Source organism: Stomoxys calcitrans, chromosome 2 (assembly GCF_963082655.1).
Source record: "Stomoxys calcitrans chromosome 2, idStoCalc2.1, whole genome shotgun sequence".
Lineage (NCBI taxonomy): Eukaryota > Metazoa > Arthropoda > Insecta > Diptera > Muscidae > Stomoxys > Stomoxys calcitrans.
The window spans coordinates 17,292,896-17,436,953 of NC_081553.1; the positions used below are offsets into that span (position 1 = coordinate 17,292,896).

A 144,058-nucleotide genomic window follows, 5' to 3' on the forward strand; every position below is an offset into this window, starting at 1 on the left:
CTCGGCCACTAGTACATCCCAGGGGGGTGGCAGTTCACTGAAGCGGCGATTGGTATATTCTCTGAAGCCAGCCCAATCGGCCGCCATGGGATAGAAGGGGGTGGTAATTCACTGAAGTGGCAACTATTGTGCTCTCTAAAGCCATTCCAATTGACTTTTTTTGGTTGGTGATCGTTCGGCATCCAGAAATTCGGATAGTCGGTCAGGGGAAAAGAATTAGGGCAGGTAGTCGAGTCCCAATGAAATAACGGGTTACCAGAAAATGTCAAGTTTTAATGACCAATCCATACTCTGTTCCCAAAAAATATAAGTTGAATTCCATTTGTTCCGATTGAAAGTTTCTAGAGGACGGCGCCACCCCTTCATGGATATTGTTGTGCTATTAAGAAATCCATCTTGGTATTTAGTCCTAGGAAATTCTATGCAAAGTTTTGGGAGCAATGCCTCAAGGACTTTAGCTACCAGCGGGAGATAAGAAATTGGCTGTAGGTTTCTCTCTTGCTCGAGTCCTTTGCTGGCTTAAGTCTGTTATACAGTTTTGAGTGCTGTGTTACATTGAATTTTTTAATATTAATTTTTAATACTATGATATCAAAAGGTCGGCTTTGCCCGAGTTTAGTATGTACACAAAGCCCATAAAGTCTGCGTTCAACTGAAAAATTTTTTGATTGGTTAAAGAACACAAAATAAAATTATAAACCAAATCAATTCTTTTACATATATTTTTTCTTCATATTCCTAACATTAAAAAAGAAAAACAAAATTCTAAGTTTGGTTAAGCACTTTCACTCTAGAGCGATTTGAATATGATAACAATTAAATAAAAGCACCACAAAGTCCGCGCTCAGTAATTAAAAATAAACAAAATAGTTATTTAAACACAAAATAAAAACATATTAACACATTCCTAATATTTAGTAGGATAGCCACGTTGTTTTAAGACTGCATTTAGTCTATTTGGCATGGAGTTTACCAACTTCTCTGTTTCCTCAGATGTTATTTTGGCCCATTCTGCCTGCATGACACTTCGTAACATCTCCTTGCGGGTTATAACGTGCTGACGAATTTTTTTTCTCCAATAGATCCCAAAGATGCTCAATGAGGTTGAGATCTAGTGATTGGGGTGGTGTTTTAAGCTTCTTTGGATTGTTATATAGAAGCCAAAGTCTAACAATCTCCGATGTATGCTTTGGATCGTTATCTTATTGGAACCAAAATGTCGTTGCTAACCCTAGTTTAGCAGCACTTGGTTTCAATTTTTTTTTCAAAATATTGAGATAACCCCATTTCCACCATTTTGGACTCAATAAATTCTAATTGACTCACTCCACTAGCAGCCATACCCCCCACACGATAACTCCACCACCACCGTGCTTCACCGTTCCAACTAAATTTTGTTTTTCCAGCTCAGTCCCGGACTTGCGCCACACTATTTGCCCACCTTTAATGCCAAAAATACAGAATTTGCTCTCGTCGGAGAAAATAATTTGTTTCCAGAATTCAGGAGGCTTATTGATGAAAGTATTAGCGAATGCAATCCGCTTTTTTCTATTCATGACTGAAATATACGGCTTTCTTCGAGCAACTCTTCCATGAAATCCAGCTCTATGTAATATTTTTCTGGCAGTTTCGGCACAGATGCCTTTTAAAAAAAAACATTGTTTTTCAACAATTTTGGTTGATGTTATACGAGGGTTGTTAATCACTTTGCGCTCTTCTCTAACGGATAATTTTTTTGGACGCCCAGGCCGAGGCTTTGAAGTTATAATGCCGGTTTATTTGTAATTATTAATTACGCGCTGGACAGAAGAAAACGTTCTTCCAACTGTTCCACCAATATTTCTAAAGCTTTGTCCTTCTTTCCACAATTTAATAATTATTTTTCTTTCAGATATGCATATTTCTTTCCCTTTAGTTTCCATGTTTCCAAATTTATTAATTAAAAAAAAAACACGTGTACCTATCACTTGTTATGATAATGAACTGAAACTGATTAAAAATAAGAAGAAGCATCATAAAAAGTAACGGTACTATCGAAGTGAACGCAGGCTTTTTGGTTGTCATAATTTCTTCTTATGAGACAAAATTACCGTTAGAACAAAAAAGCAAACTTGTATTTTTGTTTTTGTTTTCTAATTTAAGAAATATAAAGAAACAACATATACAACAAAACTTAAATTTATTTATTTTTTTTTAATGTTGTTTTTTAATCATTAAAAAAGAAATTGTCACATGAACGCAGACTTTATGAACTATGTGTATATACTTGTCATATTAAAGATGGATGTTGTTATGACTTTTTTTTAACACATTAATTACAATACATATTTTTTATTATATTTTCAGGTGTTTCCCGACCCCTAACAACCGTTTATGTATTCCCGCAACTGCATCTTTATCTGTGTCAACAAATCTCCAACGAAACTAGTTTTAATTACTCATTTACATAGGTATATTGAAATAAAATCTGCATACATATGGATGCACGTATGGAGGCAATATGTTATTTTATATCTACAAAATATAAATGTCATTGTGTACAACGTATTATTTGTAAACCTAATACGTTCACAAGATAGACATTTTTAACTGATGATTTTAATACATTTTATTTTATTTTTTTTTGTACATACAAACATACAATATCTCATTTTAGTAATAAGCTGAGAGGTAGTTTTACATACTTAAATGTAAAAAATAAGAGTTTAGTAGCTTTTATGTTTATCATATGTCTCACACACATAAATATATAGTATGTATGTATAACCAACCTAATATACTGAAGGGAAACCAATTTAAACTTATATGTACTGACTTATATTTTAATACTTCAGAGCAGAGAATAGAGAAGAATAATAAGTAGTTGTACTCTCTCTTCATGCATAAATATATCAACTAAATTATGTAACAATACGTTCAGTTAACGGTTTAGATTTCAATTTGTTTCCATAATGTTCAGTTTATAAAGTTATGCAATATTCAAAATATCCCTATGCTCATAGTTTTTATCTAGGTTAATAATATCCGTTTGCAAAATCATTGCAGGATTGCAAATCAATACGCTATTTTACTAAGGATAAATAATATATGTATATGTAAATACTTTGCACATTACAATTTTAATAGGGTGTACGTTTTTTATTTTAAAAAAATTAACATTTGAAATGTCTACAAATGTCAGTAAATAAATATTATACATTTGTATTAAATTAATCGGTACAATTAAAATAAAATAAATCAAAATATAATTTATGAAAAAAAATCGTTTTCATCGAGTCCTTGAGTCTCGAGATAAAACAATCTGATCTAAGCACACATACTGAACCATAAAATTTACATCAATATGTTCATAAAATAATGCAGGGGGCGGGGCAGATAAAGGTACTGGTGCAGCAAAGCAACCCCCAGCAGTGGGGCCAATTCCCAAAAGTGTTTGACGTTCTAAGGTAATTTTTTCCGCTTCGCTCCCCTTTATTTCCGCTTCGCTCCCAACTATAAAAAAATGGTAGCGAAGATAATGCGAACACATTCCGAACAAGGCATGACATAATTACCATGTAGTGTACCGTTAACAGCTGAATGCAATTTTTTCTCGCTTAGTGCACTATCAGTCAACCAGTTTTGGTTGTGTGTGTGTATTATAGTTAAGAACCATACACACACGCAACGAAAAATGGTGTGAACTAGTAACATACATAAAATCAGAGTTGCACATATCACTGATTTTGACAGATAGTGCACTCAATATTTAGTTGTTGGGCAACTGCCACAACCTGTAAAACAATATATCTTGGGTTTAAACTCTAAGATGGAGATTATTGGCGTCTTAAAGCCAAAACAGAATGAGCGCGTTGAGTTTTGTTTTTGTGCGTAGCGTTGCAAAAATGCAACTTTGCACACAAAACTCACAAAGCATCGCGGACAAGATACAAAATTTCATTCTGTGCTGCCAAACGTAAGTAGTGTTTTTAGACCACAAATTTTAAAAATTGGATACCTTTTGCGAGTTGATTTTTTGACATTTGTAGGCAGCGTTGCATTTTTCAATGCGACGCTCCTCAACGTGCTTATTCTGTTTAGGCCTTTATGAATAGCTCGTGCACTTCGATATCCTCTATTGATACATGAGACGTATGACGACGTAAGCATTTCAACTAGGTCATGCTTATCAGAATGAATGAATATGCGCCAGATCAAGTGGAGAAAAACGTCTCGAAACTGGAAACCGGAAATTAGAGAACAAACGCAGAAAACCGGGCACATGGAAATCTTTTCCTTGTTCCGACTCACTTAGAAATTTTAAGAACCCAGAGGGGAGCGATTACAATTTTCAAATCACTCCGCTCCGATTAAATAATAATAAACTTTTAAACGCATTGTTATGCCCTTCAGCATAGTATAAAAAAATAAAATAACTTAACGCTTACTCTTTGATTACCAGGTAGTGTACCGTAAACAGCTGAGTACAATTTTTTCTCGCGAAGTACACTATCTGTCAACCAGTTCTGGTTGTGTGTGTGTATTATAGTTAAGAACCATACCACACACACAAACAACGAAAAATGGCGCGAACTAGTAACATACAAAAATTCAGAGTTGCACTAATCACTGATTTTGACAGATAGTATACTCAATATTTTGTTGTTGAGCAACTGCCACTACCTGTAAATGAATGTATCTTGGATTGATCTATAAACTTTACGAAACATATATTTTTTTCGAACACGCCGAGTTCTACCTTCCCTCCATCTATTTTGGAAATTACCCATACTTTGGATATGATTCCAAACAACACAGGAAGAAGAGATGATAGGCAAATCCCATGGCAGCCGGTTGCACATACCGGATTGACCGGTTAAATACCTTCATCGGCAAGGGCTGCCATCCCAGAGTACAAAACATTGCTACAACAATAACAACAGGAGATGATAGGACTTCTGTTCCTTTTGATGATGTAGCAATGACTGATCCGAGGAGATGCGCGAGGTTGTTAAACCGTTAGAGAAAGTTATTCGTGATAAAGTTCAAGCGTTATAGTGTAGTTTTTGTAGCCACATTCGAATGGATAGAAGGCGATCCTCGTAAAGTTCTTTTTCCAAAGGACCGATCGTCGTTGAAACAGATTAGCCATTGGTTATTTAAAGTCGCCAATAACTCGCCTTGTAATATCGAGCATCATAGGCAATCCGTATTTATGCAAGTGCCAGTGCCGCCCGGCCTCTCACTGAGGCTCTCCGCTCTCCTTGAAAGTATGATTGGATAATATTTGGCTGGAAATCACTACCGGCTATTGTTGGCGACCACAAACATGAACAAAGTGTTTGTGTATCGTTATAATCTCGGTACGGGATAGCCGTGAGCACCTGCTGTCACGAGAAGCTTAGCTGCGAGCTACCGGTTGCGTCAATTGGTTTCGGATAGTGGAACGCTACATAAGGACTGGCTGCAATGGCTGTCGCGGACAATATTCCTTAAAATTATGCAATACATGTTGAAACAAGTTTTAAGATCCCAAAATTTTTAGAATGCCAAAATAATTGTTTACTTAACCAAGCGCATATACGAGAATAACATTATTACCAAAGATTTGAGGACTCGGTTCTAGTTTCTTGCCCTTTCGCAGACTATAGTAGAGTCGGCCGACATTGAGTGCCAGTTTCTGCGAGGCTTACTCCAATCGTTTCATCGAATATGGCGTCAAAGTACAATAAATGCGACCTATCATCGGAAAATCATTTTGAAAGCTGCTTAGGTGCCATGGGCACGCAAACATTTTGGTCGTAGGCTATGGATGTACCAAAAAGACTCCGCTCCGTCATACAAAGCGCCTTTAACCAAGCATCGTTAATAAATCATCTTCCGCACTTCATTTCGTACACACAGATGCCAATCCCATGGGCTTTTCTATTTCGATCATTTTGGACAGCAATGTAAGGATTAAAAATGTGCCAATGCCCAAAATACCGGGAGATTACTTTTGTACAGTTTGAAAATTTAATTTTTGACGACATGGACAAGGCAAATGGTGGCTATATATACATCTTTTATGACTTTGGGATGGCTCCCATAGATGTATGACCTTTATTGTGACCTCAGATTGTACTATTAAAAAGTTTTTCTTACAAAAATGTCGTCGTAGCTATCTACGATAATGGCTTTTGTAAGCTTCGATAGTTCCTTCCTTTTCGTAACTTAAAAAATTTATTTACAATAAATACATTGCAATAGACACATACGAGTACAATAGCATTATTACTAAGAACTTTTTGTATTCGCTTTAGAGGGATCCTCAGATCCAGTAACTTTTCTCCATACAAATTTGGCAAACTGAAATGAAAATTAAAAATTACAATATTAGTGACAATTTCCCTGTATTAAATATCAATAACAAAAATAATAAATAGTTTGGAAAGTATTGCTGCAGTATAGTGACATGCGAAACATTTTAGGAGAGTATTGTGAAATGCAGTCGTATGAACCTTCAGGAGGTGAGTTATATAAAAATGTGGTAGCAAATATATATATATATCTTGGATTTGCACCAAATAAGTTCCAAAACGAACCCTTCTGATAGAAAACTTAAAATTATAATCTCCTATTCATACAGCGGGTTATTCATTAATCGATTGCCTTATTGCATGTTTAATTACTTACCGTTACCACCGGCAGGTCAATTTGTTCATGTTCCTGTACCAATGCTCGGTTATTTTGCATAACGTTCCATCCGTAATGAAAAGCTATTATTGTGGGCACCATAACAATTGATACCAAGTTGCGTTTAACAAAACTCTGAGGGGGTTGTGGCGGCTTGTTCATTTTGATGTTATTTTTATTATAATCCTTTGCAAGTAAATACAATTTTTAATAAAAACGAATCTAAATAAATGCTGTAGATATGATTACGACAAACCATATGATTTTTGTTTTCACTGTTTTGTTGTTGTTTGTTTACAGTGAAAGCTGCCTAAAATGCCTATTCCAGGGTTCACAAAAAAAGGCCATAAAACTTATATAAAACGACCGTATACTGACATCGGCTTTTCGCCCGAACAACTGGCAAAACGCATTATAAAAAATGGTGGCGAGAAAATGCGAACACATATCATAGAAGTGGTACTGAGTTATATGAGCAAAATAGAAGCGACATGTCGCTGCGCCAATACAAATTTCGCTTCAATTAATTGCCAATGTAATTAAATACTCACGAAATGGGCACCAATCAACTCTGTCAAAAATGTTGTCTTTGTTGTGTGTTGTTGCTTGATTTTTGTTTGTGTTCTGGCAAAGAATAAAGTCTGTCGGATTTCGCAATAATTTAATAGGCATTTTCGCTGGGAATGAAGTCAGTACTTGGCTATAAAGTCAGCCTGCTTCGGCGAACTAAAGTAGTTCTGGCTGAATCAGAAGGTAGTGAGTTCAAATGCGTGGAATTTACAGCCCCTGCAATTTTCTCCAATCTGAGCGAACTTGCAGATGTCTCTCTGGGATGTCTCCTCAGATACGTTCATGACATAACTACCAGGTAGTTTACCGTAATCAGCTGGGTAAAATTTTTTCTCGCGATTTTTTCTATCTCCAAGAGTTTTGGTTGTGTGTGTGTGTGTATTATAGGTAAGAACTATACACACAAACAACGTAAAATGGCTCGAACAAGTAACATACTCAATATCAGAGTTGCACTAATCAATGATTTTGACAGATAGTAAACTCAATATTTTGTTGTTGGGTAACTGCCACTACCTATAAATGAATATATCTTGGATACGTGGATAAGACAGCACTGTTTCAACGGGGGACGCGAGTACACACTCAGTCATGTATATGTCGACGCGGCGAACCCTATCTCTAGGTCTGACCCAGGATTCACTGAATAAGGTTAAGCCAAGCGATCAGCCGATATACTTTTTTTTTAATATTTGGCAGTACTTGGCATTGAGGATGTCAACTTGTTCTCTTTTTACATTCATTCTTTGTTTACGTTTTCTCCTATATGATGACATTTTCAATCGTCAGATTTGACATCCTTAATGATGTTTATGGGGCCTATCCACTTTGTGTTTTGCATGTGACCTAACCTTCTATTAGTGAATCCTGGTCTGACCTGGGGACTCAAACTTTTTCTTTACTTTTCGACTATACAGAAAAAATGTTGGCCGAAAATTTTTTAAAATTTTTCCTTACTCGTAGGATTTTGGCAATAAAAACGAATTAAAGAAACCAAAACTTTAAATTTAATTTCCCACTTACTAACCAGGATTCACTAATAGAAGGTTAAGTCACTTACAAAAACATAAAGTGGATAGGCCCCATGAACATCAGTAAGATTGTCAAAATCTGCCTATTGTGAATGTTAACAAATGTCAGTAAACCTATTTTTCTCTTACAAAATTCAACATACTGCACATCTACGCATTATTTTTCTTTTTATTTCACATATTTTCAAATACGGCTTGAAATGTTTCAATTTTGTGTATTTTATTAATTCAATTTGATTTTGAATATGAATAAACGCACATTGCAAGCAGTTAAGAAAAATGTAAACAATGAAAAGTTTGACAAGCTTAAAGCTTTGTACCGATTTCACTCACAGTGAAAATGCCTATTAAATTATTGCGAAATCCGTCAGGCTCTTTTCTTTGTCAGAACACAAACAAAAGTCCAACAACAACATACAACAAAGGCAACAGTGTTGAGGCAGAGTTAATTCGGCCCATTTCGTGAGCATTTAATTACATTTGTAATTAAAATTGTGCGAAATTTATCCTGATGCAGCGACATGTTGGTGCTATTTTGCTCATAGAACTCCATGGCGAAACAATTAAAGGTGGTCTCATTTGTACAACAACCACAAATCATATAGTGCAATCCTCCATCTTGTCATCGAACTGATCTACGTTTTGCCAACACACACAAAGAAATTTGTGTGCGGTGTATATACGTGTGCGTAAATGAGCATATAATAAGCGAGAAAGAAGTTAACAACAAAGAGAATGCAAACAAAAATATGGCATCTTAATACCGTCAAAGCTGGCTGGCTGTTAACAGCTGTTTGCGTGAGACCACCTTTTTGAATCCGCCTTGATTGAACTCAGTACCACTTGTACGGAATGTGTTCGCTTTATCTTCGTTACCATTTTTTATAGTGCGTTTTGGCAGCTTTTCGTGTGAAAAGTCGAAGTCAATACTAGGTTTTACGCAGAAAATCCAACCATCTTTACAAATAAAACACATTTCAATATACAATTTATTATTTCCTTACATCACATCATTTTTAAAGATTTGCTTTAGTGCCTTAAATTCTTTATGAACATAAGTTTGTCTGAAAAGAAATAAAAGACAATCAATTTATGGTATGGACATTAATATCCGCTAATCTATGGTATCAAGTTTGTCCTTGTTGGAAATAGATTTTTTTGTCGGACAATATGATGTATCTACTTTGCTTCAAACTTACCTGTTATTCGTAACGGCATTGATAAAAGTAACAGTTAGTTTGCTACAGTAATCTGGCTTGAAGCACGACAAATGTACGATGTACGCCAAGGCCAAGGGGTACATTATCCGTCCATAAGGAAGACGGAATAAAAGTCGAAGATATTTATTATTGGTATTATAGTTTTCGATTTTTATAATGCTCCAAATCGTGCGCAGGGTCTGGATAAGGGCATAACTGAATAAATTTGACTGAGGATAGAAACCATAACAGCATCCCGCTAAAAAGGCGGCCATAAAATGATTCAGGATATTTCCATTGGGAGAGTATCGGTTGAGAAAGCAGTGAGCAAACTATACAAGACAGAATGTTATTAGTGTTTCGAGGTTATTTGCAGGATACACCAAGGTAGCGTTACAAGTCGAAAACAAAAAGTTAAGAAACCCCATGAACATTATCATGATCAAAATATGTGAAACGGTAAACAAACGTAAGAAAAAAGTATCGTAAATGTAAATAGGCAATTATTTTATGCGTTCTTCTACGTTTAACGTACACTTACACTTAAATGTTAGATAGATTTTCGCTACCTTGTATCCTGTATTATTTAAAAGTTACTTTTTTTACATACCCTATAGATACCTATATAGGTTGTTAGTAGAGCCGTTGAACGTATACGGAAATTATAAATTTTTCCCCATAATTTATTTTGGGTTTTTGCTTCATCGACTTTGCTGAGTAGTGCCTTCACAATGTCCAGTGCCAGGCCCACAATTAGATATTTGCGCATGCCATGCAATAAATACTTTTGACAGCTTTCATTAGAATGCAATTGACATTTGTTGTGTTCCTGATTTTCAATTTCGTTTAGTTTGGGATTTGGAGTCAAAGGCCAGAATCCCTTCAGGTTGTACAAATATTTGCCTTGAAGAATTAGAGCACTACATAGCATAAACAGGTAGGTTTGCAGTAGTTTAGAATCGGCTATAAGGCGACTTAGTACGAAGCGTCGAGTTATCAAAAACATTTCAATATTCTGTAAAATATGCAAATACAAATTACAAAGGAATAGTTTTTAAAACATAATATACAATTTTGAATATTGAGAACACATTTTCCTAATCAGTGGGTCACTAATAGAAGGTTAGGTCTCATGCGAAAACATAAAGTAGATAGGCCCCATGAACATTAAGCATGTCAAATCTGCCGATTGAAAATGTCATCATATAGGAGAAAACGTAAACAAAGAAAGAATGTATGAAGAGAACAAGTGGACATCCTCAATGCCAAGTACTGCCAAAAATTAAAAAAAAAATTGTATGTCGGCTGATGGTTTGGCTTAATCTTATTATATAATCAATACAAAACTAAAAGTGAAAAGGGCCCCATGAACATAATAATTATCAAAATGGCATCAAGTCACATATAAGAAAAAACGTAAACAAACAATGGGCATATACAAAGGTTAAGTGGATTTTCATGGCGAATTCAAATATATGCAAGTCGGTCTAATGCCCGCTGATACCTCTTCTTAGTGCTTATTGCACATACTACAAGAATTGAAAAATAAAATAGGAGGGAAGTGTTATCTTTGTCACCACACAACTAAAACTCAGACAAAGATATATTCATTTACAGGTAGGGGCAGTTGCCCAACAACAAAATATTGAGTGCACCAGCTGTCAAAATCAATGATTAGTGTAACTTCAATTTTGAATATGTTACTAGTTCTCGCCATTTTTTGTTGTTTGTGTTTGTTATAGTTCTTAACTATAATACACCCACACTACAAAAACTCGTTGATAAGTGCACTTCGCGAGAAAAAATTGTACTCAGCTGTTTACGGTACACTACCTGTTAATTATGGTATGTTTTTATACTTACTACCCTTGGTAGAATAAAAAAGGTAAAGTCACTAGCCTAAAAACAACGAAATCAATCATACACTAGGCTGTCAAATTTCTGTATACTGTCGAATTGACATTCTAGTTTTTATTTGCATGTGTAGCAGCAATAATAAAAGGTGAAAAAGAAAACAAAATGTGAGAAACCTCATGGCGCAATTAATTGGTAGCGTCATAAGCACAACAACACCATTTTGCCCACAATAAAACTACCTTGATTGGCAAGTGACAGAACCTCAAATGTCAAAGTGGTTTTAGAACTTTGTTATGCTTGCATTTTCATCATAAAACTGTTTTGTTGCTTAATGGCTGGTAGTGTGTTCGTTTTTCACCGTTGAAAACATTACTTTGAAACATTACGAAAATAAAAATGATAAAATAACTATTTTAAAATCTATTATCTAGAAAAGGTAAACGGCGAAAAATATCGTGAAAGGCGAATATAGTACTAGCCTTATTGCTGGTACTTTGTTCGTTTTTCACCGCTGAAAACCCATTTGTTCGCGATTACTTTTTTGAATTTCCACTGCCAACACTTTCAAAGTTTGTGTAAACCGCCCATACAACTTTCGTTGCCTATGAATTTGGAATCAGAATCGGAAACTTGTGCAAAGACTCCGACCAAATGCGTAACGAACTCGGCAAAAAATGTTCACTGGGATGCTACGTGAAAGGTTGATATACGTTGTTTGTGTGTTTTTGTTCTTAGCTATAATGCATACACACACAATCAAAACTCGTTGCACATCGCGAAAAAAAGTTGTACTCAGCTGTTTGCTGTATGCTACCTGGTCATTATGTCATGGCTTATACCAATCTAGTCATTCCGTTTGTAATACCTCAAAATATTAATCTGCGATGCAATAAAAAGTCGATCTTACCATGTCTGTCCGTATGTGGAAATCAGCATAGCACTCGAACTCGTAAAGCTTTCCGCTCGAAATTTTGCAAAGATACTTCTTATTGCCGTTTGTTTCTCTTTCGAGACGAGCTCAATGATCCGAGATTTTCTTTGCAAATGGAAAAGGAAAGCCAGAGACATCAATACACACCAGCCACTAAGGGACACGTTTTGTCTTTGGTTAGAAGACTTTTCAACCATACTAGGTGTGATGGCTTCAAGGGCCCTGGTGCGTGTCAGGTGCGTGCGTGCATTTGTTGAGTAACTTACACAATACGAACCAACCTATTTTAATTTTTTCTGAAATGCAAGCGTAAGTGCTGCACGAGGTATATAACTCCACCTATACCACATTTACCACGCTCGACAGCCCTGTCTATTAGCTGTACTTTTTCCTAATGCTTGTGTTTCTGTGTAATAACAGACTTTTTTGTGTGACAATCACATTACTTCCGTGGTCGCGATGATAAAGGTCTTATGGGATAGGAAATGGACCACATCGGTTCAGATGATGGTTATAGCTCCCATATAAAGGGATCCTTCGAGCTCCATTTTTTACGTTACGCTTCTAACATTTTTGTCCAATTTATTTTTCAAGTTTTTTGCCTGTTAGGGCGAAGATAATTAAATTTCACAATTCTTGTTTGTTTCTCTTTCGAGACGAGCTCAATGATCGGAGATGCAAATGGAAAAAGTAAGCCAAAGAAAGCAATACACCCCAACCACTATGGGACGCGTTTCGTCTTTGGCTAGAAGACTTTTCAACCACATAAGGTGTGATGGCTTCAACGGCCGTGCGTGCGGATTTTTGTCTAATTTTGATGAAATTGTATATAAGACGTATGTTTATACGAGGGTTGCTATATAATTTTTTGGCATAGGCAACACAAATTTTTGCTTTGCTTGAATTTACACATTTTAATTTATAATTTACATGTTTATTATCATAAATCTTTTGATCTTGTAGCCACATGATAATGCCAATAAAATCCAGAATGTCAATTAGGAAGTGTTCAGAAATTTGGCAGCCTAGTGGGAATTTACGCCACCATTCCCATTTCCATTCCATTTTCACAACTGTCAACATGGATTACCACGACAAGAGTGCATTGAGGAGCCTAAATCTTAGTATGGTGATGAAGCACCATCCCATAGAGGTCTTAAAAAAGTGCTTTAATGAATTCAGTGGTGGCCGACTCTCGCTCAAAGTCCAACTCTGTGAAGGCCGTCCAGGAGCTGCCTATGTGCCATGGCGGAACAATTAGAGGCCATCTTGTCATCGAGCTGATCGTCGTTTTGCCAACACACACAAAGAAATTTGTGTGTATATGTGTGCGTACATGAGCAGAGAATATGCGAGAAAGAAGATAACAACAAAGTGAATGCAAACAAAAATCTGACATCTTAATATCGTCACACCTAGCCGACTGTTAACAACTGTTCGCGTGCGACCACCTCCGTTAAATCCGGCCAGAGATTATCACTTGTCTTATGTTCGTCAAGTACGAATAGAGCGCGCTCTAATCGGTACGGACATACATATGTATTGTACTTTTTTTTATAGACATGTGTCTACAGTATGTTCGATGAAATAAAAGCTCGATTTGACAAGAAAAAAAATTGCATTGTTATTCCAACATGCAATTTGTTATATTAAATTTGTCGTACGTATTACTTGATGAGTAGAACTTTCAGCTTTGCTATTTAAATGTTACATATGACAAGACTTATTGTGTAATAGCCGCTTTACAATGCAAGAATGTCATGTCATAAACACTGGTGCCCTCAAGAATATTATTTCCTACCAAATTTAAGAAAAATCGTACCAAAACCTACCAAATGTTCTACAAGCCAAAAATACGGTATGGTTTTATACCCACTACGGAAGAGTTGGTCATTTTGCGATTCCAACTTTCATACATCAAATTATACATTTTAAACCCTACAAAGTATGCATAGATGGTCGTTATATTCATAGACGATCTAGACATGTCCGTCCATCTCTTTGTTGAAATCAGTCCACAGCCTAGAGTTCAAAGATGGCCTTTATATTGATACAGCTCTCTTTATACCGATCTCCCGATAAGAAATCTTCAGTTCATAAAAGTTTAAGGTATTTTTTCCGATTTCAATAAACAACCCAAGGCGTATTTAAAAGGCGATCTCATTTGTATAACAATCACAAATCATATGGTCTAATCCGAGATTTTGTCATCAAGCTTATTTACTAAACCGACATTGTCCTCAGCACAACCGAAGAAACTTGCGCTCGTGTGTGTGTACCTATGCCCGAAAGAAAGAGAATGTGCAACAAGTAAAAGCGTGCTAAGTTCGGCCGGGCCGAATCTTATATACCCTCCACCATGGATCGCATTTGTCGAGTTCTTTTCCCGGCATCTCTTCTTAGGCAAAAAAGGATATAAGAAAAGATTTGCTCTGCTATTAGAGCGATTTCAAGATATGGTCCGGTTTGGACCACAATTAAATTATATGTTGGAGACCTGTGTAAAATGTCAGCCAATTCGAATAAGAATTGCGCCCTTTGTGAGCTCAAGAAGTAAAATAGAGAGATCGATTTATATGGGAGCTGTATCGGGCTATATACCGATTCAGACCATAATAAACACGTATGTTAATGGTCATGAGAGAATCCGTCGTACAAAATTTCAGGCAAATCGGATAATAATTGCGCCCTCTAGAGGCTCAAGAAGTCAAGACCCAAGATCGGTTTATATGACAGCTATATCAGGTTATGGACCGATTTGAACCATACTTGGCACAGTTGTTGGATATCGTAACAAAACACGTCGTGCAAAATTTCATTCCAATCGGATAAGAATTGCGCACTCTAGAGGCTCAAGAAGTCAAGACCCAAAATCGGTTTATATGGCAGCTGTATCAGGTTATGGACCGATTTGAACCATACTTGACACAGTTGTTGGATGTCATAACAAAACACGTCATGCAAAATTTCATTCCAATCGGATAAGAATTGCGCACTCTAGAGGCTCAAGAAGTCAAGACCCAAGATCGGTTTATATGGCAGCTATATCAGGTTATGAACCGATTTGAACCATACTTGGCACAGTTGTTGGATATCGTAACAAAACACGTCGTGCAAAATTTCATTCCAATTGGATAAGAATTGCGCACTCTAGAGGCTCAAGAAGTCAAGACCCAAGATCGGTTTATATGGCAGCTGTATCAGGTTATGGGCCGATTTGAACCATACTTGGCACAGTTGTTGGATGTCATAACAAAACACGTCGTGCAAAATTTCATCCCAATCGGATAAGAATTGCGCACTCTAGAGGCTCAAGAAGTCAAGACCCAAGATCGGTTTATATGGCAGCTGTATCAGGTTATGGACCGATTTGAACCATACTTGGCACAGTTGTTGGATGTCATAACAAAACACGTCGTGCAAAATTTCATCCCAATCGGATAAGAATTGCGCACTCTAGAGGCTCAAGAAGTCAAGACCCAAGATCGGTTTGTATGGCAGCTATATCAAAACATGGACCGATATGGCCCATTTACAATACCAACCGACCTACACTAATAAGAAGTATTTGTGCAAAATTTCAAGCGGCTAGCTTTACTCCTTCGGAAGTTAGCGTGCTTTCGACAGACAGACGGACGGACGGACGGACGGACGGACGGACGGACGGACGGACGGACAGACGGACGGACATGGCTAGATCGACATAAAATTTCACAACGATCAAGAATATATATACTTTATGGGGTCTCAGACGAATATTTCGAGTAGTTACAAACAGAATGACGAAATTAGTATACCCCCCATCTTATGGTGGAGGGTATAAAAAATGGAGTGGTTTGCTGTGAATGTAAACAAAGAACTGTCATCTTAATAAGGTTAAACTGGCTGGCTGTTTTTGGCAGTTTACGTGAGACCACACTTTTAAATCAGCCTTGTTACCAACTGTACCGAGTTTGGAAAATCGAAATGCGCTTTCTACCTTTATTATCCCCGTTACAATGATTTGCATGGATCCCTCAACATCTGGACTAGATCTGATCATATTTGTATGCAGTTGCCATATAGCCCCTTTTTCGGATTGAAGGCATTTAACGCACAAAAACTGCAGTTCTTACTCGAACCAGTTACAGTTGATATCCTGAAATTTAAAATAGTAATAGTATTTTACCCCTCGATATCCAGTTCACTCTTAATGAAGACATAGAAACGACAAGAGTAAAAAATAATTTGGAGTTATCTGCGGCATTTTTATACCCTCCACCATAGGACAGGGGTATACTAATTTCGTCATTATGTTTGTAACTTCTCGAATATTTGTCTAAGGTCCCATAAAGTATATATATTCTTGATCGTCATGACATTTTAAGCCGAACTAGCCATGACCGGCAGTCTGTCTCTCGAAAGCACGCTAACTTTCGAAGGAGCAAAGCTAGCCGCTTAAAATTTGGCACAAATACTTCCTATTAATGTAGGTCGGTTGGGATTGTAAATGGGCCAAATTGGTCCATCTTTTGATATAGTTGTCATATAAACCGATCTTGGATCATGACTTCTTGAGCCACTAAAGGGCACAATTCTTATCAGATTTGGATAAGAGGTATTTTATTATGACTTCCAACAACTGTGCTTAGTATGGTTGAAATCGGTCCATAACCGGATATAGCTGTCATATAAACCAATCTGGGCTCTGACTCTTGAGTTCTAGAGGGCGCAATTCTTATCCGATCTGGCTGAAATTTCGCATGACGTGTTTTGTTATGACTTTTAATAACTGTGCTAAATATGGTTCTATTCGATGCATAACCTGATATAGCTGTCATATAAACCAAACTGGGATCTTGCCTTTTTGAGCCTCCAGAGGGCGTAATTATTATCCGATTTGGCTGAAATTTTGTACAACAGCTTCTCGCATGACCTTCTCTCATACGTGTTACAATAAATATTGTCCGAATCAGTTAACCCGATACATCTCCCATACAAACCAATCTCTCTATTTTACTTCTTGAGTCCCTTAAGGTTGCAAATCTTACTCGAATTGGCTAAAATTTTTACAAAATTACTTCTACAATGGTCTCTAACATTTAAATCAGTTATGATCCGAATCGGACCATAACTTGATATTGCTCCAATATTATAGCAATTCTTTTCTTTTATCCTTTGTTTGCCTAAAAAGAGATATCGGGAAAAGAACTCGACAAATGCGTTCTATGGTGGAGGGTATATAAGATTCGGCCCGGCCGAACTTAGCACGATTTTACTTGTTTTAATAGTTAACTTTATGTTGGAAAAACCTACCAAATACTGAGGCCAGCCTATCAACCTACCAAAGGAATAACAAGTAAAAGCGTGCTAAGTTCGGCCCGGCCGAATCTTATATACCCTCCACCGTGGATCGCATTTGTCGAGCTCTTGCCACGGTATCTCTTCTTAGGCAAAAAAGGATATAAGAAAAGATTTGCTCTGGTGTTAGAACGATATCAAGATATGGTCCGGTTTAGGCCACAATTAAATTATATGTTGGAGACCTGTGTAAAATGTCAGCCAATTCGAAAAAAATTGCGCCCTTTGGGGGCTTAAGAAGTAAAATACAAAGATCGATTTATATGGGAGCTGTATCAGGCTATAAACCGATTCAGACCATAATAAACACGTATGTTGATGTTCATGAGAGGATCTGTCGTACAAAATTTCAGGCAAATCGGATAATAATTGCGACCTCTAGAGGCTCAAGAAGTCAATATCCCAGATCGGTTTATATGGCAGCTATATCAGGTTATGAACCGATTTATACCTTATTGGGCGCAGTTGTTGGATATCATAATAAAATACTTCGTGCAAAATTTCATTCCAATCGGATAAGAATTGCGCACTCTATGGCTCAAGAAGTCAAGACCCAACATCGGTTTATATGGCAGCTATATCAAAACATGGACCGATATGGCCCATTTACAATACCAACCGACCTACACTAATAAGAAGGATTTGTGCAAAATTTCAAGCGGCTAGCCTTACTCCTTCGGAAATTAGCGTGCTTTCGACTGACAGACGGACGGACGGATAGACGGACGGACAGACGGACGGACATGGCTAGATCGACATAAAATGTCGCGACGATCAAGAATATATATACTTTATGGGGTCTCAGACGAATATTTCGAGTAGTTACAAACAGAATGACGAAATTAGTATACCCCCCATCCTATGGTGAAGGGTATAAAAATCTACCAATCTTGGTTGGAACCTACCAAAAACGACAACACTGGTAACAAACCGTAAGATAGAGGTATCCTTGGGCATTTCCTCCACCAGCACACATTCCATATTGCATGAATTCATTGCCGTAAAAAAGGTTTGTTCCGTTAGATTCTGCACAATTTGACAAATTGTGCTCAAAAAAGGCTCGTGTCGATAAGAGGGAAGAAATTTTTAAAAAATACGATAGCGGTGCTTTAAAAAAAGTTTATAAGACGTCACAGATGTTGAATCGTGGATCTATGCGCATGACTGATTGGGTCTTGCAAGTCGAGCCAAATTCAACAAAAGTCGTTCGTGGAAGAAGAACTTCGAAGCAAATGGTCGCCTGTTTCTTCGGCAAAACAGGCCATGTGGTGACAGCTTGACAGCAACGTAGGAGGTCAATTCTGAGTGGAACATCACAATTTGATTACCTGAAGTTTTGGGAGAAACCATGCGGGCTCACACAAATCGGCCTAAATCAATGTCTTTTCACCGGTCAAAACGTCGAATTTATGGGTTGAAAAGGTGTTTCCATAGGAAAATTTTAATTAAGCCTGGCTGAATAAGTTTTTCGATAGAAAAACGTGAACCCAGTCTCGCTGAATTACGTACCGCGCTTCATACTTACACTTTGAAAAACGCAGGTCTCAAAAACTTCCGTCGCATGTTGTGCACCAGTAAAATGTACCAAGCTACCAGCAATAAGCGTTGGTATAAAAACAAATGTGTATGGGCCAAACTGACCTCTCAAATTTCTAAAATAAAATAAATATTCCTAAAAGCCATCATCAAGAGTCATAATTTCAAACATACTCACTTGAATAGGCATACCAAACAGCTGATGGTGTATCCCAACATGGAGCCTAGAAAAGAACTTTCTACATAGTATTCCAAGGCAAAACGAAGCTTCTCTTTATCTAATTTAGTCGCTTTTGTAAGAAGAGGTAGCTATATTTGAGATTATTTTCAATTTATATTTCTTTGAATTTATTTTAAATTTTTTACCAGACATATAGGCGCAAAATATTTGAGGTTTGATGCTAAAATCAATGGAAGAATTTTTACACAATTTTCCAGACAGCTTCCCCTATGTAATGAAATATCTGCACAAGACTTTGTTTTGATGTGCTCTTCGAAAAATTTACTAAATGTCACCATTATGCAATTTAAAGGGAATAATTTCTGTATTGCCGCTTGTTTAAATGTTCTTTAATGACTGATTGATTGTCATGTTATTGTGTAGAATGAGGTGAGCTCATTGGAAAATGGTATTTGGAATTACTGGAATTAGACTTCGCCATTGACCTGTTTAAAAGTAAAGTACAAATTGTACTCCGTTCTTGATACAAAAAAAACCTCTTGATTATTTTCCCCTTATTTACTTAATACATACATTTTGTGTTCATCGATACATACATTAAATGTGGACAAACCTCGAAGCGCAGGAATTTTAATTAACAATTATACATATTTTTTACAAAAATGTGTTGGGATTGTATTCGTAGTGTAATGTATATTTGAATTTATTATTTGAAAAATCCATTTGGTTACTTTTCGAATTGCAAACTGTCACAAAATTATAAAGGTCTGGTTATGCACTCGTAAATGTACCGTTAATGTAGAATAAATGTATCGGTTAAACGTAGCATTTGACATTACAAACAAAACTATTTTTTTAACAAAAACGACTAGAGTCTACGTCGGAAACTTCAGGCATACCTAAAGGGCAAGTCGGAAGAGACGGCCCTACACGAAGTGGTTCGAGAAGGAGTACGCGATGACGGCTTCTGAATATTAAGAGGGTATTTAACAACGAGGAGATTGGTCGACAGTCACCTCGCTGAATCGCAGGTGGTCAAACTGAGACTCTTCCTGTGGACGGATTGCCTGCTATGTGACAGGGCTAACAACGCTGACTTTGGAGTTAGTGTGGCCAGAAGGCGGTTTATAGGGGAAAGGGATGTATTTGGGATTCACTTTCTCGGGAGGGAGGAATGGGGAGCGAATCCTGTGTTTGAAAAGAATGATACTTCGGACTTTACACATTTTTTTTTCACGTAACAAACACGCAGGGGATATCCCCTATATATGCAGTGCATTGCGTTGGCATTTGGGAAATTGGGAGTAGTGTTTATTGATATTAGTCTTAAATTTCTGAACGTCAATGTCGGTGGGAAAGACATTAGCCGGAAGTCGATTCCACATACGAATGGTTCGGGCGAAAAATAAATTATCTCGGTAATGAATGGTTCGGTCGACTGGCCAATCAATTACAAACGGGTGTGAGTTACTGGCAAGTCTTGTATTCCTGGTGAACATCCTAACGTCAGGAATAAGATGACGAATATCCCTGGAACACACGTCATGAAAATAATGGTAGAGCAATACAACGCTACCCACATTCGGACGATGTTCAAGAGAAGCAATAGAGTTGGATACCCTACTGTCCCCAATCAACAACATCGCTCTCCGTTGAACCAGGTCAAGTAGCTCCAAGGATGATTTTGGAGCTCCTGCCCATATATGAGAATCATATTCTATCCTCGGCTTGATATAGGTAGCAAGATATTGAGAAGATCAAAAGAGGTGAAATATTTCTTGCACCGCTTAAGAAAGCCTAAACACTTGAATGCTTCTTTCGACACTTCGAATACGTGTTTTGACCATCGGACATCACATAGTATCTTCATGCCCAGAACATCAAGAGTATCGGACTGTTCAATATCTATACCGTCGATAGATATCGACGATTGAAGTGGATCAGTGAATCGCTTGTGAGACAAGAAACGGCACTGCGTCTTCTGTGCGTTAAAGTCTATTCTGTTCATTCTACCCCACTCGGAAATGGCCAACAAATCCTGGGAGGGCGTCTTATCCATAATGCGCTTCCTGTCCATAATTTCTTGAGGACTTGGCCTATGGTCGAATGAATATGAATGACACAGGCTACTGTCATCGGCAAATGAGTAGACAGGATTCGAAGTCTGACCCAATAGATCGTCAATGAAAATAAGAAAAAGGGAAGGGGGAAAAACAGAGCCATACTCATCTGATGAGAACCCATCTACAATAACTCGTATGGTGCGATCTCTGAGAAAGCTCGATATAAATCGAACGAAGTTATTACCGACTCCAAAAGCGACAAGCTTTGATAAAAGTGCACCGTGCCAGACCCTATAAAATGTATTGGAGATATTCAGAGCCACGACTTTACTCTCACCAAACTGGTGGATAGAACGACTCCATCGTTTCGACAAAAATACCATTAGGTCTCCCGTAGAGCGTTTTCTGCGGAACCCATACTGTCTGTCGCTAAGAAGGCCATTGGAATCTAAGTATCTGACAAGATGATGGTTAACCATACTCTCCATAACCTTGGAGAGCGCGAAGCATATCGCAACTGGCCGGTTATTCACAGGGTTGTTCACCCCACCATTTTGGGGATGGGCTGACCGTTCGCAAACTTCCCAGGCGCTGGGAACACTCCCGCACGGTAGGCAAGGTTGAAAAGGTTGCGTAGCGGACGAACAAGTGTTGATATACCATCCGGGCCAGGAGATTTATTAACGTCGAGATCCGCAAGGGCCCTTTTAACTGCACGTGTTCGAAAGAATATATGAGGCATCGAACTAGGTACACTATCAATCACGGGGAGTGGTTTATTGCTAAACGGCAAGCGAAAGCAGAATAGAATACCAAGCCTTAGTTGATGTTTTATGATACTCACACAAACACAGTTTGGTCTTTTCAACATTGTTAGTATGCTCATCAGTTACCTATAGAATTGAGATTGTAGGAGTGCGACATACGGATCAATCACGGTTGACACATTTACGGATTCTTCAGCATTTTGCCGTTATTAAGCTTCAAACATAGATTTTTCAAAAACTAAGGTTGCAGATATATTAATTGCGCTACTGAATCGAAATATACATTTCCGAGGTTACACTTCTTCGGTGGAGCTTTTCATTCATTCTGACAAGATGACCTAGCCAACACTACCGTTGTATTTTGTAGCGTTTAGCTATGCTAACGTCGTCATACAACTTATATAGTTCGTCCATCAATACAAACTGGTCCATAAATTTGACGAAGAATCTTTCTCTCAAGCACTGCGTAGTCTGCATTCACAAGCAGTATTGCCGTTTTAAGTAGGAAATTCAGCGGTTCATACAACTCATTGTAACGGCGAAAATAGGTAGTAAAAACGTATTTTAGGGTTCAAACACTTAAATCAGTAGATCGCTAAATTGGGGCAAAAATACGACTTTACGAACTCAAGAATTCTTATCCGAAGATATATATATATATATAAAGGGTGCTGTATCGAGATATAGGCCATCTTTGAAATTAAGCCTGTAGAGTGATTTCAACAAACATCAAGACGGACAGAAATGTCTCGATCCTATATGGATAACGATGATATAGTACTTTGTAGCGTTGAAGAATAGAATGGCAAAATGACCGTCCTTCGGTATAACACACCGCATTTTTGGCTTCCAGACATTTGGTAGGTTTTGGTTGGGTTGCGTAGGATTTTTCTTAAATTTTGGTAGGAAATAATTTTCTTGAGTGGCAACACTGTCCACAAATACCCATGCCTCGGAGCCATATAACAACACGGATAGTATCAGTGTCTTGTATACCGTAATTTTCGTCTGTCGAGAGGTGGCCTTGTTTCTTAACTACTTGCTTAATCCAAAGTAGCATCTGTTTGCCAATATTATTCTTCGCTTTATTTCAAATCATTCGTTTTGCTTTCGGTGGTGCCGAGGCATATTAAGTTGCTGACTATCTCAAAGTTGTGGTTCCCAATTTTCCCCATTTTCTTTATTTGCTCGCGAGTTAATACCATTTAGTTTGTCTTATTTCTATTCATGCCCTACCCACTTTAATTCTTTCTCTTTCGATTCTTTCAAAGGCTGGAGTTACCTCTTCCAGTGACCGACCCATGATTTCGATGTGGTCGGCATAGGCTAGTAGCATATGTTTTCTTATCTACTTTTCGTAGAATTTTCTCCAGCAGGATATTAAAGTGATCACACGATAAGCCGTCTCGTTGTCTGAAACCTCGTTTGGTATTGAATAGTTCAGAGAGATTCTTTTCTATTCCTACTGAGAAACGTGTTTCAGCGGCAAAACTATATTTTACGGGGTAGTTCGCAAAAGATTTTTTGGTCCCTAGGGGATCCGTGGACCCCCTAGGGACCAAAAACCCTCTCTTGAGGGGAAGTAGTCCAACCTAGGTAATATGGACATCAAATGAAAGGTATTGATTTGTAGAGTGCAAAAATGCAAGCAGATGTACAAAATTTTTGACCCGGGAAGGACCTATGGGGTCTTGTAAAATTTATGAAATTGTTATTGCAATCGTTTTCGTTACCCATGGATTATAGTAAAATTTGTTATTATTATAGTGAGTACCCTTCCATCTCACGGAACTGGCTATTTTGTGATGAGTTGCCACTTCTCACTGGTTTGGAGATACCAATTTTGGAAAATTTATTCCGAAACATTACTTTGGGGATCAATATTTTCCAAATTTAAGGCCTCAAAATCATTGGAAACCGGACCTGTATTGAATTCTTCTTCTTCATCTACTTCTGGAGGAGGGTGTAAGGGATCACATAACTTCCCGACTATTCGACAAAATTCTATAAAAGGATCCTGGGCATTGCACTTTTTCATAAACTTGAATTTTACCAAATAACCACCCATATATTCCTTCCTCCAGCGGGGTTAGATTTTTTGGCGTGAGCCCAAGATCCCTCTATGGAATTTGTGTAGGCTCCAGTCTCTGGGTCTTTGAAGGTTAACGAGTGATTAACCGTTAAATGTTTGTATCCATTTGTGTCCAAAGAAAGGTATGACTTCCAGCAATCATTAATAATAGTGGTTCCTGGAAGGATACATTTCTTGATGATTGGGATGAGAGTGTCTGCAACCCTTTTATCGACGGGGACCATAAAACCTTTTCCGGTTTTTCTATCGAAACCTCCAAAAACCCAAATACCCTCTACACGCTTCCCCATGTGGTATTTTCGTTTGCCGATTTCGACATTACAACCGGGACCACCAAGGGGTACATTAAACATGACCAAGTCATCTAAGCAGACTTCTCTGCAAAAGCTGGACCAATTCACGAGGGTATGGTCAGCGGAAATATCCATAAATTTGCCAATGGTAGAAGTGATTATGCTATGTACCCAATATTTTATGAATTGGCCAATTTGGGAGAAACTCATATGGGATTTATCAAAAAATCTTTGCTTCCTAATGTAGTTTTCATTGTCCTACTGAAGGGACATAGGTTTTGGGTGGTTATTTGGGCAAAACATACCTTCTTTTTTGGGAACTAATGCCAAATTCATTTATTTGTCTATCAAGACATCGTTCATCTCCCAAATGCATCATTCATCTCCCAAATGCATCGTTCATCTCCCAAAGTTGCAATATATTGTATATTCCAATATTCATTTGTCATATTAAATTTTTCGAACGTATCGTATGATGTGTACAACACACACAAAGTTGCTATTTTTAGAATTAAGTACGTTCATTTTGTTCTTTTTAGTGTGAAAAATTTCCGAAAATCATTCTTTCGGTGGTTTGATAAGGTTACCATATTTGATTTTTTTGGCTTTCTTTGGCTAAAATGTTGCTTTAATAATTTTGTAGTATTTTTTTTTATTTTCACTCTTATAAGTTAAAAAAGCACAACTTTCCAAAAGCCTTTGTCAGCATCTTCCATTTTTATTCAAATATTGTGTTTCTAATTGCAGACCAAAAGCACAACACATTCTTGCACAAACCTTTTTATTTCGTACAGATTGATGAGTTGGTTGTTGTGAAAGAAATATTTATTTTTCTTTTGAGTATATTTGTTTACAATATATTTAAAAAGTACTTTCTTATTTATTTATTTATCCACAAACACTTCATTTTCTCTAGGTAATTACATGTGAGCAACAACACTAACTCTAACAAACACTCAGTTACAATTAGAAGTTTGGCGATCGCGTTTATTTTGCGTAAGAAAATGACTTGTTGCACAGCGACTGTGGTTGTGCTCTCAATGGACATCCCGAAATATAAATTTTCCCTAGATGAAAAAACAAGTTATGACGAAACGAACACATTTCGGCAAATTTTTCCGTTTGTTTTTTATATGGAGTTTCAACGCGAAAACCGAATATATTGGGTTGCCCAAAAAGAAATTGCGGATTTTTCATATAGTCGGCGTTGGCAAATTTGTTCACAGCTTGTGACTCTGTAATTGCATTCTTTCTTCTGTCAGTTCTCAGCTGTTACTTTTAGCTTGCTTTAGAAAAAAGTTTTATTAAAAATGCATTTACTTTCTTTTAAAAAATCCGCAATTACTTTTTGGGCAACCCAATAGTACCGGCCTTTAGATATGACATGTCTGATCGTTTAAAGGCAGCTTAATAGGCACATTTTGAAATCCTCAATGTTCATGGGGCCTTTACACTTTTTAGCGGCAAGTAAGGTAACGTAACCTTCTCGTTTTAAGTGCTCTCTGTATAATGGCTTTTAGATAATCAATCGACTTTTTAGAAATATACCCTTTAAAAAATTTATTTTCCATTTTTTTTTATCTTATAAATAACAAAACCTATATCATATAGTTTATGTACATTTGCCTTACTTAAATAATATCACTTGAATTAGAGTCGATTTTGTCCATAATTTAGGTATATGAGATGATCCTTTTACTTTGCCGCCAGCTTTTGTCTTAACAAATCCATTTGCCTTCTGATAGTAACAGGACTGAAAGTAAATAGAAATTATAGTAGTTATATCTAATAAAACATATAAGTTATATAAAATGACATAGAAACAAGTTATTGACTAAATGTTAGAAAAAAAAAATTGAACTTTTAAATTTGAACATTAACATGTACACAGGCTGAAAGCTTGGTTAGGCAAAATTTTAAATATCCTGCAACAAGGTAGTATACAATAATTGAAATCCACATGCAAAATTTTTAGTGGCTCCAGAAGTAAAATCCGGAGATTGGTATATTGGGAGCTTTAGCTTGCCATGATTTGGCTCATTTGCAATACCAACCGACCTCTAAGCCCATTACGTTGAGGTGTTACAAACAGAATGACTTATAATATGAACATGGATTATATCAAACATAAAATAAATACATAAAAACATAAAATAAATCATCGGAAGGATAATTTAGTTTCGGAACATCCTTATCCTTTGTGAATTGTGTTAACGGAACATGCGACAGTATTTTTATTCACCAACATTTGATTTAATAATTGTTCATACTTTAATAGCTTAACCAGAATTATAAATTTCGATTTTTATAGGTAGCTTCTACTTTTTGTTTGACTAATTCTATTTGTCTTCTTCCTGTAAGTGGACTAAAATGACATGGAAATGTTATTAAAATTGTATAGCAAAAGGTACACATCAAAATATTGTTCATAAAATTAAAAATAATAATAAACAAAATATGACGAAATCAAACTACTATATAAAATTACAAATAAACTCTTTTTAAATTAGTTGAAATTTGTTTATATCAGCTGGATCGAACTTTGTATAGTAAGTGGGTCATTTCTGAACGGATAGAGATTTGGAATGGGTATATTGATATATGTACAGGGTAGTCTGCGCGAAGAAGTTACGCAATTCACTCTGGTATAACTGTCAAACTATTAAAAACAGTCGCAGCACAAAGTTTTTTCACGGAAGCCTTACGAGAAAAACACGACAAAATATAGAGGAAAAAAAACTGAAAGTTACTATACGCCTTTTGCTTCTACAGCAGAATGTTCGCTAGGAAGTGGGAATGGCCAAACAATTAAAGGTGATCACGTTTGTACAACAACCAAAAATCATATGGTCCAATCTGCCATCTTGTCTTTAAGCTGATCTACGTTTTGCCAACACACACAAAGTAATTTATGTGCGTGGGTGTATACGTGTACGTACATGAGCAGAGAATATGCGAGAAAGAATAGAGAATGCAAATAAAAATCGTCATCTAAATACCGTCAAAACGGGCCGGCTGTTAACAGCTGTTCGCGTTAGATCACCTTTTTAAATCCGTCGTGGGATGTGGGGAGCTAACCATAAGCGTAGAAAGGACTCCCGAGGGAGGGGGTGGGGCTAAGCACCCCCCAGAGAATTTGACATAGCTTATGGAGTTCACCCAAAGACGATTTATTGGATGTACACGAACATTGTGAGACCAGTGCTGATATGGTATGTTTTTGACTAGGGCGTTTGAGTTGCTTTTTCTAGGGAGTTTGAGTTGTTTCAAACACTGGCCTGCGTTGGAATCACGTTCTGCAATGGGAACTGTGCCATCAATGTTCTTACGCTCTGCCTGCCTGCCGGCATGTTCATGGGAGGATATGGGAGGTTAGGTTTTCATTCCTCCCGATACAATGACGAAGATTTCAAATTACTTGGTACCGAGACCGATTAGAAATGGTATCTTAATGATTCGACTCCCTGATTGAGGAGGATGCTGTATTTATTAATGGCTCGGGATGGGTAAGTGATCTACCCCCATGCACTCGGTATCGGAATGTTTTAAGATTGTCAAACTAATAAACGACCTTTCAGGCAGAGGTCTATGCCATTATTATAGCCGTAGGTTAAATCCTGGGAAGGGATGTACCGCATTTAAACTCAGGATGGAGGCTCTCAAGGCATTAGATTGGAGGATAGTAAGGTCGAAGTGCATGGTGGGATATTTAGAATCCTTTGAAATAGCTCTGATTTGACTCCCCAGGCAAGTTAACATTTCGGTAAATATGAAGGTGAATGAAAAGGTGAGCAAGGACCCGTCCCAAACAAACGAAACAGACGCCGGTCTTGCAAACATATTACTTGTCGAGCTATGTCGAGTTCTCGAGCCATCGAATGAAGTAGGGCGAAGGAGTTGTACAATAGATTTTTGATATTAGGCCGTTGGAAACCTTTTCATGATTCAAAACAACCTGTCTTGATAAGCCGATCAAACATATGCTTTTGTCCGGTTCTCCGGACATGGACGAGCTTGATTGTATTGAATGTATTTCTGAGAGGTCTCCCCAAATATGTAGACATGATAGGATGGTTCTGACTGGGGACGCTATGAGATCCAACAAGGGGTCACACTGGTTGGCAAACACCCAGTACACATTTTGTAACCCACATCTCCTTTTCGGCGAGTGTACATTAGGGTGGATTCTAAGACAAATTCTAAGACCATATAGATGTGAATAAATAAACAATTAAAAAAATAATTGAAAGTTTCAAAAAAATTCTTATTTTTTTTTGAAAAATTTCAATCGTTTTTTAATTGAATATGCAATTTTTTTAATTGAAAATGTTTTCAATCACTTTTTCCAAAACGGAGACTGATATTTTGATCTCACAGAAAAATATATCGAAAAAAAGTTCAATTAAAAATTTTGTTGAAAATAAATCGTTTCCAATAAAAAAAATTAATCGATTTAACCTATTTTTTAATTGAATATTAATTTTTTTAAATTATATTGAAAATTTCGTAATTTTCAAAAAATTAATTGATTCAATAACTTTTTAATTTTTTATTAATAAAAAAAATTTCAATAGAAGATGTGCCTGAAAATTAAATCTTCATCATTAGAAAATTAATTGTTTCAATTATTATTTAAAATGAACCGATAATTTTTTGAATAACAAATTGATATTACACCCTATATACCTTCTTTTATGATTGCTGCGTTTAATATTAAAACTATATAGCGCAAATCACGATTAAGCGGTTATTATTATCTGCTTGTAATCAATAACAATTCATGGCAACTTTGCACTGAAATTTTATCCAGAACATTTGACTGCAAATATCTGCAATATAGCCTTTAATAGATTTTACTGAACCAGCTGTTACATGGTGATTTGATTGAAAATTTCAACAATTTTTTTTTATTGGATAAATAACAAAATTGATTGAAAATTTCAAAAAACTAAATTATTATTATCTTATTTAAATTTAAATCGTTTTTTTTAATTGAATATGCAATTTTTTTAATTGAAAATGTTTTCAATTACTTTTTCAAAAAAGGTGATTGGTATTTTGATGTTCATGATTTAAGCAGTTTCAGTTAAATAAATCATTGGATTAATTAATTTCGTAGTTGAAATTTTATTATTTTAATTTTTTTCTGTCTAAGATTAAATGTAGCTTCCGGTTTTTACTGACAAACTCAAAATTTTATTTATATTGGACAAAAAACGAAATTTTGCCGTTAACGTCTGGGAGCTCAATTTTGACTATGAACCCTGACCGACCCGGATGTACATAAATGCCGGTGTGTAAAAAGTGCGTTGGTTCAGGGTTACGAACTTATGGATCTACTACACTGGAAAAATGTATGTCTTAAATTTAAAGATTTGTTGAACAAAAATATGCCCGATTTTCCAAGTTTTTGAAGAAGAAGTTTTTTTGGTGAAATATTTTTCATTTAAGTCATTTTTATCTTAAATAGTAGTCCCGTAGTGAAGAGGTAAACATGTTCACCAATGATGCTGAACGCGTGGGTTCGAATTCTGGTGAGAACACAACGTTAAAACTTCTCCCCAAAGAGGTGTCGTACGGTACGCGGTACGCCGTTCGGACTCGGCTATAAAAAGGAGGTCCTTCATCGTTGAGCTTAAAACTTAAATCGGACAGCACTCCTTTTATAAAGGAGAAAAGGAAGGCCAAAATATCGTTGAAGGTTTCAATGTTGTCTTTGGGAAAAGGACGACAACTTTCTAGACTCAAAAAGTTGTTTATTCATAAATGAACGAAAATATGTACTTACTATTTGTTGGTAATGGCATTTGTAATGGCCGAACCTAATATACTTGAATATTCTGGCTTTAAGCAATCTATGTGCACCAAATGGGCCACGCCAAAGGGGAACAAAATTCGACCAATGGGGGCATGCAGGAGTCTGCGAAGGAAAGTATTTTTGGTATTTGCATTTTCGATTTGTATGATGCTCCAGAGGGTACGTATGGCATGTACCACAGCAAAGGCGAATAATTGCTTTTGTGGATAGAAAGTGTAGCAGACACCAGCCAAAAATGAGGATAAAAGATGATTTAGAGAATTGCAACCGGGTATATATTTATTAAGGAAACAATGGGTAAACTGCAAGAAAAAGAGAAAGTATGAAAACAAAAAACTTTAATTCTTCGCTATTTTTAATTGCTATTGGGTTGCCCAAAAAGTAATTGCGGATTTTTTTAAATAAAGTAAATGCATTTTTAATAAAACTTAGAATGAACTTTAATCAAATATACTTTTTTTCTAAAGCAAGCTAAAAGTAACAGCTGAAAACTGACAGAATAAAGAATGCAATTACAGAGTCACAAGCTGTGAAAAAATTTGTCAACGCCGACTATATGAAAAATCCGCAATTACTTTTTGGGCAACCCAATACTTTATCTATTGACTCACCCGGTATACGCCAACGTTGACTGTGAACAAGGCCAGCGAGCGAATTTGAAAGTTCTTTATCAAATCCAATCGCTTTGATTGACTCGATTGTTTAGCACTCACTGTGCTTATCACTGACTTGAGTATGTCTAACGTTAGTCCCAATAAAAAATATTTCTTCACTCCTTGATAAAGGTATTGTTGGCAGCCCATATTTGGATGCATCTGACATTTGCAATTCTCTTGATTTTCAATTTCCTTTGGTTGTGGGTTAGATTCTAAAATCCAAAATTCCTTAGTATTGTATAGCAGTTTTCCTTGCAGTATGATTGCACTGCTGATCATAAAGATGTAGGTTTGCAATATTTTTGAATCAAATATTAGGCGACTTATCAGGAATTTTTTCATTAGCAAAAATGTTTCAATGTTCTAAAAAAAGAAAACCATAACAAGAAAAGATTTGATTAGAAATTATATGATTTAAAAATATTAAATAAGTCATAAAATTTGGCCGGGTCACACTTTTGTTTGCCAATAAACTTGGCTCTTTTAACGGCAAAAATAGAATGAATGTTTTAAAATAAAATAAAATAAAATAAAATAAAATAAAATAAAGTAAAATAAAATAAATTAAATTAAATTAAATTAAATTAAATTAAATTAAATTAAATTAAATTAAATTAAATTAAATTAAATTAAATTAAATTAAATTAAATTAAATTAAATTAAATTAAATTAAATTAAATTAAATTAAATTAAATTAAATTAAATTAAATTAAATTAAATTAAATTAAATCAAATTAAATTAAATTAAATTAAATTAAATTAAATTAAATTAAATTAAATTAAATTAAATTAAATTAAATTAAATTAAATTAAATTAAATTAAATTAAATTAAATTAAATTAAATTAAATTAAATTAAATTAAATTAAATTAAATTAAATTAAATTAAATTAAATTAAATTAAATTAAATTAAATTAAATTAAATTAAATTAAATTAAATTAAATTAAATTAAATTAAATTAAATTAAATTAAATTAAATTAAATTAAATTAAATTAAATTAAATTAAATTAAATTAAATTAAATTAAATTAAATTAAATTAAATTAAATTAAATTAAATTAAATTAAATTAAATTAAATTAAATTAAATTAAATTAAATTAAATTAAATTAAATTAAATTAAATTAAATTAAATTAAATTAAATTAAATTAAATTAAATTAAATTAAATTAAATTAAATTAAATTAAATTAAATTAAATTAAATTAAATTAAATTAAATTAAATTAAATTAAATTAAATTAAATTAAATTAAATTAAATTAAATTAAATTAAATTAAATTAAATTAAATTAAATTAAATTAAATTAAATTAAATTAAATTAAATTAAATTAAATTAAATTAAATTAAATTAAATTAAATTAAATTAAATTAAATTAAATTAAATTAAATTAAATTAAATTAAATTAAATTAAATTAAATTAAATTAAATTAAATTAAATTAAATTAAATTAAATTAAATTAAATTAAATTAAATTAAATTAAATTAAATTAAATTAAATTAAATTAAATTAAATTAAATTAAATTAAATTAAATTAAATTAAATTAAATTAAATTAAATTAAATTAAATTAAATTAAATTAAATTAAATTAAATTAAATTAAATTAAATTAAATTAAATTAAATTAAATTAAATTAAATTAAATTAAATTAAATTAAATTAAATTAAATTAAATTAAATTAAATTAAATTAAATTAAATTAAATTAAATTAAATTAAATTAAATTAAATTAAATTAAATTAAATTAAATTAAATTAAATTAAATTAAATTAAATTAAATTAAATTAAATTAAATTAAATTAAATTAAATTAAATTAAATTAAATTAAATTAAATTAAATTAAATTAAATTAAATTAAATTAAATTAAATTAAATTAAATTAAATTAAATTAAATTAAATTAAATTAAATTAAATTAAATTAAATTAAATTAAATTAAATTAAATTAAATTAAATTAAATTAAATTAAATTAAATTAAATTAAATTAAATTAAATTAAATTAAATTAAATTAAATTAAATTAAATTAAATTAAATTAAATTAAATTAAATTAAATTAAATTAAATTAAATTAAATTAAATTAAATTAAATTAAATTAAATTAAATTAAATTAAATTAAATTAAATTAAATTAAATTAAATTAAATTAAATTAAATTAAATTAAATTAAATTAAATTAAATTAAATTAAATTAAATTAAATTAAATTAAATTAAATTAAATTAAATTAAATTAAATTAAATTAAATTAAATTAAATTAAATTAAATTAAATTAAATTAAATTAAATTAAATTAAATTAAATTAAATTAAATTAAATTAAATTAAATTAATTTAAATTAAATTAAATTAAATTAAATTAAATTAAATTAAATTAAATTAAATTAAATTAAATTAAATTAAATTAAATTAAATTAAATTAAATTAAATTAATTTAAATTAAATTAAATTAAATTAAATTAAATTAAATTAAATTAAATTAAATTAAATTAAATTAAATTAAATTAAATTAAATTAAATTAAATTAAATTAAATTAAATTAAATTAAATTAAATTAAATTAAATTAAATTAAATTAAATTAAATTAAATTAAATTAAATTAAATTAAATTAAATTAAATTAAATTAAATTAAATTAAATTAAATTAAATTAAATTAAATTAAATTAAATTAAATTAAATTAAATTAAATTAAATTAAATTAAATTAAATTAAATTAAATTAAATTAAATTAAATTAAATTAAATTAAATTAAATTAAATTAAATTAAATTAAATTAAATTAAATTAAATTAAATTAAATTAAATTAAATTAAATTAAATTAAATTAAATTAAATTAAATTAAATTAAATTAAATTAAATTAAATTAAATTAAATTAAATTAAATTAAATTAAATTAAATTAAATTAAATTAAATTAAATTAAATTAAATTAAATTAAATTAAATTAAATTAAATTAAATTAAATTAAATTAAATTAAATTAAATTAAATTAAATTAAATTAAATTAAATTAAATTAAATTAAATTAAATTAAATTAAATTAAATTAAATTAAATTAAATTAAATTAAATTAAATTAAATTAAATTAAATTAAATTAAATTAAATTAAATTAAATTAAATTAAATTAAATTAAATTAAATTAAATTAAATTAAATAAAGTAAAATTAAATTAAATAATATTAAATAAAATGAAATAATATAAATTTTAAATAAAATAATATTCAAAAGCGTGCTTACCATAGGATAATTTCGTTATCGGTTTGTAACACTTCGAAATATGCGTCTAAGACCCCACAAAGTGTATATATTCTTGATAGTCATGACATTTTAAGTCGACCTAGCCATGTCCGCCCGTCTGCCCCTCCGTCCGTCTGTCTGTTGAAAGCACGCTAACTTTCGCAGCAGTAAAGCTAGGCGCTTGAAATTTCGCACAAATAGTTTTTATTAGTGTAGGTCGGTTGGGATTGTAAATGGGCCAAATCGGTCCATGTTTTGATATAGCTCCCATATAAACCGATCTTGGGTCTTGACTTCTTCAGCCTCTAGAGGGCGCAATTCTCGTTCGATTCAATTGAAATTTTGCACGTGATGTTTTGGTATCACTTCTAATAACTATTGTCAAAATCGGTGCATAACCTGTTATAGCTGCCATATAAACCGATCATGGGTCTTGACTTCCTCAGATTTTAGAGGGCGTAATTCTTATGCGATGTCATGACTCTCAACAACTGTGCTAAGTATGGTTCAAATCGGTTCATAACCTGGTATAGCTGCCATATAAACCGATCTTGGATCCTGACTTCTTGAGCCGCTAGACGGCGCAACTCTCGTCCTATTGGTCTGAAATTTTGCATGAAGTGTTTTGGTATCACTTCTAATAACTATGCTAAGTATGGTTTAAATCGGTTCTTAACCTGATATAGCTGCCACATAAACCGATTTGGGATCTTGACTTCTTCAGCTTTTGGAGAGCGTAATTCTTATACGATTTGGCTGTAATTTTGCACATGATGTTTTGGTATCACTTCCAACAACGGTGCTAAGGTTCAAATCAGTTCGTAACCTGGTATAGCTACCATATAAGCCTCTAGAGGGCGCAATTCGTATCAGATTTGCCAGAAACTTTGTACAAACTCTCATGACCTTCAAATATGTGCCCAATATGGTCCGAATCGATCATATAAACCGATCTCCCCTTTTTGCTTCTTGAGCCCTACTAGGCGTAATTCTTATCTGAATGGACTGAAATATCACACAATGACTTCTACAATGTTCAGCATTCAATTCATTTATGGTCCGAATCGGACTATAATTTGATATAGCTCCAATAGCATAACAGTTTTATTTATTATTCTTTGTTTGCCTAAAAAAAGATGCCGCGCAAAGAACTCGACAAATGCTACCCATTATGGAAGGTATATAAGATTCGGTCCGGCCGAACTTAGCACGCTCTTACTTGTTTTGTTTAGGATTGTGAAGAGTTCAAATCGAACCATGAACTGAACTCATATGATCACATTGGTCTGCATTGAAAATGTATCTGTGCTAAATTTTATGTCTTTATTGTTCTATGGGTTAAGGTTCGTACCGCTCGCAAGAGTATTCTGTACCATCATTGAGTCAATACGGGACACACACATAAAATTACCTTACTTTCGACGGTCACAAGGATGTATGTATATAGTACATTGGTCTAAAGTAGATATTTCGATGAGTCACAAACATAATGACGAAGTAGGTCTTTCTCCTAACCTATGGTGGAGTGTATACCAACTTCTCCATTACATTTGAAATTAATCGAAATTTTTATTTGAAACCATGTCTGTACGTCATCATGTCGAAAGCATGTACAATTTCTGTAGTTCTGTTCTGTATAAACTTAAAAACCTCTATCGGTCGTGCGCAAGCTATCTTTCCAACAAGTAAAACCACTAATAGCCACTTGAAATTATGGACGAACAATTCTTATTGATAAGATCGGTTGGGATTGTAAAGAATCATCATAAACAAGAAGTATCGGTGCAATTTCTAAAGTGGATTTCTTTATTTGTTATACCGCTAAATCGGCTTCGACAGACTGATAGCCATGGCTAGATCGAATTAGTTATCGTTACCTAGGATCACTCATCAATATTTCGAGTAATTACCAGCGAGATAAGTATGTCCCATCGTATGGTTATTAAAACAGAAACGTAATAAATCATTTTGTGAAACATTGTTCTAATCATATTGACACAATTATTTTAATTTACAATTCGATTTGTTTTGAATTTTTTTTTTCAACGCTTCCGTATGAACGAACCATGTCATGAAAGTTCTTTGAACTAGGGTCTGTTTAGCAACTTGCTGTTTAACAATTTAAACAAATTTTGCATTTACATTCTTACAACGTTGTTAAATTATGCACTTTGCAGATATATGTATGTTTATTAGAGTGTCCGAAAAAACAAAAAGCATTTTATTGAAACCTATACAACGTACACCAAGTTCAATTATTTGGTTGTAGTGATTGTTGCTTGAAAACTGTAAGGGCAATTATAACCAAATCTGACGCGATTTGGGTGAAAATAAGCAGGGACTTTAGATGGGTATAAAACAATCCATACCAAATTACGTGCAAATCGGTTGAAAATTTTAGTGACTAGGTCCTTATAAGTGTGAATCAGGCGAACTATTTATATGGGAGCTATATCTAAATCTGAACCTATTTGGCCAAAATTCATGGCGCTTGTCCTAAAAAAGTGATATGCATGTGGAAAGTTTTTTGATGATAGCGTATTAAATGCAATCTCCGCCTTGATTACAAAAAAGCGACAGGGGGCCAAACGGTACACAAAAGATACGCGGATAGACGGACATGGGTTACTCCCATCAGAAAGAAGTTATAAGTCAAAGCGTACACGCTATCACTGTCACTGTATTGGCACAGGGTTCATTTGATGTTTCAACTAGAAATTCTATATAAATATGTACTTTGCTTACGTATTTCCCGCTAGAACCTAATATCCCCAACCAGTTTCTTTAGACAGTACTACATTCAAATTTCGAAATCATGTCGGCACGAGTTATATGTCCATATTTGCAAAATCAGCTAATCATTATATGCATTTATAATCAACCCATTATTTCCATTTACATATATGCATAACCTCCTTCCTTTTATTTGTGTGGAACCTTATTTTATAAACACTAGCTGGTAATTGCAAGAACACGCAATAGCCACCAATTAGCTGCCATTTTCCGCTCTCCAAACAAGTTTCATTCAATTGCATTTGAATCTCTTATACAGAGAGATTATACTCACTTAAACTTGCCCATAACATAACTACAACAAAGTTTCGCTGTACACTTCTACATCACAGATGCTCATACTCCGACATCACAGATACTCATGGACCGATAGTACAATCTACTCTTCGAGTGATCACCATCACTTCAGTTGGACTGCCGTAAGCGACAGCTTCCGTGACAGCCAAGATATATTCATTTACAGATGGTGGTAGTTGTCCAAAAAAAAAAAATATTGAGTGCACTATCTGTCAAAATCAGTTATACGTGTAACTCGCGCCATTTTTCATTGTTTGTGAGTGCAATGGAGAGTGCGATCCATGGTGGAGGGTATATAAGATTCGGCCCGGCCAAACTTAGCATGCTCTTACATGTTATTAGTGTAGGTCGGTTGGGATTGTAAATGGGGCAAATCGGTCCATGTTTTGATGTACCTGCCATAAAAACCGAGGCTCTAGAGCCTCAAGAAGTCAAAACCCAACCAAAACTCGTTGACAGATAGTGCACTTGGAGAGAAAGAATTGTACTCAGCTGTTTACGGTACACGACCTGGTAATTATGTCATGGGCCATACAAAAGCATCCTAAGCCGACTCAAGTAGAGGTGTACAGGAAATCTACTGGTACTTCAAGGTGAATTAATTAATGAAGATGGTCTCAAGGGAACAGCAGAAAACAGCCGGCCAGTTGGACGGTATTAAGATGTCAGTTCTGTGTTTATATTCATTATATTTTGGCACGTTCACTTTGTTTGCTTTTCTCTTTCTATCATTTTACCTGCACAAGTACACACACGAGCGCAAGCTTCTTAGGTTGTATTGAGAACATGTAGTTTTTGAAATAACATCTTGATGACGGATGGCGGATTGCACCATATGATTTGTGATTGTTGTACAAATGAGACCACCTTTAATTGTTTTGCTATGCTGGTACTCGAGGCCATAGTACCCAGACACTCGTAGGCTGAGGGATGCTACTGGACATAGATCTCAGACATCATAGTTGTAGTATTCAGGGAATCTACTGGAATGATATAGTCATAGACCCTTGGCATTTGAAATCTACTAACTGATCCTCACTTTACCATGAGATAAACTTCCTTTTTTCCCCTTTTTTATTCTGGACCCCACGTTCATTGGTAGATTCGCTGCTGTCGTGTTTTGAGTTTCTAACTAATTAAATAAAATTGTTAAACATGTTATGAAACTACTTTTGCTTTGAACCTTGGGACGGTCTAATGTACAGGTGTAGTTATATGGTGGTTCTAATGCACCAACGAACAGTCCATGGGTTGACTTAGATCTACTACTTACACATTGGAAAATGCTAGTCTCAAAGAATTCGATAACACGAGCTGAAGCTAGAAAATGCACTGAGGCTGAACCGATAAATGAGGGTATAAACACAAAATGGTATATACCAAAACGACCCTTTCTGAAATTCAATAAAGTTGAAAAAAAGGAACAGTCTTAGTTTGATGAACATGATTGATATCATATCATGACTTACCTCATCAAACATATAAGGCAATTGATAATGTAGCCAATTGTAACGCCCATGGTGGAACAATGGAAATAATATTCCAGACGCTGTCGTATCTTCTTTTTGTTAAGGTTACGCCAATCTATGACTATGGGTAACTAGGGGAGGTCAAAGGTTGAGAGATCAATGTAAAGGCATTTCCTCGGCGAGCAAACTTACCAAGCACAATGGGGCAAAGTATTTGAAATTCGATGTCACATATTTGGGCATATCTCTCAGGAAATGCTCCAGGCAAGGTTCGCTGTGTATTCCTAGGGCTTGACATGACATATGCTTGGCATGTTCTTCAAAAAATTTACTCATTCCCACCATTTTCAGAGTATTGAGTCTGCGTTAGGCTGGGAGAAGTTTAAAATATAATAGTTCTTAGTTGTTCTAAGGTTCATTCAAAACTAAACCGTAACTTTAAATGTTTGAATACGACTAATCCAAAAGCTTTCATCAATTTTCCCATGCTCTTAAGTATAAGCTTTTTCTAATATTACCAAAGAGAGTGAAGAAGAAGAAGAAATGCTGCTACAATGCAGCAGAGTTTTGGGTCGGCTTCGGTTTGCGTTTTGAATTGTGTTTTGCGTTCAATATAAACACCAGCTGATTGCGTCTGTTTTCTGCACAAAACTTGTTGGAGAAAACCATAGACGTATTAAGTATGACCTACTAACAAGCGATTGTTTGTGTTTTCAGAGATTCAAGAGTCAATTTCTTAATTGCAGAAATGAAGACAACAAAAAAGAACTTTGTTGCCGTTTCAGTGATCATTTAATAACCCCAAACACTTTTTGCAGGGGTTGTACGGTGGAAAAAAAAACACAAATCTAGAGGGAAACAAGTAAAAACGGAAAATAAAATAAAACCAGTAAGAAAAGGCAAAAGTGGGGCAGAACGGACTATATAATATTCTATACCACCGAGTCTAGGTACTTTTAATACATAGAACCTTTGCCTAATTCTAGTCAGACTTTAATTTTTAATACTTATTATACCCTACACCACTACTGTGGTACAGGGTATTATAACTTAGTGAATTATTGGGTTGCCCAAAAAGTAATTGCGGATTTTTCGGCGTTGACAAATTTTTTCACAGCTTGTGACTCTGTAATTGTATTCTTTCTTCTGTCAGTTATCAGCTGTTACTTTTAGCTTGCTTTAGAAAAAAAGTGTAAAAAAAGTATATTTGATAAAGTTCATTCTAAGTTTTATTAAAAATGCATTTACTTTATTTTAAAAAATCCGCAATTACTTTTTGGGCAACCCAATAGTTTGTAACATCCAAAAGGAAGAGAGATAGAGCCATTGATCGATCCGATCGATTCAGAATCACTTTCTGATTCGATTTAGCTATGTCCGTCTGTTCGTCTGTCCATGTTAATTTGTGTACAAACTACAGGTCGCAATCATCGATCGTCTTCAAATTTGGTGCTTTCGGCTTAGAGACGAAGCCTATTGAAATTGGAAAAAATCGGTTCAGATTTGGATATAGCTCCCATATATATGTTCGTCCGATTTTCAGTAATACTGCAATAAAATGGTCATTTGTTACCTGATTATCTCGAAATTTGACAGGACGGATTTTCTTATGACTCGCAATATTACAGGTGAACTTTATAGAAATCGGTTCAGATTTGGATATAGCTCCCATATATATGTTCGTCTGATTTGCAGTAATAATGCAATAAAATGGCCATTTGTTACCCGATTCTCTCGAAGTTTGACAGAAAGGATTTTCTTATGACTCTCGACATTACTGGAAATCGGTTCAGATTTAGAATAGCTCTCATAAATATATATATCCTAGAGCCACTGCAAGTGCATTTATTGATCAATCTTCCCAAAATTTTGTACAACGCTTTCCTCGACGACTGCTCCAAATCAGTTCAGATTTGGACATAGCTCTCATATATTCTCGTCCGATTTGTAGTTAATATGCAATCGATTCTCTCGAAATTGACAGGAAGCATTTTGTCTTGCTTCTCGACATTAAAGATGATTTTTATTGAAATCGGTTCAGATTTAGATATAGCTGTCATATATGTATGTATATCGCCCGATTTTCATGCCACTGCAAGAGCATTTTTTCACCAATTTTGCCAATATTTTGCACAACGCTTTTCTCGACAAGACCACATTATCAAATTTTAGGTTATTTGCAAAAATGTTGTCATTTGTGAACCGTAGTTATTACAGTTTAAACATATTTGATTGAAATGTAATACGGTTTGTTTAATAACCCATTTGAAAACATCTGGCGAGGTTCATCATAATTGGTTCAGAATTAGACATAGCTCCCACTTTGTACCGATAGGGTAGGTGTAGGTTATTATAATGTCGGCACCGCCCGACTTTTGCCTTTCCTTACTGGTTGAAATTTCGAATAAAACCTTGCAAGATTTTCTTACAATAGAACCTAAATAAAACACCTCACGCTAAATTTTGTAAAGATCGGAAGAAAACTCTGGCTTCTGCAGACTTAAAAGCCATGTAGGATGAAAGATACATATATATGGGAGCTATATTTAAATCTGATTTTGTTAAATTTTTGCACATGTATTAAGACGTCAAATAAAACATCTCACGCTAAGTGTTGTAAAGATTGTGCAAAATTTGTGGCTTCTACAGCAAAAAGGGCCATATTGAATGAAATATATATGTATAGCAGCTATATTTAAATCTGAACCGATTTTGATGAAATTTTACACACGTATTGGGATGTCGACTAAAATATCTTTCGCAGAGATTTCCAACAATTGGTCAAATATTTACCTTTGACGACGAATGGGACATATATGTTGTAGAAGGATCAAGATTTTTACCATTTTGACGACACCTTACTTAATAAATAGCAAGATATACTCATTTACAGGTAGCGGCAGTTGCCCAACAACAAAATATTGAGTGCACTATCTGTCAAAATCAATGATTGGTACAACTCTGATTTTGAGTCGCGCCATTTTCTTAACTAAAATATACACACACAACCAATACTCGTTGACAGATAGTGCACTTCGCGTGAAAAAATTGTACTCAGCTATTTACGGTACACTACCTGTTAATTATATATGTCATGAATAAATAGGACTATTCTAAGAACGAATGTGCAAAAAATTACAACTTTATCGAGCTGTTAATTCTTCATCCTCAAAGGATTTGGTCTAATTATCTTAGAGAGATGTTGTATTTGTAGGGTAGAGGGTGTACATTATACCTCAACAACACAATTAAAATTTTCATTGATTTGTGTTCACGTTAAACGAAGTTCGTTTCAGATGTAAAAAGTGTTGCATTTGTTTTTCACGACACTGTATTTATATTCGCACAGAACATTTCAAACCGCATTGACATGTTTAAGTTTTCTTCACTCAAATTTATTGATATTAAAAAGAAATCAAATATTATTTATAAATAATTTCTTCCAGAGCACTTGGGTTTCCGTTTCGTTTAAACTACACAAATCAGTTGTCACACTGCTAAAAAATATTTAAATAAATTTTACATCAATCTTTAATACAAAAGCTAAAAGTACTCATAAACAAACCAACAAAAATCAACCAAAGCATCAAAAAGAAAAATAAACAAATAAATAGAGAGAAACAATATCAAAGCCATGGATCTCTCTAATTCTCTCTACGAAATAATAGAAGCAACAACACCAACAAAAATGTTTGCGGCATCAAATCACCTAGCTGCAGCTCCACTGAAAACGAGAGAGTTGTTATAAGAATCTCTGCTAAACAATGCGCCAACTCGCATTATAAACATAATAGAAACAAGTAAAAGCGTACTAAGTTCGGCCGGGCCGAATCTTATTTTCCCTCCACCATAGATCGCATATGTGGAGTTCTTTTCCCAATATCTCTTTCTAGGCAAACAAAAGGAGAAAAGAATTGCTATAATATTGGAGCTATATAATATTGAAGTCATTGTGTAAAATTTCAGCCAATTCGAGTAAGAATTGCGCCTTTAAGGGTCTCAAGAAGTAAAATAGAGAGATCGGTTTATATGGGAGGTATATCGGGTTAAAGACCAATTCGGACAATAATTAATAACTATGTTTAAGGTCATGAGAAAAGCCGTTGTACAAATTCAGCCAAATCGGATAATAATTACGCCCTATGGAGGATCAAGAATTCAAGATCCCAGATTAGTTTATATGGCAGCTATATCAGGTTATGGATCGATTTGAACCATATTTGGGACAGTTAATAAAAGTCATAACAAAACACCTCACGCAAAATTTCATCCAAATCGGATGAGAATTGCGCCCACTAGTGGCTCAAGAAGTCAAGATTCAAGATCGTTTAATTTGGCAGCTATATCAGGTTATAGACCGATTTAAATCATACTTAGCACAGTTGTTGGAAGTCATAACAAAACAGGGAAATCGGATAATAATTGCGCCTTCTAGCGGCTCAAGAAATCAAGATCCAAGATCAGTTTATATGGCAGCTATATCAAAACTTGGACCGATTTGGCCCATTTACAATCCCAACCGACCTACACTAGCAAAAAGTATTTGTGTAAAATTTCTAGCGGCTGGCTTTACTCCTTCGAAAGTTAGGGTGCATTTGGACAGACTGACGGGCGGACGGACAGACGAACGGACATGGGTAGATCGACTTAAAATGTCACGACGATCAAGAATATATATACTTTATGGGGTCTTAGACGCATATTTCGAGATGTTACAAACAGAATGACGAAATTAGTATACCCCATCCTATGGTGGAGGGTATAAAAAGTCTTGAGAAACAGCAAGACGAAATTTAACAGCTAATGTACCAAAGTGAAATTCGATTTTAGAGTGAAATAGAGAAGTGAATGAATGATGTGAGAAATGATCTCATAGTTCATGTTCAAAAAAGAGCTTAGTGAAATTACTATGAATACTATGAGTTTAAAAGAGTAAATCTAAAAAATTCAAACATCTGATTTTAAATTGCCTGCAATTGATGAAAAAAAATGTGAATTTAAAAATATTTCAACGCGAAAATGCCGCTGTTGCATGCGACATTCGTATAACTGACATACATACCTTCATATGATGATGAAAACTTAACATATGTACATGCTTAATTACTTTTGTAATTGCATCACTGTATCAAATATAAGACTGAACTCAATTGATCGAATTAAAAACAATAGAAATAAAAAACAAGTAAGAGCGTGCAAAGTTCGGCCGGGCCGAATCTTATATACCCTCCACCATGGATCGCATTTGTCGAGTTCTATGCGCTGTATATCTTTTTAGGCAAACAAATAATATTGAATACGAACTGTTATGCTATTGGAGCTATATCAAGTTATAGTCCGATTCGGACCATAAATGAATGCTGAACATGGTAGAAGTCATTGTGTAATATTTCAGTTCATTCGGTTAAGAATTGCGCCTTGAAGGGGCTCAAGAAGCAAAATCGGGGAATAGGTTTATATGGGAGCTGTATCAAGCTATTGATCGATTCAGACCATATTAGACACGTATGTCGGCAAATTTTTACTCTACTCCCAAATGCCTTTCCTTTGAGCCCCATATTACTGTATTGGTAAATATTTCGGGTTCAGGGGGTATTTCGGGGTTGGTCACTTGGCCATCAAAGTAAATATAAGATTCGTGCTCTACTTTCAGAAACATTTCGTAAGAATCCCATAATGGCACGATCGGTAAGTTGTGTTTGAAGGTGGGGTGGACCCCAGGGTCTTTTTCCCGAAAATGAATATAAATTTCACGAAAATCAATAAATATCCACCCCAAATAGCTTTTATATAATAGGGAGGTATTTTGGGGTTGGGCGGCTCCCAAAACACATGGCTCTATATTGCCGTGATTGGTCTATATATCCATTTGGCGGGTTTTGGGCTGTCCCCGCGGCACCCGTCCCCAACAATAGAAACCATGTATTTTTTTGGTGATTGTTCGAGTGCAAAAAATTTCGAACTAATCGCATGACCAATCTCCGAGATCTGGTATTTTTGAAATTAGGGTAATAAGAAGTGCTTTGCTTTCGGTTCGGATTTGGATATAGCTGCCATATAGATCGATTTCTTGATTTAAGGTTTTGGGCCCATAAAATCCTCAATTATTGTCCGATGTCGCCAAAATTTGGGACTGTGAGTTAAGTTAAGCCCCTTGACATACTTCTGCAATATCGCACAGATCGATCCAGATTTAGATATAGCTGCGATATAGACCGATATCTAGGTTTTAGGTTTTTGGCCATAAGGGACGCATTTATTGTCCGATGTCGCTAAAATTTGAGACAGTGAGTTTAGTTAGGCTCTTCGATGTCCTTCTTCAATTTTACCCGGATCGGTCCAGATTCTTCTTGATTTAAGGTTTTGGGCCCATAAAAGAGGCATTTATTTTCCGATTTCGCCGAAATTTGAGACAGTGATTTGTGTTAGGCTCTTCGACATTTTTATGCAACTTGGCTCAAATCGGTTCAGATTTGGATATTGCTGCCATGTGCACTGATATCTCGATTTAAAGTCTTTGCCCCACAAAAAGCGAATTTATAAGCCGATTTCACTTAAATTTGACACAGTGTCTTATGTTAGGCTTTTCGACATCCGTGTCGTATATGGTTAAGATCGGTTTTCTTTTTAGATATAGCTACTGTACTTATTGGTATTTGGTCCAAATTAGAACATATTTTGATATAACTGATATGGGACATAAGGTATGAAATTTTCACCGAATTTTGATAAAAGGTGGTTTACATATATATCCGTGGTGGTGGGTATCCAAAGTTCGGCCGAACTTAACGCCTTTTTACTTGTTGATTCTACGGAACAAACAAACAAACCGAGTCCCATACAGTAATGATGTGTCATATGCCCATTTGGGGGGTGGGATGACCCCCTATTCTTCGATCTGATTTTATATGCCCGATTCGTAATCAACTCCCGAATACCTTTCATTTAAGCCTCATATTGATATGGAAAACCAATTTGTCTGTTTTTAGAAATTTTGGAGTTAGGGCGACTTTCTGGGTACTTGGACCCAATTTTAATGCCATATTCGTGTTCTATTCTTTAATACCTTTCATTTGATATCCATATTGTCTTCATTGGTCCACTTGTGATTTTGGGTGGTATTTTTGGCGTAACGGGAAGGTTACCCCCCTTCCGATATCAACAAATTATAAAGCATATTTCTTCTTCCTGACCATATTCGTAATCTATTTCCGAATACCCTTCATTTGAGTCCCATATTGTCATAATTGTCAAATAAACCTATTTAAAGGGATTTTGGGCCTGGGGCGGCCTCCCAGGTACTTGGATCCTACTTTTATTATGAAATTCGTACTCTACTCTTGAATACCTTTCATTTGAATCCCATATTGTCCCGATCGGTCTACTTTTATTTTTGGGTAGTACTTTTGTTGTTGTCCGCCCACCTCCCGATATCAAAAAATTATATAGCCTATGTTTCCTTGCAGACCAACCTACACAATCTGTGAAAATTTCAAGGTAATCAGTTCAGCCGTTTTTAAGTCTATACGGAACAAACCGACAAACAAACAAACACAAATTAAATTTAATATATAAGATTTGATGGTTCTTGATCTGGGACACAACAAAACAAATTACAGAGTTAGTATACCCCCACATATGGTGGATGGTACAAAAACGTAACCTTATAAATCACTTTGGGTGTTGAAATAAATGAAACTATATTACCAACAACTAGGGGAATTGATGCTTTCATTAAATGTTTGCTTCTTTGGAACTGACATTATGTTGAACTGAAAACTTTTTTTTGCGAATTTTTTTGATTAACAACCCTGTAGATTTACACATTTCGCGGGTATACAAATGTACATGTGTAGATTGATAGTGCTTATTTTAATCCATGATTTGATTTAACTCTAGTACTTACACATTGAAAAATGCTAGACTCGAACATATCAATCACACGATCTGAAGCGAGAAAATGCGTTGAGGCAGATCCAATAAAGGAGGGTATGAACACAAAATGGTATATTCCAAAACGACCCTTTCTGAAAAGCAATAATGTTAAGACAAAACGATGATTGTGTTAGAAGATCATAACATACCTCATTAAACATATAAGGGAATTGATAATGTAGCCAATGGTTATGCCCATGGTGGAACAATGGAAATAATATTCCAAACGCTGTCGTATCTTCTTTTTGTTTAGGTTACGCCAATCTATGACTATGGGTAACTAGAGGAGGTCAAAGGTTGACAGATCAATGTCAAGGCATTCCGTCGGCGAGCAAACTTACCAAGCACAATGGGGCAAAGTATTTGAAATTCGATGCCACATATTTGGGCATATCTCTCAGGAAATGCTCCAGGCAAGGTTCGCTGTGTGTGCCCAAGGTTTGACAAGACATATGTCTGACATGTTCCTCGAATAACTTACTCATTCCCACCATTTTCAGATTGTTGAGTCTGCGTTAGGCTGGAAGAAGATTAATGTTTAGTGATGGGCCTTAGCTGCTTTAAGGTTTCTCCGAAACTAAATTGAAACTTGAATCATTTGATTACGTTTTGCTTGCGATTAAGTCAAAAGCTATCATTTCTCCAAGCTCTTTCTAAGCTTTAGCTACATTTAATACACAGCGTTGAACAGAATCTTTTTTTGCTTGGGTTTGTGTTTTGTTTAGTTTTCGAAGCATTTTAAATTTGAATTATGTTTTGTGTCGGAGTCGAGAAATTTTGCCCGGAGTCGAAAAAATGATCTCGACTCCTAATCTGTACAAAAATTAAATTCTAAAAACTTTTGCAATTTATTTTTTGTTTAAATTATTTATTGACATTTCGTATATGAAAATCTTGTTTTGTTTCTAATTTCGATACATTATATCTTGAAAATGCATTAATGAATAAATTTAATAAAACAAGTTAAAGCGTACTTAGTTCGGTCGGACCGAATCTTGCATACCCCCAGCATGGATCGCATTTGTCAAGATTTTTGCGCTCTTTTTCTTTGCTCTATTGGTATTGGTATGTTGTTGAAACTATATCAAATTATGGACCCAATCGGATCTTTTTTTTTGATGTTGGAGACCATAGTAAGAGTAATTGTGCCGATTTCGGTGTCGGTTTATATGGGAGCTATATAAGGTTTTGGACCGTTTCAGGCCATACTCAGCACGTATATTGGAGGTCATAGGGAAGCCATTGTACAAAATTTCAGCAAAATGGGAAAAGAATAAATCCTTCTAGAGGTTTAAGAAGTATAATCGGGAGATCGCTTCATATGGGAGCTATATGTTGGAAGTCACAGCGGAATACCTTGTACAAGATTTTAGCCAAATTGGATAAGAATTGCGCCTTATAGAAGCTCAAGATGTCAAGATAAGATGGTTTTATATGACAGCTATATCAAAACAGGACTAAATCAAGGATCAAATGTAGTTTATAACATTAAATGTAACGGGGATGAATCAAATTTATGTCCAATGACATATGTGGGAACAACTAAACGGAATTAATCTCACAAATCTGACCATAAAATCCGGCCAAAATTTAATACCTTATGTCCCAAAGCAGTTATATCGAAATATGATCCGATTTGGGCCAAATACTAGGGTTGCCCAAAAAGTAATTGCGGATTTTTTAAAAGAAAGTAAATGCATTTTTAATAAAACTTAGAATGAACTTTAATCAAATATACTTTTTTTACACTTTTTTTTTTAGGGCAAGCTAAAAGTAACAGCTGATAACTGACAGAAGAAAGAATGCAATTACAGAGTCGCAAGCTGTGAAAAAATTTGTCAACGCCGACTATATTAAAAATCCGCAATTACTTTTTGGGCAACCCAATAATAAATACAAGTCGTTGTTCAATTGTGTCTAACAAAATATTGGTCTTTTAGGTAGCTGTATCTAAAAATAAATCGTTCTGAACCATATACAACGTGGATGTCGAAAAGCCTAACATATTGAATTATGTGTATGTGTCAAATTTCAGTTAAATCGGATTATAAATGCTCCTTTTTTGGGGCCAAGACTTTAAATCGAGATATCGGCCTATATGGCAGCTATATGCAAATCTTGATCGATCTATACCAAATTGCAGAGATATATGTAGGAGCTTAACTTTACTCTCTGCCCAAATTTCGGCAACATCGGACAATAAATGCGCCTTTTATGGGCCTAAAACATTAAATCGAGGGATAGGTCTATATGGCAGCTATATCCAAATTTGGACCGATTTGAGTGAAATTGAAGAAGGATGTCGAAGGCCTACCGCAACTCACTGTCCCAAAGTGCGGCAACATCGGACAATAAATGCGCTTTTTATGGCCCCAAAACCTAAAACCGCGAGATCGGTCTATATGGCAGCTATATCCAAATCTCGACCGATCTGTTCCATAATGCTGAAGTATGTCAAGGGGCTTAACTTAACTCACTGTCCCAAATTTCGGCGACAACGGACAATAAATGCGTCTTTTATGGGCCTACGACCTTAAATCGGAGGAGCGATCTATATGGCAGCTATATCAAAATCTGCACTGATCTGAGCCAAATTGACGAAGGATATCGAGTGGCCTAACACAACTCACTGTACCAAATTTCAGCAAAATCGGATAATAAATGTGGCTTTTATGGGCCTAAGAGCCTAAATCGGAGGTTGGGTCTATATGGCAGCTATATCCAAATATGAACCGATCTAGGCCAATTGACGAAGGTTGTCGAGGGGCCTAACATAACTCACTGTCCCGAATTTCAGCAAAATCGGATAATAAATGTGGCTTCTATTGGCCTAAGACCCTATATCGGCGGATCGGCCTATATGGGGGCTATATCAAGATAGAGTCCGATATAGCCCATCTTCTAACCTAACATGCTTATGGACAAAAAAGGATCTGTGCAAAGTTTCAGTTCAATATCTCTATTTCTGAAGACTGTAGCGTGATTTCTACAGACAGACGGACGGACGTGTCTAGATCGTCTTAGATTTTTAGGCTGATCAAGAAAAAAAATTACAAATAAAAAAATTAAATAAAACACCAACATCTGTTTTTGTAAATTGTTCGATGACCTCGAGCCAAACCAAGAAGACAAAGTTATAAAAAAAAATTAAAAAGTTTTAGTGCTTGGAGTCGACTCCGGAGTCGTCGTCGGAGCCAAGTTAAAATTGCTTCAAAACTAGTGTTTTCTAGACAAAGTGTATGTTGGAGAAAACCATATAGAAATTAATTATGACCTACTAACAAAGCGATTGTTTCTATTTTCAGAGATTCATCATACTGCAGAAATGAAGGCAGACAACGACTTTAACTCTGTTGTTGTTCCGGTGAGCTTTTCATAATCCATTACATTTTAAGCTGGGATTAGTTTTTGATGCAAATCTTGATCGATCTATACCAAATTGCAGAGACATATGTAGGAGCTTAACTTTACTCTCTGCCCAAATTTCGGCAACATCGGACAATAAATGCGCCTTTTATGGGCCTAAAACATTAAATCGAGGGATAGGTCTATATGGCAGCTATATCCAAATCTGGACCGATCTGAGTGAAATTGAAGAAGGATGTCGAAGGCCTACCGCAACTCACTGTCCCAAAGTGCGGCAACATCGGACAATAAATGCGCTTTTTATGGCCCCAAAACCTAAAACCGCGAGATCGGTCTATATGGCAGCTATATCCAAATGTCGACCGATTTGTTCCATAATGCAGAAGTATGTTAAGGGGCTTAACTTAACTCACTGTCCCAAATTTCGGCGACAACGGACAATAAATGCGTCTTTTATGGGCCTACGACCTTAAATCGGAGGGTCGGTCTATGTGGCAGCTATATCAAAATCTGCACTGATCTGAGCCAAATTGACGAAGGATATCGAGTGGCCTAACACAACTGACTGTACCAAATTTCAGCAAAATCGGATAATAAATGTGGCTTTTATGGGCCTAAGACCCTAAATCGGAGGTTGGGTCTATATGGCAGCTATATCCAAATATGAACCGATCTGGGCCAATTGACGAAGGATGTCGAAGGGCCTAACACAACTCACTGTCCCGAATTTCAGCAAAATCGGATAATAAATGTGGCTTCTATTGGCCTAAGACCCTATATCGGCGGATCGGCCTATATGGGGGCTATATCAAGATATAGTCCGATATAGCCCATCTTCTAACTTAACATGCATATGGACAAAAAAAGGATCTGTGCAAAGTTTCAGCTCAATATCTCTATTTCTGAAGACTGTAGCGTGATTTCTACAGACAGACGGACGGACGTGTCTAGATCGTCTTAGATTTTTACGCCGATCAAGAAAAAAAAATTACAAATAAAAAAATTTGTAAATTGTTCGATGATCTCGACCCAAACCAAGAAGACAAAATTATAAAAAAAAATTAAAGTTTTAGTGCTTGGAGTCGACTCCGGAGTCGTCGTCGGAGCCAAGTTAAAATTGCTTCAAAACTAGTGTTTTCTGGACAAAGTGTATGTTGGAGAAAACCATATAGAAATTAATTATGACCTACTAACAAAGCGATTGTTTCTATTTTCAGAGATTCATCATACTGCAGAAATGAAGGCAGACAACGACTTTGACTCTGTTGTTGTTCCGGTGAGCTTTTCATAATCCATTACATTTTAAGCTGGGATTAGTTTTTGAGTGTAATTACACTGTACAACAGTAAGTAATAAATGCGCCACTTTTGGGCTAAATGCCTTATACCGGGAGATCGGCCTATATACAACTCGTTGTTGCAAATTTCATCAAAATCGGGTAAAAACTGTGCCCGTTATGGTCCAAAAGCTCTAAATCGGCAAATTGGTCAATACGGCAGTTATATGTAAATATGGTCCGATTTTGCCCGGCCAAGAACTTAATTTGTGTATGGAAGAAATACACGTCTGTGTCAAACTTCACTACAATATCTCAAATTTTAAAGGCAGTAGCGATAGTGATTATAACTGACGGAGTCACAGGGTCAATATTAAAATTGCCGTTAATAAATTTGGCCTGAAAACTCAAAACCCTTTTAGGGTTTGCTCTACTGTCGTAGTACTTGCATTTCCATTTGGCATTTCGGAAACCCCCAGATCATGAATCTTTATTGTTCCACAGTGTAATCATAGTGAGAAGAATTCTAATTATTTCTTTAGCTTTTTCATACCGACCACAATAGGATGGGGGTATACTAATCTAAACATTACGTTTGTAACAACTCGAAATATTCATCTAAGACCACATTAATTATATATATTCCTGATCGTTATGGCATTTTAAATCTATCTAGCCATGTCCGTCTGCCCGTCTGTCTGTCGAAAGCACTCTAACTTTCAAAGGAATAAAGCTAGGCGCTTGAAATTTTGCACAAATACTTATTATTAGAGTAGGTCAGTTGGGATTGTAAGGGCGCCTTATTGGTCCATTTTTTGATATGGCTATTAAATAAACCGATTTTGGATCTTGAGCCACTAGAGGGCGCAATTTGTATCCGATTTGACTGAATTTTGCATGAGGTATTTTGTTCTAACTTCCACCTAATCTAACCATCACATTAATCTGTACAAATATTCTTGAACAACAAGAACAAATGAAGCTAAGCACTTCATTTGCACAGATAGGTCCCATTGATGTAGGTCGTTGGGCCATATTGGTTTAGATTTTAGACACATAAATGTTTACCCGATTTAGATAGATTTTGAACAATGTTTCTCTTACGTCTGCAAGGTCTTTAAACTGAGGTTGCTCTCATATAAACCGATCTTCTAATTTGACCTTTTTCACCTCTTGAGGGCGCAGTTCTTACCCGATTTGCCTAAAAGTATCGACGATGATTTCTGCTTAAATTTCTGCATCGTATGCATAATTGTTCTCCAGGAATCACTTATGGAAGGTTAAGTCACTTGTGAAAACATATAGTGGATAGGCCCCATAAATATCACTAAGATTATCGATTTTCACAAAATTTTGCATAAGTCTCTTTTTTGGTCTAATGACGAACGCTATTGATTTAAAAAAAATCGGATCAGATTTAGATATAGCTCCCATATATATATCTTTCATCCGATGTGGCCTTTAAAGTCTTTAGTATCCACAATTTTGGTCCGTTCCTTACAATATTGAGCATGAGACGTTTCGTTTGACGTCTTAATATGTGTGCAAAATTTTATCAAAATTGGATCTTGTCTTCTTAAGCCTCTAGAGGGCGCAATTTTTCTCCGATTTGGCTGCAATCATGTTTGAGATATTTTTTTATGACTTCCAACAACTCTGTTAAGTATGCTCAAACTCGGTTCATTCCTGCCATATAAACCGATCTCGGATCTTGACTTCTTGAGTCGGTAAAGGGCGCAATGATTATCCGATTTAGCTAAAATTTTGCAAAAATGATTTTGTTTTGGCTTGTAACAACTATGACATGACATGACATATGTTTCTAAACCGAGGTCCCGATTATACTTCTTGAGTCTCAAGAGGGCGCAATTCTTATCTAGTTTTTCTGAATTTATTTTACAACTACTTCCCCTGCGAGCTTCAACATTCGTGCCATATATGGTCTGAAAAGGTCCATAGCCTGATATAGCTCCCACACAGATAGGAAAAATATATTTCAAAATCATACGCCAAAGTTGCCATTATCATAGACGGGCGTTGTTGGAAATATTTTCAACAAGCGTGAATGATTTTGTGAACAAGCATTGTTGATTCATGCACTGACCGTTGTGGACATCATTCCTTCGAAATGTGTATGTATACCAACCTTAAGTTTAAATGACTCTTAAAACCTTGTATGTGTATAGCCTGCCGTGGTGCAATGTGGTATGGCGTTTGTAACCACTGAGATTGATGGAACACAGGTTCGATACTCATAGGCACACAAAATCTTTTTGTGATCTTTAAATAAACTGTGCACTAGAAGTTGTCAGAATGTGAACGTCTGTGGACGTTTTGCTCCATATAAATGTTATTGGTTTATAAATATTTGTTGTTAATCTAATTACATCTGTGAGTTGATTCACTTTCATGAACGAATGTGGCCACTTTGTCAACGCCGTGCTTGATTTTTTCTATAGGTGCATATAAACCGATCTCCAGATTTTGGTTCTTGAATCCCTATATGACTCAATTCTTAGCCGATTTGGTTGAACTTTTGCATAATGACTTCTACTATGGTCTCCATACGTCAAAATCAAGTATGGTCTGAAATGGTACATAACCGATATTGCTCCAATAGCATAGCAATTCTTATCTACTATCCTTTGTTGGCCTATAAAGAGCCACCGGACAAAGAACTTGACAAATGCGATCCATGGTGGAGGGTGTATAAGATTCAGCCCGGTCAAACTTAACACGTTTTTACTTTTTATACCTTCCATCATAGGATGGCGGTATACTAATTTCGTCATTCCGTTTGTAGCACCTTGAAATATTCGTCGAAGACCATTAAGTATATATATTCTTGATCGTCATGACGATTTAAGTCAATCTTGACATGTCCGTCCGTCTGTCCGTCGAAAGCACGCTAACTTTCGAAGGAGTAAAGCTAGGAGCTTGAACATTTTTACAAATATTTCTTATTAGTGTAGGTAGGTTAGGATTGTAAATGTGCCAAATCCATGTCCATGTTTTGATATAGCTGCCATATAAACCGATCATGGGATTTGACTTTTTGAGCTTCTAGAGGACGCACTTCTTATCCCGTTTGGCTGAAATTTAGCATGAAGGGTTTTTTATGACAACTATTCAACAACTGTGCTAAGTATGGTCTAAGTTAGTTCATAACCTGATATAGCTGCCATAAAAACCGATTTCCCGATTGGACTTCTTGACCTTCTTGAGGGCACAGTTCTCATCCGAATTTTGCATATATTGTTTTGGTATGACTTCCAACAACTGTGTCAGGTATGGTCTAAATCGACCCATATCCTGATATTGCCGCCATATGAATGACTTCTTGAGTTTTAGACAGCGCAATTCTTATCCAATTTGGCAATTATTACACAATTTGCCATAAATTTTGGAAGTGAAATTTTTTTATGACTTGCATGGCATGACAAGTACGGTCCATATCGGTCAATAACTTGATATAGCTCATCTATATATGTGAAAAAGTAATTCAAAGAACTTGACAAATTCGATCCATGGTGCCTGAATTCGATTATGCTCCCAAACAGATATAACCAACCAAGTTTGGTGGGTAATAACGGTGTTTAACGCCTTTCTTCTTGTCTTAATATGAGGTTAAAAAATTGTTTAAACAAACAGTTCGACAGATCTTAGTGCTATACTTTACACAGTGAAGCTATTGCATAGATTTATAATTGAAACGAGCTAACTAGTCTTTAGTTATCATGTCAGCTCCCCTCAGCATAGCTTGGTATTCGGTTTGTAGCTTATGGGTTAATACAATATGTTACATAATTGTTGTGGTCAAGCTGTTACGATTTTGCTATCTAATATACTGTCCAATCTCCGAAAATTCACTTTGCAAATATTAAAGCTATCTCTTGGCGTAAAGAAAGCTATTTTTTGTTATTTTTTTTCTCGTCATTAACCGGTTATGAATTTGCATCGATCAGTTGAAAGCATGCGATATAAAGCTCTAGAGATATTTGTGCCTTTTGGCTTGAAGTTAGAATTGCATAAAAGTAAAAGAAACACTGAAAGAAATTGATTAACAACATTTTTATAAATTGGCTTTAACATGATACTGATTTTACTTAAAGATTGTTAATGTATTGATTGTTAAAATAAATAAATGTTTTTTTATTTTTATTCATACACTATTTGCAATTTTTAACGAAGTTCGTCCAATATTTACAGAACAGATCATCCAAGTCTTCGCATTCACCGCATATCCACCCTTCTACGCACAGTGGGATAGAATAAAAAAGTTGGAAAAAATCTGGCATTTTTAAATGGATGAAGATATGGTAATGAAAAGTTGAATAGCTGGTTATGGTGTTAATCAGATTATGTTCTCCAAGAGCATATTTTTAATAACTTAAAGCCATTGGGTTGCCCAAAAAGTAATTGCGGATTTTTTAAAAGAAAGTAAATGCATTTTTAATAAAGCTTAGAATGAACTTTAATCAAATATATTTTTTTTCACTTTTTTTCTAAAACAAGCTAAAAGTAACAGCTGATAACTGACAGAAGAAAGAATGCAATTACAGAGTCACAAGCTGTGAAAAAATTTGTCAAAGCCGACTATATGAAAAATCCGCAATTACTTTTTGGGCAACCCAATATATAATTAGTGAAAAAAAAAATATTATTTAATTCACTATGTTCGTGCATACTCTCGTATGCACGAAGTGATCAGGGCATATTACCCCAGGTAGTGTGTGTGCATTATACGCTTAAAATCAGAGTTGCACTAAATACTGATTTTGACAGATAGTGCAATGTTTTGTTTTTGGACAACTGCTCCTACCAGTTTACTTTATCTTGGTAGATATAGCTTCAAGATTGTCCCTGGTAGTCTCCGTACTTTGACCTAAAGTTATTTTCTCATACGCGAAAACAAGAACCACACTTTATCCCTTAAGGCCAAAACGTTGAACTTTGTTTTTGAGCGTTGTGTTGAAAAATGGAACTCTGCAAACAAATCAAAGTAATTCAACTTTCAACTTCGAGCGTCATTCTGTGTTGCCATACGTGAAGTATTTTTTTAAGTCTCAAAGTTAAACGTTTTTTTAATTTTTCGCATTGCTTTCGTGGGATTACTTTTTGTAACGAGACGCTCAAAAACAAAGCTCAACGCGCTCATTCTGGTTTGGTGGCAACCGTTATGAGGTCGTCAGCGAAAGCAGATACCCTAACACAAGACATATTAAACCAGGTAGTGTACAACAAACAGCTGAGTACAATTTTTTCTCCTCAAGTGCTCTAGTTGTTAACAAGTTTTAATAACGTTCGGTTGTGTGTGTGCTTTGTAGTTAAGAAGCATAACACACACAAACAACTAAAAATGGCGCTAACTAGTTGCAAACCAGAAAACAGAGTTGCACTAAATATGAATTTTGACAGATAGTGCACTCAATTTTCTGTTTTTGGGCGACTGCTCCTACCTGTTAAATTAATTTTGCCCGAACTCCTGAACGCTTTAGAATTCTAACGACCACAAGAATCCACAGCTTCGGTGAAATAACTCCGCCATGTGTCGTTATTCATACACTCATTACAAAACACTTCTTGCAAAATTTCAGCCAAATCCGATAAGAATTGCGCTCTCTTGTGACTCAAGAAGTCAATATCCAAGATCGATATGATCCATTAACAATCCTAACCGACCTACACTAATAAAAAGTATTTGTGCAACATTTCAAGCGGCTAACTTTACTCCTTTGAAAGTAAGCGTGCTTTCGACAGACGGACGGTCGGACGGACATGGTTAAATCGACTTAAAATGACATGGCGATCATGAATATATATACTCTATAGGGTATCAGAGGAATATTTGGATAATTACAAACAGAATGATGAAATTAGTATACCCCCATCCTATGGTGGAGAATTGAATAAGAAAAAACAAGCAAAGAATAATGAATAAGGACGGAGGAGCTTTATCAAGTTATAGTACGACTCGGGGCTCAAGAAGCAAAATCGGGAGATCGGTTTATATGGGAGCTGTATCAAGCTATAGATCGATTCAGACCATATTGCACACGTATGTTGAAGGCCATGGGAGAAACCGTTGTACATACAAAATTTGTGCCAAATCGGATAAGAATTGCACTCTCTAGAGGCTTAAGAAGTCAAAATACTAGATCAGTTTATATGGCAGCTATATCAGGTTATGTACTGATTTGCTCCAAACTTATCACAGTTTTTGGAGGTCGTATTAAAACATCTCATGCTAAATTTTAGCCAAATCGGATGAGAATTGCGCCCTCTAGCGGCTCAATAAGTTAAGATCCAAGATCGGTTTATATGGCACCTATACCAGATTATGGACCGATTTGGACCCTACTTCGCACAAATGTTGGAAGTGAGACCAAAACACCACGTGCAAAATTACAGCCAAATCGGATAAGAATTGTGCCAGCTAAATTAGGTTATGAACCGAATTGAACCATACTAAGAACAGTTGTTGGAAGTGATATCAAAACACTACGTGCAAAATTTCAGTCAAATCGGACGAGAATTGCGCCCTCTAGAGGCTCAAGAAGTCAAAATCCAAGATCGGTTTATATGGCAGCTATATCAAAACATGGACCGATTTGGCCCATTTACAATCCCAACCGACCTACACGAACAAGAAGTATTTGTGCAAAATTTCAAGCGCCTAGCTTTACTCCTTCAAAAGTCAGCGTGCTTTCGACAGACAGACGGGAGGACATGGCTAGTTCGACTTAAAATGTAACGACGATCAAGAATATATGTACTTTATGAGGGCTTAGATGCATATATCGAGGTGTTACAAACAGAATGATGAAATTAGTATACCCCCATCCTATGGTGGAGGGTATATAAAACACATCACGATTTGACATATCGAGCCCTTCGAAGGCACAATTGTTTTCCCATGTGGTAAATTTTTTGTACACAGTGACCTCTGTTATAGCATTCACCATCCATGCAAAGTGTGGTCGAAATTAATCTAATCTAACCCAATTGTTAACCGATTTGGGTATAGCTTTTCGTTAACCGATTTAGTTGTAGCAATGTCAAAGCATATGTAAACTGATCTCTATATACGAGCAATTATGGTCCAATTTATCTTAGATTTGGTGTGATTTTCGGCCCAGCCGAGATGAATGTGACCCCCTAAGGAAATTTTTAACAAGATTTTCTTTAATAGAAACATGTGTGTTACATTATTGTATATAATTAACATAAGGTTTGGTTGAAAGACTTTTGCACGGGTTTTCTCTTTTCCTTCACTCAACTTGCATCACATTTTGCTTTAATTTGGCAATAATATTTTGAACATGGTTGGCCCTGGAAAAAAGTCAACAAAGTAGACAACAATTATAACAATTAATATTTTACACTACTTACTTATAGTTTGTAACATTATTTGTGACCGAAGCAGTCAAAGGACAGCAATATTCTGGTTTCAAACATATTAAATGACAGCTATGACCCAATGTCAAGGGAAATAGGATTTTTTCAAAAGGCACGCCGAGCAAAAAACGCATAATTTGATTTTTGCTGTTGCTATGTTCTATTTTGAGACAACTCCATAAAGTCCGAACGGCCTGGACTAAGGCATAACAGAATAAATTAGTCTGAGGCGAAATTCTATAACAGAGACCCGCAATAAAGGCTGATGCTATGTGATTGTGATTTTGGTTTTGAGGAAATTTGCGCCTTAAAAAACAATTGAGGAACTGAAAAGACATTAACAATTAAATAAAGTGAATTATTGCAGAAGATATATCATATTTACCCTATATATGCCTACATAGGCCGTCAGCAGAGCCATAGATCCAATTCGTATATTTTTTATTCTCCCCCATATTCCAGACTGATTTTTAACAATATTTTCCGTTTTGCCCGTCAACGACTTCGCCACATCTAAGGCAAGACCCACAAGAAAATATTTCTGCATACCTTCGTAGATATATCTTGTGCAACTCGTTTCTGAATGCAGCTGACATTTGTTGGAGGTATAATTTGCATCCTTTGTTTTACTTGCTTCCAAATTTGGCTCCAGCAGCCAAAACCCTTCTGTATTGTGTAGAAGCTTTCCTTGCAATATAACCGCACTGCATAACATGAATGAAAAAGTTTGTAAGTGTTTGGAATCGGCTATAAGGCGAATTATGGGATTTCGTCGCCTTAGGAGAAAGCTCTGTATGTTCTGCAATGAAAAAAGAAAATAATGGACAATACAGGGTCAGACCATAATCTCAAATGATCTTCAAGAAATTAAAATTATCACACAATAAGCTTTCGTCATATATGAATCCTTGGTTGGTATTGAAAGGATCTTTCCCATTTTAACTGGTGGCAAAAACCAAAGATTTAATGTGCGCCTGCAAAATTTTGAAAGAACCTATACATATTATGTAAAACATTCCAACGAGTTGAAAAATGCTACCCACTTAATTTTTGGCAATTTGCTTCGACCTATCAGAGCAAGATGAAAGAATTTAATAAATTAAATAGTTTCCATAAGGTTATTGTAAATGCTGATATTGATAGGTGGGATTATTAACTTATGGCTCAAGTAGGAAGATTGTGGTAAGAGCTCAATCACCACAAGGAGGGTTTTGTACCCCTTTTTGGCTCTTGGATATCTGTGGGATTTTCAGTTCATTTGAGGAGGACGGTTAAAGTTTGTTGGCTACAAAAATGACGTTGTCATCATAATTGGCTAATGGGCTTGACGTAAACTCCTTCCGGCACGGGATAGCTGTGATCACCACGTAGGCTGGAACATTGTGGTCCGATCCGTGTGGTGTTCATTGCTGCCATGAGAAGCTTAACTGCGAGCTACCGGGTTCGTCCACAGGTTGGGCATAGTGGAATGCTCCATACGAAGCAGCTGCAACGGCATTCGCGGACAATCAGCCGTATTGAGCGGAAAGTGTTAGTGAGAGATGGGGCGGCACCGGCTCTTGCACAAATACTGAGTTCCTATGATGCTCGCTATGATAAGGCGAGTTATTGCCACCTTTTAGTAACCAATGGCTCATCTACAGGAGCTTGATGAGGATCGCTATCCCCTCATGCAATGTTTATACAACAGCAACAACGAAAAGCCCCGAAAGATTAAATTGGTACTATTCAACAATACTAGGTAACTTGTTATGTTCAGGGGACCTCTCCTAGATGTGATGGAGCTGCCGTTCTCATTCTTGAAAAGGACTTTAACTTTGCGCTGGACACATGGCGGACTTACGCTTGATTCGTGGGAGTAAGTAGACGGTTGGATCTGCCCTGAAATTGCGACAGTAGGTTCAGGGTTATGGGTACACAAACACCTATTTTCTTGTCTAAATTATCTTCATGCTTCTTCATTTTAATGTCTGGCATTGTACTGACGTAAATTTTATCAGTGTTCTTCTGCGATTTTCGAATCTCTTGGGGACGACACAATGAACCTAAGTTCCCTGATTGAAGCTGATAGTGAATGTGGTTGTTAGACGCGTATCATTATGTACCCTAAAGCTCAGTATTCCGCTCAGCTTTTCAGGTGGAATGCTATCAAACACCATATAAAAAACGTCGGCTGTTTATAGTGAGGAAAATAGCAAAAAAAAATTTTAGTGGCAACGCTTGACATCATTTTCGGCATCATTTTGGTTTTATTGGTTTCAATGGTTTGTTTTTTTCTTTTCCTTTTTGTTATTTATTTATTTGCGAAAAAAATAATAATAAAACCATTAGTGCAGATAAAAACGTTTTTTGGTATGAAAATAAAAACAAAACATAACTGTCAAATTCCGCTCGCTGAACAATTAAAGATTTCCGCGATTATTCCGAAAGCAGAATAGAATAGCAACCCTAAATTTAAAAACTATAACAGTAGCAAACACAATCTGTAAACTATTTATTTTGAAGTTTATATTTTTGTACGGCGAATTCAAAAATTAATTGACGTATCAAATTTTCTCAACTGGGTTGATGCGTCCACCTGATAAATACGCCTTGGGTCCGATTTAAAGTATTATAATTCGAAAACTATTACTTAAGGGATTGTCAATTTTTATTTTGTCTTTGGATGGATGTAGAATTATAAAAAAAAAATATTAGATAGAGATTTCTTTGCGCTTTTCCAGGTAAATCACCTCGCCATATTTTAAAACGCACTTTGAACGCCTTTTCTAACCAAAGACGAAACGCGTCCCATTGTGGTTGGTGTGTGTTGCAATCTCTGGCTTTCCTTTTCCATTTGCAAAGAAAATCTCCGATCATTGAGTTCGTCTCGAAAGGGAAACAAACAAAAATTGTAAAATTTAATGATCTTCGCCCTAACAGACAAAAAAACTTGAAAATTAAAAAAACTAGGCAGAGCCCGGCAGAGATTCGAACCTGGGCACACAAAGAAATAGCGAGATCCGTTGCCGTTGTCTAGCGTTCGAAGCCATCAATACAACTTCCAACACAAAAGTAGTGTAATTGTCACAGAAAAAAAGTCTGTCATTACACAAAAACACATGCATTGGGAAAAAATACAGCTAATAGACAGGGTTGTCGAATGAGGTTAATGTGAATTGTATCATAGAAGCGTTTTCGCAATTAATACGACTCAAATACAACATACCAACGCACGGCCCTTGAAGCAATCGCACCTAATATGGTTGAAAAGTCGTCTTACCAAAGACGAAAGGTATCCCATAGTGATTGGTGTGTGTTGCAATTTCTGGCTTTCCTTTTCCATTTGCAAGGAAATCTCTTTAAATTCCTTTTTTGGGTATTTAAGTGTCATACAAAAGCGGATATGTACATTCATGAATGTGCATATCACACACATCCATACACATTTCTTGACAGTTGCATATTTTGGTGGATTTTATTGATTATTTAGCCATGAAATCGGGTTTATTTGGAATTTAAAAATAAATCTTGCAAAATCCAGAACAACTGACTTGCACTGGAAAGGAATAAAATAAAACACATCTGTTGCTGTGTTTTATTTTAGTACTATATAGTGCAAAACACGATTACTAATTTATTATTATCTGTTATTGCATGTTATCGATAACTTACCAGTACATAGAACTTTGCACTAATATTTTATTCAAAACATATGACTTGCACTGGATAGGACTAAAATATAACATGATATATATTTAACAAATTTGTCAATACTATCGATAGTTACTTAGAAAAATATCGAAACTATCGAATGGAGCGAATATCGATAGTTTTCCAGCTCTAATCAAAAATGGAATAAACGAAGTAAATGTACTACCCATCTTATGATAGAAGGCCTTACGTGCTTGTTGTTAGTAACAGAAAGAATGTGGAGCGAATGTGGGGTCGAAGACCAACATTGAAGGTGCGAGAGCTAGGATCGTGTGAAGAAGAGAATGACGGGATTAGCCGGAACGGTCAGTCGTCTTGCTATGGTGGTTTGTTTGTTGCTAGGAGCTCCAGTATAGCATGGAATATTCATGGATGAAAGGAAAATTATACTTTCCTGTTGGAACGCAGATATCAAGGCATGTGTGTAGGACTATGTCCACATTGCAATGGCATATCTCCGCTTCGTCTACATTAATGTTTTGTATAGAATGAACAGGAGATTTCCAGAAGTGGCCCACTGCTTCTGAACTGGTGGAATATGGCTGAAGGTGGTTTTTTGGATGGTTGTGATAATAGTGGCAAAACGAGATGGAATGACTGTGATAATGGCCGCTTGACATGCGAATTAATTCTTGGAACACCGCCAAGTCTTTAACTTCGAGTCAGAGGAACCTGTCCATGAATAATTTGTGCGATTGTGGGAGATCTGAGGAGTGGAGGTATATACTGACTGAATGGCCGTACAATGCATATTACAGATGAAGAAAGTTGAGTGTGAACATTATTTCTAAAGGAAACCTTTCCTTTTCATTTACCAAAAGGGGTGCAAAGACGCAAAGGAGTTAAGCCTCATTCAGAAGGTAGAAACCTACTACAAATCCTATCGACCAATGTAGGAAATGATTGCCTTTGGCCTAGAAAAGCGAGAGAGAAATACAAAGACAGGACAACCAAAGTTTGAGACGAATAATTTTAGTGTCACCTTCATTTGATGTTGCGTGCTCGGCTGTCTTTGATGAAAGAGGCCGAGTTGGGTATATTTTACAATAAGAATATGACTGATGAAAAAACAAAATATCAAAGAATAATGCCAAATGTTCATACATTATTTCAGAGATGGGAAACGTGTTTTGTAGCTACAACAAAGTTGAGCAACAGATATTTGAGCGATGGGGATTAGCGACCCGGTGGGGGATTTCGGTAGGGCTCGTGAAGTCAATAAAACTGTTGGAAGTTTGGTCATATTTTTACGGCAAGTATTTAAAAGGAGAAGGACGAGATTTAGTGGAGGCTTGAATACTTTGTAGTTATCAGTGTGGTGGTGTTGTTTCACAGGTGCGACCCAGTGATTTGATGCTGCGCATGACATGGCCTCACACGTGTCTTACCTATTTTGATTCTTTGCTGTTTTCTACTTTTGTTGTTATACCCACCTCCGAAGGATGCGGGTGTTTTCATTTTGCCACTCCGTTTGCAACACATCGAAATATCCATTTCCGATCCTATAATGTACATATATTCCTGATCGTCGTAAAAATCCAAGACGATCTAGCCATATACGTCTGACCCTTTGTCCGTCTGTTGAAATCACGCTACAGTCTTTAAAAATAGAGATATTGAGCTGAAACTTTGCACGGTTTTTTTTTGTCCAAAAGCTGGTTAATATAGACCGATCCACCGATTTAGGATCTTAGGACCATAAAAGCCACTTTATTATCCGATTTTGATGAAATTTGGGACAGTGAGTTGTGTTAGGCCCTTTGGCATCGTTCTTCAATTTGGTCCAGATTTGGATATAGCTGCCATATAGACCGATTATTGATTTAAAGTCTTGGCCACTTAAGAGGTGCATTTATAATTCGATTTCGCTGATATTTGACGCAGTGACTTATGTTAGGCTTTCCGTGTCGTATATGGTTCATATCGGTCTTAATTTGTATATACAGCGGTCAAAAAAAGTATTCATCATTCAATGTTTTTTTTTTAATAAGTCTACAAAAGACAATTGGAATAAAAACATATTAAACTAATGATGCAGTAGTGCTTGTGTGATATATATGTACACAATTTCATTGTTTTTAAAGAAAAAAATAGTATTTATTGGAACAAAAAGGCCCATTTTACAGCTGAACACAAAAAATTAAACAAAAAAAGTATTCATCATTGCAAAAAAACAAAAAAATAAATAACAAAATTATAAAAAATTAATACTTTGTTATTCGACCACCGCGTCTTATAACTTCTTTTAAACGGTTTGACATCGATTGGACTAATTTAGCGGTTATATTTTGGTCTATATTAGTCCATTCCTCCATTATCACCTGTTGCATTTGACTCTTGCTCGAAAAATTGCGCGTTCTCAATTTGCGTTCGAGATGTTCCCAAAGATGTTCAATTGGGTTCAAGTCGGGACTTTGAGGAGGAGTTTTAATGACTTTGGGGCAGTTATACAGCATCCACATCTTGGTATTTAAAGCAGAATGTTTGGGGTCATTATCTTGATAATATTGAAAGTTATTACCAAGCCCAAGTTTTACAGCACTATCTTTTAAATTCCTCTTTAAAATGTCAATGTAATACTTATGATCCATTACTCCATTAATAATTTCAAGATTTCCCGCTCCTGAAGCCGCCATACACCCCCAAACCATTAAACCACCTCCACCATGTTTTACAGTAGCAACTGTGTTTCGTTCTTCAAGCTCTGTATTTGGTTTTCTGTACACTATGACCTTTCCATCGCACCCAAAAAGATTAAACTTGCTCTCGTCTGCAAAAATGACTGTTTTCCAAAATGATTCGGGCTGTTTTACATACATTTTTGCGAAGTTTAGCCTTTTCACTCGGTTTATTTTATTTATAAAGGGCTTCTTACGTGCAGTTCTTCCTCTGTAACTATGCCTTTTGAGTGTATTTCGAATTGTTTGTGTAGTAACTTCGTTCCCTAAATATTCCATAGTGTTTTTACGAAGAATGGTCGCATTTGTCTTCGGAGTTTTCTGAACTTGCCGCACTAGCCAACGCACATCTCCAACTGAAAGTGCTTTTGGTCGACCAGATCTTGGTTTATTGTCAACAGTTTTCGTTTCTGTCCACTTTCTGATGATGGATTGTATAGTAGATCGTGGTCTATTTAATATTTCACTGATAGTTTTTTGAGTTAAACCATTCCTGTGGTGTTTTATTATCAAAACTTTTACCTCATCAGAAACCTCGTTTTGCTTACGACCCATTTTGACAAAAACTATATTTTCAATGAAATTAAATATTTGCTGTCAAGGGCAAAGCCTCCTTTACTAAATAAAACAGAAAAGGGGGATTCCCAAATAATATTTGAATTTGACTTTGATGATAGCACATCAATGATGAATACTTTTTTTGTTCTGTTTTTGGTGTTATTATATAAAATTGCATTTTTTGCGCTAATTAAATTTGTTTTTTGAATTTATTTTAAAACATATTACGAAAAATAAACTATTGCATAAAACTGCATTATTTGTTTACTTTAAATTTTCTTCAATTACCCAAAATAAGTGAATTTATTATCAATTTTGCTAATGATGAATACTTTTTTGACCGCTGTAGCTACATAAAAAGACCAATATTTTATTCTACAAAATTGAACAATGACTTGTACTCATTAGACCACTCAATGTCGGTGCCGAATTTGGTGCAAATCGGACCATATTTCGATATAGCTGCTATGAGGGCATACATCATCTATTTTTCACCGGATTATGACGAAAGTTGTCCTTGCAGTAGTTCATAATTTAGAAGGTGAACACGACCAAATACGTGGCATCGAATTGAAACTCATATGTAGGTTCCTAAGTTACGGTCACGAATCCTTAGAAATATTAGACTTTCAGTGGTGGTTTTTCCCGATGCTTGTGAGGTTTTTACCTGAGCTAATCAGCCGTGCAAACTTCTCTACTGAGGGGTTTCACTTTGTGGCAAGCCGTTCGGATTCGCCAATATACCATTGAGCTTAAATCTGTATCGGTCAGCACTCATTGAATGAGAGAAGTATATCCGCCGTTTCGTAATGGGAAGCAAATGGGCAAATTCACAGAGAAGTAGGCACGGTTCAGATAGTATTTGAACTTGGCAAAGATCTTTAAAAAGTTTTGCGGACTATTCAAATTTAATAATATAAGCTCTTTATTCCGCGATTTCTTTGTAAATAGACGCTCAGGGCGGCATGTGTTCTTTGTCGATGAATACGATTTACGTTGATGATTTTAAGTTGATGTAGGTATTTCTATTTAATTAATCGCTAAGCGGTTGTCACACTTTTGCGATTTATTCATTTCCGTGATTAAATTACATAAGCAAATAATACTCTTTTACGGTGAACGTACCAATGGCACGAATTTGTTTCACCAATTGTGCGTTTTCCATCGATTTGATAAGCACATTTAAATTTAACATCAAGAGGCACTATAAAAGTAAAATTTTCAATTCACTCATAAGGTTTGGAAACTTTCAAACACTAAACAAAAATCGTTAATGAAATCTAGTAAAGCACCTTACGAATTAATTTTCGCAGCCTATTGAGGCATGCAATCCAAATGATCAATTAGGGAAATTGGTGTACTTACACATTGAACTAAGGTTGTTGTTAAAAGTTGACGTAATCTAGCTGAGGCCAAATTCATCATGCAAGCACCGATAACAGATGGTAAAAATATGAATGTGTACAAATGGAAATGGCCCATAACGTTCCTGAAATAAAGATTAGGTTACCAGACACTGAAATCTAAATGATTTATATTATATATCTACTAACCTTAGATTGCACATCAAAAATTGTATGGTGCAACTTACAGCTGTGCATACCAAGGAACATTCCGCATAGTATTGCAAACTATGGCGAAGTTTTTGTTTATTCATATTGCGCAATTTCATCAAGATTGATATCTAAAAAAAAAGGAAGAAGGAAAAGTTTATTAAATGTACTTACGCAAGGTAAAGAGAGAACCTGGAACCCCCGCGTTCGGAGGAGGTGGATAGGGATCTGCCTCGAAGATATGGCGGATATTAAAAATGTCTTTTGAACCAACTGATATTCTCACCAGGATTCAAACGCAGGTGTTCAGCTGCCCTCAGACTCCGGCAATATCCGGTGCAAAGTCTAAACAAAAGCTTTACATTGGTAATTGAAGCGCAAAAAGTCTGTACGAAGCTGGAAAACTAGCGAACATTTTATCGGAAATGAATAGGTTAAAAATCAATAGCGGTGATTTAAGTTGACAAAATCCCACGAAATAACAATACAAGGCGACTTCAATGCGAAAGTAGGAAAAGAAAAGTGACTGGTGTAACAGGACAGTAAGGATTAGGTGAAATAAATGAAAGAGGTGACAGACTCATTAAGTTCTGCCAGGAATACAAAATGATCATAAAACCAGTAATGGAAGGCAAAAGTCGGGCGGTGCCGACTATATAATACTCTACACCTACCCTATAAGTTCAATGTGGAGCTATATCCAATTCTGAGCAAATATGTTCAAACTGTAATAACTACGGTTGAGAAATGACGACATTCGGCGAGCAAATATGTTCAAACTGTAATAATTACGGTTGACAAATGACAACATTATTGCAAATTACCCAAAATCTGACAAAAAAATATATGGGAGCTATTTCTAATTCTGAACCGATTTCGACCAAACTTCTCAGACAATGTGGTAGTCGTCTAAGAAAGAGTTGTGCTAAATTTTGGCAAGATTGGTCAAACAATGCGCTTGCAGTGGCTCATGGCGAAATACATATTCTACAACTATGTATATCTAAATCTGAGCCGACTCTATAAAATTCACCAGTAATATCGAGAGTCATAAGAAAATCCTTCTTCCAAAATTTCGAGAGAATCGGTTAAAAAATTAGTATATTCTTGCAATATTTCTCAAAATCGGACGAACATCTATATTGGAGCTATATCTAAATCTGAACCGATTTCGAGCAAACTTCTCAGATATTGTGGCAGTCGTTGAGGAAAGCGTTGTACAAAGTTTTGCTAAGATTGGTCAATAAATGCGCTTGCAGTGGCTCTAGGAGTGAAAATCGGGATATATACATATATGAGATCTATATCTAAATTTGAACCGATTTCCATGAAATTCACCAGTAATGTCCAGAGTCATAAAAAAACACTTCCTGCCAAATTTCGAGACAATCGGCTAGCAAATGACCATTTTATTGCAATATGACTGCAAATCGGACGAACATATATATGGGAGCTATATCTAAATCTGAACCGATTTCGAGCAAACTTTTCAGATACTGTGACAGTAGTTGAGGAAAGCGTTGTACGAAGTTTTGGGAAGATTAGTCAGTAAATGTGCTGGCAGTGGATCTAGGAGTGAAAATCGGGCGATATACATATATGAGAGCTATATCTAAATCTGAACCGATTTCCATGAAATTTACCAATCATGTCGAGAGTCATAAAAAAAACCCTTCCTGCCAAATATCGAAAGAATCGGTTTACAAATAACCATTTAATTGCATTATTACTGAATATCGAACGAACATATATATGGGAGCTATATCCAAATCAAACCGATTTTTTCGTCTCTAGAACGAAAAACACGCCTGTACCAAATTTTAAGACGATCGGGTGAAAACTGCGAACTGTACTTTGTACACAAATTAACATAGTCAGATGTACAGACAAACAGACGGACATAGCTAAATCGAATCAGAAAGTGATTCTGAGTCGATCGGTAAACTTATCAACGGGTCTATCTCTCTTTCTTCTAGGTGTTACAAACAAATGCACTAAGCTATAATACCCTGTACCACAGTAGTGGTGTAGGGTATAAAAACGATATTCTGCCTACCCTCAAGAAGACTCTACACTTGGAAATCGCCCCAGGATAGAAGAGAAACTCTTATGAAAAGTCACATAGACTTGACACTAATAAACAACTGATACGCAACATCTGTATTGAAAACTTTAACATGCCTAGAAGACGATGTACAGTCAGATCACAACTTTTTAATGACGAAGAAATGTGCAAGGATCGTCATTGCTGAAAAGAGAAAACGACTTGATGTCACATATCATGATGGAATAGCCCAATAAAAATCAGAGATAATATAAAATAATGCCCTGGTGTACAGCAAAAGAAACCAAACGACAGAATGCATGACCAAGGAAATATTACTATTAATGGAACACAGGCGGAAATATAGAAATATAAACTAAAAACAAATTTGTTGCCTCAAACAATTTTTTTGCCAACCGAATGTTCTGTGCACTATGCACATTGTTTACCGACTGTTTCTGTCACGACAATCATTTGTTTGCATTTCGGCAATAGATGAGATATACTCTGAACTTTACATTTGTTGTTTTGTTTGTTTGTTGCAATCGTCATTCCGTCATTATTTTTCTTTGAATGTTGGTTGTACTGACTAACTGTTTGCCATAAACTACTAACTAACTAATTAAATGGATTGGATTCAATTTCCATTTATTAGGTTTAAATTATATATACATACTGAATGATGACATGTTAGGTCAAAAACTTTGTACCCCTTAAGCACAGCCCGTAAGGTATGAGAGACCCGTCATAACTAGAGATGGGTTTCTACCGGGTAAATACCCAACGCTTGGGTATTTATTGGGTAAATACTCAATAAATACCTTTTTTAGGTATTTATTTGGGTATTTATAATTTTGCAGATATCTTGGGTATAAAAAAATTTGGAAAAAAATTTTTATGATTTCGTATTCTTTGTATATAAACCTGATCTTCTGATCTCATAAAATCTGATTTTATATAGACCAATCTCCAGACTTAAAGTCTTGGGCCAAATTTCATCGAAATAGGATGAACAAGAAAGGGCGTGCTTAGTTCGACCGGACCGAATCTTATATACCCTCCACCATGGATCGCATTTGTCGAGTTCTATGCGCTGTATCTCTTTTTAGGCAAACAAAGAATAGTCTGATTCGGACCATAAATGAATGCTGAACATTGTAGAAGTCATTGTGTAATATTTCAGTTCATTCGGATAAGAATTGCGCCTTGTAGGGGCTCAAGAAGCAAAATCGGGAAATAGGTTTATATGAGAGCTGCATCAAGCTATTGATCGATTTAGACCATATTAGATATGTATGTAGAAGATCATGAGAGAAGCCGTTGTACAAAATTTCAGCCAAATCGTATGAGAATTGCGCGCCATATTGGTTCAAGACGTCAAGATCCAAGATCGGTTTATATGGCAGCTAACCAAATTATTAACCGATTTGAATAATACTTAACACAGTTGTTGCAAGTAATACCAAAATACCACGTGCAATATTTCAGTCAAATCGGACGAGAATTGCGCCCTCTAGAAGTCAAGACCCAAGATCGGCTTATATGGACCGATTTGGCCCATTTACAATCCCAACTGACCAACACTAATAAAAAGTATTTGTGCAAAATTTCAAGCGCCTAGCTTTACTCCTTCGAAAGTTAGCTTGCTTTCGACAGACAGACGGACGGATTGGCTCATTACACTATATAGGGAGATCGATCTATATGGCAGCTATATTCAAATAGGGTCCGATCTGACCACATTTGACAGTAATGGGTAGGGGTCTACCAGAACACACTGTGCCAAATTTCATCGAATTCCGGTAATAAATGCATCTTTTATGGCCTCAATACCCAATATCGGGAGATCGGGCGGTCGGTGTATAGGTCAGCTATATCCAAATATAGTCCGATCTGAACCACACTTCACAAAAATAGGTAGGGGTCTACCAAAACTCACTGTGCCAAATTTCATCGAAATCGGATGAAAAATTACCAATTTATTTCCTCAAGACTTTAAGTCTGGAGATCGATCTATATAGCGGCTATGTATAACTAAAATCAAATTTTATGAGATTAGAAGATCAGGTTTATATACAAAGAATTCGAAATCATCAAAAATTGTTTTTAAAATGTTTTTATACCCAAGAAATATGCAAAATTATAAATACCCAGCTTTTGGGTATAAATGGAATTTGTGGACATGTTTGACAACATCCATAGTGGTCTATAACCAAAGTTCTGCGAAGCCCAATATAATGTGTGTTTTACTTGTTAAAGATAAAACATTACCATCTCTATGAACAGCTTCAGCAGTCAATTCCGAATAATACGCATTTATTTTCTTGTTTCCGTGGATCATATTGTGGTAAAACGTCATTTCCAATTTTACTTAATAATTTCATATAATAACACATTGAAATATTCGTAACCTGATACAGCTGCCTTGTAAACCGATTTCGAATGTTGACTTCTTGAGCCTCTAGAATGCCAAATTATTATTTGGTTTTGCTGAAATTTTACATGAGGTTTTTTTTTATGGCTTCCAAAGACTATGTCAAGTATGGTCTGAATCGGTTTTTTATACCCTCCACCATAGGATGGGTGTATACTAATTTCGTCATTCTGTTTGTAACACCTCAAAATATGCGTCTCAGACCCCATAAAGTATACATATTCTTGATCGTCATGACGTTTTATGTCGATCTCGCCATGTCCGTCCGTCTGTCTGTCGAAAGCACGCTAACTTTCGAAGGAGTAAAGCTAGCCGCTTGAAATATTGCACAAATACTTCTTATAGGTGTAGGTCGGTTGGAATTGTAAATGAACCATAGCGGTCCATGTTTTGATATAGCTGCCATATAAACCGATCTTGACTTCTTGAGCCACTACAATGAGCAATTCTTATCCGATTTGGCTGAAATTTTGCATGAGGTGTTTTTTTATGATTTTCAAGAACTGTGCTAAGTATGGTTGAAATCGGTCCATAACCTGATATAGCTATCATATAAACCGATCTGGGGTCTTGACTTCTTGAGCCTTTAGAGGGCGCAATACCTATCTGATTTAGTTGAAATGCACGACGTGTTTCGTCATGACTTCCAACATAACCTTGTATAGCTGCCATATAAACCGATCTTGAATCTTAACTTCTTGAGCCACTATAGAACGCAATTCTTATCCGATTTGGCTGAAATTTTGCATGAGGTGTTTTGTTATGATTTCCAATAACTGTGCTAAGTACGGGTGAAATTGATGCATAACCTGAGCTGTCATATAAACCGATCTGGGGTCTTGAATTCTTGAGACTATAGAGAGCGCAAATCCTACCCGATTTCGCTGAAATTTTGCACGACGTGTTTTGTCATGACTTCCAACAACTGTAACAAGTGTGGTTCAAATCGTTCCGTAACCTAATACAGCTGCCATATAAACCGATCTTTAATCTTGACTTCTTGAGCCTCTATAGGGCGCAATTGTTATCTGATTTGGGTGAAATTTTGTACAACGGCTCCTCCCATGACCTTCAACATACGTCGCAAATATGGTCTGTATCGGTCTATAACTGAATACAGCTCCCCTATGGAACGATCTCCCAATTTTACTTTTTGAGCCCCTAAAGGACGAAATCGTTTTTCGATTTGGTTGAAATTTTACACAACAACATTCATTCACTAATGGCTCCAATAGCATAGCAATTCTTTTTTTTATCCGTTCCTTTATTTGCCTAAAAAGAGACAGCGGGAAAGAACTCGATTAATGCGATCCATGGTGGAGGGTATATAAGATTCGGCTCAGCCGAACTTAACACGATTTTACTTGTTTAACCTGATGTAGATCCCATATAAGCCGATTTCCCGATTATATGTCTTGAGCCTCTAGAGGTCGCAGTTCTTATCCGATTTGGCTGAAATTTTGTACAACGACTTCTCCAATGACTTTAAACATACTTGCCTAATATGGTCTGAATAGGTTCATAACCTCATATAGCTCCCACATAAACCGATCTTGACTCCCTATAGTGGGCAATTCTGATCAGATTTAGCCTTTACTATGGTCTCCAACAACCAAACCAAGCATGGACCAAGTCGTTCCATAAGCTTCATAGCTTCAATAGCATAGCAGTACTTATCCATTATCCTTTTGTTCGCCTATAAGGAGATACCGGTCAAAGAACTTAACAAATGCGATTGATGGTGGATATAAGATACGGTTTGGTCGAACTTAGCATGCTTTTAGTTGTTCAATTTAGCTTTTCTTTATCACACAATTCTGGATATTTATAGGCTTATCCCTTCACAAATAACAGAATAATATCCTGGATTTTTCGGTTTGCAACAACTGTGCGCCATAGAGGAGATTTTTAATGTTATTCTTAGTTGAGAGAACTTCACCACCGTTAACATCAATTAAAACTGTTTTCCAATGGTAGACAATAATCGACAACTGTCATCAAAAGAGTAACAAATGGCTGCACAACATTTTTAGGCTCACTATAATCGATAATTACTGTTTGGCTCTATTTAAACGAATTAAAATGACTATATATAATGTCCTTCATTCAGTACAGATTCCAATAGCCCGATTTAACTTACAACACATATGGGTAGAAAATATTTGAAATTTGCCAAGGCAAAGTAAGGAGTCTCCTTTAACAAATACAATAAACAATTGCCATCGTGCAGCTTAAGGCTTTGACAGGATTGGTTTCGAACATTTTCATAAAAAAATTTACTCAATGCCACCATTTTTAGATCAACGAAATCCAAAAGCACCGACGCATCTAAGTCGCGCAAAGTTCTATAGAAAACTAAATCGTATTGTTGGATCAGAGGTTGTGGGGTTGGTCATGAATAAAACTATATTGCAATTATTTAATGTAGTGGACATTGTTGCAATAGAAACGAATTGTGAAAGTAATACGAAATTATATGTAGCCCTACTTGATTGAAAACAATGAAGAGGAAAGAAACATCAACCATTTCGTGTTTACCAATTGTGTTACAGGTAAACGAGTCGGTCAAAATGGGAGTTATATCAGGTTATACACACACTTGAAACTCACTCGACATGTATGTTGGAAACTCTATCTGCACAACCTTAAAGTAAAGTAATAATAATTGGGTACTCCACGGTTTTAAAAATTCAAAACGGGAGATTGGTTTATCGGGAAGGGGTTTACAATAATAATATAAAATAAACAGAACCAAACAATGAATACAACTATATAACGCCTTCTCACCCATTTTCTATGAATTCTGTTTGTTTTCCATGGCTGCTGAAGAAATATTTATTGTTTAGATGCAAATGCAAATGTGTCCATGAATATTCCTTTAGGAATAGGGCAAACTTCTTACATATCAATGTGTGCTGTCCGATTCAAGTTTAAGCTCAATGTTTTTATAGACGAGTCCGAGCGGCGTGCCGCAGTGCGACATCTCTTTAGGGAGAAAGTTTTACATGGCATAGTGCCTCACAAATGTCTCCAGCATTGGGAGGGGGATAACCACCGCTGAAAATGTTTTTACTGATGTTCTGGAGAGGATTCGAAATCAGCGTCATAGGCGGTCATGCTAACATCTGCGCTACGATGCCCTCACTTGGATAGCCTTTCAAAAATTAAATAGTTAGTCAACATTCCAGCCATCCGCTCTATCTTAACATGCCTCCGAAGGGTGTTATATTAAATAAAAAAATAAATTATTTAACATATTTCTTAATTAATTTATCGCCTTTTCAAATGGATAAGTGTGCATTTGTTTAACCTAAAGTTCAGGTGACGTTATGTACTGCAATATATTAACTTTGAGATAAAAAATTGTCTTTAAATTAAAGCAAACCTATAGAATTTGATTTAAAGCCAACAACAGCATTGATTTTAGTAAGAAATATTCGCAAACCTATTTTAAAATTAAAATAATTTTAAATTAAAATCTTTTCTTATTGTTTGTTTTGCGATATTGTTTAAGCAAGAGGTCAATAACGTTTTCAGTTATATATTTATATGTCCCAACCGGATTTCAGAAAAAATAAAGGATTATTTTGTTTGAGTAAAAAAACAAGTAAAATGGTGCTAAAATCGGCCGGGCAGAATCTTATATACCCTCCACCATGGATTGCATTTGTCGAGTTTTTTTCCCGCTATCTATTTTTAGATAAACAAAGGATTAAAAGAAAAAATTGCTTTGCTAATTGAATTGAATGTTGGAGACCACATTGGAAGTATATGTGTAAAATTTCGGCCAAATCGAATAAGAATTAGGCCTTTTAGGGGCTCAAGAAGTAAAATAGGGAGATCGGTTTATAGGGGAGCTGTATAAGGCTAAAGACCGATTTAGATCATATTTGACACGTATGTTGGAGGTCATGGAAGAAGCAGTTGTACAAAATTGCAGCCAAATCGGATAATAATTAGGCCCTCTTGAGGCTCAAGAAGTCAAGATTCAAGATCGGTTTATATGGCAGCTATATCAGGTTATAGACCTATTTGAAACATATTTGGCACGGTTGTTGGAAGTCACAACAAAACATGTCATGCAAAATTTCAGTTAAATCGGATAAGAACTGCGCCCCTAGAGGTTCCAGAAGTCAATATTCAATGTCGGTTTCTATGTCAGCTATATCAGGTTATAAACCGATTTGAACCATATTAAGTACACTTGTTGGAAGTCATAACGAAAAACGCCTTGCAAAAATTCTACCAAATTGGTTAGGATTTGCGCCCTCTAGAGGCCCAAGAAGTCAAGAATAGACCTATTTGAACCATACTGAGAACAGTTGTTAGAAATCATACAGAAAGACCTCATGTAAAATTTCAACCAAATCGGATTAGAATTGCACCCTCTAGTGGCTCAAGAAGTCAAAACATGGACCGGACATGGACTATATCAAAACATGGACCGATACGGCCCATTTACAATCTCAACCAACCTACACTTATAAGAAGTATTTGTGGAAAATTTCAAGCGGCTACCTTTACTCGTTCGAAAGTTAGCGTACTTCGACAGACAGACGGACGGACATGGCTAGATCGACTTGTCATGACGATCAAGAATATATACTTTATGGGGTCTTAGACGAATATTTCGAGGAGTTACAAACAGAATGATGAACTTAGTAGGGGGTATACTAATACTATACTCCTATGGTGGAGGGTATAATAAATTGAGTAATATTCCAGTATGTTGGTCACTTGTTAACCTATTCTCTCGATATTTGACATCGATATTATTGATGAATTTTATACAAATCATTTCAGATATAGCTCCCCTATAGAATATATCTCCCGATTCTCAATTCTAAAGCCACTGCAAGCAAATTTATTTATCAATCTTCCTAAAATTGTGCACAGGGCATTCCTCGACGACTATCACAATATCTACGGAGCTTGGTCTAAATCAGTTTAGATTAAGTTATAGCTCTCATATATAAATGGAAATTTTTCAGGAGCTATAGGAAAGTTTATCAAAAAAAAAAATTTTTGCATATTTACGTACCCATTGAGCCAAAAATGAGCTTGGTCGCTCAATGGAAGAAGCGCGCGATAAACTTTCTTAAAAGAGCATGCATTTCGATAATAAAATTCAATAATTTGCAAGCGTTGTTTGTTTGTAAGACGAATCATGGTTGAATTATAGACCAAACTAAAGATGTTTGACAGTGAAATAAAACTCGAAACGTGTGTGAGCTGTTTAAGCCAGTATTGCCAAAAAGATAATAGCTAAAAAATCGCCTTTTAAATGTTTATAACTTATCGTAAAGATAAACCCTAATCGGCAGATGGATGCCGGTTAGTGCCTTATCGTCCCGATAAAATTAAACTGTTGGTTGTTGTTATTCCCACTAAAGATTTATGTTCCGGTTATTTCACATGAACTTAACTTTTTCTACGAGAAAACCGGTCTTATGTTCCTTTTTAACAATGGAAAACACATGCTTTTCGAAATTACTTTTTGAAACACTATAAAAATATCAATGAATATATAATATTTTTATAAGAATTGTTTCATAAGTTATGGGACAATGTCCTACTGAATGTAATCAGTTAATTTTTTGCTTCAAAATCTATTATCTAAAAAAAGTAAAAAAAAATCGAAAAAATTTCGCGAGAATCGAACATAGAACCAACATTAAGACATTTAAATCCATTGCTACCAATTCCTCAAATTTCACATCCTTTGTAAGCAATCACTATAATAGTTGGTATACATATATGTATAGGGAATTAAAATTTGTTATGTTGGATACTAATGATACCTTAACATTCTTGATATTTAGATATAAAAAATTTATTAATAAAAAAATTAGAAGAAAACAATAATATAAGGAATCAAAATTTAGTTAACATATAACAAGATATAATACCGAAATATTTAAGGATAACTAAGCCAATTGAATATCTAATCAACTTCCTCAACAGTGGGACCTCCACGACCACCACTATTCGGTTGACCTTGTTTTTGGCCACCATCGGCTGCACCACCGGCTCCATGCATTTTAGACATAATGGGACTACAAACACGTTGGCAATCCTTCAAATGATCTTCGAATTCCTCCTTTTCGGCTAGGCTGTTATTATCCAGCCAGGACATTTCTGAAGAACATTTATCACGAACAGTAGCCTTATCCGAGTCACTTAATTTATCCGAAGGAGCATCTTCCACAGCCTGAGAATTGAAGTAATGAATTAAAATATAAACATAAATTCTGTGAGTACTTCCATATATTTCCTCCATACCTGTTTGCAACTGAATATGTATGATTCCAAATTGTTACGTGCCTGCACCCGTTGTCTTTGCTTCTCATCATCGTCCTTGTACTTTTCCGCTTCGGATAACATTCTGTCAATATCGGCCTTAGACAAACGACCCTTGTCATTGGTAATGGTGATCTTCTCCGATTTTCCGGTGCTGTTGTCCTTGGCCGAAACATTCAGAATACCATCGGCATTTAAGTCAAAGGTTACCTCGATTTTTGGAACACCTCTGGGGGCTGGAGGTATGCCAGTCAAATTAAAAGTACCCAAAAGATTGTTATCCTTGGTCATGGCTCTCTCGCCCTCATACACCTGAATGGTGACCGCATTTTGATTGTCACTATAGGTGGTGAAGGTCTGTTGTTGTTTGCAGGGAATGCGAGCATTGCGTTCAATCAATTTTGTCATAACTCCACCAGCGGTCTCTATGCCCAAGGACAAGGGAGTGACATCGACCAACAATACATCCTGAATTTGGGAACTTCCCACACCGGTGAGAATGGCAGCTTGTACGGCGGCACCATAAGCCACCGCCTCATCGGGGTTGATGGACAAATTCAATTGTTTGCCGCCAAAGAAATCTTGCAGCATTTTTTGAATTTTGGGAATGCGTGTGGAACCACCCACCAAGACCACATCATTTATGGAGGATTTATCCATTTTGGCATCGTTCAAAGCTTTTTCCACCGGCGTCAAGGTGGAACGGAACAAATCCATATTCAGTTCCTCAAAACGAGCTCGGGTTATTTTGGAATAAAAGTCAATGCCTTCATGGAGGGCATCAATTTCCAAGGAAGCCTCTGAGCTGGAGGACAATGTACGCTTTGCTCTTTCACAAGCTGTGCGTAGACGTCTCAAGGCGCGAACATTGCTTGACATATCGCGTTTATGTTTCCTCTTGAATTCCTCAACAAAGAAATTTACCAAACGATTATCGAAATCCTCACCTCCCAAATGTGTGTCACCAGCAGTGGACTTGACTTCAAAAAGTGAACCTTCGTCAATGGTCAAGATGGAGACATCGAAGGTACCGCCACCCAAATCGAAAATCAAAACATTCTTCTCTCCCTTCAAATTCTTATCCAAGCCATAGGCCAAAGCTGCAGCAGTGGGTTCATTGATGATGCGCAAAACATTGAGTCCAGCAATGGATCCAGCATCCTTGGTAGCCTGACGTTGGGAATCATTGAAGTAGGCTGGCACTGTTATCACAGCATCTGTTACTTGGCCACCCAAATAGACTTCGGCGACTTCCTTCATTTTCGACAGCACCATGGAACTAATCTCTTCAGGTGCAAAACGTTTGCGTTCTCCTTTGAATTCAACCTCGATTTTTGGTTTGCCACAATCATTGATGACCTGGAAGGGCCAATGTTTCATGTCTTCTTGGATTTTCTGATCATCGAATTTGCGACCAATCAAACGTTTGGCATCGAAAACCGTGTTCTTGGCATTCATAGCCACCTGAAAGGAGAACAGAGACATACAGATGTAGAAGAGAATGTAAATTTCAATGGAAAGCAAGTTATAAGAAGATTGAGATTTATAAACGGTAAAGGCTTTCTAGTATAATTAAAACTTGAAATCTTATGAGGATTAGGAAATAAGTTATATACTTTAATAATGTTCGGAAAATATGAACGAAAATGAATGTAAGGAGTGTTTCTTAGAAACATTTATTCTCTACTTATAACGAAAATCGTTTAAACGCCGTTTACACTGCTCCTTAAATCCGGATTTAATGGCTCGATCACCTGTTTTCCCTTTATAAAATCAGCTGAGGGTTATAGTTAAATTTGTCAAAAAGAATCGTTTCAAATTACGATTATGTTATTCTTTAATTATTTCCATTCGTATCCCATAATGTTAAAAAAATGATATGTTAAAAAAAAAAAAAAACTAGAGAAAAATACTAAGCCATTGTAAATAATTATCTTTATTTTTCGTTACACGAAATAATTTTCCGTCTTTTAGTTAACGATTTTCTTTTCGATAACGAAAACAGATGATTTTAATGATGTCGATTATCGTTTAAAGTGGCTACTGAATACCTCAATCGTTAACTTCTGTTATCGCCTTTTAACTAAACGATTTTCGTTAAATCTGCTTAGAGAATTTCACTACAGGAACATGAGATAGGCTTCCGGAATTACGTGAAGAACAACCAGAAAAAGTTGGATAAAAATTTAGTTTGCGGCTCTTGGGGGATCAAGACGTTAAATCTGTAGATCAGTTTATATGGGAGTTAATCCAAATCTAAACCGATATGGCCCAATTGCAATCAGCACTAACCTACATGAATGTGAATCTGTGAAAAATTTCAAGCGGATAACTTCATTCGGATATCATCACTCAGAATGTTGAGACAATCAAAAATATATATACTTTATAGGGTCTCAGATCAATACTTCGAGGTTTTATAAACGGAATGACTAGATTAGTATACTTCCCATCCAATGGTGGTATATAAAAAAGATGGAAAATGGACAGAGCCTTGTGCTACATCTGCGGCGCATTGGTATTTGGCGATGAGAACCCATCTACTACCACTTATATAGTGCGTAATAAATGCGCCAATTATGGGCGAAAGACCTCAAATAGGAAGATCGGTCTATATGAGGCTGTATCAAGATAAAGTCTGATATATCCTAATTTTGAACTTAACCTGACTATGGAGAAAAAATCTGCACAAAGTTTCACCTCATTATCTTCATTTTAAAGGCTTTAGCGTGATTTTAACAGACGAGCGGACGGACCCAATTAAAAAATTTGTAACTCCCAAAAAATTGTGTTTACTATTAGAGCATAGAGGCCACCGTAGCGCAGAGGTTGGCATGTCCGCCTGTGACGAATCCTGGCGAAACCATCAGAAAAAAAATTTCAGCGGTGGTTTTCTCCTCCTAATGCTGGCAACATTTGTGAGGTACTATGCCATGTAAAACTTCTCTCCAAAGAGGTGTCACACTGCGGCACGCTGTTCGGACTAGGCTATAAAAGGAGGTCCCTTATCATTGAGCCTCTGATCTGAGACCATCAGAAAAAAATTTTCAACGGTGGTTTTCCCCTCTTAATGCTGACAACATTTGTGAGGTACTATGCCATATAAAACTTCTCTTCAAAGAGGTGTCGCTCTGCGGCACGCCGTTCGGACTCGGCTATAAAAAGGAGGCCCCTTTTCAATGAGCTTAAACTTGAATCGGACTACACTCATTGATATGTGAGAAGTTTGCCCCTGTTCCTTAGTGGAATGTTCATGGGAAAAATTTGCATTTGCATTTAAATCTAGCTGCCATACAAACCGATCTGACATTTGAGATTTTGAGCCCATAGAAGTTGCATTTTCTATCCGATTTTTGACAAAATATCCGATAGAGACAAAAATCCCGGAAAAAAGTAAGTTTTGTTCACAAATTAGGATAAAATGTGGTATAAAACGTCCGGGGCGGACGGTTATATCATCGTATATATAGTCTTAGTAAACGAATCGTATATTGTTAACTAGTAACTGTTGCGAGAAGATTGCGTGTATTTTGATTTAGTTGACAATTTTGGTCGGGTGGGAAGAAATTTGGTAGGTTTTTATACACTGCACCACCACTGTTGTAAGGGTATTAAAAGTTTGTGCATTTGTTTGCAATGCTAAGAAGGGGAAGAGCTAGACCTAGGCATTGATATGTATACCGATCGACTCAGAATCACTTTCTGATTCGATTTAGCCATGTCCGTCTGTGAGTCCATGTATTCTTGTAATCAAAGTGCAGGTCGTATTTGTAGTTCAATCATCACGAAATTTTGGAAATATCCGCCCAAGGGCGGACGCTATTTACTTTGGTAAAAAACGGTTCAGATTTAGATGTAGCTCCCATATATATATATATCGCCCGATTTGCACTTAAATGACCATAGTAACTACAATTTTCAACCGATCTGCACAAAATTTGGCAAGAATTGTTTTCTTGTTGATCTTAATATATTTGCAAAATTTTATCAAAATCGGTTCAGATTTAGATATAGCTTCCATATATATGTATAGCCCTATTTGCACTTAAATGGCCGTAGTAGCTACAATTTTCCACCAATCTACACAAATTTGCACGGATTGTTTTGTTACTGATTATAACATATCTGCAAGATTTCATCAAAATCTTTTCAGATTTGGATATTGCTCCCATATATACAAATCGTCCGATTTGCACTTAAATGGCCGTAGTAACTACAATTTTCAACCGATCTGCACAAAATTTCGCACAGATTGTTATGATGCTGATCTTTACATATCTTCAAAATTTTATCAAAATCGGTTTAGACTTAGATATACCTCTTATATATATGTATTGCCCGACTTGCACTTAAATGGCCGTAGTAACTCCAATTTTCAACCGATGTGCTCCAAATTTGATATATCTGCAAGATTGCACTAAAATCGGTTCAGATTTGGATATAGCTCCCATGGATATGTTTCGCCCGATTTACATTTATAAGGCTGTAATAAACACAATTTGTAATCGATCTACACAAAATTTGGCACGGACTGTTTTGTTATTGATCTTAACATATCTGCGAGATTTCATTTGGATGTAGCACCCATACATATTAATCGCCGGATTTGCACTTATATGGCCGTAGTAACAACAATTTTCAAACGATCTGTTTGAAAGTCGGTTCAGATTTAGATATAGCACATATATATACATTCATATTTATAAATTGCACGAATTTATAATTGTAGGGTATTATGTATTCGGCTCCGTCCGACTTTTGCCTTTCCTTACTGGTTTTTAAATATTGTAGTCGGAACATTTTTTTTTGTAGTGGCAACGCTGCGTCCAAGAGTTTGAACCAACAAACGGCCACTCAAACGAAATTTTCAACTCAAGTGATTGTATGGACAGCTGTGAAGGCAAACCAGAGTAATTCTGGCTCAATAAAGATCCGGCAGATGCAGCCGCCTCAATTCCTACAGAGCATGAATTGATGCCAACGTGTAGGATGTATGTCCCGATTGTGACTAGGGACCACACAACACACGTCACCATAACTGCCCAGCCAGACCCACTCGTCTCAGACCCAGATCCCTTTGGACGCACCCCATCTTAGTCGCAGAGTACCTGGATCTGAATACTCACCGGAATCAAGCAGACGAAAGATAGAACACAACACACTGTCACAACAACAATAACAGCTGTGACCGCTGATGGCCTCAAATTGCTCTCAAATTGTCAACATAAATGCGACGTATTAGTGGGCACGCAAAAATTTATGTTGTAAGCCATGGATGTACCAACAAGACTCGCACGTGTAAACCAAGAATGGCTAAAATACCATGTTCCGGACTTCATTTTGTCCACACAGTGGTTATTTTAGAGAGCAAGGCAATGATTGCATAATTTTCCTTTCAGAAAATTTTTTTAAAAGTTTTACATATATATTGCAAAATCCCCCTTCCATTTTTTATTTAGTAAAAAACTAATTTACCTGACAAAACTTTGAAATAAATCTTCAATCCTTTAAAACATATACTTCACAAGGTCATTATATAGCCAGTGGTTGCTTATCATATTGTTTTGCCTTTACGCAACTTCAAATCAATTTCATCCGATTATATGGTTTTTACCATATATTCTATTTTTGTATAGATTTTCGAAAATTATTTTATTAGGAAATGGTTGATGACCGAATTTGAAAAGTATTTATAAACAAAAACAAAGATGAAAAATAAAATGCAAAACGAGAAATTTCCACCGGCATTCACATCATCATCACCATACAGATCATAGCCAAAAACCACCAGCGCCTCTGGCATATGTTTGCATTTCAACACATCTCACAAAATGTTCCCCGCTAAGTATGTCGACGCCAAGGCGTTGTCCTCCTCCATGCTCCCACTCATTGACACATCATCTTATTGGAAACATTCACCCATTATTAATAAATATAATGTACTAATTATATGATATGTTCAAAAAGGCGTTTATATGGAAGGAGAAATACATATGTATATAGTCTAAGTAAACGAAATATTTTTGTTTAAAGAACTTTTTATTATAATATTGTTCTAAAAAAATTGGTACATTGCGAAAATCATTAATAAATATACTCTAATGGTGGGACATTAATATTTCCATTCCATGTATTCTAAAAACAATTATCTAACAAGTATTGACAAAAAAGAATTTCTGAACTGCATTTAGACAGGCTTGGCATTTATCACATAATTCGAAACAATTTGGAAATACCTAGTTTTGCTAAAATTTTCTGCCTCGCATTCTTTCTTTTTTACTTAAAAACCAGTAAGGAAAGGCAAAAGTCGGGCGGAGCCGACTATATAATACCCTACACCAACGAGTCTACGTAATACTTTCAATATGTAGCACTTATATCCAAATCTAATTAGACTTTAATTTTGCATACCTATTGAAATATGAAATAGAACCTTCTACGATTTTCTTACGATGGTACGAAAATTCTGGCCTCTACAGCCTTAAAAGTCGAAACGCATGAAAGATATATATGGGAGTTTTATATAAATCTGATTTGATTTTGATTCAATTTTGCACACGTTAAAATGAAAAAATTAACCTTTAAGGAAAGGTAAAAGTCGGGCGGATCCGACTATATAATACTCTACACCTAGCCTACAATTATATCTGAATCTGAACCGACTTTCAAACATATCGATTGAAAATTGTTGCTACTACGGCCATATAAGTGCAAATCCGGCGATAAATATGTATGGATGCTATATCCAAATTTGAACCGATTTTAATGATCGGTTACAAATTGAGTTTATTACAGCATTATAAGTGTATATCGGGCGATACATATATATGGGATCTATATCCAAATCTGAACTGATTTTGGTGAAATCTCGCAGATATATTAAGACCAGTAGCAAAACAATCCGTGCCAAATTTTGTGCACATCGGTTGAAAATTGTAGCTACTACGGTCATTTAAGTGCAAATCGGGCGATACATACATATGGAAGCTATATCTTAATCTGAACCGATTTTAATGAAATCTTTGTTATGTTAAGATCAGTAACAAAACAATTCGTGCCAAATTTTGTGCAGATCGGTTGAAAATTTTAGCTACTATGGCCATTTAAGTGCATATCGGGCGAAACATATATATGGGAGTTATATCTAAATCTGAACCGATTTCTTGAACATATATCAAAATCACTAACAAAACAGTCCATGCCAAATTTTGTGCAGATCGGTTGAAAATTGTAGCTACTACGGCCATTTAAGTGTATATCGGCCGATACATATATATGGGAGCTATATATAAATCTAAACCGATTTTTACCAAAATCAATAGCGTTCGTCCTTGGGTCAAAAAAGTGATATGTGCAAAATTTCGTGATAATTGGGTAACAAATACGACCTGCACTTTGAATACAAGAATACATGGACTCACAGACGGACAGACGGACATGGCTAAATCGAATCAGAAAGTGATTCTTATTCGATCGGTATGCTTATCAATGGGTCTAGCTATTCTCCTTCTTAGCGTTGCAAACAAATGCATAAACTTATAACACCCTGTACCACAGTGGTGGTGTAGAGTATAAAAATTTTGTAGAGATCGGACCAAAATTGTAGCTACTACAGCCTTAAAAATCGAAACGCATATATGATAACTTTACCTTAATCTGGTTCAATTTTGCATGTAGTTTGATATCAAATAAAATATCTCCTGCGAAATTTTGTAAGGATGGGACCAAAATTGTGCCTTCTACAGCCTCAATAGGTCAAATCGGATGAAAGTTATATATGGGAGCTATATCTCAATCTGATCCTATTTAGATTAAATTTTGCACACGTATTAAGACGTCACACGAAACATCTCAAGGTAAATTTGGTAAAGATCGGACCAAAATTGTGGCTCCTGCAGCTTAAAAGGGAATATGGGATGAAAGATATATATGGGAGCTATATCTAAATTTGTAGCGATTTTAATGAAATTTTGCACATATATTGGGACGTCAAAAAAAAACACTTTGTGCCAAATTTTCAAAGGATCGGACCAAAATTGTGACTTCTACAGATTTAAAAGATGAATCGGATGAAAGATATATATGGGAGCTATATCTTAATCTGGACCGCTTTTTTTAATCAACAGCATTCGTCTTTGGACCAAAAAAGAGGTTTATGAAAATCGGACAACAAATGCGACCTGTACCTTGATTACAAGAATACATGGACAGACAGACAGACGGACATAGCTAACTCGAATCAGGAAGTGATTCTAAGCCGATCCGTATATTTATCAATGGGTCTAGCTCTTCTCTTTCTTAACGTTGCAAACCAAAGGCACAAATCTATAATACCCTGTACCACAGTGGTGGTGTAGGGTGTACAAATCCATAGCCTCATATATAATTTCTTTATCAACATACAATGCAAGTAGAGTAGATGTGTAAATGCACCACAAATCACTTCACCAATCAACAACATCTGTAAATATATGTGACCATTTCGAATGACAAAATCAATTGTTACTTTTATAGAAGTGGCTAACGAAATCTTGTTGTTTGTTCACATGACCATAGAAGTCATTTGAGGAGCATGTATTCCAAACATTAGGCAGCCGCAACGATATACTCGTATAAACTGATCAATCACAAAGCCTACTGCCTACGTTGGTAAGAGGTCAAGTAAATCTTGGTTGTACAAACTCCACGCCATCACTGTAAATTGTTAAACATCATAAAATTGTCAACAAGAATAACAATGAAAAACCATAAATCAATTGGTGGTGTGAACAATAATTTCAATGGATGGATGACCTATGCTGGAAGCCTGAAATACTTAGCAGTTAGATAGACAGACAAATGTTTTCAAACATTTGTATGGATTTACAATATTTTTTGGCTATTAACATTTGAAAATGGCAAAACAAAAATTATGAGACAATGCCGCCGATAACAAATTTGTTACAAAATTATGCCTGCAACAAATCCTGAACAACAAAATTGCCAAAATTTAATTCAAACTATTGATTATGTTGAGTTGTGAAAATGACGAATGATTTTATCACTTCTCTTTTTAGTAGATCATTATAATCATGATGGGGTAGAGAGAAGAGATGTGCGCTGGAGTGATTTTTCACTCACGCTCACGAGAAAAAAGTGTTACTTGCGCATGTTAACGCAAGACTCACGAGGCACTCACGACTCAAGAGAAAATCGCGACTCACGAGAAAATCACGTCTCGCGGGTTACTGACGCGACAAACACGACGCACAGGCACTCACAAAATATTTTTCCATGAAGCCAATAATTTTTTTCCTTGCGTCTCAAATCATACATCATACAGAATATACGAATATTAATGTATAAAAATAAATGCATAACCGCTGCTTTGTTCTTTCATTTGTATACATCTGTAGACAAATTCGTACGTTTAAGTACCAAATGATATGAGAGCATAAGAAAATTTTATTTTTTTTATTATTTATTTATTTATAATTTTATTTACCCTCCACCACAGGAAGAGGGTATACCAATTTCGTCATTATATTTGAAACTCCTCGAAATATTCCTCTGAGACCCATAAAGTATATATATATTCTTTATCGTCCTGTAATTTTAAGTCGATCTAGCCATGTCCGCCCGTCTGTGCGTCCATCCGTCTGTCCGTCCATCCGTCTTTCAGTCCTTCTCTCGAAAGCACGCTAACTTTCAAAGGAGTAAAACTAGCCGCTTGAAGTTTTATACAAATACTTCTTATTAGTGTAGGAGGGTTGGGATTGTAAATGGACTACATCGGTTCATGTTTTGATATAGCTGTCATATACACCGATCTTGGATCTTGACTTCTTGAGTTACTAGAGGGCGCAATTCTTATCCGATTTGGCTGAAATTTTGCATGAGGTGTTTTGTTATGACTTCCAACAACTAAGTGCTAAGTGTGATTGAAATCGGTGCATAACCTAATATAGCTGTCATATAAACCGATCTGCGGTCTTGACTTCTTTAGCCTCTAGAGGGCTCAATTCCTATCCGATTTGGCTGAAATTTTGCGTGAGGTGTTTTGTTATGACTTTCAACAACTTGGCTAAGTATGGCTTAAATCGGTCCATAATCTGATATCGCTGCCATATAAACCGATCTTGAATCTTGACTTCTTGAGCCACTAGAGAGCGCAATTCCTATCGGATTTGGCTGAAATTGTGCAAGGAGTGTTTTGTGATGACTTCCAACAACAGTGTAAAATATGGTTTTAATTGGTCGATAACCTGATATAGCTGATATATAAACCGATCTCGGATCTTGACTTCTTGAGCCTCTAGAGGTCGCAATTATTATCCGATTCGGCAGAAATTTGGTACAACGACTTCTCCCATGACCTTCAACATGCGTGCCAATTATGGTCTAAATCGGTCTATAGCCTGATATAGCTCCCATATAAACCAATCTCCCTATTTTACTTCTTGAGCCCCTAAGGGCGCAATTTTAATTCGAATTGGCTAAACTTTACTCAACGACTTCTACTATGGTCTCCAACATTCAGTTCAATTATGGTTCGAATCGGACGATAACTTGATATTATAGCTCCAATTCACAGCTATTTTTCCGTTTATCATATGTTTGCCTAAAAGAGATACGGGGAAAAGAACTTGACAAATGAAATCCATGGTGGAGGGTATATAAGATTTGACCCAGCCGAACATAGCACGTTTTTACTTGTTTTTCGTTATTTTTTTCACTTTAGTCGTGAGTTTCTTGTGAGCGTCTTGTGAGTGTCTCGTGAGTGAGTCGTGATTAGAGTCGTGATCATGATTTCATTCACTTGCGCATACGCTTGAAGAATTTTAATTCAATCACGGTCACGCACGATCACATGATTGGATTTGGATCTCACTCACGCGTGACAAGACAAGTCACGTGTACACCTCTAGTGGAAAGGCGTATGTATTTATATTCAGTGTCGATATGTGTATTCCGATGTATATTCCAACAAGTAAGCATCACTCCAGCATTTTGATATCACTTCCACCACTATATGATTTCAGGTGGCTGTACCTATTGGACCACAGTAGATCCAAAGCTTTAATGATTCTTCGTGGAATAGGGCGATATGGGTTTCCAGGTATTTGAAGATCTAACCTAATACCCTAGGCGTCCAATGAATTAGGGTTTAAGTCCCAACAGTAGACGCAAGAAAGTAGGGAACAAGTGTTTATCCTATACGTTGACATTTACATATGCACATTCCACGGAAGGGTTACGTTTTACGCCTACCACAGTGGTCTAGAATTTAGGTTTTTGAGGAGACTTAGAAGAAGAAGTACGTTTACAAAATAACCTAGATTGTTGAAAAACTAGATTGGAGTGAACATCTTTACCGACAGTAAAATTGCCATAAGGGCAATTACAACCAGGACGGTAAGGTCACGAGCAGTCTTGCAGTGTAAGAAATTTACGCCTTCTCTGAGGATGGCAAAATCCGCATCGTTTGGATGCCGGTCCGTTATGGCCCGGTAAGGGAAAATGAAAAGGCGGACGATTTGGCGGTGATGGTTAGAGGTTACTTTATAGTTTTTAGAGCCCATTACTGGCTTAGGGGTATGTCCATAGCGGCATGGGGCGGATTAATATCTGCACCTTTTCAACCTAACCTAACCTAACCCATTTTTTTTCTTTTCTTTGTTATTAAAAATTCTTTAAATCTTAGGTTAAAATTATTTTTGCTTTTATATTTCCATTTCATTAGTTTTTTCTTACTTTAAGTTATTCTATTATTTTTAAAATTTTCACTTAATAATTTTCAACTTAAAATTTTCTACCTAATTTGTCTTCGCATTTCTATCCTTTTGTGTTTAAGGTCACAACATTTCAACTTCAAGATATCATGTCGCAAATTTCAATGTTCTTGTCAATCATTCGCATTTGTGAATTCACTTGGGAAATGGTGTACACAAGGCATTTCATATCGAACATATCAATAATGAAACACGACACTAATGCTTAATTATTGTTAATGATATCGTATAAAAATATCAACGCCATCACCAACCAATTATGTAGATATCCCGTGGTTTTTGATGTGAGACTGATTTATTTCATCCTTTTATGGCCAATTAGATCTCCAGCTGCTATAAAGCAGCTGTAATAAAGAGCTTGAAACGAGAGATCTGGTGGGGAGGAAAATCCTACCTGATTTTTAGCAGCATCTCCTATCAAACGTTCGGTATCGTTGAAGGCTACATAACTGGGAGTAGTGCGGTTTCCTTGATCATTGGCAATAATTTCGACCTTATTATGTTGCCAGACACCCACACAGGAGTAGGTGGTGCCGAGATCAATACCAATAGCGGGAGCTTTAACCATGTTGATGTCTTAAGGTATTTTTTTCGAACTTGTAACGTTTTTTCTCTATTCCAAATAGGGAATTTTTTGTAATGCACACAACAACTGCACCGGCGGACACGCGTTAAAATATACGGATTTTTTTTTTTAATTTTTTAAACGCTTTGCAAGACGTTCAACGCTAGACTAAACGAATGTTCCTATGATTCATAGATTTTATGCGATTTTTGTGGCGCACGAAATTCGGTTACACTTGCTGCAACAATGCCCCCAAATACAGATTCGCCAATCGTTCTCAGTGTTGAGTGAGAGCGTTGATCTTTTAGGGAAAAATTGAACTCAGTCTGTGTACGTAATCTTCTGTTTTATTTATTCTGATGAGACTGAAGAAAATGTATGTGTGTATGTATTTGGTTTTCTTTTATTGTTTATGGAAGAGAATTTTTGTCAATATTTTCTTTTGATAATTTGTATTTTGTTTCTGTGACAGAACATTGGAGATGGAAGAAAATTGTTCTAGAAAAACTGGGTCCGTGTTGGGACAAAATAAAGAGTCAGAATATTGTATATATGTACATACATACATTCACAGTTTGAAGAATAGTTGAATTTTTCCAAAACAACTGCTAAGGGTTTTATTGAAGCAACAAATCTGTTGAAATGAATTTTCCTAATACCTGTAACTTAGTGTATTTGTTTGTTACACCCAGAAGGTTCCGTTGATAAGTATACCGATCGACTCAGAATCACTTTCTAAACGGATTTAGCTATGTCCGTCTGTCTGACCACAGGTTGCGGATGTGGAATGCTTACGGAGCAGTTGGACAATCAGCAGTATCGAGCGGGGAGTTTTAGTGAGAGGCCGGTTGGAACCGGTTCTTGCACAAATACTGAGTGCCTATGGTGCTTGATATGACAAGGCGAGTTATTGGCACCTTTAAATAACCAATGGCCAACCTGTACCCCCGGCGATTGGTCCTTTGGACCGGAACGAGCTTGCTCACCTACAGGAGCTTGATGAGGATCGCCACCTCCATATGGAAATGTGGCAGCCACAACAACTACCATAATACTTGTAGAGTTTGGTCGAAATCGGTTTAGATTTAGATATAGCTCTAATATATATGTTTGTCCGATTTTGCTCAATATTTGGATAAAGTGCCCATTTGTTAACCGAAATTTGGCAAGAAGGATTTTCTTATGAATCTTAATATTACTAGTGAATAAGATCTTGGGTACATATTACCGGATTTCGCTGAAATTTGGTACAGTGAGTTGTCTTTGACCCCTCGACGTCCGAACAGATCGAGCTATATTTCTACGTAGCTGCCATAGGGTTCATAAATTGGGAATTTTTTGTGGGATTTCAAAAAATGTGGTTAAAATATTTTTTTGAAATTTTCAATCATTTTTTTAATTAATCCAATTAACATTGTTTCCCGAATTATAAAAGAAAGTTATGCCATTAATATATATATTTTGATGATTAATACAATTAGAATTGTATCTAGAAGTTTAAAAACGTAGTCAAAAGACTGTTTGTGGGTAAGTTTTGTCTTCTATATATGAAAAGTAAAGGGTGATTTTCATGTATTATCTTCTTGGCAATACTGGTTTAAACAGCTCATGCACGTTTCGTGTTTTTGGACCGTACTTCTGTGAATTGTGAGCGCTATCGTGAGATGGTATCCAACTTTTTTTTTGACAAAATGCAAGAGTTTGAATTGCATGACATGTGGTTTCCACAAGACGGTGTCACATGCCACACAACACACATTAAATTATATGGACCGTACTATCGATTCAAATAAAGATTTCATGCATTTTTCTGAATTTTATGTTTCCTTTTCGAAAAACTTTCCTATAGTTCTTAATTTATCAAAATTTTGAGTGGTTAGACTTTTTTAAAAACGGACAGTCATACAAGTGCTGGTGGTTCTAAAAAAGATTCCGCTTCCATTAACAAATGATTGGAAGAACTTACTGCCCAGACCACTAAAATTTTTTATACCCACCACCATAGGATAGAGGGTAATATCAATCGAATCAATCGGAATATCAATTTCCCTACAAAGTATATAAATTTCGGATCGTCGTAAAATTCTAAGACGATTTAACGATGTCCGTGTGTCTGTCCGTCTGTTGTAATCACTCTACAGCCTTCAAAAAATGAGATATTGAGCTGAAATTTGGCAAAGATACGTCTTTTTGATGCACGCTGGTTAAGTTCTTGAACGGGCCAAATCGGACCATATTAGGATATTGCTGTTATATAGACTGATCTGCCGTTAAAGGATCTAATGCCAATAAATGTTTTATTTTTCATCCGATTTCGCTGAAATTTGAAACAGTTAGTAGATTTAGGCCTCCCGATCTACCGATAAAGGGTCTGAAGCCCATGAAAACTTTATTTATTACCCGATTTCGCTGAAATTTGAAATAGTAAGTTATTTTAAGCCTCCCGACATCCAGCCCAAATATGGTTCAGATTGGACTATATTTAGATGTAGCTGCCATATAGAGCGATCTGCCGACAAAGGTTCTGAAGCCCATAAAAGCTTTATTTATTACCCGATTTAGCTGAAATTTGAAACAGACCGAAATAGACCATATAGACCGAAATGCCGTTTAAGGATCTGGAATCCATAAAAGCTGCATTCGTTACCCAATTTCGCTGAAATTCAAATAAGTGAGTTGTTTTAAGCCACCCGTCATCTGACCAAAATATGGTAAAGATCGGACTGTATTAGGATATAGCTGTTATATAGACCGATATGCCGATTAAGGGTCTGAAGCTCATAAAACCTTTATTTATTACCGATTTCGTTGAAATTTGAAATTGTGAATTGTTCTAAGACTTCTAACATCCGACCCAAATATGAGTCATATCAGACTATATATTGGGTTGCCCAAAAAGTAATTGCGGATTTTTTAAAAGAAAGTAAATGCATTTTTAATAAAACTTAGAATGAACTTTAATCAAATATACTTTTTTTACACTTTTTTTCTAAGGTAAGCTAAAAGTAACAGCTGATAACTGACAGAAGAAAGAATGCAATTACAGAGTCACAAGCTGTGAAAAAATTTGTCAACGCCGACTATATGAAAAATCCGCAATTACTTTTTGGGCAACTCAATAGATATAGCTGCCATATAGACCGATCTTCCAATTTAGGATCTTAATCCCATAAAAAGCAGATTTATTGTCTGAAAATGTTACTTGTATATGAGTTGACGCAGTGGCTTATGTTGGGCTTTTCGACATCCATGCCCTATACGGTTCAAATCGGTTTATATTTGGATATAGCTGTCTACAAGACCAATATTTTGTTTTTGCGAAATTGAACAGAGACGTATATTTATTAGACCACTCAATGCCCGTGTCGACTTTGGGTCCATAAGTTATCCAATTTTCACCGGATTGTGACGAAAGTTGGTTTACATTTATACCCGACATGATGGGTGTCCACAGTTCGGCGCGGCTGAACTTAATTGCCTTTTTACTTGTTTCTTTTTGCCACTCGATTCGTTCGCCGATTCAATGAAAACAACTGTTTTCCCTCTATAAAATCAGCTGTTTTCAATGAAACATTGAGAAAAGAAAATAAAAAGCTTGTGCTCTAGGCCGTTATTGTTTAACTGAAACTGATAAAACTTCAATCACATTTTTTATATAAAATTTTTGTAAGATTCTATTAAAAAAAAATGATTCAATTCAATTAATTTTTTAATTGGAAATTTCAATCACGATAGTAATTGAAAGAAAATTCGAGTTCAATTAAAAAATTATTGAATCAATTAATTTTTTAATTGAAAACATTTTTATTTTCAATTAAATATTTCAATTGAAAAAATGTTCGTGATATTTTTTTCGGTGTACTTGTTTAAATCTATTTTCTTTCAATGTTTATTTTTTTGAAATTCCGTACTAATTTCTTTCTAGAAATTACTCCCGCTCTCTTTCAGCTACCATACTTGAATAATTTCACATAACTGTTCCTACATACATACAATGTTTTTCTTTACTTCTAGTGATTTATTGAATTTGAGAATGTTTCATGCAAATCTATGCAACAAAATTTAAATATGTGTTTTAAAAATAGTCCAATTATTTATGGTATTTATTTATAAGAAACAAAATAATAAAAACAGCTTCTGCCAACAAACTAATCATCACAGCGGCCAATTCGTAATGCAGTCAACGATACGTAGGCGTACATGGTAGTGACGTATTAATAGAAAAGTGATGTGACTTGGCAGTTTCTTCTAGACTTCTGGCTGGCTGGCTGGTTACGTTTAAGCATTTAACGCTTCCCCTTTTTCTTTTTCTTTTGGCCATCTGGCCAAGCAAAGCCTCGAGATTTTAGCACATCCTATAGAAATGATTGTTGTAGTTATATATAATTGTTTGTTTTCATTAATTTTTGTTATATGGGATTGAGGCGTTAATTGTAAAAATGAATAAATCGACATAAGATAACATTGAATTAAGTGATGTTATATATAATAATTTCACAATTTGAGATAGTCTCTTTCGCAATTAAGCCTTTAAATAGTTCATCGCAAACAAGTGTTATTAGCAAAACCCACCTGCACATTATGACACACATAATAGGCATTTTCCATGGCTGCATCATTAAAAATATCACATCCTAAAGATTTGCCACCACCTCCTTTCTTTTTGCCACCTTCCTTCTTTTTCTTCTCTTCGCCCTCACCGCCCGCATCATTGTTACTTGCAGTAGAATCTTTACTACCGCGCTTTTTATTTTTCCCTTTCGAAGTCATTTGAAAATATTCTGCAACTATCAGATTAGTAACATTTTAGTATTTGGATATTGCAATGTGTTGTTGGTGGCAAACAAACAATTGTTGCTTGGCAACCAATTCATGGTTACTGATTTAAAGTACGCCACTTGTATATAGGATAGCTGACACAAAGTGTAACCAATTCAAATCACCACATTTTTTGGTGTGAATATATTTTTATACCCACAACCATAGAATGAGGGATATTTTCATTTAGTCATTCCGTTTGCAACACATTGAAATATCAATTTCCCACCCTATTGGATTGTCGTAAAATTCAAAGACGGTTATACGACTGTAGTCAAAAATTATGATATTGAGCGGAAATTTTGCACAGATTCGTATTTCGTTAAAACGCAGGTTAAATTCTTGGACTTCTTATATTGAATCATATTTAGATGTACATAGCCGCCATATAGATCGATTTTCTGATTTGGGGCCTTGAGCTCATTGAAGACACACTTTTTTTAACCCATTTTGCTGAACTTTTGATTGGTGAGTTGTAATAAGGCTATCGATATCCGATCCGAATACGGTCCATATCGGACTATATTTACATATAGGTGCTATACATACCGATCTGCGGATACAAGGTCTTTAGCCTATAAATGTCGCATTTATTGTCAGATTCCACTGAAATTTGGAACAGTAAGACAGCCGATATTTGAGCGGAGTATGGATCAGATTGGACCATAATTGGATATAGCTGCCTATCTGCGGATTCAGTGACTCAAACCCATATGAAGCCACATTTATTACTCTTACTTTGGATATAGCTGCCATATGGACCGATTTGCCGATTTAGGGACTTAAGCACATAAAAGGCGCATTTATTACTGCATTTGACTGAAATTGGAAACAGTGAGTTACAGTAAAGCACCCGAACTGAGTATGGTCGAGATCGGGCCATATTTGAATATAGCTAATATATAGATTGAACTGGAGATTTTGGACCTTAAGTCCGTAAAAATAGTATTTGTTGTTTGATTCGTGATATTTGGAACAATGAGTTGAATTGGGCCTCCCGATATACAAACCAAGTACATGTACATCACACCACGTTTAGATATAAGGAGTGATTTTTGAGAAGCATAGGAAAGTTTTTCAAAAACAAAAACATAAAATTCTGGAAAAACACATGAAATCTCGATAGTACGGTCCATATGGTTCAATTTTTGAAGATTATTTTATGCAAATGTTGACTGTGACTGGTCCATCCGCTTAGTCGAATTTTGGCATACTCTTTCAAACATTTCGGCCGGTATCTCACGAATAAATGCTGCAATATTGTCTTCCAATGTGTCATTTGGGGCGGGCTTGTCTGTATATACATGAGCTTTAACATAGTCCCACAAAAAATAGTCTAAAGGCCTTAAACCATCAAGATAATAGATCTAGGCGGCCAATTGACTGATCCTGAACGTGAAATAAAATTTTCACCGAACTCGCCTCCCAATAAGTCCATTGTCACGCATGGTGTGTGGCATGTGACACCCTCTTGTTGAAACCACATGTCATGCTAGTCAAGCTCTGCATTTTGGGCAAAAAATTTTGGATATCATCTCACGATAGCGCTCACCATTCACAGTTACGTTACGATTCGCATCATCTTTGAAGAAGTACGGTCCAATGATGGCACCAGGCCATAAACCGCACCAAACTTTGACTTTTACTTAATGCATTGGTAGCTTTAGCAATGCTTCTGGCTGATCTTCACTCCAAAATCGACAATTGTGCTCTTTACGTTTCCATTGAGCCAAAAACGAGCTTCGTCAATGAATGGAAGAAGGGCGCAATGAACTCTCATAACAGAGCATGAATTATGATAATAAAATTCAATAAATTGCAAGCGTTGTTCGTATGTAAGACTATTCATGGTAAAATTATAGACCATCCTGAAGATGTTAGAAAGTGAAACAAAACACGAAACGTGCGTGAACTGTTTAAACCAGTGTTGCCAAAAAGATAATAGCCAAAAAATTAACCTTTACCTTCCATATAGACCGATCTGCGGGTTCAGGGACTTAAATCCGCAAAAGCTGCATTTATCACTCAATTTCTCTGAAATTGAGTTGGACAGGACCACTCGATAATCGCACCGAGTATGGTCCACATCAGACCCCACTTGGACATATAGACCGAACTGTCGACTAAGGCCAACTCATTATCCAATTTCGGCTCGTTTATTATAAGATTTCGCTAAAATTTGGAACAGCAAGTTGGATTAGACCACCCGATATTTGAACCGAGTACAGTCAACGTCAGAACTTTTTTTATAATTAAATGCCATATATTTATATCGATCTGCTGTGTGCTCTAAGCCAACCGATATACGAACCGATTATGGTTTATTTTACATCTTATTTGGATATAGCTGCCGCCAAGTTTGATCTGCCGTTTTAGGGTCTTTCGCTCACTAAAGTCCCTTTTCTCAGAAATTTGTAAGAAAAATACAAGAAACTCGTTTCAATTATCGAATGTTTATACCCTACACCACCACTGTGGTACAAGGTATTATAAGCTTGTGCATTTGTTGGCAACGCTAAGAAGGAGAAAGGTTAGACCCATTGTTAAGTATATCGATCGACTAAGAATCACTTCCTGATTCGATTTAGCTATGTCCGTCTCTCCATATATTCTTGTGATCAAGGTACAGGTCGCATTTATTGTCCGATTTTCATGAAATTTTGCACATGTCACTTTTTTGACCCAAGGACGAAAAAATCGGTTCGGATTTAGATATAGCTCCCATATATATCTTTCACCCGATATGGCCTTTTAAGGCTGTAGAAGCCACAATTTTCGTCCGATCGTTACAAAATTTAGTACGAAGTGTTTTATTTGAGGTCTACATAGATGTGCAAAATTTCGTCCAAATCGGTCTAGATTTAAATATAGCTCCCATATATATCCTTCATCCGATATGGAATTTAAGGCTGTAACAGTCACAATTTTTGTCCTATCTCCAAAAAATTAAGTACAAGGTGTTTTATGTGGCGTCCTAATATGTGCGCAAAATTTTATAAAAATCAGTCCAGATTTGGATATAGCTCAATTAAGCGATTTCAACTGTAGTAGAGTTATATTGAAATGGGGGTAATAAATATATACAATACATGGTAGTGGATATCCAAAGTTCGCCATGGCCGAGCAGATAGAGCAATTTTTTTCAATATTACCTCTTAGGAGGCTACAAGGCGTACTTTTGATCAATTTTTAATAAATTGTACTATGCTGCATCAAATTTTACTTCTCCATAACATTTAATTTTTCACTAATTTCATATTTACATTAATATGAGTATTTGATATGAGCTTTAAAACAATAATAAATAAATAAGAGTTGTAATTTTAAAATCTTGCAAAACATGATGGGAATATTTCAAATTCAATTATTCGTTATAAATAAGGCATTTGTTTGGTACGCAGTCAAAGTCTACATAGAGTCTCAAAAGTTCTGAAATTCATCGGGCCAAACGATGGAAGCTATCCAATCGACATACGATGAGACACGCGTATAAACACCAGGACTACCGCTGCCACAAACTTCACCATACGATATAATGCCAACTAAATAGTAACGGAAACCATTGCGATTACGGCGTCGTTTTAAATTCAGCTGGAGAGGTCCACCGGAATCACCCTGAAAGAATGATACACATATTGTACATATTACCAAGCCATACACATTTCAATCCTTCAATACCTGACAAGTATCTCGATTTTTTACAAAATCTTTGGCACATATTTGCGTCTCCGTAATGCCCTGCGGAGCAATCTCATTTGGTGGCAATTCCACATTGCATTCCTGTTGTGATACAGTGGACAGTTCCATTTCGGTTAAGATGTATGTGGGTGCCTTTGCAAAACTAGTCGAACCATAGCCCATGGTAAAGACATTGTCATAGGGTATATCGTCACGAGCCCACAAACGTATGGGTCGAACAAAACGAGTGTAGCTGTAATTGCAGGTAATTTAAATGATTTTGAATTAAAAACTTTTTAGTTATGACTTTAGAAAAAGGAAACTTACAAAATCGGTTCTTGTAATCTCAGTAAGGCAATGTCATGGTAATGCATTGATGTATTATACAGTGGGTGTACTATGACCTCAGCTATGGTACGGTTTTGTGGCATTTCAGTTTCACCAGCTTCCTCCTTTAGATTGATGATACCGAATTTAACCAAAACAGGAGCATCCCTAAAAATATATGAAAAATTAAATTGTTGCGCTTTGTTTGATTATGCCCCCAAAACGGGCATAAATGTCCAACGTCACAAAATGGGTATCGAATGAAAAGTGTTTGGAACTTGACTACGAATCTGGCATGCAAAATTAGGACAGAGTTTGGGACCGGCTCACCCACTAAATACCCTTTAATAGGACGCGTAGTTCCATCATATTATCGGGGTTAAAGGTCATATTATCAATTAAAATAAAGGTCTATGACAGTATATTTCGAATCTAATGTTGGTATAAGGACTCAAGAAACTGGAACACGTCCAACCGTTCCGCAGGACAGTAGATCGCGACAATAAAAGACTTAATAAATTGTCGTTTGGTTCTTAGCGTCGGGGGGGCGACCCTGTCCTCCCATTAAATGCAACGCCAAACTGTCATATAGGATGACCGAGAATATATTGTACTCAGACGAAAGGACGTGTCAAAGGGCAATCCCCCTCCTCCTATCCTACCCAAAAAGAAGGAATTAAGAATAATATGAAATAATATATGAAGCCTGATCAGGATAGAATAGAACCGAAATAAAAAGTCCTGATTGCCTGCTATGGCGATAAATAATAGGTATGTGGTAGTAGAAAACGATTTTGATATCCAACTTTGAGACCAAATGTTTGGGGGTCGTGCCAACCCATAAACTCCCTCTAAACCAATGGCAATTGGGGCTCAAATTAAAGAAATTTGAGAGTAGAGTACGATGCTGATATTTTTTCAGAGCTAAGTACGTCAACATTTGTGAGATTCTATGCCATGTAAAACTTCTCTCCAAAGAGGTGTCGCACTGCGGCAAGCCGTTCGGACTCGGCTATAAAAAGGAGGCCCCTAATCATTGAGCTTAAAACTTGAATCCATCTGCACTCATTGATGTGTGAGAAGTTTGCCCCTTTTCCTCAGTGAAATGTTCATCGGCAAAATTTGTTGTATATTGGTAAGTACGTGGGTGGCCGCCCTGCATACCACTCAAACTGGACATATTTCTGGACTATGGCAAAAAGGGGCTCAAATCTGTGTCTGTTTCATAGCCAAGTGTTTCAGGAACGCCTCTTCTCATCAACTCCCCCTAAACCATACATATATACGGCCTATAGCAATATGTAGCTCCAATGTTATTTTCGGGAGCGCAGAATGAATCCACTTTTGGTGCAAAGAGTTTGGCTACTCCAATCGACCACCAAATCCAAGAGAATAAAGTAGATCTAACATCCAAATTTTAATGGGCGGTAAGGGGAGGCCCTTACCCTTTTTCCAAAAACGCCAGACCTCGGAGATGGGTGAGATATCTAGGGGACCGCCCACCTTCAAAGCCACCAGCCAAATGGAATATAAACCAATAATGACAATATAGGACTTAAACGGAAGGTATTTGAGACCAGAACACGAATCTGATATATGGGGATCCGCCTCACTCTCAAAAACACCCCCATACCTGACATATTTTCTGACCATAGCAATATACGGATCCAATGAAAGGTATTTGGGAGAAGAGCGCCAATATAATATCCACATTGGTGCGAAATATCTGAATGGCCGTACCAGCACCCCCAAACAGGACTTATTTCCTGACGTGACCGTACAGAGCTCAGGAGCGGGCCCTGTCCAGATAGTTTCTTATAAATTTCATTAGATAATAAGGTTAGGTTAGAGTGACAGTCTATTTTATAAACATAGTCAATTAGGCTATTTTAGTCCATTGTGATATTACAGTAGCGACAGACCAGGCCTCCTGAGGGAATTGAACCCACGACCCCTGCATTGGTTATCCGAGCACGCTTCCTACTCTTCTAACAAGGCGAACTATTAGATAGTCAATGGCATAAAAAACGTATTAATGGAATATTTATGTCGGAATGTAATAAATTGAAGAGGTTCTTAGGCTATTATTATACATATCAGTGGATATTTATCCCTTCTGTATGTTTCAAGCAAATGTACTAAGTTATAATACCCCGTGCAGTAGTTTTGGAAGTCATATATAAGCGAAATATTTGTGGATCTATTTGATTGGGATTTGGAAAGAAAGGGGCATTACGAAATTAGAAAATATCCCTGGGCGGTGGTTATAAAAGTTAAGGTATTATTTAAATATTTTTGACTAATTTAACATTTGGATATTAAATGTGAAAAAAATTAATGGCTAAGAAGTGAATTTGTTTTACCGCCTTTAATGCACCCTGCGTTTTAGGCAATTCAAAGGACATGTGTCTCACATTAGATATAACGGTAACTGACTTACCCAATAACATAGCAACAGTGTGCGGCAGTTAAAACAAAGCTAGCACTGATCAAACTTCCACCACATTTGAATTCTACTAAATCATCGACAGCGGGAAATCCTAAAGCGCCCTGCAAAGAAAGGGGTGGAAATTTAGCATAGGAAATACGCTTTGAAGGAAGACGTGTTAAATATAGTACAAAATTAGTACTAAGTGGAAAGCACTCTAGCACATAACATGTTTAAAAATAATACCTATCTGCCGCTAAGAAAATTACGAATGATTTAATAACTTTTTGTCCAAGTAACCATAGGTCTAAAATCCAAATCGAAATTCCGGTAGAACATGGCTCCGATCAGTCCAAATTTAGGTATTGGTCCCTTACTCTGCTGGAAAAAAGACATTGCAAAATCATGCACCAATATTGTCATACACAGACGTTATTGGAAATATTGTTAACAAGCGTGGATGATTTTGTGAACTCGCGTTGTTGTTTCATGCACCGACCGTTATGAACATCAATCATCCCTACAAAATGTGTACTTATACCCACTTTAAGTTTAAATGATTCTAAAAACATTGTATGTACACAGCCGGCTGTGGTGCAATGAGTAAGGCATTTGTAAACATTCAAGGCGATGGATGGGACACAAGTTCGATACTCAGCGGCACACAACAGCTTTTTGCAATCTTTTAAATCAACTGTACACAAGACGTTGTCAAATTGAGAACGGATATGGACGTTTCATTTACAAAAATTGTTGTTGTATTTATTGTATTGTAGCTGCCACGTCCCCATTTATGGCTAGGCTACGACGAGATATACCTTAAATTGCTGAAAACATTTCAAGCGTTAGTTCAAAGTAAGAAATAATTAAACAGGTAAAAGAGTTTTAAGTTCGACGGGCCGAATCTTATGGGATTTTCACCCGAGTTGTGGAATGTGGGGACTATGTATAGCATGTGAAAGGTTTAATGAGCCCAATTGGATATTTAATGTCAAATTTTGGAATGAAAAAAAAATATTAAATTTCCATTGGGAAAATATTTTTGTATAATGGTATGTGGTATGTGTCTGTCCCTCAGAAAAACAAAATTAATAAGACAAATGAGATTTATCCCTTGAACATTATGTCATTAAGGCAAACAAGTAAAAAGGCATTAAGTTCGGCCTGGCCGAATATTGAATATCCACCACCTCGGGTATATATGTAAACCACCTTTCGTCATAATCCGGTGAAAAATGCTTAATTTATGCACCCATAGCAATCATATCGAAACAGGGTCCGATTCGGACCAAATGTGACACAGACATTGAGTGGTCTAATAAATACAAGTAACTGTTACATTTTGTAGAGCAAAATATTGGTCTTTTTGGAAGTATATAGGAAGGAAATATAGACCTATTGTATTTGAACCATATAGAACAGGGATGTCGAAAAGCCTAAATGAACCTTTTATGGAGCTAAGACTTTAAATCGAGAGATTGGTCTATATGGCAGCTATATCCAAATCTGGACCGATCTGAGCTAAATTATAAAAGGACGTCGAGGGACTTATCATAACTCACTGTCTCAAATTTCAGCGAAATCGGATAATAAATGAGCCTTTTATGGGCCCAATACCTTAAATCGAGAGATATGGCAGCTATATCCACATCTGGACTGATCTGTGCCAAAAAGAAAGAGTAGGCTTATGTTAGACTTTTGAAATTGAATAAAAAAAAAGTACCACATTGGACTTAAGATTACGAGGTGGTTTTATGAGAATCGAAAGAATTGGTTGAGTTTCGTTGCAAAAGTTTAAGAAAATAGGAATATCCTTTTTTTTTGGAAAATTTTGCATATTTAAATATTTTCATTTTTATATTGCCAACGCTGCCATTTTTAACTCGCTAAGGATATTGTCGTGATTTTTACTATTTTGTGCAAAAAGTTTGTATGAAATTTATTACCTACTACTTTTTTCAATCTGAACTAGTGTTCTGCGACCCTATCTCTTTTTATATAAGAGATTCGTGACTGATTGCTGACTGACTGATCATGGCCCAGCCCACACAGCTTAAGCTAGAATCTTGAAGTTTGATACGAATGTAGGTCTTGGGCCACGGAATAAGACGGGGTTGGGTATATTCCCACGTTTAGATACACAACAGTACCAAAATGTTCGAAATATTAAACATTTGCCCAGAGCGAACGGAGAGTGCTAGGATAATGTACACAGAAAAAAATCCAAAGAATTTTCAATTAAAAATTTAATTCGTCTCGAAAGAGAAACAAACAAGTACTGTAAAACTTAATGATATTTGCCATAACAGGCAAAAAACTTAAAAAAGGAGACTAAAATCGTTTCAATTTATTTATTCAATAATTTTTTTAATTAAATATAATTCTTTTTCAATTACAGTCGTCGTTGAAATTTTTGTCATTTTAATTTTTTTTTTTAATTTTCAATTAAAACATTATATTATTAATTAAATCTAAATGTTGTAATTATCAATAACAAAATTAATTGATTCAATCATTTTTTAATCCAAGATTTTTTAATATAAGATGTGATTGAAAATTTTACCTTTTTCATATAAAAAAATTAATTGTTTCAATCATAATTTAAATTGAACCGAAAACTGTTTGAATTACGAATTGTTCTTAGATCCAATACACCGTATTTTATGATTGCTGTTTTATTTGAGTACTATATAGCGCAAACTTGGCACTGAAATTCTATTCAGAACATCTGACTTGCACTTTCAACCGGATAGAGTGCTTTATCAGCCATGGGCTGCCCACTTAGTGTACGACCGACATTTTTTGGAAAACCCCCGCGGCGGATTTTTTCTTCTTAGGGGTGCCCGCGGTCCTTTGACCAAACTAAGCACCTCAAGTTCATGTTCCCGGAGGAAAATATCAGAGTACCATATATTATAGAAAATAATTGAAATTTAAAAAAATTGCAATAATTTTTTTAATTGGATCAATTAAAAAATTATTTGAAAATTTCCTAAATTTCAATAATTTTTTTAATTGGATCAATTAAAAAATTAATTGAAATTTTTCGAAATTTCGGTAATTTTTCCATTCAATGTGCAAATTTTTTTTAATTGAAAATATTTTCAATTACTTTTTCAAAAACGGCGATTGATATTATCATTTTCGTGATTGAAGCAGTTTCATTTAAAACATTAATTGGATCAATTGATTTCGTAATTCAAATAAATAAAAAATTTCCCATGAAAATTCAATTCCAGTGTAGTCCGATTAAAGTTTAAGTTTAATGATTAGGGTACTCCTATATTATGCCGTCTCCGAAGGACGTACTGTATAGCGACACCACTTGGTAGAGATGTTTTAACAGGGCAGGATACCTCTCAAATGTAGCTAGCATTAGTAAGGGAATAACCACCGCTGAAAATATTTAAAATATTTTTGATGTTCATTCAAAGTTCAGCACAATCGGATAACAATTTCGGCTTCAAGGGGGTGAAATTTTAATTTAGGTGCGAACCCAAGCGTTCGGCGTCATAAGTGGACATGCTTAGCTCTGTGCCATAGTGGCCTTTATACTTCAGCTCCTAGAAGCCGAAATTATTATCCAAATGAGCTGAATTTTGAATTTTACACGCATTGTTCTTTTGCGACTTCAAACAATCGTGCTAACATGGTCCGAATCGGTCCATAACATTTTATATTTCCCTTATAAACTGATTTGACATCCTGAGCCATTAGAGAACGTAATTGCCATCCGATTGGCAATTACCACCCGAGCGCGCCGGTTATGACCCTGTCAATGTACTCATCGACCTCTTATCGAACGCCAGCAACTCCCTCGTCTTTCTCCGGTCGATGACCGGCCATCTACCCCTGGTAAATATTGCCAAAATGGCTCTATACCCTGTATGGCTCCCATATAAACCAATCTCCCGATTAGCCTTCTATGGCCCATAGAAACTTTAATTTCTGCCTGATTGGTCAGAAATTTGGTATGTAGAAATTTTTGGCAGAATTCGTGGTGGTGGGTTCCCAAGTTCGGCCGGGCCGAATCTTATATACCCTCCACCATGGATCGCATTTATCGAGTTCTATGCGTGGTATCTCTTTTTAGGCAAACAAAGAATATTGAATAAGAACTTTTATGCTATGGAAGCTATATTAAGTTATAGTCCGATTCGAACCATAAATGAATGCTGATCATTTTCGAAGTCATTGTGTAATATTTCAGTTCATTCGGATAAGAATTGCGACTTGTAGGGGCTCAAGAAGCAAAATCAGAAGATAGGTTTATATGGGAGCTGTATCAAGCTGTTGATCGATTCAGACCATATTAGACACGTATGTTGAAGGTCATGGGAGAAGCCGTTGTACAAATTTTCTGTCAAATCGGATGACAATTGCACCCTCTAGAGGCTCAAGAAGTCGAGATCCCAGATCGGTTTATATGGCACCTATATCATAGACCCATTTGAACCATACTTAGAGCAGTTGTTAAAAATGATATCAAAACACCACGTGCGAAATTTCAGTCAAATCGGATGAGAATTGCGCCCTCTAGAGGCTCAAGAAGTCAAGACCCAAGATCGGCTATATCAAAACATGGACCAATTTGGCCCATTTACAATACCAACCGACCTACACTAATAAGAAGTATGTGTGCAAAATTTCAAGCGGCTTTCTTTACTCCTTCGAAAGTTTGCGTGCTTTAGACAGACAGACGGACGGACGGACATGGCTAGATCGACTTAAAATGACTTGACGATCAAGAATATATACTTTATGGGGTCTCAGACCCATATTTCGAGGTGTTACAAACAGAATTACCCCCCATCCTATGGTGGAGGGTATAACAAGTAAAAGCTTGCTAAGTTCAGCCGGGCCGGATCTACATATCCTTCACCCTGGATCGCATCAAGTTCATTGCCCTGTATATAGGCAAACAAAGGATAATGGATAGAAATTACTATGCTAATGGAGTTATATCAGGTTATGAACCGATTCGGATCATATTTGGTTTGGATGTTGGAAGCCATAGTAGAAGTCATTGTCAGAATCCATGGTGGTGAATTCCCAAGATTTTGCCTGGCAGATCTTAACACCTTTTTACTTGTTAGTATGTAGACTGACGGACGGAGGTATTAAAAAACAAGTAAAAGCTAGCCAAGTTCAGCTGGGCCGAATCTATATACCCTCTACCATGGATCGAATTTGTCAAGTTCATTGCCTGTATATAGGCAAACAAAGGATAATGAATAAGAATTACTATGATAATGGAGTTATAAAAGGTTATGAACCGATTCGGACCATATTTGGTTGGGATATTGGAGGCCATAGTAGAAGTCATTGTCCAAAATTTCAGCCACATCGGAATTGTGCTCTCTAGGGGCTCAATGATTGGGACATTACTAATGGACCATTTGAACAACAACCGTGGGCAACATTTTTAAGAAGTTATTTTTTAAAATGTAAATGGCAAAAACCAATTTATCGATTTCAATAAGAACTTTGAATATATGGTGCAAATTTGAGCGTTCTATTAGATAAAAAAAACCACGCTTAAAAAATCACCTTTTACAATATGCAATATTTCCTATCTTCCAGGGCCCTTATAAAACTCACCATATGTGGATATTCTCCTGGTGTTACTATAGAACGTCCGTCAAAATCATCATTAGTAGCTTCGATTTCTTCTTCATCATCTTCGTCATCGTCCTCGTCTTTGCCCTCATTAGCCACTTGACTATCGACTTTTACTTTTTTATCTAAGCGCTTATAAATATTGACGAAATTTTGCTGACGTTGTGGTTTTGGTTTTTTTGGTTTGGCAAATTGCACTGATTTGTTTGCGTTATACGTAGGTCTTTTAATATTTTTCTGTACTTGTCGCTGCAGATGCTTCAATTGAGCCAATCCACGTTTCATTTGTCGGTTTATTTGATTTAAGAGGAATTTTTGGGCATTAGTTTGGGCTCGTTGAGCATTATTTTGTGCTCCTCCAGGTTTTTTGGCATTATTTTGATTCATGCCATTCTTTTGAGCGTTATTTTGATTCATGCCATTCTTTTGAGCGTTATTTTGATTCATGCCATTCTTTTGAGCATTGTTTTGCGATGCTTGGCCTTTTTGATTATTATTTTGGTTCATACCATTCTTTTGAGCGTTGTTTTGTGCTCCACCACGTTTTTGAGCATTATTTTGATTCATTGCATTCTTCTGGGCGTTATTTTGATTCATCCCATTCTTTTGATTATTTTTTTGTGTCGCACCGGAATTTTGGGCCTGATTTTGACGATTGTTCTGCATCATACCGGCGTTTTGGCCATTATTTTGTTGAGCATGCGCATAGAATCCAACTGAATACGAATTCCAACTAAACGTACCAAAGGTGGTAATTATAGTTATGGCGATAAGAAAGTTCAATGAAACCCTCATAACTTCTCTTTTTCCAAAACAAGATTTAACTACACGATAACATAAAACGGTGGCGTTCACTTAGGCGAGACTTGTGTTTGGTTAGAATTTCGAACGTTGACTAACCCCGAATTAGAAGTGTTTAAATATTCTCAAATTTCAAACGAAATACTTGTTTTTAGATTTTTTTTAAATTCCGTTTTGTGAGATGTTTTTGCTTCTGGATTGGATTTTTGTTCTCATTGTCAAAAATTATGAGTTTAATTTGATTATACAGTGATGACACAGACTAAGATTAAAGTTAGGGAATAGACGTTTGGGTGATGTACCCTAATTTGTTTTCATGTGTTCAAAGTAAAAGAAAATCAATTCAAAAACGAGGATATACATACTGAAAACATTTTTGTTCTAGCTTTAAAGAGGCTAATCAACCACAACTTTTTAAGGAAAAATTAACTTTTTAAAGGTTTTTTTAAAGAACTTTTAACTTTTAAATATTGGTGAAAAAGATTTAAATTGCAAACGAAAGGAGCACATCAATGAACTCAATCTGAACTTATCTTTGAAATGTTGGATTATTTTACGATAGCACTATTTTTCCTTCAACTTTCATTTAATGATCAAGAGATACTTCTTCCGTATCACAGAGTGGAGTTCGATTGAAATTTTAGCTCAATGTTAAGGGACTTCCATTTTTTATGACGAGTCCAAATGACGCGCTGCTGAGTGGCACCACTTCCTAAAGAAGTTTTGCTTGGCTGTATACCTCACAAATGTTCGAGAATCGCAGGAGTTTGAACCCAAACGATCGGCGACATTGGCGGACATACTAACCATAGCGGCACTTTCATTATATCGATGGGTTTTCCTAATGTGGTTTCTTTGAGTTACTGATATGAATGACGGGCGAATTATAACTTATTCTTATATATAAAGGTTCCCAACTATTGTATATCATTCTGGTGAACCAAAATGCCTGCATGAAAGGCTGAATTTCTCAAGTTTTTCAAGATTAAGGCATAGATACACAATATCTGAAAGACAATTCTTCATTAACTCTATGTGTCTTTGGAAAATTTATATATTTTACCCTTCAAACCTTCTTGGTTAAACCATTGAGTGGAACAGTCGTTTTGCTATTTCAGTTTGCAAGAATATTCTGCAAGTCGCAGTAAGTAGTTTTAAGTCACTCAAGAATACAATCGCAGCAGTTTTATCCACTAAGCGGTTGATGATCCGCGGCTGTTTTCAGTGGAGCGGCAGGTCTAGAGCCAGGGAGCAGGCTTAGATTAGACTCCAAATACCTTACAGCTGCGGTGTGGTATCAGGCTGTAGCATGTTCACTGCTATTGAGACCTGGACTGGTGGAGCGGCTTCGCCAGGCTCCACTAACCGTCAAACGACTACTCCGGGCTTTTGACAAGAACACCTGGACAAGGCTGCACTTATTTTATCTCCCCATGCTCTGGTAAACTAAAACGACCTTGCAAATTGCAAATTTTGCCTATGAACATTCCATTAAGGAACAGGGGCAAACTTCTCACATATCAATGAGTGCAGTCCGATTCAAGTTTAAGCTCAAGGAAAAGGGGCCTCCTTTTTATAGCCGAGTCCGAACGGAGTGCCGCAATTTGACACCTCTTTCGAGAGAAGTTTTTACATGGCAAAGTACCTTACAAATGTTGCCAGCATTAGGAGGGGAGAACCACCACTGAAAATTTTTTCTGATGGTCTCGCCAGGATTCGAACCCAGTCGTTCAGCGTAATAGGCGGACATGCTAACCTCTGCGCTACGGTGGCCTTGAGGGCTAGAAATAATAAATGGCCCATCGTTATTAAGTTTATTGAGAGGTGAATGATTCTAGAACTCTCAACCATAAGGAGAAGATACTTCGATACACAGACAGAGCTTTTTCATCGTTGCAAACGCAATTATGATTCGAGTGCTTTAATTTATTAGAGTTATATTTAAAGTGTAAGGACCGATTTGAGGGCCACCTCGAAGTAATGCGAAAACGATGCCGAGGCGGCTAATAGATCAACGTATAAAATAAAGTTGGATCTTTCAATAGCAGTAAGATCCTACTTTATTTGGCCTTTAATTGAAAGGAAATACAAGTATTTTAAATCCTCACTACGGCCAACATACAATTGGCGATCCAACAATCATGGGAAATTTTGTTGTAACAAAAGTAAAGAATCATACCTTTTCTACTTCACAAAATAAAAAAGTAATTCAATAAAATAAATTTCGGGAACGCTAATGTGATGTTCAAAATTTACACCTTCATATTTTGAGACTTACCCATTAACATAACAACAATGTGCAGCTGTGATAACAAAGAAAACATTGATCAAACTTCCACCACATTTAAATTCAACAAGATTTCCAGCAGTCGGGTATCCAATAGCGGTCTAAAATGAAACAGAAAAGGGTTAACATTATTAAACGACCATACAAATGGATTATACTTTACAGATTGTCTTAATACATCAATATTATTAATATGACAGTTAATAATAATTTAATAACAATTAATTTTGAGTTAATTGTATATGATTTTTTTTAGATTTCTTTAAAATACCCTATCAGACACATACACAATCTGTCCGCACGGAATACAATAAAAAAATCCCAATACACACTTATCAATATAAACAAATGTCTTTTATTGTGAATGCTAACCAAGAAAGACAAGAGGAAAGAAAAAAAATACACGCAATCAAATTGGGAATCACCCCAAATTTTTGTTAAAAAAAAAAACGAAACAAATCTTGGGTTATTTGGTGACAACTAGTTTTAAATTTGAATTTTATACAAGCTTTAATCAATCCGAATCTCTAAATACCCTACTTAATAACTTATTTCGTCATTCTGTTTGCGATGCCCCGAAATATCGACAAGTAACCCTATAATGATCGATCAGCCATGTTTGTATTGGGTTGCCTAAAAAGTAATTTAGGATTTTTTAAAAGAAAGTAAATACATTTTTAATAAAACTTAGAATGAACTTTAATCAAATATATAATTGCCATTTTGTTCGATAACCTTTTGCCATCTTCCTGGCAAATTTAGTATTCCACGCTCATAGAACTTCTGGCCTTTATCTGCAAAAAACAGAACCAAGTGCGATTTTATAGCCTCATCATTGCCGAAAGTTTTACCATTTAAGGAGTTCTGCAATGATCGAAATAAATGGTAGTCTGATGGTGCAAGATCAGGGCTATATGGTGGATGCATCAAAAGTTCCCAGCCAAGCTCACTCAGTTTTTGGCGAGTGACCAAAGATGTGTGCGGTCTAGCGTTGTCCTGGTGGAATATGACACCTTTACGATTGGCCAATTCTGGTCGCTTCTCCTTGATGGCTGTATTCAATTTGTCCAATTGTTGACTGTAAACATCCGAAATCATCGTTTGGTTCCTTGGAAGCAGCTCAAAATATACCACACCCTTCCAATCCCACCAAACAGACAGCATAACCTTCTTTTGGTGGATATCAGCCTTTGAGGTGGTTTGAGCTGGTTCACCATGCTTGGACCATGATCGTTTTCGACTAACGTTGTTGTAAACCATCCATTTTTCATCTCCAGTTATGATTCGTTTTAAAAACGGATCGAATTCATTGGGTTTAAGGTGCATATCACAAGCGTTGATTCGGTTTGTTAAATGAATTTCTTTCAATACATGTGGTACCCATATTAAAATTGACGCCAAACAAACAAATGTAAACAAAATTTCGCGCACTTTTTTTCTAAAGCAAGCTAACAGGTGATAACTGACAGAAGAAAGAATGCATTTACAGAGTCACAAGCCGTTGAAAAAATTTGTCAACGCCGACTAAGAAACAAAGAACAAAGAAACTCTCCGCTTGGAATTTTGCCTATTGGTCCAATTTTGGATAAAGCACCCATATAGATAGATGCTTCGATTTACTTTTTTCCCAGAAGATTAAATTTTTATCCGATTGGATTTACATTAGGTATGTGAATTATGTTGATATGTTGAGGTATGTGAAGTGTGATGAATTGATAGAGCCCCTATATAGACCGATCGCCTGACAATCCCTCGATGTGATTTCGTGATTTTTATTTTCTTTAAAATAAATCAAATCTAAACTTTTTTATATACTAAAATTTTTTACCAGAATCCGTCGTGGTGATAAGTTGTTACTGAAAAGCTCATCGGGGACTCTTGAGCTGAAGAAAATTTTAATTTGACTTTTATTTATCTTATGTTATTACAATTTATTTTATGTTATTATATGTCATTTTATTTTAGTATTAGTTTTAGTTTCAGTTTCAGTTTCAGTTTCAGTTTCAGTTTCAGTTTCAGTTTTAGTTTTAGTTTTAGTTTTAGTTTTAGTTTTAGTTTTAGTTTTAGTTTTAGTTTTAGTTTTAGTTTTAGTTTTAGTTTTAGTTTTAGTTTTAGTTTTAGTTTTAGTTTTAGTTTTAGTTTTAGTTTTAGTTTTAGTTTTAGTTTTAGTTTTAGTTTTAGTTTTAGTTTTAGTTTTAGTTTTAGTTTTAGTTTTAGTTTTAGTTTTAGTTTTAGTTTTAGTTTTAGTTTTAGTTTTAGTTTTAGTTTTAGTTTTAGTTTTAGTTTTAGTTTTAGTTTTAGTTTTAGTTTTAGTTTTAGTTTTAGTTTTAGTTTTAGTTTTAGTTTTAGTTTTAGTTTTAGTTTTAGTTTTAGTTTTAGTTTTAGTTTTAGTTTTAGTTTTAGTTTTAGTTTTAGTTTTAGTTTTAGTTTTAGTTTTAGTTTTAGTTTTAGTTTTAGTTTTAGTTTTAGTTTTAGTTTTAGTTTTAGTTTTAGTTTTAGTTTTAGTTTTAGTTTTAGTTTTAGTTTTAGTTTTAGTTTTAGTTTTAGTTTTAGTTTTAGTTTTAGTTTTAGTTTTAGTTTTAGTTTTAGTTTTAGTTTTAGTTTTAGTTTTAGTTTTAGTTTTAGTTTTAGTTTTAGTTTTAGTTTTAGTTTTAGTTTTAGTTTTAGTTTTAGTTTTAGTTTTAGTTTTAGTTTTAGTTTTAGTTTTAGTTTTAGTTTTAGTTTTAGTTTTAGTTTTAGTTTTAGTTTTAGTTTTAGTTTTAGTTTTAGTTTTAGTTTTAGTTTTAGTTTTAGTTTTAGTTTTAGTTTTAGTTTTAGTTTTAGTTTTAGTTTTAGTTTTAGTTTTAGTTTAAGTTTTAGTTTTAGTTTTAGTTTTAGTTTTAGTTTTAGTTTTAGTTTTAGTTTTAGTTTTAGTTTTAGTTTTAGTTTTAGTTTTAGTTTTCATTCCAATTCATTTCATTTCATTTTATTTCTTTCATTTCATTTTATTTTATTTTATTTAATTTAATTTTATTTAATTTTTTTTATTTTATTTTATTTTATTTTATTTAATTTTATTTTATTTAATTTTATTTTAATTTACTTTTTTATTTTATTTTAATATGTATAGTTTTCTTTTTTACAAACTCGAGGCTTGGCTTTTCATGTGAACCAGGATTCACTGAATAAGGTTAAGCCAAGCGATCAGCCGATATACTTTTTTTTTAATATTTGGCAGTACTTGGCATTGAGGATGTCAACTTGTTCTCTTTTTACATTCATTCTTTGTTTACGTTTTCTCCTATATGATGACATTTTCAATCGTCAGATTTGACATCCTTAATGATGTTTATGGGGCCTATCCACTTTGTGTTTTTGCATGTGACCTAACCTTCTATTAGTGAATCCTGCATGTGAACCAATCCTAACAAATTTTCTCGAGTGCGAAATTTAACTCTAATAGAATTTTGCGGATATTAAAGTTCTGGAACACATTTTTTTGAAAACATAAAAACTGCGTTGAGCTAAACCGGTCATTACAAATAATTTGCGGTTATTAACAAAATGAATGCGAATCTTCTACAAAATAACAACAGGTTTAGTCAAACATATTCTGATCAATTTCTTTGTTTTCAAGCTTAGATTTCACTTTTACCACAGGCCTATAAAGAAAAGAAGCAATTATCACATCGTTATATGGTAGTAACTCACCATATGAGGATATCGACCGGGCACCACAACCGAACGTCCATCGAAGTCATCATTTATCGATTCCATGTCGTTATCCACAGTTTCTCCCATATTTGAGTTCATATCTAAACCCCGATAAATATTGTAGAAACGTTGATAGTATTGTGGAGGAGGTATTCGAGGTCTGGCATATTGAAAGGATTGTCCAAAATTATACGAGGGAATACGTGGGCGCCAAGGTGATTGCCAGCGCTCAAATGCAGACCATTCCCTATTGTATTGAAACGATGGCGGCGGATAATTATTATAGGGCGAAGAAGGTGAAAATCTGTTGCTCATTGGAAAATGAATTTGCCCTGGTGGTCGTGATGGATCTCGTCTAAATGGGATTTGATCATTTGGTGCAGGTGACTGTGTGTTAGATGGAAATATTACTTGTCCCGGTTGTGTTGGTCTTCGCCTCGGTATGGGTGGTTGAGGTCCTGGTCGTAATGGAAATTGACCACCAGGTGCTGAAGGATGCTGTCTTCCTCCAGCTTGAGCATTTGCGACAGCAAAACTTTGAACTCCTCCTCCTCCTTGGGCATTGGCGAATGCAAAACTTTGTCCTCCCGTTGCCGGACCGAAGCCACCATTGGGAAACTGTGGCTGCCAACCCCCAAATTGAGCAAACGCCCCAATACAAATACTTGCAAAAACGAAAGATTCCAATACCACTTTCATCTTCTACCCCGGAGTAGACAGTTAGTGAGTGTGTTTTGTTAGAATTCCGACTAATGACTACTTCTGTCTTTGAAATTTCAATTTTCTACTCTCATCGCACATTTCTAATAAATACTTGTTTTTTTTTTGTGGTTTTGGTTTCTTTGTTTTGATTGAGCTACGCTTCTCCAAACATATTCGAGATTATCATATGTTGTCTTTATCAATGAATTTAGGGGAAAATAGCAAATTAATCGAAAGGGGTCAGTCCGCAGAGACTTGAGAAAGCCGTACAGTGTCAGCTACCATGTTTGTAGCCTCAACTTCAAAGATTTGTTAAACTAAATTCAAAAAGTCCTTTGCGCAATAATTTCTCTAGAAGTACAATAAGCCAACATACGGTTCTTAAAGCCTTCACACCTAATATGGCTGATGAGTTATTCTAAACCAAATTACGAAACGCATCCCATAGTGGTTGATGTATGTTGCGATCTCTGACTTTTCTTTTCTATTTACAAAGAAAAATCGGCGATCATTGACCTCGTCTCGAAAGAGAAACAAACAAAAATTGTAAAATCTAATGATCTTTGTCCTAACAGGTAAAAAACTTGAAAATTTCAAAAATTTGTAGGTAAAAATTTATTTTGGTCAACGATTTTTAACATGATTTTATTTATAAATAGTAATTGATTACCGTAGATGCTTAACCGTGTCTAAAACTCCTATACAGTACGTAGGTACCAAAAGGGTCATCGGTCCACGCCCATATAAGTGTTTATTAGGTCTCTACTCTTACGTATGTATGCAGTGCACAGTGGAATCGGTACTCAGAACAGATTCCATAGAATCCTCGCAGTGTCCGGTTACAACTCCTGTAATAATGCTCAATTATCTCTTATCATAAGCTATCAGCTCTTTTGTTCTCCTTCGGTAGACGGTCGACGGCTGGAGCGTCGTGGCAGTTCGGCATCTATCTACAGATGATCACCTCGCCTGGCCCCTTCCCATGTTTTTCGACACAGAAAAAAAAAATAAATAAAAATCAGTTTCAATTAAAAAATTAATTGGAACACTTAATGCTGCCATCACGAAAATGTTTATATCAATCACCGTTTTTGAAAGAGTAAATGAAAATTGTTTTCTATTAATAAATTGCATATTCAATTAAAATAAAAAAAAATAAATATTTGAAATTTTCCATTAATTTGTAAATGATCCAATTAAAAAATCATTCAAATTGTTTTAAAAATTCCAATTAATTTCTATATTTGTTACACAGATGTTGAGCGTAAAAAATAGCCTGTAATTGAATTTACTCAAGCACCATATTTAAAAATGTTTGAAGATTCGATTAAAACAATAATTGAATCAATTGATTTTCAATCAAGACTGTAATCGAAAAAAATCATATTCAATGATTGAATCAATTTATTTTTTAATTGAAACCCATTTTATATTTTTAATTAAATTTTTAATTGATTTTTTTTTCGATTTGTTTTGACCCGTTTGGAAGCCTGGCTAGCAGCATGTTAGGCACCTAGACCACGCCAAGTACCTCGACCATGCTGTCCTTCGATGTAAGGGCTTAATGTCCACATAAATTCTTATTTGCCAATATCGAGTGTCTCGGAAAAGACACACGAATATAGTACCAACCTTTATATTTAATTTTTCGCTGGATGGTGAATGGTTCACTCGGATAAATGCAAATTTGCCCATGAGAATTCCATTAAGGAACAGGGGCAAACTTCTCACATATCAATCAGTGCTGTCCGATTCAAGTTTTATGCAAAATGATAAAAAGCCTCCTTTATATAGCCGAATCCAAACCTTATGATGGCGGTATACTAATTTCGTCATTCTGTTTGTAACACCTCGAAATATGCGTCTAAGACCCCAAATATATATATTCTTGATCGTCATGACCTTTTAAGTCGATTTTGCCATGTCCGACCGTACGTCTGTCTGTCAAAAACACTTACTTGCTTTCTTTCGAAGGAGTAAAGCAAGGCGCTTGAAATTTTGCACAAAAACTTTTTATTAGTGTAGGTGGGTTGGGATTGTAAATGGGCCAAATCGGTCCATGTTTTGATATAGCTGCCATATAAACCGATATTGGGGCTTGACTTTTTGAGCCTCTAGAGGGCGCAATTCTTATCCGATTTGACTGAAATTTTGCACATGTCGTTGAGGAATAACTTCCAAGAACTGTATCAAGTGTGGGCTAAATCAGTCCATAAACTGATATAGCCGCCATATAAACCGATCTCCTGATTAGGCTTCTTGAGCTTCTAGAGGGCGCAATTCTTTTTCAATTTAGTTGAAATTTTTCACGTGGTGTTTTGGCATAACTTCCAACAACTGTGCCAAGTATGATTTAAATCAGTTTGTAACCTGAAATAGCCGCCATATAAACCGATCTCCAAATTAGATTTCCTGAGCTTCTAAAGGGCCCAATTCTTTTCCCATTTGGCTGAAATTTTGCACATATCGTTGAGAAATAACTTCTAAGAACTGTATCAAGTGTGGGTTAAATCAGTCCATAAACTGATATAGCCGCCAAATAAACCGATCTCCCGATTAGGCTTCATGAGCTTCTAGAGGACGCCATTTTTATCCAATTTAGTTGAAATTTTGCATATGTTGTTTTGGTATGACTTCCAACAAATGTGCCAAGTATGGTCTAAATCGGTTGATAAACCTATCCCCCAATTTGACAATCTGAACCACTGGAGGGCGCAATTTTTGCTCGATTTGCCTGAAATTTTCGAGGTGGTATTTGTCTATGACTTCTAATAGCCATGACAATGTAGCACATATATTTAAAAGGCCATTTAAAGAAATTGACAAATGAGATCCATGGTTTAGGTTATATAAGATTCGGCCCGGGCGAACTTAGCACGCTTTTACTTGTTTCAAATGGCATAGTTCCTCACAGCATAAGGAGGGGATAATCACCACTGAAAACTTTTTCTGAAGTTCCCGCCAGGATTCGAACCCAAACGTTCAGCGTCATAGGCGGACATATTAAAATTTGCGCTACGGGTGCCCCCGGGTCACCCTCAAATCGAAGGTTAAACAACCAATGGCTATAACGTTCCCGCAGCGATCCCACCTTCCTTGAACACAACATCCGTCTTCCAATTCTTACTTCTGAAAAATTTTGCACTAAAGTTTTAATCTCCAATCGGCCTCCTTGCCAGTTAGTCTAGGACTTTCTTTAGCCAACCCTTTGTATCAAGCAGGCCAATGTTTGCACCTTCCCGAAAACAAGAAAAAGGTATTTTTGCAAAAGTTATTTTATTTTCACTTTCTTTTTTTTTCTTTTTTGACTGTTTGGAGTGTTAAAATCATTCATATCGAGTAAAAGAATCCAACACGACAATGTCTTTTTAGAAAGATCCCATGTAGGACAACGTAAACAAAATAATTACCTTCAAATACCAAGACCGAGAAATACATAGCTTAAGACTCAGCCCTCCATTCCAGGTTAAGTCCAACGGTCTGATTTGGTACCCAAAAAGTCTCTGTTAAGTTAATTCTGTTGCCACTGATCTTTTATCAAAGCAATCGTTTCAAAATAAACCGCCAACAGTCATAATTCAAAATTAACTGATAATAACCTAAACTTTATATTGTCGAATCATACGACTAAAAGTTTACAAGCGTCATAAAAATGTAATCAAATTAAAAGCAATCTTCGGAAGAAGGAGAAACAAAGAAAACAAAAGAAGAGCACATAGAAATGTTTTCGTATCGTTTACTCGAAAAAGCTTTTGATGATACTCAAAATGTTGAATCAACTTAAGCTTGCCGCCTATTTTGAAACTTGAGTTCGTTCATAGATGAGCGCTATACACAAAAGCACTGAGTATGGTAAATGACAGGTTGAATGCATACAATAATGTATATGTAAGAAGATTGGTGCTGGACGAAATTCTGAATTTTAAAAATATAAAAAAAAACATATACATTTATTTTGTTATTGCAATTATAAAGGCTGTCTTGTGTTGAAGATTATTTGTTAAAAAATTCGAATTTTGAACTCATCTTATGCAAATTTGCCCATAAACATCCCATTTAGGAACAGGTTCCATCTTATAGTAGTGTGCAAAGCTAAGAAGGAGAAGAGTTAGATCCATTACTAAGTACAACGATCAGCTTAGAATCACTTCCTGATTCGATTTAGTTATATCCGTCTGTCTGTCTATGTTTTCTTGTGATCAAGGTATAGATCGCATTTGTTGTCCGATTGTCATAAAATTTTCACAAGTACTTTTTTGGTCAAGGACGAACACTATTGGTCTTGAAAGAAAGCGGGTCAGATTTAGATATAGCTCCGATACATAACTTCCATTCGATAAGATCGTATCAGATTAATATATAGCTCCCATATGTAACTTTCGTCCGATATGGCTTTCGTTGAAAGTGGTCAACTTTAAAGATATAGACCAATAACGCCATTTCCTTGAAAGGCTATGTCCTCCTCTACAAATTTTATAACTTTGTCTTCTTGGTTTGGCTCGAGTCATCGAACAATTTACAAAAACAGGTGTTAGTGTTTTATTTGTAATTTTTACCAATATTTCGACCACCGCCGGTGATCTTCATCAGGGTTTTAACTATAAACTTCACAAACAAGTAATTTTACAAAAAATTAAAAAAAAATATATACATTTGAAAATAATTACATTTTGAAACAAAACAATCGACTTTTCCTTTAGAGCGCACAAGTTTGACTACAGCTCTCTCATTTTTGCCTATATTTTGGTTCCAAATTCCTGTAAATTTGTGCACAATTGTCTGTGTCTTTCTTAAAGTTCATACGTTTGTTTGTAGGGGTGTCAATAATATGTAACATTTGCTGTATGTCTGGATTCATTTGCTAGTATGTCTACGTCTTTAAAATTTGGTGTATGCCCTGTTAAAGTGCAATGTGCTGCAGTTGTGCAGTTTTTTGTTCTAAAGGTTTTTCTTTCATTTTCTGGTCAGATTTGTGAGACGTCTTAGTCTTATTTTTAATTTAGTTTTGGTTGTTCCTACATATGTAATTTGACATAAATTAGTTTCAACCCCGTTACATTTAATCGTATAAACTACATTCGATTCGTCCTCCTTTTTCATCCTTGATTTAGTTCTGCTAAATATACTATTTAGAGTGTTGTGGCTTTTTAAAGCAAGGTGGTATTTTTCTCTGTTGTATATATTGCGAAAACCCTGGAATATACGTAGTTTTCTTAAAGATTTTTGGTGTTAGTTCAATTTCGTTGTACGCTGTTCTATTATTGACGAATTTTATTAGGCCCTAAATAGCTTTGCTTGGGAAGTCATTTAATCGAAGTATTTGTTGAATTTTCCTTTCGTTTTCTTGATGATATATTTTGTCACTGATTTTTAGTACTCTGTCGATGAAATTAGTAACCTATTTATTTTTATTCTTCTCGTATGATTTGAATAATAATTTATAAGTCTTCTAGATGCTGTATCTTTTTGATACCAATTTAATTTTAACTTATTTTGATGTCGGTGGACGACGGTGTCAAGATATGGCAATTTCTTGTTTGATTCACATTCCATTGTGAATTGGACTTGTGGGTGGAACTTGTAGAGTATTTTCCACTTCCGTTCTTTCCAATACACAAAATATATCGTCTACGTATTTGGTCAGAAATCTTGGTTTTGATGTAATTTTCTCAATTAAGGCGTCTAGTAAGGTTTCCATTACAATATCGGCGATTATCGGAGAGATGGGCGAACCCATTGGCATGCCTTTTCTTTGCTCATACAATTTCTCATCGTATGTAAAATATCTAGAATCCTTTATGCATAATATTAACATTTCTATAAATAAATCATTTGGCTCCTGGATGTCATTCCATTTTTTGCTAAATAGAAACTATAGAAACTATAGACCGATAATTATTAACAGATAAACTTTACATATCGAATTCGAGGCACAGAATTAAACTGGTTTAAATCTTACCTAACAAACAGAAGACGGTTTACAAAATTGGAAAAAATCAAAATCAGGATTGATTAGGATGTGCCGCAAGGATCCATATTAGGAGCCTTACTCTTCATTATAACATTAATGATATGCCGTCTGCTGAACGTCTGCTTTATGCAGACTGTGTGCTTCTATTCGCGGCGGGAGAATTAGCAGAACTACTACCGCTAAATTTCCCTTCAACATTTCATTAAGGAACAGGGGATACTTCTCCCATTAGCAGAACAATTTGAGGAATACCTTAGAAATGATATAAATAATGTAAATGGGTGGTTAAAAGTGAATAAAATTAAATTAAATGAAAAGCAAAGAAAATCAATGCGTCAAGTGCAATAAACGGAGAAATAATAGAAAACGTGAATAATATTAAATATCTTGATTTCGTGATCGATCAAAAACTAATTTTTAACAAACATATAATCTATAAATAAAACACGTAAGAGCGTGCTAAGTTTGGTCGGGCAGAATCTTATATACCCTCCACCATGGATCGCATTTGTCGAGTTCTTTGTGCGGCATCTCTTTTTAGGCAAACAAAGAGTAATGGAAAAGAATTGTTTTCCTATTGGAGATATATCAAGTTATAGTCCCATTAGGATTATAAGTAATATTTCAGTCCATTCGGATAAGAATTGCGCCTTGAAGGGGCTCAAGAAGCATATTCCGGAGAGCAGTTTATATGGGAGCTGTATTTGGCTATAGATTGATTAAAACCTTATTGGAAACGTATGTTGAAGGCTGTTGTACAAAATTTCGGCCAATTCGGATAACAATTGCACTCTCCAGAGGCCTTATAAGCCAAGATCTCAGATCGGTTTATATGGCAGTTTTATCAGATTATGTATCGATTTGAACCATATTTATCCCAGTTGTTGAAAGTCATAAAAAAATACTTCATGTAAAATTTCAGTCGGAAAAGAATTGCGCCCTCTAGTGGTTCAAGATCCAAGATCGGTTTATATGGCAGCTATATCAGGTTAAAGACCATATTTGGCGCAGTTATTGAAAGTCATAACAAACAACTTCATGCAAAATTTCAGCCAAATCGGATGAGAATTGCACCCTCTATTGGCTCAAGAAGTCAGGACCCAAGATCGGTTTATATGGCAGCTTGAGCCCGATTTCAACCATACTTAACACAGTTGTTGGAACTGATACCAAAACACCACGTGCAAAATCTCTCCCAAATCGGATAAGAATTGCAAGATGCTCAAGAAATCAAAAATTTCACCATGAGAAATGGGGGAATGTCCTACTGAATGAAATCAGCAAGATGGTTTGCTTTAAAATCTTTTATATAAAATACAATTTGTGTTTGTTTGTTTCGTATAGACTCAAAAACCGCTGAACCGATTACCTTGAAATTTTCACAGATTGTGTAGGGTGATCTGGAAAGAAACATAGGCTATACAATTTATTGATAATCAAAAGTGGACCGACAAGAACAGATGGCGCTTTTCCTCCTAAAGATACGTCAAATGGGTTATTTGACCGATTAACAATATGGGACTAAAATGAAAGATAATTGAGAGTAGAAAACGACTTTTGATATCCAATTTTGGAGCCAAGTGTTTTGCGATAACCTAAACAGAACTACATTTCTGTTGGGAATTGAGAACTAATTTGATATCTATTTTCAGTGCAAAGAGCAGGTGGCCGCCCCAGCCCCAAAAACCCTCAAAACGGTTCATATTTAACGGCCATGACAATATGGGGCTCAAATGAAAGGTATTTGGAAGTGCATCACGAATTTGATACCCATATTTGAGTCGAAATGTCAGAGATGCCATTCCTCCCCTAAAAAACTCATCTCATTACACTAATTTTGAAAAACACCAGGAACTGAGCTGGGGCAAAGTTCTCACACATCAATGAGTGCTTTTCGATTCAAGTTTAAACTCAATGATAAGGGGCCTTTTTTTATAGCCGAGTCCGAACGGCGTCCCGCAGTGCGACACCTCTTTTGGGGATAATTTTTTAAATGGCCATGCATGGCATTGTACCTCGCAAATGTCGCCAACCACCGCTTTGTCCGATGTTCTCGCCAGGATTCGAACGCGTTCAGCGTCATAGGCTGCAATGGCACGAATTCGATATCCACATTCAGGGCGAAGTGTCCCCATCCTAAAAAGATATTAGAGAGTTAAAGAAGGCGCAGCGGAGCGGGCCCGGTTCGGCTAGTATATTATAAAAGTCATGGGCGAAAAATATCGTGAAAAGCGAATATAGTACCAGCCTTAATACGCTGACAAAACCACACTTCGAGTTCGATTCGACAATCATTGCCGAATGATATAAAGCTAGAGGCCAATACAAAACTCTTTTAACCGAAAAATAATACTTGGAACTAAATTAATATTAAAATTTGTCAGCAGCTTTCTATCCGAAACAACTAAATAAGATTGGGATTACATTTTGTTCGAATAAATATACCCTTCTATCTCACCAAATGGTGTGTACAGTGAGCGTCATTATAAAGAGTACAAAAGCATTTGTTTCTAAAGTTTTCTTTTGAAATAAATCACAAAATTGTTAATAAAATCGTAAATTTAAAGGCTGATATAAATTTTGTTTTTTAAAACAAATGCTTATGTACCCTTTTTTTGATGCTCACTGTACGTACATATAACTGTAACCTTCCTCGCAATTGGCTTATGTATATTTAAACGGAATTATTCACAGAACTTAATGTAGATTTGAAAAAGGGTTTATTTGACAGATTTCCATTATGGAACTGTCAAATAAACCTATTTTAAGTCTTCATTAAGTTTTGTGAATAATGCCGAAAGAGTCTTCCATTAATATGCAGTTTTTAGCCATTTTCGGAGAAACATTATCGGATATTTCTTTCAAAATAAAAAGGAAGCTATGCCGTAAATAATGAAAAAACAACAACCAAATCGCAACGTGGCTGCCTTAGGACACTCTAGTATATACATATTGTATTTTCTTAGTCAACGTAAACTTCGAAGCCGATCTAGTATGCGTACGTACGTCTGCCTGTTGAAATCATACAGTCTTTGCACACATAATTTTTATACCCTCCACCATAGGATGGGGGTATACTAATTTCGTCATTCTGTTTGTAACACCTTGCAATATGCGTCTGAGACCCCATAAAGTATATATATTCTTGATCGATATGTCATTTTAAGTCGATCTATCCATTTCCGTCCGTCCGTCCTTTCGAAGCAGTAAAGGTAGCCACTTGAAATTTTGCACAAATTCTTTTTATTAGTGTAGGTCGGATTGTAAATTGGCCAAATCGGTCCATGTTTTAATTTGAGTGCCATATAAACCGATCTGGGAACTTGACTTCTTGAACCGCTAGAGGGCACAATTCTTATCTGATTTGGCTGAAATTTCGCATGATGTTTTTTACTATAACTTCCAAAAACTGTGCTGAGTATGGTTGAAATAGGATTATAACCTGATGTAGCTGTCATATAAACCTACCTGGGGTCTTGACGTCTTGAGCGTCTAGAGTGCGCAATTCCTATCCGATTTGGCTGAAATTTCGCACGACGTGTTTTGTTATGATTTCCAATGACTGTGTTAAGAATAGTTTAAATCGGTCCATAACCTGATATAGCTGTCATATAAACCGATCTGGGGTCTTGACTTCTGGAGCCTCTAGAGGAAGCAATTCCTATCCTATTTGGCTGAAATATTGGATGACGTTTTTGTTATGACTTCCAACAACTGTATTAAGAATGGTTCAAATCGGTCCAGAACCTGATATAGCTGCCGTATAAACTGATATGGGATCTTGACTTCTTGAGCCTCTAAAGGGCGCAAGTATTATCCGATTTGGCTGAAATTTTGTACAAGGGCTTCTCTCATGACCTTTAACATACGTGTCGAATATGGCATGCATCGGTTTATAGCCCAATACAGCTCCCCTATAAACCGATCTCCCTATTCTACTTCTTCAGCCCCTAAAGTGCGCAATTGTTTATAGATTTGGCAGACATTTTACACAATGACTTCTACTATGATCTCCAATATTCAGTTCAATTATGGTCCGAAATGAACCATAACTTGATATATTGTTCCAATAACATAGCAATTCTTTTCTTTTATCCTTTGTTTCCCTAAAAAGAAATACCGTGGCAAGAGCTAGACAAATACGATCCATGGTGGAGGGTATATAAGAGTCGGCCCGGCCGAAGCACGCTTTTACTTGTTTATCATAGCCTGGTTATATTAGAAAGATTTAACCTCTTTAGTGGTATTTTTATGCGATTTTGATCAAAATTAGAAAGGGCCTCTCATAGAATGTCATGCCATAAGTGGATAAAGTTAACAGTTTATAAAGAGTTTGGATTGGAGGTAGACTCAAATACTATCAATATTATCATAGAAATCAGCTGTTTCAACTCTTTAAAATCAGCTAGTTTCGATGAATTGTTGAACCAATCGAGTTGAAGGGTCTATGTGGTTATAACAGTAAAGGTTTGCAGATTGTTTACCCATTGGTTTAACTGCACACTCTGCAAACGGGCACAAAACAATTTGACGTTAATGATCGTTAACTCTAAAATGTGGAACCAATGAAAATGAAAACATCATTGACCGATCGAAATCACGGTCAATGTTTCAACAGGTATGCGCAAAAAATAGTAGAAGGCACTTCTTTCCTCGGATATGGTTTGTTTTGTATTTAGTTATTATGTGAAGGTATCTGTCTGATTTGGGCAAATCCGCAGCAGCGATACAACGAAAGACGAAGACATCATAAATAGAAAATATTTGACATTCGTTTGAAGTTTAATTTCATTTTATGTTGTCAGTTACAATTTCGTCACAGGGGATGGGGGAGATAGAGAGATTTTAAAAACCAATTAGTTGTATGTGAGAGTATCTATGACAACGTGGTCTGTGGTCTTTGAAGGCAATAAGAGAATTGAAGATTTTTGGCCATTGTAATGTAAGCTTTCACTTTCGTTTGAACTTCGAGTTTCTTTGGTAGCTTATTTTCTCTACTTCCATGTGCGTTGTTTCAATGAATTTCTCATTCTTTAACATTTTTGCCCTAACTTACATTCATTGCTGGTGGTTGGTTAACAACAAAAACATTCATTCTTTGATTCTTGATGACATTCGACGGCATGTTGTTTGTTTCTATGCGATTAAGGTAAGTGGCCTAACCTGTTGGGATTCCCGTAGTACTACTTGTACTGCGTGCGAACTCTTTTTGTTATGTCTGTCGCCTGTGCTTCAATTTGTATGCATATCATTAAATACTCAAAGACCTTTTCCAATGTGCCTTTCTTATGTGTATATTAGCGGGCATGTCATACGTTTTTATAGATCGAAGGTTTCTCGATGGTTTGTAACGGCATTAAAGGCAGCTACATTTCCTTGGCTCTAAGAGTTACATGAAATTTTTTATTTAAACTGTAAAGAAAATTTTCCTAAGATAAATTCCACCTTTATGGGGTAAAATATTTTATTTGTGTTATATAACATAATGGCTAAAGTCACCGAAGCTCATCATAAGTAAAAGTCAACATGGGTTTGTTAGGCAAACAATCATGTACTTAACCTGTTAGTAGAAATTTAACTTTTGACAACTAAACAAGCGAGAGAGAACAGGTACAAATGGTTAAAAGTTAGGTCAGAAAACAATTTGTGTACTCTCCTACTACAGTTTCTAAGAAATAGAATCAAATTTCAAGGAAGTATTATCTAATTAATGAAATTTTATCTAAAGACAAAATGTCAATGAAATTTTATCTAAAGACAAAATGTCAATGAAATTTTATCTAAAGACAAAATTTCAATGAAATTTTATCTAAAGACAAAATTTCATGAAATTTTATCTAAAGACAAAATTTCATGAAATTTTATCTAAAGACAAAATTTCAATGAAATTTTATCTAAAGACAAAATTTCAATGAAATTTTATCCAAAGACAAAATTTCTATGAAATTTTATCTAAAGACAAAATTTCAATGAAATTTTATCTAAAGACAAAATTTCTATGAAATTTTATCTAAAGACAAAATTTCAATGAAATTTTATCTAAAGACAAAATTTCAATGAAATTTTATCTAAAGACAAAATTTCAATGAAATTTTATCTAAAGACAAAATTTCAATGAAATTTTATCTAAAGACAAAATTTCAATGAAATTTTATCTAACAACAAAATTTCAATGAAATTTTATCTAACAACAAAATTTCAATGAAATTTTATCTAAAGACAAATGAAATCTAAAGACAAATGAAATTTTATCTAAAGACAAAATTCCAATGAAATTTTATCTAAAGACAAAATTTCAATAAAATTTTATTTAAAGACAAAATTTAATTGAAATTTTATCTTAAGACAAAATTTCTCTGAAATTATATCTGAAGACAAAATGTACATGAAATGTTATCTAAAGACTAAATTTCTATGCAATTTTATCTAAAGACACAATTTCTGTAAAATTGTATCTAAAGACAAAATTTCTATGAAATTTTCTCTTTAAGACAAAATTTTTATGAAATATTCCTTCTTTCTTTTCTTTTCAAATTTCTATGAAATTTTTTCATTTAATTTTGGGTAACATCATCACATGCACATCACCTCTTATCAAAAAATGTTTCTAACACTAAACAAACTCATCAAGAGAATCATTAAATGCTAGCAATGGCTATAATAACGCAGCTACCGCTGTAGGGCGCATGCGCACACACTATTAGTAGCTGACAAACATCAGCACCTCGCTCGCACCTACCTCTAAGCCAAGCATGGCATCTAGCGTATGTTTAGTCTAAATTTACAAATAAACGCGTTAATAACTGAGGAATAAAGTGCGCGGCTGGCGTGATTCACTTAAGCGGCGGAAACGACACACAATTTAAAGTTTAAAGTGATTAGTACTGATTTTAATTAAAAAAGGAAAAAATTAACGAAAAAAAAAAATAAAAATAATAACAAAGAAATAAATTAAATTTGAAAAAGGCCACAAAATGGTGGTACCCAGCAAAGTGTTTGAACCACCCATATGTGTAAATCATTGTTCTCAAAGTATTTTACATCCTGGCATTGGATGTTTGAGATATTTTTTTAATAATCTACTGAACAACAGCATTGGGGGCCTTAAATATTTTTCGCCTCTTTTAATTGTGAGTTATTATGCAAAAAGTATGACAAAAGCAAATATTAAGTAATAGTGTGGTGTTTGAAGAAATTATATAGAAATATATATAAATAAAATACCTGTGTTTAACTAAATATATTGAAAAAATATTCAAATGAGTCAATCCGTTGAATAATTCAAATATTTTGATTATGATCCCTGTGGTAGAAGAGGTTAAAAATCAACATTGTCAACATATTGCAAATTCATAGAATTCACATTCCCATAAAATGTTAAAAGGAGACATCAAAGTGGCGTTTTTTGCAAAAACAAAGTGAATAAAATGTTGTGAACTATTAAAGAAGGGGTCATAAAATGGTGTTCTTGTATTAAAAGAATATGATTTTTTAATCAACTCGGTGAATTCAATATAATTTGTTTAAAAATAATTCTTAAAATTCAAGTATTGGCTTCGCCATGCCGCAGGTTGTGCTGTGTGTTTCTTGTGTTGGAATCTTTCAATATCTTACGCTATTTCATTGACCTAACGTATGATATATCACTATACAAAAGTATATGCCAAAAATATTTAAATGAATCAAAACAAATTTAATATTCAACATCGTACATTTGTTTTCCTATTCATTGGAACCAGTTTTCTTATATTAGGCCAAACTGGGTGTATAAAGATTAAAAAACGATTTCAATGCCATAAGAAATCAGTTCACAAAACTCTAACGGAATTTTCACGGAAACACAGTGATTTAAAACCCATTTACACTGCTCATTGAAGCCGGACTTACTGCTCACGACTTATAAAGGAAAAATAGCAAATTGTGCTATCAAATCAGGTTTTAATGATAAGTGTAAATATGCTTTTAGAGCAGCGTTGTCTAAAAAGAAAATGTTGCTCGTACTTTCCTTAAGTATTTTTATACCCTCCACCATAGAATGGGGGTATAATAATTTCATCATTCTATTTGCAACACCTCAAAATATGCGTCTGAGACCCCATAAAGTATATATATTCTTGTTCGTCATGCCATTTTAAGTCGATCTAGCCATGTCCGTCCGTCCGTCTGTCTGTCGAAAGGACGCTAACTTTCGAAGTAGTAAAGCCAGCCGCTTGAAATTTTGCAGAAATACTTTTTATTTATGTAGGTCGGTTGGGATTGTAAATGGGCCAAATTGGTTCATGTTTTGATATAGCTGCCATATAAACCGATCTTGGGTATTGACTTCTTAAGCCTCTAGAGGTCGCTATTCTCATCCGATTTGAGTGAAATTTTGGACTTGGTGTTTTAGTGTCACTTCCAACAACTGTTTTAAGTATGATTCAAATCGGTTCATAATTTGGTATAGCTGTCATATAAGCCGATCTTGGAGCTTGACTTCTTGAGCCTCTAGAGGGCGAATTCTCGTCTAAATTAAGTGCAATTTTGCACATGGTGTTTTGGTGTCACTTCGAACAACTGTGTTAAGTATGATTCTAATTGGTTCATAATCTGGTATAGCTGCCACATAAACCGATCTTGGATCTTGACTTTTTGGGCCCATAGATCGCGCAATTCTCATCCAATTTGGCTGAAATTTCGTATGAGGTGTTTTGTTATGACATCCAATAACTGTGCTAAGTATTTTTTTTTTGTTTTTGTTATGACTTCCAATAACTGTGCTAAGTATGGCACAAATCAGTACATAGCCTGATATAGCTGCCATATAAACCGATCGTGAATCTTGACTTCTTGAGCCCATAGAGAGCGGAATTCTCATCCGCTTTCGAAAAATTATGTACAACGGCTTCTCTCATGACCTTCAACATACGTGTCCAATATATGCTGAATCGATCAATAGCTTGATACAGCTCCCATATAAACCGATCTCCCGATTGTGCTTCTTGAGCGCCTACAAGGCGCAACTCTTATCCGAATGAACTGAAATATTATGCAATGTCTTCTACAATGTTCAGCATCTATGATATAGATCCAATAGCACAAAAGTTCTTTGTTTGAGAAGAGATACTGCGCATAGAACTCGACAAATGCGCTCCATGGTGGAGGGTATATAAGATTCGGCCCGCCGAACTTATCACGCTCTTACTTGTTTTGAATACTTTGAATTTTAAAAATTGTTTAAAAATAATAAATTTTTTTATTTCCTAAGCCCGTACAGCAAAAAAATCATTTTATTAATATTTTATGACCATTTAGCGAAGGAAGCTGGACTTAATGATTTTAGCATAAAAAAGCACCTACTGTCAAAAGAAGTAGGATTATTGTCATAAATTTATTTTTATTAAAAAACCATTAAATGCAACAGGACATTAAAAAGGATTTCAGAAATCTCACTCCTAAGAATTTTGAGAATTTTTTTCGTATGATTTTAGGGATATCAAAAATTGCCGACATTAGACAAGCCAATTTTCCGCCAAAAAATGACGGGAAAAATTGTTATAACTGGTTTCAGTCGTCCACATTACGCCAATCGAAATATCATTACGATACCCCTTTCCTAACTCGAGCTGGAATTTTTCTAAGGCATTTCTATTCTTGGGTATTTTGCATATTTTATATGGGTTAATGCAATTTTTTTTAAAGACCGAATTGCAATGTAATTTTTTCAAAAGATAAAATCTTTGCGATTGTTTTAAACGAAAAGCTATTAAAAGTTTTTGTAAGCCAAAATCTTCTTATTTTTTGGAATTTTTTTGCCAAAAAAATAATAATTTTATAAAAATTGTTCCGAAAGCCAGACATTTATTTAATTTTTTTATTTAAATTGAAATTGAAATTTTATCTGTAGAAAAAATGTTTTTAAATGAATTATTTGCTTGTTAGTCTGAATAACTTTTCCAAAGAATAATTAGTAATTTTTCTCAATTTTTCTCAATATGATCGAAGATTTTTGATATTGAAAAGGAAAGCTAGAGATAATAACACACACCAACCACTAAAAGACGCGTTTCGTCATTTGGTTAGAATAGCTCATCGGCCATATTGGGAGTGGAGGCTTCAAGGGCCATACGTTGGAAGGTCGTACTTATACAGAATATACCGCGAAAACGTGTCTACGATGTAAGCACGACACTGAAACACGTCTGACACCTTCCACACTAGCTGTTCTTTTCCACGGCGTGCATTTTCTTTGTATTGATAGACTTTTTTTCTTTACGACTATTTAGCTTCCATAGTATACACATGTCATTTGTGTGTATATTTTGGAAGTTGTATTAATGGCTTCTAACGCTAGACAGGTTTGAATCCCGGAGAGACTCTGTCGACTTCTTATTCTCAAGTTTTTGTTTTTGCCAGTTAGGGCGAAGATCTTTTAATTTCACAATTTTTCGTTTTGTTTCTCTTTCGAGACGAGCTTAATGATCAGAGATTTGAATTGCTGGGATTCGAAGCTGGGCACACGGAACAGCAGCAAGAGCCGTTGCCGTTGTCTAGCGTTCGAAGCCATTAATATAACTTCCAACAGATATTCGCAAAGACATCTACACTTGGAAAGGTTAGATTTAGCCTATTAATAGTGTATTGGCAATCAGTTCAAAATTCAGCTCTGACTCTATAACCAAATTTCACCGCCGATGGGTCAGTTCCTGCAACCAATAGCGACCACAATTTCATGGCAGCTGGTTGTACGTACCTGATTGGGCTGAAAAGTCCTTCACCGGTAAGGGCTGCCACCTCAGTCTACAATACACTACTACAACAACAGCAAACACAATTTTCAAAAAAATTTGGGGTTTCTTTACCAATTTCACAGTAATAGAAGAATTTTGGCAATTTTCCATTTTGAAAAAATATGTGGGTGCACGTGAAGTTTTGCTATGACTTCCAAAACCGTGGCAAGTGTGGTTGAAATCGGCCCATAAATGATATAGCTCCCATATAAATTTATCGACCGATTTAACTTCTTTTGAAAACAGCAAAGACTTGCCTAATTTTTATAAGTTATTTGCTAACCTATTCTTGAAAGCAAAGTATTGAATATGATTTCACGCTAGAATAGTTCGAAAAATCAGTAAGAGCGTTCTAAGTTCGGCCGGGCCGAATCTTATATACCCTCCATTTATCGCATTTGTCGAGTTCTTTGCGCGATATCTCTTTTCAGGCAAACAAAGAATAATGAATAAGAAGCTTATGCTATTGGAGCTATATCAAGTTATAGGCTGATTCGGACCATAAATAAATTGAATGCTGAACATTGTAGAAGTCATTGTGTAATATTTCAGTTCATTCAGATCAGAATTGCGCATTGTAGGCGCTCAAGAAGCAAAATCGGGAGATCAGTTTATATGGGAGCTGTATTAAGCTAAAGATCGATTCAGACCATATTGGACACGTATATTGAAGGTCATGGATGAAGCCGTTGTACAAAATTTCTCCCAAATCGGATGAGAATTGCGCCCTCTAGAGGCTCAAAAAGTCAAGATCCCAGATCGGTTTATATGGCAGCTATATCAGGTTATGTACCGATTTGCGCAATACTTAGCACAGTTATTGAAAGCCATAACAAAACAACTCATGCAAAATTTCAGCCAAATCGGATGGGAAATGCGACCTCTAGATGCTCAAGAAGTCAAGACCCCAGATCGGTTTATATGACAGCTATATCACCGATTTGAATCATACTTAATACAGTTGTTGGAAGAGATACCAAAACACCACGTGTAAAATTTCAGTCAGGATGAGGATTGCGCCTTCAAGAAGTCGAGGCCCCAGATCGGTTTATATGACAACTATATCAGGTTATAGACCGATTTCAACCATACTTAGCGCAGTTGTTGTTGTTAGTGATCTCAAAATACCCTCTAGAGGCTCAAGAAGTCAAGACCCAAGATCGGTTAATATGGCAGCTATTACAAAACATGGACCGATTTGGCCCATATACAATCCCAACTGACCTACACTAATAAAAAGAATTTGTGCAAAATTTCAAGCGGCTTGCTTTACTCCTTCGAAAGTTAGCGTGCTTTCGACAGGCAGACGGACAGACACGGACATGGATAGATCGATTTAAAATCACATGACGATCAAGAATATATATACTTTATGGGGTCTCGGACGCATATTTCGAGGTGTTACAAACAGAATGTGGAAATTAGTATACCCCATCCTATGGTGGAGGGTACAAAAACGGTTCGATTTGTAAAGTTATTTTGCGTCAAAAGTTTAAAATATTTATTTTTATATCAGCAGACAATATTTGCCGATATCAGCAGACTAATTTTTCTGTTTTATAAAATATGTAGGAAAGGGAAACGATATTTCAACGAGTTACAAATTCGGCTACAAAATTATATAAATTCTCCCAATTGTGCTGGGTATACAAATTCAGCATATAATGATTATTAATAATGATAATGAGGATAATTAATGACTATAATCACATCGTTAATGCATTTACTTTTCCTTCCTTTGCAGACCCCACTAGTATTAAAATCTAAAACAATGAATAAGGATATGTTCCTAAGTACATTAAAATACTATTTAAAGACTGTGTTTTGGACCGCGATGGCATCATCAACTTCATTTTACTGCATTTGTTTGTTCAGGTAAATAAAGAAAATATGTATGGGCAAGTTTCGAAAAGAACATCTTGAACTGTTCCTTTAGTCGTGGTATCCCCCATATTGTATTTCCAATTATATAGATTACATCTCAATATATTGCATATGCCCTTTTCGATTCATTTCTTTATTTATGCCTTTACAGAAACATTTTGGGACGCTTTCTTAAATACACAACGCTCTTTATGCCCACTGTATTGGGTATGCAATTTTTTTGGTTTCTTCCGGATAAAGCCATGAAATTATTTTGCACTGCCACATCACAGGCGGTATGGCATGATCGCACATCTTCCGAATTTTAATCACAACATCATGCCTTTTCATTTCAGGTGTACGAGGGTCTGCTAAGACAATATCCAAATACCATGACAAACATTCTGCTGCACTCTACGTTAACGCAAACATTTTTGTTTATGGTGAATAGTGCCATCATTTTACATTACAAACGTTTGCATGTCTATAAGGAATTTTGGTTTATGCAACCCTATCCCAAAATGAAAGAATCCGATTATGAACAACTGGATAATAATGCCAATGTAAAAGAAAATAGCAATCCCTCTGTGATGAAATGCGTTCATGGTCACATAAAATGCTCAAAGTTTCTATGGGATGGCTTGAAAATTGGGATGGCTTGTGGCATACCCATGGATTTGTTAAGCGCTCTAATGAAGGGTAAAGTTCCCAAAGGATGTAAGGGTTTGGGCACAGCAATATGGGCTAAGTTAAAAACCTTCAGACCAAATATGGCGGGATTTTTTGTTTTCTATGCTGCCATTTATAGGGTAAGTTTTAAAATCTAGATTATTGAGCATTCTACTTGTTCAAGATTTATTATCTTTTTTATTTCAGCTATCTTCATGTCTGCTGCATAAATACTATGGACATCTTTCGGCAGATTTGCAGCATTTAGTGGCTGGCTTTCTGGGAGGCTCAGCCTATCTATGGGTGAACAAAGTATCTTTTTATACTCTATCAACGGTTATTGCCATACAAGCTCTATGGGACCAATTTTGTATAAAAGTTTCACAGTCGAATGATTCGAAAACTTCAAAGCGCAAACCGAATTTAGCATTACTTTTACTTAAGGATATCTCATTTTCTCGCATTGTATTCTCGTTGAATATGGGCTATTTGGTACATAACTTTATCATTAACTATGAGGTTTTAAATGGGCTAACGAGAGGATTTCTTGATGGAGTAACTTCAAATCAGTAAGTAATTCAGTAGAATATAGTTAAATTCACTTAAATTTTTTCTTAAACGGTAAACCGCGAGATTGGTATCTACCCCACATCCAAATAATGACCGATTATGACCGTATGATACATGGGCATTATAAGAATAATTTTTGTCCTCAAATCATCGAAAGACGATTTACGAAACACGAAAAAAGATGTTGCAAATCATGCACCAACGGTGTCATTATCATCAACTGACTTTGTTGAGAATATTGTTGACATATGGGCATGCTTTTGTGAACGGGCGTTGTGATTTTATGTGCCGACCGCAATGAACATCGTCTTTTACAAACTTAAGTTTCAATGATTCTTTAAACACTAAATATACATCGTCAGAAGGGTTGTGGGCAGTTTTAATGTTTCGTTCACAACAAACACTTGGTGAGTTATGAACATTTGTTGTCAATTTGATAACATCTGTGTTGATTCACTTTTTTTTAGCCAATGGGGTCAATTTGACAACTCCTTACACATACATAGGTGCTTTGATGTGGATAATTTAAAATTATTTTGGCATGACTTCGAGTACGACACTTTCGTAAACGACAGATCCAGCTCGGAATTGTTTGGGGTTCAACTGAAAGGAGTTTATACTGCGAGGTCGGACTGGGATTCTTAACCTCAACACGGGAATCGCGGGCCCCTGTAGCTTTAGTTCCAGCCTTAGGCACCGAACGGGAGTAACGCGATGCGGTTGTAGTTCGCACCTAAATCGTTTCGACCGTTTCCCCCTGGTCTTAGAAGATAAAGTTTTTACGGAGTGACTTTGTCTTTCAAAACATGAAGCTGGATTTTGATGTTAGACCCCATTGCTTGATAGCCAAATTTTCTTTCTGTCCTCTTTGTGACAATCTATCATTCATTGTCCTTTGGGCCTGGTCCTGAAACCTTAGCTTACATGTCTTTAATTATACCCCCAACCATAGGATGGGGGTATACTAATTTCGTCATTCTGTTTGTTACACCTCAAAATATGCGTCTAAGACCCCATCGTCATGATATTTTAAGTCGATCTAACCATATTCGTCCGTCCGTCTGTCGAAAGTTCGCTAACTTTCGAAGGAGTAAAGCTAGCCGCTTGAAATTTTGCACAAATACTTTTTATTAGTGTAGATCGGTTGGGATTGGAAATGAGCAAAATCGGTCAATATTTTGACATAGGTGCCATATAATCCGATCTTGGATCTTGACTTCTTGAGTGACTAGAGCGCGTCTGTCGAAAGTTCGCTAACTTTCGAGGGAGTAAAGCTAGCCGCTTGAAATTTTGCACAAATACTTTTTATTAGTGTAGATCGGTTGGGATTGTAAATGAGCAAAATCGGTCAATGTTTTGACATAGGTGCCATATAAACCGATCTTGGATCTTGACTTCTTGAGTGACTAGAGCGCGCAATTCTCGTCCATTTGAGGGAACTTTTGCACGTACTATTTTGGTATCACTTCCAACAACTGTGCAAAGTATGGTTTAAGTCGGTTCATAACCTAATATAGTTGTCTTATGAACCGGTCTTGGGTCTTGACTTCTTCAGCTTTTAGAGGGCGCAGTTCTTACACAATATGGCTGTAATTTTGCACATGGTGTTTTGGTTTCACTTCCAACAACTGTGTTAAGTATGGTTTAAATCGGTTCATAACCTGGTATAGCTGCCATATAAACCGATCGTGGATCTTGACTTCTTGAGCCTCTAGAGGGCGCAATACTCACCCGACTTGGCTAAAATTTAAAATTTAGCATGAGGTGTTTTGTTATGGATTCCAACAGCTGTGCGAAGTATGGCCTAAATCGGTACATAACCTGATATAGCTGTCATATGAACCGATCGTGGATCTTGACTTCTTGAGCCTCTAGAGAGCACAATTCTCATCCGATTTGGCAGAAATTTTTGTACAACGGCTTCTTCCATGACCTTCCACATACGCGTTCAATATGATCTGAATCGATCTATAGCTTGATGCAGCTACCATATAAACCGATCTCCCGATTCTGCTTCTTGGGTCCCTACAAGGCGCAATTCTTATCTGAATGGATTGAAATATTACACAATGACTTCTACAATGTTCAGCATTTAATTCATTTATGGTCCGAATCGGACTATAACCTAATATAGCTACAATAGTATAACAGTTCTTATTCATTATTCTTTGTTTGCCTAGAAAGAGATACTGCGCAATAGCTCTCCATGGTGGAGGGTATATAAGATTCGGCCCGGCCGAACTTCGCACGCTCTTACATATTTTCATTTCATTTATTTAGTATATATACTTAAACTAAATTTAATGGTGAAGAATTTCGAATATATTAGAAAATTTAACAATAGGGGCAGAAAAATACAATCCTAAACAATTTATCCTATCCCAGCAAAAACTCTCATTACCAAATAACCCGAAAGGTAAGTTTATTCAATAACTAATAACTACTTATTTTTAGACATCGTTTCTAATTACTTTTACATGGCGATGTCCTAGGCGGAAAGTTCTTCCACACAAGCATAGCAATAGTTCAAAAATAGGTATACATAGGTATAAGCATGCAAGTTGTAAAAAAATAATGACATATTATCTTAGTTGAATGTTGCTAAAAAATAACTACTTAGACTCAAACATCTTAGCGCCTTTCCCCACCACCACGTTCTCAATTCTCCGTTTCTTTGAAGAAGACAAATCTTATATGAGTAATTCAAATTATAAATGAAGTTAAAACTTTGCCTTCATCACAGCCGTTAAACCAAGAATCTTCCATTTTCAAACCAGACGAACAAATAATTGAACTTATATGGATCTTTAAAGCCTTACTTCCATAATTTTCTGCTCTTTTTATAACTTTATTTTCGACAGAACTTGCATTTCAATATCTGTCAAGTTATGACTACATATTTCTGTGTAAACGGCAATCGATAGACGCCAATCATCGAAAAAATCAAATGATTTTGATTTTTCATTCATGACTGATGGTTATCTGTACATGTGACGCTACAACCTTATTTTCATCAATACTATTGCAATGACCATACATCATGATGTTCTATGTAAAATGAGCATTATGTTCATATTGGCATGCCTTAATCAACCAAACTTTTATATCACTGTATGAATTTTATTTCAAGAATATTGTTTTTCTACTATTTTCAGGACAAAAATTATTCGTGATTCCATAACGCAAAACTCCTTGGAAGAACTTGTGGCTATTGCCAAAAGCAATGCTGTCAAAACATTTTTATAATAGAACAATAATTAGGTTATATTGGCAATAGAAAATTATGGAGTTCAAAGTGTAAAATGCAAGCAAAAAATAAAATCTAATATATAAGAAAATAATTTTTAATTAAGGCCTTTATAAATATGGTAATAAATAATTTTGGGGCAATTATTAATTTCCAATAAACAATTATCAGTAGTATTTCTGTTTTTGGAAGGAATTCACAAGTTTTAATACCTCTTTATCGATGTTGCAGATAAACCCCGTTTACACTGCTCATTAAATCTAAATTTAAGGCACCCGTCATCTTATTTTATTAAGGGAAAACAGATGACCGAACCAATTAAATCCGGATTTAAAGATCAGTGTAAACGGTGTTATATATGCAAAATGTTGCATTCTGGATGAGAGGCCTCACAGTTTAAGCGAAACAGGTAAGTGAAAGCGCTTCTTATGGGCTCAATACTATAAATTGGGACATTTATATGGTAGCTATATATCTATATGGTCTGTTCCAAATATCAGCGGCAATTTCGAGTATAAGTGTAAAAATGCAACTTTTATAAGTTTATAAATTTAGATAGGGACAATGCAAGATATATCCGACTAAGCTTTTAACTTTAAAGCCTGGTTAAATCAGCTTAGAATTTTACAACGTTGGAAAGTGATACCCTTCAATGGTGAGTGTTAAAAAAAGACCTCATATTTCGCCTAAAGAATATTTTGTTAGTTTTTGCCGGTTTGGTAAGATTTTTCTTAAATTTTGGTAGGAACTTATTTTAATGAGTGACAAATACAAATCCGGAGCGGGTACATTTTTCCCCTCCGCTCCGGCAAAAATTTTTCGACTCCTCTCCAGCAATTATTTTTTCGCTCCGATCCGCTTTCCGCTCCTTTACTTTTAAATTTAATATTTTTTTTTTAAATTTCTACTGGTACACACCGTGCTCTATAAAGTGATATATTAATTTTTTATCACATTTACAACATTACTCAATATTCATCTCTAATTATATGTAGACTTGATCGCCGTTTATATCGGGCTATATCCTTATAAAGCCCCTATATAAACCGATCTCCTGTATTGATTTCTTGCGCCTCTAGAGGGCGCAATTCTTATCCTATTTAGCCGAAATTTTGCAAAACGGTTTCTTTTATGACCTCCAACACTTTTGTAAAGTATAGTCTCTATCGGTCCATAACCGTTTATAGCCCCCATATAAACCGATCTACCGATTGTTCTTCTTGAGTCCCTAGAAGGTGCAATTATTATTTGATTTGACTGAAGTTTTGCATTACGATGCCAAGTATGATCTGAATCCGTGTCTGTTGCTATAATATAAACATATCATCCGATAGTTTCGATGGTTTCTGCCTATAAAAAGAACTTGAAAATGCCATCAATGGTGGATGGTGTACAAGATTCGGCCCTACTGCCCTCAGCTCGTTCTTACTTGTTTTGACTTAAAGACGAAACTTCTAAAATTGGTACAAACCTGTTCTCTAATTTATTTTCGATAACTTTTTAACGAAAGTTAACTCTAAAGTTATCTTATGTTAATTTAATAATTTTAGATGTTTGTTTTAATTCGCCCAAATGACAAGTTCGTAAACGAAAAAATTATATTTTTAAAGATTATTATTTTGTCGGAGTGAAGAGGATTTTGAGATTGGAAACTGCTCCGCTCCGGGTTCAAAAATTTTCCGGCAAAAATAGGCCTGCTTCGCTCAACTCCGTTCCGCTACCTATCCCTGGTGGCAAAACTACGCACCATCAAAATCTTAAGTTACGAAACTTCTAAGAGTTTTTGTCCAGATACTGTAGGTTTAAAATCAAAGGCGTGCGAGGCAGAGGTCATTCGAATGCTTTGAATGTCTCCTTTTTGTGTCAAACAAGGCGTTTTCCCCTTATAAATTGTAAAGGAAAAACGAATCGTTTTCAGAGCATTAGAAAGGAATACGAATGGTTTGCTTGATACAGCTTTGGTCTTTACATTTTATTAAGCTATATTCTTTTGTCCTTTAATCCTTCTTAAACATTCTCTTACCCTGACTTTCGGATAAACAAATAAATTAGCCTAAAACTATGCATCAATTTTAGATTTTTTATTCAATTTTTTTATTCAATAATATTCCGGAACACCCTGTTTTCAATCAAATTTAATATGAGTTATGGTCTGAAACACCCAACAATATATTAAAAATTTGCCCAAAACTATGCTACATGTTTTATATTGTGTAAAGAGTCTTATTATCAACATGTTATAATGTGGAAAAGCAACAAGGAAAGGAAATAAAGGAAATAACTTAAAAGGAAATAACAAAACAAAAAAATAAATCATTTCAGTTATAAATATATATCTATATATATATATTGGTTTCTTCCTCTGTCAGCCATTGTCATTCGGATTAAATGATGACACCATAAGTTCTCTTTTTTTACTCGCTTACCTAAAGCGACAATAAATAGACGGACATGACATGCCGTTTAGAAAGTATTTTTCTCCAAGCCCTTTAATGGGTTCGACGAGTTAGCTGGCTTTCGCTGAAATTAGTTTTAGACGCCCTTCACGGTATTAGACGTTAAGAGAGCATCGGCCACTACAGAATTAACTACTGCCATTAACCCTTTAACTGTGTAATTTTTTTAAACGCATACTGCGTGCGACTTTACAAAAAAATTACACAGTTTAAGGGTTAATGAATTCAGTAGTGGCCGACGCTTGAATTCCGTTGTCGAAAAACGACCAAAGTATCATCATGTTTGGAGATAGGTAAATACCCAAAAGGTATTTACCCGGTAAATTGGGTAAATACCCGGGTATTTACCCATTTATACCCAAAAGCTGAGTACTTATAATTTTGAAGATATTGTGGGTATAAAAACATTTTGCAAACAATTTTTGATGATTTCATATTCTTTGTATATAAACCTGGTCTTCTGATTTCATAAAATCGGATTTTAGTTATGTATAGCCGCTATATAGACCGTTCTCCAGACTTAAAGTGTTGAGGCAATAAATAGGTAATTTTTATCCGATTTCGATAAAATTTGGTGAGGTCTGGAGATCCCTAACCATCTATTATGGGCTCAATACTCAATATCGGGATATCGGTCAACAATGCATCTATATCCGAATATGGTCTGATCTGGACGACGTTCGACACAATGGTGTAGAGGTCTATCAAAACGCACTGGTTCAAATTTCATTCAAATCGGATGAAAAATGCTCCTTTTATGGGTTCAGTACTCTATATCGGGAGTTCGGTCTATATGGCAGCTTTATCCAAACATGGTCCGATCTGGACGATGTTCGGTACAAAGGAGAAGAAGTCTATCAAAACGCACTGTTTCAAATTTCATTCGAATCGGATGAAAAATGCTTCTTTTATGGGTTCAATACTCTATATCGGGAGATCGGTCAATATGGCAGCTATATCCAAACATTGTCCGATCTGGACGATGTTCAGTACAAAGGTGAAGAAATCTATCAAAACACACTGTTTCAAATTTCATCTAAATCGGATGAAAAATTCTCCTTTTATGGGCCCAATACTCTTTATCGGGAGATAGGTCTATAGAGCAGCTATATCCAAACATGGTCCGATCTAAACGATGTTCGGTTCAAAAGTGAAGAAGTCTATCAAAACGCACTGCTTTAAATTTCATCCAAATCGGATGAGAAATGCTCCTTTTATGGGCCCAATACTCTATATCGGGAGATAGATCTATATGGCAGATATATCCAAACATGGTCCGATCGGGACGATATTGAACAAAAGGGTTAAGAGGGGAACCAGAACTCGCTGTGCCAAATTTCATCGAAATAGGATGAAAAATGCTTATTTTATTGGCTCATTACACTATATCGAGAGATCGAGCGGTCGGTATATAGGGCAGCTATATCCAAATATAGTCCGATATGAACAGAAATGGGTAGGGGTCTACCAGAACTCACTGTGACAAATTTTATCGAAATCGGATGAAAACTTTACAATTTATTGCCTCAAGACTTTAAGTCTGGAGATCGGTGTATATAGCGGCTATATATAACTAAAGTCCGATTTTATGAGATCAGAAGATTAGGTTCATACACAAAAAATACGAAATCATCACCTAAAACTACTCACTGTTTCAAATCGGTTCAAAAATAAAGTTCTTATGGGCTTCAGACCCTTTATCGTGAGATCGGTCTATATGGCAGCTATATCTAAATATAGTCCGATCTGAACCATATTTAGGTCAGATGTCGGGAGGCTTAAAATAACCCACTATTTAAAATTTCAGCGAAATTGGGTAATATATAAAACTTTTATAGGCTTCAGACCCTTTATCGGGAGATTGGTCTATATGGCAGCTATATCTAAATATAGTCCGATTTGAACCATATTTGGGTCAGAAGTCGGGAGGCCTAAAGCTACTCACTGTTTTAAATTTCAGCGAAATCGGATGAAAAATAAAGTATTTATGGGCATTAGACCCTTTATCGGAAAATCTTAACCAAAAAATCTTAAAGAAAATCTTAAAGAACTTAACCAGCATACATCAAAAAGACGTATCTGTGCCAAATTTCAGCAAAATATCTTAATTTTTGAAGGCTGTAGAGTGATTAAAACAGACGGACGGACCCACTGACATCGTTAAATCGTCTTAAAATTTTACGACGATCCGAAATTTATTTACTTTGTTGGGTCGGAAATTGATATTTCGTTGTGTTGCAAACGGAATGACTAAATGAATATACCCCCAATCCTACGGTGGTGGGTATGAAAATGCTCGTGTCGTTTAATGCAAAGAAATGTTAAAAAAATAGGATCGTGGTACTTCCAAATACGTTTACAAGATCGCCACAGGTCGTATCGTATGCGTATAAGCCCGAAACAAAACAGCAATCGACTGTGTGGTACTCTTCACAAGATAAGCGCCTCGAAACACAGCTTTCGCTTTCTTTGTTCATTCGGGTGGCGCCAGAAAGTACGTTAACGGACGAGAATTCATCGGAAGTAGAAGAGGAAAACTAAAGAATCACAATTCGCCTTATTTTGACTAACATGTATGTCTTTACGACTAAGGTCTGGGCGTCATCCTTCGCCAACATAACCCATCCTTAGGTGTCTAGGCTTGGTTTATTCAAGATTTTTATACCCTCCACCATAGGATGGGGGGTATACTAATTTTGTCATTCTGTTTGTAACTACTCGAAATATTCCTCTGAGACCCCATAAAGTATATATATTCTTGGTCGTCGCGACATTTTATGTCGATCTAGCCATGTCCGTCCGTCTGTCTGTCGAAAGCACGCTAACTTCCGAAGGAGTAAAGCTAGCCACTTGAAATTTTGCACAAATACTTCTTATTAGTGTAGGTCGGTTGGAATTGTAAATGGGCCATATCGGTCCATGTTTTGATATAGCTGCCATATAAACCGATCTTGGGTCTTGACTTCTTCAGCCTCTAGAGTGTGCAATTCTTATCCGATTGAAATGAAATTTTGCACAACGTGTTTTGTTATGATATCCAACAACTGTGCCAAGTATGGTTTGAATCGGTCCATAACCTGATATAGCTGTCATATTAACCGATCTTGGGTCTTGACTTCTTGGGCCTCTAGAGGGCGGAATTCTTATCCGATTTGAATGAATTTTTGCACGACACGTTTTATTATGATATCTAACAACCGTACTGAGCATGGTTCAAATCGGTTGATAACCTGATATAGCTATCATATAAACAGATCTGGGGACTTGACTTCTTGAGCTTCTAGCGGGCGCAATTCCTATCCGATTTGGCTGAAATTTTGCATGACGTATTTTATTCTTACTTCCAACAACTGTGTCAAATAAGGTTCAAATCGGTTCATAACCTGATATAGCTGTCATATAAACCGATCTGGGATCTTGACTTTTTGAGTCTCTAGAGGTCGCAATTATTACCCGATTTGGCTGAAATTTTGTACGACGGATCCTCTTATGACCATCAACATACGTGTTTAATATGGTCTGAATCAGTCTATAGCCCGATACAGCTCAGATATAAATCGATCTCTCTATTTTACTTCTTGAGCCCCCAAAGGGCGCAATTCTTATTCCAATTGGCTGACATTTTACACAGGTCTCCAGCATATAATTTAATTGTGGTCCAAACCGGAACATATCTTGATATCGCTCTAATAGCAGAGCAAATCTTTTCTTATATCCTTTTTTTTGCCTAAGAATAGATGCCGGGAAAAGAACTCGACAAATGCGATCCACGGTGGAGGGTATATAAGATTCGGCCCGGACGAACTTATC

The 144,058-nt window shown here is 35.5% G+C and overlaps 8 protein-coding genes across 15 annotated transcripts; 1 reads left to right on the forward strand and 7 right to left on the reverse strand.

Annotated features, from left to right (window-relative positions):
* Positions 1-6,178: 6,178 nt before the first annotated feature.
* LOC106081835 (uncharacterized) lies at positions 6,179-6,924 on the reverse strand. The gene is made up of 2 exons (XM_013244050.2): positions 6,655-6,924; positions 6,179-6,327 (listed from the first exon to the last, which is right to left on the reverse strand). Exons 1-2 carry the CDS (start codon positions 6,814-6,816, stop codon positions 6,256-6,258), a joined length of 234 nt encoding a protein of 77 aa, XP_013099504.1. The 5' UTR covers positions 6,817-6,924; the 3' UTR covers positions 6,179-6,255.
* A 2,289-nt stretch (positions 6,925-9,213) lies between these two features.
* On the reverse strand, positions 9,214-20,045 carry LOC106081833 (uncharacterized). 3 transcript variants are annotated; one of them, XM_013244047.2, is made up of 7 exons: positions 19,896-20,045; positions 19,485-19,784; positions 19,297-19,427; positions 19,108-19,234; positions 10,065-10,469; positions 9,455-9,786; positions 9,214-9,319 (listed from the first exon to the last, which is right to left on the reverse strand). In XM_013244047.2, the coding sequence occupies exons 2-7, from the start codon at positions 19,635-19,637 to the stop codon at positions 9,256-9,258; spliced, it is 1,212 nt and encodes a 403-aa protein (XP_013099501.2). In that variant the 5' UTR covers positions 19,638-19,784; positions 19,896-20,045; the 3' UTR covers positions 9,214-9,255. The 3 variants fall into 3 exon arrangements, with proteins under 3 accessions (XP_013099501.2, XP_013099500.2, XP_013099499.2); XM_013244046.2 differs by having other exon boundaries at positions 19,485-19,818; XM_013244045.2 differs by having other exon boundaries at positions 19,873-20,045.
* A 6,014-nt stretch (positions 20,046-26,059) lies between these two features.
* Positions 26,060-47,297, reverse strand: LOC106081868 (uncharacterized). 5 transcript variants are annotated; one of them, XM_013244115.2, is made up of 8 exons: positions 46,686-46,700; positions 38,972-39,150; positions 38,780-38,910; positions 38,584-38,704; positions 30,944-31,351; positions 30,303-30,634; positions 26,785-26,879; positions 26,060-26,267 (listed from the first exon to the last, which is right to left on the reverse strand). In XM_013244115.2, the coding sequence occupies exons 2-7, from the start codon at positions 39,122-39,124 to the stop codon at positions 26,804-26,806; spliced, it is 1,221 nt and encodes a 406-aa protein (XP_013099569.2). In that variant the 5' UTR covers positions 39,125-39,150; positions 46,686-46,700; the 3' UTR covers positions 26,060-26,267; positions 26,785-26,803. The 5 variants fall into 5 exon arrangements, with proteins under 5 accessions (XP_013099569.2, XP_059219538.1, XP_013099570.2 ...); XM_059363555.1 differs by lacking the exon at positions 46,686-46,700 and adding an exon at positions 42,015-42,101; XM_013244116.2 differs by lacking the exons at positions 38,584-38,704; positions 38,780-38,910; positions 38,972-39,150 and adding exons at positions 46,864-46,994; positions 47,056-47,297 and having other exon boundaries at positions 46,686-46,806.
* An 11,176-nt stretch (positions 47,298-58,473) lies between these two features.
* LOC106081843 (uncharacterized) lies at positions 58,474-74,068 on the reverse strand. The gene is made up of 6 exons (XM_013244063.2): positions 73,855-74,068; positions 67,237-67,367; positions 67,049-67,172; positions 59,140-59,553; positions 58,749-59,080; positions 58,474-58,688 (listed from the first exon to the last, which is right to left on the reverse strand). Exons 1-6 carry the CDS (start codon positions 74,005-74,007, stop codon positions 58,628-58,630), a joined length of 1,215 nt encoding a protein of 404 aa, XP_013099517.2. The 5' UTR covers positions 74,008-74,068; the 3' UTR covers positions 58,474-58,627.
* A 3,472-nt stretch (positions 74,069-77,540) lies between these two features.
* On the reverse strand, positions 77,541-90,353 carry LOC106081840 (heat shock 70 kDa protein cognate 2). The gene is made up of 3 exons (XM_013244057.2): positions 90,180-90,353; positions 77,997-79,478; positions 77,541-77,925 (listed from the first exon to the last, which is right to left on the reverse strand). Exons 1-3 carry the CDS (start codon positions 90,351-90,353, stop codon positions 77,659-77,661), a joined length of 1,923 nt encoding a protein of 640 aa, XP_013099511.2. The 3' UTR covers positions 77,541-77,658.
* A 4,066-nt stretch (positions 90,354-94,419) lies between these two features.
* On the reverse strand, positions 94,420-95,194 carry LOC106081844 (small lysine-rich protein 1). The gene is made up of 2 exons (XM_013244064.2): positions 94,923-95,194; positions 94,420-94,705 (listed from the first exon to the last, which is right to left on the reverse strand). Exons 1-2 carry the CDS (start codon positions 95,118-95,120, stop codon positions 94,637-94,639), a joined length of 267 nt encoding a protein of 88 aa, XP_013099518.1. The 5' UTR covers positions 95,121-95,194; the 3' UTR covers positions 94,420-94,636.
* Positions 95,195-98,421: 3,227 nt separating this feature from the next.
* LOC106081841 (coagulation factor IX) lies at positions 98,422-108,249 on the reverse strand. Its single transcript, XM_013244058.2, has 5 exons — positions 107,203-108,249; positions 101,614-101,723; positions 99,174-99,341; positions 98,847-99,099; positions 98,422-98,783 (listed from the first exon to the last, which is right to left on the reverse strand). Exons 1-5 carry the CDS (start codon positions 108,013-108,015, stop codon positions 98,589-98,591), a joined length of 1,539 nt encoding a protein of 512 aa, XP_013099512.2. The 5' UTR covers positions 108,016-108,249; the 3' UTR covers positions 98,422-98,588.
* A 17,227-nt stretch (positions 108,250-125,476) lies between these two features.
* Positions 125,477-137,858, forward strand: LOC106081842 (uncharacterized). Of its 2 annotated transcripts, none has more exons than XM_059363193.1 (6): positions 125,477-125,616; positions 133,188-133,318; positions 133,479-133,602; positions 133,663-134,115; positions 134,183-134,544; positions 137,701-137,858. In XM_059363193.1, exons 2-6 carry the CDS (start codon positions 133,215-133,217, stop codon positions 137,789-137,791), a joined length of 1,134 nt encoding a protein of 377 aa, XP_059219176.1. In that variant the 5' UTR covers positions 125,477-125,616; positions 133,188-133,214; the 3' UTR covers positions 137,792-137,858. The 2 variants fall into 2 exon arrangements, with proteins under 2 accessions (XP_059219176.1, XP_013099515.2); XM_013244061.2 differs by lacking the exon at positions 125,477-125,616 and adding an exon at positions 127,591-127,804.
* Positions 137,859-144,058: the final 6,200 nt, after the last annotated feature.

Excerpts from the sequence above, each read along its gene's own strand:
- LOC106081868 (XM_013244116.2), bottom strand. The coding sequence starts at position 47,208 with ATGGTGGGAATGAGTAAGTTATTCGAGGAACATGTCAGACATATGTCT. Across the intron at positions 46,807-46,863 it reads TCCCTTATATGTTTAATGAG|AAAGGGTCGTTTTGGAATAT; the intron begins GTATGTTATGAT and ends ATTGCTTTTCAG. Across the intron at positions 30,635-30,943 it reads TCAACGTTGGCGTATACCGG|TTTACCCATTGTTTCCTTAA; the intron begins GTGAGTCAATAG and ends TTTTTCTTGCAG.
- LOC106081835 (XM_013244050.2), bottom strand. The coding sequence starts at position 6,816 with ATGAACAAGCCGCCACAACCCCCTCAGAGTTTTGTTAAACGCAACTTG. Across the intron at positions 6,328-6,654 it reads TTGACCTGCCGGTGGTAACG|TTTGCCAAATTTGTATGGAG; the intron begins GTAAGTAATTAA and ends TTTTCATTTCAG.
- LOC106081841 (XM_013244058.2), bottom strand. The coding sequence starts at position 108,015 with ATGAGGGTTTCATTGAACTTTCTTATCGCCATAACTATAATTACCACC. Across the intron at positions 101,724-107,202 it reads CAGGAGAATATCCACATATG|GGCGCTTTAGGATTTCCCGC; the intron begins GTGAGTTTTATA and ends CTTTCTTTGCAG. Across the intron at positions 98,784-98,846 it reads AAAATCGAGATACTTGTCAG|GGTGATTCCGGTGGACCTCT; the intron begins GTATTGAAGGAT and ends TCATTCTTTCAG.
- LOC106081840 (XM_013244057.2), bottom strand. The coding sequence starts at position 90,353 with ATGGTTAAAGCTCCCGCTATTGGTATTGATCTCGGCACCACCTACTCC. Across the intron at positions 79,479-90,179 it reads GAGATGCTGCTAAAAATCAG|GTGGCTATGAATGCCAAGAA; the intron begins GTAGGATTTTCC and ends TTCTCCTTTCAG. Across the intron at positions 77,926-77,996 it reads ACATATTCAGTTGCAAACAG|GCTGTGGAAGATGCTCCTTC; the intron begins GTATGGAGGAAA and ends TTCAATTCTCAG.
- LOC106081833 (XM_013244047.2), bottom strand. The coding sequence starts at position 19,637 with ATGGTGACATTTAGTAAATTTTTCGAAGAGCACATCAAAACAAAGTCT. Across the intron at positions 19,235-19,296 it reads TGTTTGGTATGCCTATTCAA|AAATTTGAGAGGTCAGTTTG; the intron begins GTGAGTATGTTT and ends ATTTTATTTTAG. Across the intron at positions 10,470-19,107 it reads AGACCTGCGTTTTTCAAAGT|AATATTGAAATGTTTTTGAT; the intron begins GTAAGTATGAAG and ends CATATTTTACAG.
- LOC106081844 (XM_013244064.2), bottom strand. The coding sequence starts at position 95,120 with ATGACTTCGAAAGGGAAAAATAAAAAGCGCGGTAGTAAAGATTCTACT. Across the intron at positions 94,706-94,922 it reads ATGTGTGTCATAATGTGCAG|GATGTGCTAAAATCTCGAGG; the intron begins GTGGGTTTTGCT and ends TCATTTCTATAG.
- LOC106081842 (XM_013244061.2), top strand. The coding sequence starts at position 127,649 with ATGGTGGTACCCAGCAAAGTGTTTGAACCACCCATATGTGTAAATCAT. Across the intron at positions 134,116-134,182 it reads TCTATGCTGCCATTTATAGG|CTATCTTCATGTCTGCTGCA; the intron begins GTAAGTTTTAAA and ends TTTTTATTTCAG. Across the intron at positions 134,545-137,700 it reads GATGGAGTAACTTCAAATCA|GACAAAAATTATTCGTGATT; the intron begins GTAAGTAATTCA and ends TACTATTTTCAG.
- LOC106081843 (XM_013244063.2), bottom strand. The coding sequence starts at position 74,007 with ATGGTGGCATTGAGTAAATTTTTTTATGAAAATGTTCGAAACCAATCC. Across the intron at positions 67,368-73,854 it reads ATTTTCTACCCATATGTGTT|ATATCAATCTTGATGAAATT; the intron begins GTAAGTTAAATC and ends CTTTTTTTTTAG. Across the intron at positions 67,173-67,236 it reads TTTTTGATGTGCAATCTAAG|GAACGTTATGGGCCATTTCC; the intron begins GTTAGTAGATAT and ends TCTTTATTTCAG.